At 39.8% G+C, this 143,510-nt stretch overlaps 13 protein-coding genes across 16 annotated transcripts; 4 read left to right on the plus strand and 9 right to left on the minus strand.

Annotated features, from left to right (window-relative positions):
- Positions 1-2,308: 2,308 nt before the first annotated feature.
- Positions 2,309-48,782, minus strand: LOC108041268 (protein O-mannosyl-transferase TMTC1). Its single transcript, XM_044460246.1, is given in 10 exon segments — positions 2,309-2,716; positions 2,840-2,924; positions 2,980-3,460; positions 10,311-10,425; positions 10,832-11,257; positions 11,260-11,647; positions 12,023-12,560; positions 18,633-18,743; positions 41,473-41,751; positions 48,451-48,782. Coding segments are annotated over 9 exon segments (2,514 nt in total). The 5' UTR covers positions 41,502-41,751; positions 48,451-48,782; the 3' UTR covers positions 2,309-2,375.
- On the plus strand, positions 28,724-29,711 carry LOC108041265. The gene is made up of 2 exons (XM_017119146.2): positions 28,724-29,046; positions 29,102-29,711. The coding sequence occupies exons 1-2, from the start codon at positions 28,724-28,726 to the stop codon at positions 29,709-29,711; spliced, it is 933 nt and encodes a 310-aa protein (XP_016974635.1).
- Positions 48,783-56,072: 7,290 nt separating the features above from the next.
- LOC108041267 (gustatory receptor 23a) lies at positions 56,073-58,376 on the minus strand. 2 transcript variants are annotated; one of them, XM_017119148.1, is made up of 3 exons: positions 57,507-58,376; positions 56,212-56,370; positions 56,073-56,156 (listed from the first exon to the last, which is right to left on the minus strand). In XM_017119148.1, exons 1-3 carry the CDS (start codon positions 58,374-58,376, stop codon positions 56,073-56,075), a joined length of 1,113 nt encoding a protein of 370 aa, XP_016974637.1. The 2 variants fall into 2 exon arrangements, with proteins under 2 accessions (XP_016974637.1, XP_044316214.1); XM_044460279.1 differs by lacking the exon at positions 57,507-58,376 and adding an exon at positions 56,424-57,305.
- Positions 58,377-58,632: 256 nt separating this feature from the next.
- LOC108041266 lies at positions 58,633-60,029 on the minus strand. The gene has a single exon (XM_044460111.1). The coding sequence runs from the start codon at positions 59,954-59,956 to the stop codon at positions 58,811-58,813; it is 1,146 nt and encodes a 381-aa protein (XP_044316046.1). The 5' UTR covers positions 59,957-60,029; the 3' UTR covers positions 58,633-58,810.
- Positions 60,030-64,579: 4,550 nt separating this feature from the next.
- LOC108041269 lies at positions 64,580-65,717 on the minus strand. Its single transcript, XM_017119151.2, has 2 exons — positions 65,669-65,717; positions 64,580-65,614 (listed from the first exon to the last, which is right to left on the minus strand). Exons 1-2 carry the CDS (start codon positions 65,707-65,709, stop codon positions 64,660-64,662), a joined length of 996 nt encoding a protein of 331 aa, XP_016974640.2. The 5' UTR covers positions 65,710-65,717; the 3' UTR covers positions 64,580-64,659.
- A 9,450-nt stretch (positions 65,718-75,167) lies between these two features.
- LOC108052123 (probable proteasome subunit beta type-2) lies at positions 75,168-76,267 on the minus strand. The gene is made up of 2 exons (XM_017134448.2): positions 76,072-76,267; positions 75,168-75,826 (listed from the first exon to the last, which is right to left on the minus strand). Exons 1-2 carry the CDS (start codon positions 76,166-76,168, stop codon positions 75,291-75,293), a joined length of 633 nt encoding a protein of 210 aa, XP_016989937.2. The 5' UTR covers positions 76,169-76,267; the 3' UTR covers positions 75,168-75,290.
- Positions 76,268-76,303: 36 nt separating this feature from the next.
- On the minus strand, positions 76,304-77,489 carry LOC108052122 (odorant receptor 23a). Its single transcript, XM_017134447.2, has 2 exons — positions 76,783-77,489; positions 76,304-76,727 (listed from the first exon to the last, which is right to left on the minus strand). The coding sequence occupies exons 1-2, from the start codon at positions 77,487-77,489 to the stop codon at positions 76,304-76,306; spliced, it is 1,131 nt and encodes a 376-aa protein (XP_016989936.2).
- A 356-nt stretch (positions 77,490-77,845) lies between these two features.
- Positions 77,846-78,560, minus strand: LOC108052120 (probable proteasome subunit beta type-2). The gene is made up of 2 exons (XM_017134446.2): positions 78,449-78,560; positions 77,846-78,397 (listed from the first exon to the last, which is right to left on the minus strand). Exons 1-2 carry the CDS (start codon positions 78,537-78,539, stop codon positions 77,853-77,855), a joined length of 636 nt encoding a protein of 211 aa, XP_016989935.1. The 5' UTR covers positions 78,540-78,560; the 3' UTR covers positions 77,846-77,852.
- A 1,059-nt stretch (positions 78,561-79,619) lies between these two features.
- On the plus strand, positions 79,620-83,672 carry LOC108052119. Of its 3 annotated transcripts, none has more exons than XM_044459706.1 (3): positions 79,620-79,842; positions 79,909-83,151; positions 83,209-83,672. In XM_044459706.1, exons 1-3 carry the CDS (start codon positions 79,674-79,676, stop codon positions 83,619-83,621), a joined length of 3,825 nt encoding a protein of 1,274 aa, XP_044315641.1. In that variant the 5' UTR covers positions 79,620-79,673; the 3' UTR covers positions 83,622-83,672. The 3 variants fall into 3 exon arrangements, with proteins under 3 accessions (XP_044315641.1, XP_044315642.1, XP_016989934.2); XM_044459707.1 differs by lacking the exon at positions 83,209-83,672 and having other exon boundaries at positions 79,909-82,028; positions 82,085-82,266; XM_017134445.2 differs by having other exon boundaries at positions 79,909-83,671.
- A 191-nt stretch (positions 83,673-83,863) lies between these two features.
- On the minus strand, positions 83,864-84,274 carry LOC108052118. Its single transcript, XM_017134444.2, has one exon. It carries the CDS (start codon positions 84,215-84,217, stop codon positions 83,864-83,866), a length of 354 nt encoding a protein of 117 aa, XP_016989933.2. The 5' UTR covers positions 84,218-84,274.
- A 475-nt stretch (positions 84,275-84,749) lies between these two features.
- LOC108052126 (casein kinase I) lies at positions 84,750-85,909 on the plus strand. The gene has a single exon (XM_017134451.2). It carries the CDS (start codon positions 84,829-84,831, stop codon positions 85,798-85,800), a length of 972 nt encoding a protein of 323 aa, XP_016989940.1. The 5' UTR covers positions 84,750-84,828; the 3' UTR covers positions 85,801-85,909.
- Positions 85,910-126,506: 40,597 nt separating this feature from the next.
- LOC108052128 (targeting protein for Xklp2 homolog) lies at positions 126,507-127,702 on the minus strand. The gene is made up of 2 exons (XM_017134453.1): positions 127,333-127,702; positions 126,507-127,168 (listed from the first exon to the last, which is right to left on the minus strand). Exons 1-2 carry the CDS (start codon positions 127,624-127,626, stop codon positions 126,614-126,616), a joined length of 849 nt encoding a protein of 282 aa, XP_016989942.1. The 5' UTR covers positions 127,627-127,702; the 3' UTR covers positions 126,507-126,613.
- A 13,219-nt stretch (positions 127,703-140,921) lies between these two features.
- Positions 140,922-141,969, plus strand: LOC108052124 (ryncolin-2-like). Its single transcript, XM_017134449.2, has 3 exons — positions 140,922-141,074; positions 141,135-141,749; positions 141,801-141,969. Exons 1-3 carry the CDS (start codon positions 140,947-140,949, stop codon positions 141,925-141,927), a joined length of 870 nt encoding a protein of 289 aa, XP_016989938.2. The 5' UTR covers positions 140,922-140,946; the 3' UTR covers positions 141,928-141,969.
- The last annotated feature ends 1,541 nt before the right edge of the window (positions 141,970-143,510 follow it).

The raw sequence follows: 143,510 nt of genomic DNA on the forward strand, positions 1-143,510 counted from the left end.
CAAGTTCTTTGGTTTCGTCAGGCTTTTGTCTGCGTTGCGGCCCTGTCACCAGGCTCCGTTTCCTAGATGGAACCCCAAATAACTTGATACGGAATTAATTCGCCACGTGGGTTTGGCTTTCTGGAATTTGCGTCGGCAACAGATTGGCATTTTCACATCATGCCGGCTTTACTAATTGTGGCTGAAAGGAATGCGCTTTAAATTTGGGATTCAGTCCGAAATATTTGTTTAATACAATAATAATATTGATTTTATAATTTTACTAATATGAAAATGGGTCAAAAATTTGATCATCGGTAAATTGAAAATTTTGAATGCAGATTTTTAGAGGATGAAACCACAAGTCTTTAGAGGTATGCCACTTTGAAATCGGATTAAATTTGGTAAAGTTATGGACTCTGGAAGTCCAATTGGGGGATACCTCATTACAAGTCATTGGAAACTTGGAAATAACTAACATGAAAATGGGTCAAAAATTTGATCAACGGTAAATTGAAAATTTTGAATGCAGATTTTTAGAGGATGAAACCACAAGTCTTTAGAGGTATGCCACTTTAAAATCGGATTTAATTTGGTAAAGTTATGGACTCTGGAAGTCCAATTGGGGGATACCTCATTACAAGTCATTGGAAACTTGGAAAAAACTAACATGAAAATGGGTCAAAAATTTGATCATCGGTAAATTGAAAATTTTGAATGCAGATTTTTATAGGATGAAACCACAAGTCTTTAGAGGTATGCCACTTTAAAATCGGATTAAATTTGGTAAAGTTATGGACTTTGGAAGTCCAATTGGGGGATACCTCATTACAAGTCATTGGAAACTTGAAAATAACTAACATGAAAATGGGTCAAAAATTTGATCATCGGTAAATTGAAAATTTTGAATGCAGATTTTTAGAGGATGAAACCACAAGTCTTTAGAGGTATGCCACTTTGAAATCGGATTAAATTTGGTAAAGTTATGGACTCTGGAAGTCCAATTGGGGGATACCTCATTACAAGTCATTGGAAACTTGGAAAAAACTAACATGAAAATGGGTCAAAAATTTGATCATCGGTAAATTGAAAATTTTGAATGCAGATTTTTAGAGAATGAAACCACAAGTCTTAAGAGGTATGCCACTTTGAAATCGGATTAAATTTGGTATAGTTATGGACTCTGGAAGTCCAATTAGGCGACACCTCATTACAAGTCATTGGAAACTTGGAAAAAACTAACATGAAAATGGTTCAAAAATTTGATCATCGGTAAATTGAAAATTTTGAATGCAGATTTTTAGAGGATGAAACCACAAGTCTTTAGAGGTATGCCACTTTGAAATCGGATTAAATTTGGTAAAGTTATGGACTCTGGAAGTCCAATTGGGGGATACCTCATTACAAGTCATTGGAAACTTGAAAATAACTAACATGAAAATGGGTCAAAAATGTGATCATCGGTAAATTGAAAATTTTGAATGCAGATTTTTAGAGGATGAAACCACAAGTCTTTAGAGGTATGCCACTTTGAAATCGGATTAAATTTGGTAAAGTTATGGACTCTGGAAGTCCAATTGGGGGATACCTCATTACAAGTCATTGGAAACTTGAAAATAACTAACATGAAAATGGGTCAAAAATTTGATCATCGGTAAATTGAATATTTTTAATGCAGATTTTTAGAAGATGAAACCACAAGTCTTTAGAGGTATGCCACTTTGAAATCGGATTAAATTTGGTATAGTTATGGACTCTGGAAGTCCAATTAGGCGACACCTCATTACAAGTCATTGGAAACTTGGAAAAAACTGACATGAAAATGGGTCAAAAATTTGATCAACGGTAAAATGAAAATTTTGAATGCAGATTTTTAGAGGATGAAACCACAAGTATTTAGAGGTATGCCACTTTGAAATCGGATTAAATTTGGTATAGTTATGGACTCTGGAAGTCCAATTAGGCGACACCTCATTACAAGTCATTGGAAACTTGGAAAAAACTGACATGAAAATGGGTCAAAAATTTGATCATCGGTAAATTGAAAATTTTGAATGCAGATTTTTAGTGGATGAAACCACAAGTCTCAAGAGGTATGTCACTTTGAAATCGGATTAAATTTAGTAAAGTTATGGTCTCTGGAAGTCCAATTGGAGGAGTCATCGGAAACTTGGAAATAACTAGCATTAAATTAGGACAACAAATTTTGAAAATTTTGAATGCAGATATTTAGAAAAGAAACTTTATATTATTGGGATAAGTAAAAAAAATGAGATTTAACTATTTTTAATCATTTAATTATTTATTTTTAAAAAATATATTGACATTTGATAATCTCTCTCTCCTATCTACAATTTTGTATGCCTACATTCTCAACAAGTGTATTTCAGGGTTTCTCATTTATTGGTGTCCAAGTGTAGATTCATCTTGGACAGATTGGTTTGGCTGATGGCATGTCCTGGCTGAAGTTCCAAGGCTCTGTGATAGCATTTCACAGCATCCTTGCGAAGGCCTCGCATCTGCAGGATGGCTCCCAGATTGGCATGGGCATGAGCTGCCAGGGGTTGCAGAGTGACAGCCTTTCGATACCACAGCTCCGCTTCGGCCAGGCGGTTAAGCAGACGCAGTGCATCTGCCACGCAGGATTGCAGGGTATAATCGTGGGGCGCCAAAGCAGCGGCTCGTAAGCGAAGACTGAGGGCCTCATGATGGCGTTCCTGCTGCTCTAGGAAGTCAGCTGGAATGGTAAAAAGTTTATCTTTAAGCGATAATAATAAATAAACCGAATAATGTTATCTAATTTTTTTTGAACAAATAATGCTGTTTTTAGGGCTATAATAGGAATATATATTAATCTTACCATAATGGTGATGAGAGCTAGCCTCCAAAGGCGCCAGCTGGAGGGCTCTTTTGAACCACGACTCTGCCTCGGCAAGACGACTGCCCTGTAGGTTAATAAAAATTTTATAAAATTCTTAAGTTTACAGTGATTTCACATACATTTCTGGCCAATGTCTGGCCATAGGTGACATAGGCCGCTCCCTTTTCCGGCTCAAGTTGCAGGGCCAATCTCTGCTGATGCTCAGCCTCATCCCAATTTTGCAGCTCCGCATGGATTTCCCCCAGACGCAAGTGCAGCACGGCCCTCTGCTTTTGAGGCAGCAAGGCCAGAGCTTTTAAGGATTCTCCCAGCATCGAAGCAGCTTCCTCGAGTCTTCCTTCGGAGCGGTAAAGGCCACTCAGTTGCAGGTAGCAGGTGTAGCGTGCCTCCTCGTGGGCCCCTCGATCCCGAACCCCATGTCCCTCCAGTCGAGCTCCAGTCCGCAGCACCGAGGTGGCTTCTTGGCGATGGTCGCCCAGGGACATCAGGGACATGCCCAGATTCAAATATGCCACCGCCAGTTGGGGCCGCAATGCGATGGCCCTGCGATGGCTTGCAACAGCTGAGCTGAAGTTTAGTTGCTTCTGGTGCACCACGCCCCTAATAAATAAATTAAAAAAGGAGAATAAATAGTTTAAGATTTGCATTTTCATTTAATTAATTATGTTCAGACAAATAATAAATTCTACATTGGCCTTTTAAACATATAATTTCTCCCCAAGTCTCTTGAATAATAGGTTCTACACAACTAAAACAACTAACAGGCAACAAAGCACTTGCATTTCCTTGGAAATGTACTTTTCGGAACACCCTTCATAGTTTTTTGCTCTTCGCTCAAGAGGAATCATGGCGAAAAATTGTTTAAAAAAATATGCAGAACCTGAAAAGGAAAGTCGGGAAAGCGAAGTTACTTAACTCAACAGGCCGCAGCCTCTAAAAGTGTTGGAAGTAAATTAACTTTGCGTTTGCTTTGCAACGGTTTTCACGGGCTAATTGCACAATGCTGACCTTCAAGTTGATTTTGGCCAGCTTCATTTAATCAACGGACAGCAGTCAGCCAAATTTACCGCCCTCAGTCTATATTTTCCCAGTCCACAAACAAATATCCCGCACATATGCATATGTATATCAGTTGTCGTCTGGTGGTTATCCATACATGTCCGAGTGTCTGGCTTCCCCCTATATAAACACAATGTTTCGACGGATCGTATGCATGGATAAGCGATTCTAAATAAAGGCAGCGTTTTGTTTGCAGCATTCCAAAAGAATGTAACGTTACAAAACAGTGGAAAATAAACCTAAGCCCAGATTGCTACTGCAAACCAGCCACATCTGCAGCAGCTACAAAATAATTCAAACAAAACGGCGCGCACTCTGAAATTTGTGTTGAGTAGCGACAAGGCTATAAAATCAACAAGAGGGCCGATTGTAAAGACTTTGGATTTTGACAAAAAGCAGCTTTAGTCCTGAGTTACAAGCAACACAAATATGTTACATGTTTGCATTAGTGTGCCTTAGAATGTGAAATCCGGAACGGGGATTTATGCAATTTTTACAAATTTACAATATCCTTTGCCGCAATGTAAATTTGAGTTGCTGCTTAGTAAAATAACAAAACAAATTTTGGCAGTAATATTTTCTTATTTTGGATTGTGTATATATTTCTTACTTTAATAATTTCTGCATTTATTTAATAGATAGCTTAAAACACAATGCAAATATGTAAAATGTAATATATAATATGTAATATGTTACAAAAAAATAATAACAAAAAAATCAATTTGGTTTTAATTAGAGTAAACAAATGTGGAAAAAACATAGAAATGTACATTTTCATCCTTAGATGACTTTTAACATAGAAACTTTTTTCCCAAGCTTTCCTGTTTTTCTACCAAAAATTTGCAAATCGAACCGATTAGCTTTTCCACCAGATACTAAGCTCTGGAGTGGGTGAGTGCAAACTTTTCAATAAACACTCGCATATGCCGCCGAATGCAGGGTTGAATTTGTTTAAATTTTATTTTCGAATGAGCAGACATTCCTTGCTGAAAATCCCTCGTTGCCCACAATTTCATTCCCGATCTTTTCCACATTTGTATTCTGCAGTTGGGGGTGCAAATAAAAAAAAGAAAAAAGGGGGATATATAAAACAACCAAAAAATGGAGCCAAGTGAATGCATGCGAATTGCAACCGAACAACGCATGGATTTGCTCAACTGAATATTGAGTATTCTATTTTATACTATTCACTCGTGCAAAAAAAAAAAGAAAACAAACCATGTTGTTTTATTTATTTTGATGTTTTTTTTTCCCTCTTTTTGTTTTTTTCTTTGTGCAGGTAAGGAAACAGCAACTGAACGAAAATAAAACGAGCAGAAGGAGTGAAAACGAGAAATCGAATTATACAGCTCAGTGATTTTTTGGTTTTGGTGTTTGGCTGCCTGTTACTTTGACTTTCCCACCTCCGTCACCGGCATCACAACCACCCATTGCCCATCACCCATCACCCAGTACTCAACTTATCCTTTTGCAGCTAAAAATCAGAGCAGCCTCGCTCGGCACAGGAGCAGGAGCACACTACAAATCCCTGACAGTTGACTGGCGCAGCAGAAACAGGAGCAACCAACAGCAAGGAGCAACAGGACCCATCGTCGGATGGATGCTTTATGTTCCGGGAGGTGGCACGTGGCGGGATCTGAAAATCCGTAGCCGCAGGGCACAAGGTGCCGGCTAGAGATATCCCGGCTATTGATGGCTTACGAGTAAATAATGTACAAACAGCTGCTTATCCGCGACGCACTGGCACCCCGCAGCTTCATCTTTGCGGGGTTTTTTCCTGGTCCAAATGGGTGGTGTTCGGGGTTGAAGGGCACCCACCTGGCATTGATTTTCGATTAGAAGGCGGAAAATGCTGCCACACCAACACCACCCAGCCATCAAAATTTCACAGCTTGGCGAGCTCTTAAAGCTTCCATAATATAAATATTTCAATTTCCACTTCTGACTTTTAGATTAGCAAGTGCACCTTCTGGGAGAAACTAGTGCTCTAAAATCGATATGGGGGTTTTTATATCTTTTCACATTTTATTACTATTATACTATTACTATAAAGTATTTTTATTTCTTTTTAATTACTATAGAGTGGGCGTTTTAATTTTGTCTTTAGTCGATCAACGAAATATGTTAAACATATAAATTGCAAATTGTGTAGCTATTGAATGAAATTGTACTAAATTCGAACTTTGTTAGAAATTTTATTTTTGCTTTCGAGTTTTGCATAGTGTTACTAAGAGAGAGGCCATTGCATTTTGCAAGTGGACAGGGCAAAAATTCAATCAGACAACTTTTCGATAAGCTGCAAAGGCAACGCAGGCCGTTGGAGTGGTGGCAAAGTGGGCGAGAAAAGCGTTTTAAACTTTCACGGCACTAAAATGAAATCTCTGCCCGGGCTTCCCTACACTTTGGACTTGGTCAGAGGCCAATGTGCCAGCGGCCAGGGATCCGGACTCTGCACTCCGGACTCCGGATTCCAAAGTCGCCCACTGAGCCGGCCAACGTCTCGTGTATCGTTTTGAGCCAAGTTAATAACCTGCAGGCGAACGAAGCCTTAGCAGTTATGAAGTTCGCGCTTTGCTTTTATGTCGTTGACATTATTTGAAATTTTATCTAAGCCGTCAACAGTAGTATTTTCTTTTTGCTTCATTCTTGGCTTTTTCACATTTTCTACAAGGACTTTCCGGAGGATTATAGGGGATATAGCGGTGCGAGTGGGAGATCCTGCCCGAGAGCTTGTTACCCAATTAGAAGGGATAAGTAAATAGATTTTAGTTACCTAATAAGTGTGATCAAAAATATGTAAAAAGCTTAAGAAATGTGTTTAATATTTAAGTTATTATTTGAGAGAATCAAAATGGGTGTCAGAAAAGCGCTTTAAATTTTTTTATTTTAGGAGCCGGTTAAAAGGTTTAGAAATTACTCACGAATCCGAAAAATGATTAGTAAGAAATAAATCAAATAGTTAGGAAACTATTATAAAGTTTTCCACTGAGGTAAATATTCTATAAAAACAAATAACTTTTAAAGCTGTTTTTATAAGCTTCTTAAATAATCTGTTGGTTTTTAATTCAACAGTTTCCTGGCTTATTGTTCTTTTTTGCGGCGATACAACAATTATTCACGTTTCATCGTGCAATAAATAAAATACTTTTTATAATCCTCACTCACTTATTGTTAGAAAATTGAGTGAGCCATTAAAAAATACACTTCCCAAACGCCACAAAAATTCTTGTTAAAAATAATCGTCAATATGAGCATTAATGTTACAGTCTCCCGTAAGCCGATAATCCCCTCGTATATAAACACATCCCCACAAATAAGCAGTTTAAAGAGGCTTTTCCGAGGCATCGCGAGTAAAACAAAACGCTCCGTTTAAATATTTATTTAAATGAGGAGAACCGGAATTACTGCATATTGGGCTTCCATGGAAACAAAGCGATGAATACACTCACGGGGTAAAATGCCCCACTGCACCGAATGTTTTCCCCACCCAGTTTACCATAGTTTTAGTATTCACTTTTCCGGAACGAAGGCAATTCGGCGGAGAACGATTACGGCATTCATGAATGAGGTGGGGTAGCCCAGTTTGAGATTCCGTTCCCCAGATGCTGCCATTGTCCGTGGATCTCGGGAGTTCTCAGCAATTATTTGTATTGAGCTCCTCCACGGCAGCTTTTTTCCCCCAGCGGGAAAGCTGGAAAAATGACTTGGCAAGCGAACGAAAAGGGATTTACCTACAATTTGCCAAAGAAGCAAAGCGAAAGGATTTATTCCGTGCGTCTTTTGCTCTCCTTTTTTGGAGCGTAAAGCCTATTATGTCAAACACAATAATCAACAACGAGCGGCAAGGCGACAGCAGCAGCAGCAGCAACAATAGTGACAACTGGGCGTATGAGCAACGGCTGCTAGTGGGTCCCTGCAAGGACATGAGGCGATTGGACCGAGTTTGAGGAGCTCGAGGAGCGGCCACCAGTGGAAATGACGTCCTGCATATTCAAAAGAAGTGCAGCAGTCAGGACACCAAGCCAACAGTGGTTGGAATAGTAAAAAATTAGAATAACCTGATTATAGATCTCAACATTATTTTTGGATTATTTATTTATTTAAATAGATGATTCATTTTTAAAGGTTAATTTTTTATTTTGAAAGGGCTTTAAGTCAATTGAATGAATGAAAATGTATCCATAATTTTCGACTTTAAATTTATACCTTTCGAAAAATAACATTCAAATAATTAAATTAAAATGTGTATATTTTGAGTAAAATAGGCGATTACCAATTATATAAGATTAAATTGATTCCCATTGTCAGCCTTTTTTTCGTTTATTTTCGCCATTAAAGATTGGTTGACATAGTTTTCCCATCATTGATTACAGTATTCATTGAATTGCCCATTAACTTGCCATTTTTTTTGACAAGCATTTCCGATTTCATGCCCAGGGTGCCCTTCGATGGGGCGTCGAGTGCTATTCGTTAAGCGTTGGCATGTTTGCGCTTCTCTCGTAATGCATAGTACTGCCCTGGGTTCCTCCTTCTCCTGCTCTATTTGCCCAAATCCCAGGGGAGAAAGGGGTGTTCAAGGAGGAGGAGGACCCAGTCTGGACCCGGCGTTCTCAGTTGGCGGTCGCCGTTAGCGTCGATGCAACGGGTAAATTGCACTATGACTATCCAAAGCTGGCTCGAGTGTGCCTGCCATATGTCCAAAGGAGTAGTGTCATTGGCCCCGGAAAATGGGGAAATCGGTGGAAGTAGGAGAGGGGGCTGGGAAATGCGGGGGATAAGCAGGATGCCGACGTCATGCGTCAGCAGTTTTATTTTCTCATATTGTTGCATCAAGTGCAGCTTGTAAGCAGAAATGCCAATTTTCCTTTTGTTGTTACTATTTTTCCATTCTCATTCCCATTCCCATAGCAATGGCAGATATGTTATTGTTGATTTGCTTGTATAGGACATTATACATGTCGGGGCTTTTGTTTATTTATTGTGTTAGACAAGCGAAATGGTTTCGCAATGCCGAGGAATGCAATTGTCGCAGCTGCTGCTTTATTGCATTGATGTACGTGTTCGACTTTGTCTCGGGAACAAATCGCAGACGAAATAGATTACATAAATTTGGATATAAATTAGCACATCTAACTGGAATATATATTGCCTTTTTTCTAAAGGATTAATTGACCGGGTTTGAACGACCTTAAAAACATAAAAATACAACTCTAAAGAATATTTAAAATAAAGAAAGAAAATGTATTAATTAATTTTGTATAATATTTAGCATTCCAATTTTGAATATGTCTGAGGGCGACTGTATAATTTAAAAATTTAAAAACGATCAAAACTTAAAATATATTTACTTATTTATTATTTTTAAAACACCTTTTCTGTACTTAATTCAAAGTATCGTTGAATAAGTTACAATAAGTTAAGTAAATAAATAAGAAAATGGGAAGCTGTTATAGATTATATTGAGTTCTCATTTTTCCTTGTTATTTTTGATAATTTTTATACGCAAATCTTGTATAAAATGGAATATTTCAGTTAGGCGATCTTAACTTTCCCATTTGTAAGTGAGACTGTGCACCCAATTCAAAGTACAACTCCATGTGTACTTAGCAACTGGGCAGCAATTCCGTGTATCTCGAAGAATCTAAGTTGGACTCGAAAACCCATTGAGTTTTGGCCTAATTAACAGCATATCTCCAGGGGATTAGGGTGCGCAATGGTTTTTGCATTCATTTCAGTCGTATTGTTTCAAAGGTTCCGTTGCCCATTTACAAAGGTATAAAAGGAGTACATACACCCGTAGAAAAAAAACGAGTAAGGGCAAAGGGGGCGTGGCTGTGGGCGGTGGTCCGGGTAAAAAACTGAAACCAGCAGCTATTTGCTGTTGATGGCTGCCGAGTGCATGCAAATTGCCATCCAAAAGATGCAAAACATGTGCCCCCGTGCGCTGGAGCTAAAGTTTCTGACCGAGTTGATTTGTATGCGCGATGCATCTGGGCAGTTTTCACCGCCCAACCACCCACTTCCTCCTTTTTTTTTGTCGCTTTTTCTCAGATGTTGTCCGAACGTTTTTGCCGGCAAACGGAAGAGGGAACAGAGGAGCGACTACAGAAGCATCTGCCATACGCTATTAAGAGCAGCTACCCACTCTCCCCACCGGTGAACCACGGCACCACTGGAACGCTGGAACACCACCACCCAAATGCCCAAGGTCGCGACAGCCATTCACTTTGAGCTTTTGAATTTTGAAAAGGCCACCAGCAAAACCTGACATCATTTTGTGGATTCAGGTTTTATGTGGCGCGGCTAAGGCGCGAGTTTTGTTTCGAACTGCCAAGGATTTCGGTGGCCACCACATGCTCCAAAACCAGGTAACGCGTTAACGTTTACTCACAGATTAAAGTGCGCATCGGCCATGGTGGGTCGATAACCCAGGGCCATCCTCAGAGCCACTTTGGCCTCCTCGTATCTTCCCTGGGCGCTCAGGACACTTCCCAGGTTAGCCAGAGCTGAAAATAAAAATAGGTAATAGTAATTGAAGTTATTCACGTTTATTAACAATGCATTAGTCAAAAATCAAGCAGTAAAATAGGAAAAAGTCCTTTTAACTTTTATATTTAATAACATAAAAATATTCCAAAAGAAATTAAAAATTTTAATTTAAAAATGTATGTACTAACAAATTAATTTTAATTAAATTACTCATACGACACGTGGTTCACTCTTACAGAACTTCTAGTGTTGGTTTTTAAAGCGACTATCGCCTTTTTTATGAATTTCAAATATGAAAGTAAACATATCATTTTACAATCTATTTCATTTTTATTTAAAAAATCTCTAAGACTACACAAATTACTCATACGCCATGTCAGCCACACAATGTTAGATGTATTGCAATAAAATATTAGCACTCACCCTTTGGTGGATTCACACTAATTGCACTACGGAAAAGCTGCTCCTCATCCCGCCAATCCAAGTTGCGTCTGAAGGTGCGAACTCCATGGGCACCCAGGAGCAGCCCCAATCCGCAGAGGAGCATCAACCTGGATCGCCGGGAGCTGCTGACCCTCCTCCAGAGACTGCCGAAACCGAGGCCAAAGAGCAGACAGTAGCCCACACTCGGCAGATAGAGAACTCTTTCGGCCATTACAAATCCCACGTAGAAGAGCAGATTGCTGGCGGGCAGGAATGGCAAGACCAGGAAGGCAATGGCCATAAGCGGAGCTGGCCAAAAGGCGCTTTTCGAGGATGTGGGGTTCGTAGAACGATAGCTGGCAGCGGATAGCTGATGGTGGCAATTGCAAGTAAGGCCCAGCCAGTTGTGGCAGCTTTTTCCCCCAATCGCCTCAAAAGCGGCAGCGAAATGCTCGCCATCTCCGCGAAATCCATCGTTGAGGCTGAACGCCGGAGTCCAGAGTTCGCACACAGTACTCCAAGCAGGGATCCATAGAAGCCAAGGCTCAGGACATTTCTGGCATCCCAAAGCGTTCTGATCCGCGGCACAGCCTCCATACCCCAGTCGAAACTCAGCTCCTGTGGCCAAAGGAGTACTCGGAAATTGGCCACCGGCAGGTACAGAAAAGTGAGTGTCCTTGTCCAAAAGCAGGATTCATGGGCCGTCGGATTGTCGGCGGCCGAAAAGGAGGCGGTGGGACGTGGCACAAGACTAAGGCGACAGTAGAGGGCACACAATAGGGTAACACCCAGAATGGAGAGTGATCGGATGCGGCGCTGAAAGTAAACCATAGTTTTTAAAATTAAATTTTAAAATTTTAGAAAGAAAATGGTCAAATTCTTTAATTTATAATTAATATTTAATTTATTTAATTTATAATTCTTTTGCAAACTTTTTAAGATAACCAAACTTTTTCTGTACATTTTTTGGAAATGTATTTTTCAGATTAACTACTGGCCATAACTAAATTACTTTGTTTACCGATTGCTAAAATTGTACTTTAATTAATAATTTTTTTGTTCATTTAATTATTAATTATTTATTATTATTTATATAGCTATTTATATATTTATTTATACATTTATTTATATATTTATTTAATTATTGCAGGCTAAATTCAAGAAATCAACATATAAGGATCTATTACTGACCTTATCATTATTTTCCCGACCAACTCCCGACAACACATCACACAGTCCACACAGGAGAAGCGCCGTGATGGCCGTCTCCTTGCAGAGAAGTGCAGCCAGCGCCAGGACAATGGTGAGAATCAGGGATCCCCATTCCCGACTCAGCATGTGCCGGCGGTAGGTGAGGTAGGCGAGCAGGTAGCAAACGCAGGCGGCCAAGTCCGCCCTGCCCACCAAACCGGCCACTGCCTCCGTGTGGGCGGGATGGGCGGCGAAAAGGACGCCGGCGGCCAGGACTCCCACTCGAGACGGCAGGAGCGTTCGCCCCACCAGAATCACAAGCCACGTGGACAGACAGTGGAGGAGCACGTTGACCAGGTGGTAGCCCATGGGCGTCATCCCCGTCGCCAGGAAATTCAGCCGGAAGCTGAGCACGCACAGTGGTCGCCAGGAGCCGTGGGATCCACTGTCCACCAGCTGGGTGCCCCAAAAGTCGTTCCGCAGAAGATGAGATAATGGGCGAACTCCTGTCACGTCTCCATTCGCCAAGATAGCGCGTCTGCAAAAAGGACAAAAATAAAAATCATTAAGCCGTATATTGGTACACTAAAAAAATAAATATGCTAGGTTGTACTGTTTAAATTTAGTTTAATGACTTAGCTTCGAAATAATAATTAATTTAAATTAAATCAATTTTAAGTTAAGCCTAAATGTCTAATTATTATAATTATATGTACCTAATAGTGAGCTATATTTTAGGGGGCGTTAATGTTTGAATTGTGTCCACAGCTCGAATTACTTCAGTTGAGAACGGGCAAACAACCTGTGGGCCACCTGTCCAATTAATTAAAATGATTAATTGTCTAGCTAGGACCTTCTCTGTCTCTTCATTTCTCACACCTATCTTTCCAAAGTGACCGGTTCTCCTCAACTTGACTCCTTTCGTCTCGACTTTCCTGCTACACGAAATCGGAGAGTCCTGAATTCTATGCGACCACTTGTGTCTGCGCCTCTTGTCCTATTTATTTTGCTTTTACTTAGATTGGTAGAAGCTCTAGAATAGGACATGTTGGCTATTCAACAGGCTATGTCCAAAAAAGTAAAACATTACCTTGTTACTTTTTTTAAATTAATTAAATTGTGTTACGCTTTCAATATAAATAAAATAAAATGTACAATGAACCAAAATATTAAAATTTAATTTATTTTTTTTGTTATTTTCAATTAAAGACTTTAAGATTTCGGCAGTTTAATATTAAAAACTTACATTAATCAACAAAAATAGTTAGTATAGGATTCTTAACTTTAAGTAAATACAATCATGATGGCAATATAAAAATATAAGCTCTATAATTAAATAAATAAGTTTTTCAAAAAGGGTGTTCAATAGTCTGTTATATCTACCACCAGCAATTTCATGTCTGTTCATTTTTATTGTCCCTTTGTTTTTGCACTCGGCATAAATATTGTTAAAGTGCCAAGCGACAGTTGACTCGCCAGACCAGCCGCGCCCCCTTTTCAGCTGCCTCCCCCCTCGTCCTTGCTGTGCACTTGCGGCTTGATTAATTGCCGATTTGTTGGCGTATTTTGTGCCTTTGTTGTAAAACAGCACACACCGATAAACAGTATACGGCACACCATACACCTATGCCTGTGTACGAACACCAACGTTGTCATTGTGAAGTGGACGGGTCCTTGGTAATTGCCTCGCCGTTGTAGCGCTCCTTGTTGTCCTAATCGATTTGGCCGGCACAGTGGCTCCGGGTCAGGTAGCCATATAATCAGGGTTAGTTTGTTATCGGCGTTGTTGCTGCTGCTCGTGGAAATTTATAGAGGTCCCACAATAATACCTTAACCATTTTATGCATAATTAGTTTTTAGAAGTGCGCAGTAAATGTCATTAATTCACTTTTCTGCTTTACAGAGGGCTTTGAGCCAAGTTTTCAGGGGGAATTTGGAGCCCAAACACAATTGCACCAATATATCCATCAATGTCAATTGATTCGTTGACTTAAATAACTTTGGGGAGAAATAAATGACAAAATCTTAATGTATATGTTTATTAATTACGAGTATTCGGCTTAAACTTTTAGCAAACCTATTTAAAACGCTTAGGCTTGTGTGAAGCAAATTCTCTTGCCAACTATTTATTCGTTTTAATATTTGTGTTTCATAAATAATATTTGGTATTTACGTCAAATATTTATTGTTATATTCAATATTTGCTCCTTAATGCTTGCGTATACATTTAAGGTTTAAGGTTTTACATATTTGTTTAAATAACTTATTAAAATTCGTTTGATTACGCTCACTTAAATTCATATTTTACGAATGGGAATAAGTATCGTTTCATTTTAAAATGGAAAATTAAATTGTAGCTTGTTAAATAATCAATTAAATCTTCAGAGATATTTAATTTGGTTTTTACCTGCCTCAGGCTGTGGTTTTAGGGTCTTTTGGGGTCTTTTATACAAAAGTTCAAAGGTTGTGCAAACAAATACATATCCGCCGAAGCCTGGCGGCAACTGTGGGGGAAAAGTCCAAAGAAAAGTCATGAGCAAACACATAAGTTGGAAAGCATTTTGAATAAAAATTCGGTTTTCAATTTAATATTTTATTTATCATTCGAATTGGGAAGCCGTGGAATGGGTGGCCGGAAATATGAATTGTGGCAAAGCTTTATTGCATGTGTGTGTATGTGCAGCTCTTTCAATACGAGAATATGGTAATAAAAAGGATGTGGTGGTGCAGGAAGATGGTGCCACAAATTGGGTTTACAAATTCGCCGGAGCGACGTGCCCAACTATAAAGCAGAGTTATTGGCAAGGACCTGGCTTCGTGGTGCCTTTTTCCGTGAGTGGTCCGGGTGTGGGAACCCACTCATCTACACTTCAATTTTAATTGGCATTCCTAAGTCTCCAGTCCCCCGCCCACAACCGATCTCCTTTAGTTTGCGCCAAAGCAGCCACAAAAATGTCGTTGAGAGCAAACAAATTCTTATCGGAAGAGCACAAAGCAAAAGCACAGGACGCAGATGAAGGAGCTGCTAAGTTGAAAAGTCCTTCCATGCAATGCACAGTTGGGGGTAAGAAAATATAGTTTGAATTGGGTAATTAATGTTCAACTTTTTGAAATATTAAAATATTATTAGAAAACAATTTGTAACATTGGGAAAGATCGAAATAAAGAATTATTTATTATGAAATTTTGTTTAGTTTAATATAAAATTTCGTGCTGTAAACCAAATACATTTTGATTAAGCTTTTATTATAGACAACGATTTTAAAAATGTAAAAATATTAATGGGTTGCTAATCCTAATTTTGTGACAGCTTCTGTTCTTTGGATATGCCCGTGGGTGAATGTTGGGTAATGCTACTTCTATTTAGGGGCTGTAAGCATTTTCCGTGGCACATAAACGAACCGAAAATTGTTCTACGCTTCATTTGCAAGGCGATGCCAAGGTAACGTTCAAATATTGAAAAGAAATTTCATTGCATACCTCGGAGCGGATGCACACAAAGCCGTCTATTTGCGGGTGTACGAGGAGTACGAGGATTACGAGTACGAGGAGATGGGCTTACTTCCCGACCCAACTGGGTACAAGTCACCTTGAAGTCAGCGTCAACATTATCGTCATCAGCAGAATTTCCGCAGTTCCCTTTTTTGTGCTTTATCATCGTAACTAGTGAATGAATAGCAATAGCAAGGCCAACAACCAAAACATCAACACCCACCCACGGGCAGGGGCAACAACAACATTTTGTCGGCGGCAAGGGGGTGGGGCAGGGGGAGGGGCAGTAGGTGGGTGGTAGGCGGTAAGGAGCGGGCAGGAGCAACAACAACAATGGTGGGCTTCAAGCAGCTTACAAGTGCGGCATGTTGCTGCCGTTATCGTTCGCTTTTCACTCTCAACTCGAGCAGGAGGCCACAGACAGGATCCAAATTTGGAGGAAGGACCAGGAGCAGGAAAGTCTCAGGCAATCGAGGAGGAACAGAGCCGCAACACACACGATGCACAGTGGTTTCCATGGGTTAAGTGTTGCATTTAATAAGCCAAATAAGGAAGAAGTGTCCTCAAATCTAACACAATATTAAAGAAAACGGATCCAAAGGAGGAACAAGATAATCAGGTATCACTAGCAAGTATAATTAAATGATATTAGTTCTCGAAAATGTTATATTTTAGCTTAATTAATTATTTTAGTTTAACATAGATGAATAAATGAAATATAAAACTCCTCAGGACTTATTTATGCAGAGCCAAAATAAAATAAGTTTTTAAATATTTGGAAGATATGCATTCAACCATCACCATTCTTTGAACCCTCTACTCCACTGTGGCGCTCACATCACCCACACACAGGAGCACGGACAGCCAAACAGGACTGTGGTTGGCTTTTGTTGAAGACAATATATCATAGCATCAGCACCGAATGTGGACACCATTCTGGCCTTCCGTTCTGTGCCTCCGCCCATCAATTTCCCTCCCATTTTCCTGGCTACCCACAACATTTGTATTTGTTGCTGCCGCTGTGCTTATGTAAAGTGAAAATTTTTCGATTTTATATAGGTAGAAGAAAAAAGAGCACAAAATTCTGTTACTCTGGTTGCAAACAAACACCCACACACCCCTCTTTTGTGAGGAGTGCCTAGCGTCCGGTGGTTGTGTGCCATCAAAATTACGTATACGTAACGTTGTTACTGCTGTTGCTGAGTTTTTACAGCCGGTGTTGCTGTTGTTGTCGCTGTCCTTTTAATACGGCACATAAATTATTGTAAGACTACAGATTGGGGGATGTTTGGCAAGGTTGTTTTTTTTTCTGGTTTCGAAAATGGAAATATATCAAGTTGAAGGTGTGAATCGGATGACCAATAAAGATAAGGCTATTAAAGGTGCAAAATGCTCTTTAAAAAGTTTCAACACAAATATATTTCCACACTTTATAAGTATGGACTGAGTCACCAATCATATATAATTATATCCTATTAGTTCAATTATTGGCAAACTTCTTGAGCACTACACTTAATCAAAAAGTTGCCAAGCATACTTATTAAAATCTCATATCTCTCATAGATTTCCTATTGCCAAACCATCCTCCCCTTCGCCAAGCCCAAGCCATTGGTCTTTTTCCAGTTGATAGGAAACAAATTGAAGGGAATTCTGCCATTTAATAAATCATGTTATGTCTGGCCCGGCTTGACAATAATAACTTGTGCTCGTGTGGTCATAGTGGCCATGTTGTGGGATGACCGCAGAGCATACGAAAGAACTGGACGATAGGTAGGCTCCGGCACTGAGAAAAATCTTGTTTGTCTTCATAAAGTTTATAATGATTTAGTAATTTATGTAGAAAATGTTGCAGTACTATAATTTATGATTAATTTAGTTTTATTCATTATTCGTTTTTAATCTGAATTGAGTTGGAATTAAGTAGCGAATTTTTTTTAAGCCATTTTGGCAGTTCGATTAATTTTTAAGATTTTCCTAAATTTGTTTTATTAAAATAGGCATTGTAATGTAACTTTGTCATATTCAAATAAGAGCTCCAAATTTAAATGGACCATAATAAAAATCAGCTTCTTTTCAAATTAAAATTATATTTTAATGTCATGAAATATTCATTTGTCAATAGTTTTTTCCCTCTGCTTAGGACGAAAGTCCGGCTTTAACTGGTGTTGGCAACTGCGTGAAAGTGACCGCAGGACCTTCTGCCCCAAGCAAAAAACATAAACTCGCACACAACTTTCCGTGCGGCAAAAGGGGAAGCTGAGTTACATAAGTTGCGTTTATTATTTGTGCGAATGTATGAGTTTGTGTGGCGGTAAGTTTTGCGTTTGTTTTCTGGACAGCACAAAATAACGAGCTACATCGAGCTGAGCACTTTGTGCATAACTTGCCCAGCCCATTCTCCTCCTCCCCTATATTTCCGCCCAACTCCTTCAGGACAATTGTTCGCTGGCATTGTAGTTGAACCGGGAGCAGAACAGGAGGCACTTGTTTGCCGGAATGGTCAGAAAGCTCACCGGTTTGACTCCTGACTGCAGAGCTAGACCATTGTATGGGGATGGGGAAGGAGATGGGGCTAGGCGGGTCCTTGGGGAAATTCCTGTCCATTGTACATGACTTTTGATATTTATGGGTAATTTCGTTTGCGTTTGCAGCATTTCAATGCGGCCAGGTGAGGAGAGTGCGAGAAAGAGACCGAAGTCTCCCAGCTCGGGGGCATAAATCAACATTTTGTTTTTTAATTTGCTTCATCGCCGTCTGACTCTGACAATGGCACTGGATCTCCCGCATATATATCAACAATATACCCAGGCGATAAGCCGGCAACTGGTCTGCTTCAAGTTTTACAATTAGGCGGGCCGAGAATTTATGATGGCGATTTTATCAAATAAATGGCGGCACTTGGCGCACAATTAATAATAAACTTTTGTATTTTTCGGTTGCCTTTTTTTTTGTCGTTTTGGTGACAAAATGTTGTTGCTCTTGGCCATCAACAGAAAGGAGCGAAAAAGCCAAAGGACCAAGCAACGCCCAAACCAGACCAAACCAAACCAGACCAGACCATTTACCTTCGTCAACCTGCTGACATATGGAATTTTTAATTCGCTTAAATTTTTCTCACCTGTCATCGTAGACAAATCCAGCGTTAAGTGTGTTTAGGTACAGGACAAAAGCCAGCGCCGAGCAGCCGGCGAGTCCTGCGTAGTCCTTGTGGCAGAGCGGCGGCGACATGCTGCAAGAGAGAAAGGACAGACAGTCAGACAGACAGTCAGAATATAAATATAAAAGTCGAGTGTCATAAAATATATGCTGAAATTCATTCTCGAAGCCTCCTCAGCAACAGCAACAGCAAGAACAAAGCACTTAATCCTGACTGAGGCAGGTCCTCCGACTCGTCCAGATGGGCAATTCTCTGCGGCATTTTCGTTATGACAACATTTACATATTTTCCTTTTTTATCCTGCTGCTGTTGTTGTTGCCGTTGCTGATGGCCTTAAGCACGATTTAATTACTTAATTTTTTGTTAGGAAATTCAAGGTGGGCGGCAAGAAATTCCAAGTTGTGTAAATACATTTAAAAGGAAATTTTTGAGTTGTAATTATTTATGCAGGAATCTACTCTTGAAAATTTCAAAAGCTCATTTAACAAATATGTTCATAAAAAAATTTTATGAATTGCTATGTTAAAGAGCATTTATTTAATAGTAACTCAGGTAATCATTTAACATAACATTGGTTGTTTAATGAATTTTATGTCTAAAAGGAATTAATATTAGTAAGTGTTAGATTATGATTAAATTTTAATCTTTGTATAAGGAATGCATTGTTTTTTACTAGCTCTAAGAAGCTTAAAACGATTTTTTTTTCGAATATAAAAATGGAATATATGGCTTTTAATTGAAATTATAGTTTTACCAAACCTAAAACAATCAAATAAAGACGAAAATAAAAATATTTTAGCTCAACTTACACAATAAACACATTTGGTATACTACTATTTGTATGACTACTATTGAATTACAGACTACTATTTGAATGCGATTAGTTAAATCAGATATCAGTTTATTAAGAAATAATTACCCATATATGGAGAAAGCCTTTCCCTAAAAATCCACCTATTTTTGGCCATTAAATTCCCCAAAATTATTTGAGTTGCCCTGCACAATCAGCAATCAAAACTGTTGAATGCAAACAAACCCCAACGCACGTGCCTAATGATTATTGCCGCAGTGGAGTGAAATTGACGGAATGGAATGGAATAGAAGCTATTAGTTGGACAAATGTCGCCATCATCATCGTCGTCCTCATCATCATCATCATTGTTGTAGTTTTGGTTGTGGTCAGCGTGTCTGTTTTGGCTCAACTCGTTTGTCATGGCATTCTTCGTTTTATATTAGCCGCAGACATGTTGTGTCTACGTGGGAGCCCATCCACAGAATCCCCCATGCCGAACCCCCCTTTCCGATCTCACACGCCCGTTGACGGAAATTAAATGTTACGACGACATTCTGGATCGTCCTGCCAAGCGAAACACGGCACATGCAATACGGGATACAAGCTCTGAAATGCAGAATACGGCAATGGCAATAGCAATGGCATTCCCATTGTGATACCCTCCCCCATCCCGGATTCCCAATCCCCCCCCCCCCAGCTCCTCCCCTGTTTTTGTGGCGCTTATAGTGGCGGTGGTGTTGTCATCATCACCATCAGCGCCATTACGAATAATGAGTGGTCGGCGGGGGGTCCGCTGGGTGGATGGACTTTCGGACCGACTACGGCGGCTGTTGAACAGTCATGCCTTGGTCATCGCACGAAAATTGTTATCTCGCACATTGCAGACGATTTCCGGCAGGAATTTGGCCCACGTATGTACACTGCGACTGCGACTTTGATCCAGATTCGGATTCGGATTCGCATTCAGATTCAGATACGGTTGAGGGCAATGGAGAGGCGACGGGATAACAGGAATTAAGTTCGCACCGTTTGCAAATGACAATGGCATTCAAGGCAGTCTGGGAAAATTAGCCCTAAGCAATCTCAATCAAGTATGCTTCCGACTTAATATACAACACATTTAAGCATTCAAATTTTTTTGTAGAATTTGAGGCTCATTTTTTAAAATTCTGTTTTTTAAACAAAATATTTTAAGACAGTCTGAGAAATATTCATGTTTTTAAGTAAAAACCCATCTAAAAAAAAACAAGAAAAATTGTAAGTACTTTGATTACAAACACTTCAAAGTAATTAGTGTCATTGAATTGTATGATTTGCCGTACGCTAAATAAATTTTCTATAGAAAACCCAGTTCCAATGCGCTTCAATAAACATGAGGGACTGCCAGGGTTGATAACAGTATTATGCTTAATCCAGCCACTCAAGTCTCAAAATAGAAAATTAGCTTACATTTAACAATTTGTTGGAACTCCCCTTGGCTCATGGATTTTCAGCTATTTTCAGGCCCACAAGTATCAACACTTAAGGCAGCACACACTTCCTTTGAAGGAGCAGCCAGTATTCATATATGGCTTCCTTTTTCGGCTTCGCAATGACGCTGCTAATGAGGTCTAATAACGATAATGATGGCCACACAAATAGTAAATATGAATACACATGCTCATTTACGAAATACGTTTATGTATACTTCAATGGAAGGGTCGGATGAATGGCAGTCATTTGCCGGGGATGTGATGATAATGGGCTCTGGCCCAGGGGATGCAACTGATTGGCATTGTCAAGGATGAAAGCGATAGTTTGCCTGAATATGCCTCTTAAATATAATGATTTCCCGAAAAATAACCAAGTGATTTTCGACGAAAATAGCTGAATGTCTATGCAAACTCATCAGTATTATATTGTGCCATAAATAGGAATGACCTAAAAAAGGTTATAATACGATTTATAATGGTGTTTTACTAAAATATCATATCCACAAAACAAAAAGTAGTATACCGAAAAAATATTAAGAGAAATTTGCAATTAGAAAGAGTTTACTTATGAAAAAAAAAGATTTTAAAATCTATTTGTGCTGCACTTAAAATATATAATTCCAATGAGAATTACTATTAATTATTTGTATTTTTTACTTTAACCCAAATGCGTTACAAAACAGAATACCAAATGCGATTATTAGATAACTAAAAATTTGAGCGTTTCTATTACTAGCCACCAAATACACATTGCAACCACCAAATAACAAATTAATTCAATCAATTTAAACATAATCCAAATCAAATTAAACATATATCCGGTGCACGAACGTCGGCTTACTTGTTCCCACGCCCTAATGACATCCCTTAAGTCCCGTAATTCCCCCTCGATACTTTAAATAACCGTTTTAATTATCTTTATTGATTTTTGCATTTTAAGCTTTCAGTTTGTTGTCCCTGCAGACAGAGCTCCAGGCTGTATTCGAAATTCTTCGGCAAACTTAACCCTGACAGACGCCGCCAGGTGTTGGGCGAAAGTTGAGAACAAAGCGCAGACAGGACCTCCTCAAGCAGTCCAATTAATTTCGATTGTCGAAAATAAAGCGAGACAATCACAGAGCGACGAGCGCGCAAGTATATATTAATCAAATGGCGCCAAAGACGAGGACAGCCGGAAGGCGGCGGGAAAAGCGGGAAAAGCGGGAAAAGCGAGAATAGCGAGGACATCGAGCACCCTCCAGACGTGTCCTGTCTGCTGACATGAAGAAGCCTCAAGGTCCTTTCCTGACGAAAGGCTCCTCAGCTGGCGTCGTGAATTACTTTGCTAATTTTCCTGCGCCAAACGCGAGCCATCTGTCCTTGTGTCTACGAAATAGTATGTTATGACGATGTACTCATACCCTTTATAATATAGGATTGTATTGCATTATAGCAACATTAAAACCAATGATTCCGGTCTCGAACACTTTGAATTTGTAATAGACTAAAAAAAATGGAGCATATTCTGGTAGCCAATTAATAGAATAAAATTATTTAACCTTTTAGTGAATACAGGATATCCCAAAGTCGGTTTCATCGTGTTTTCGGGGCTGTATACGGGTAAGGACTCGCTCGAAAAGTCAAAGTGCAATTAGCAAGCTGCTCCCGTTTCTGGCTGGCTCCTTTTATATTTATCAGTGCAAATATTTGTTTTCAATTTCGTATGCAAATGTCGCAGTCGAGCTTCCTCCATTAATCACAGCTGCACAGTCAGTGGTGTCGAGTGGGTGGAATGGAAAAAATAATTAGGTTGTCATGTTTACGGCGCTGAAATTAGCTGGCAGTATCGGAATGTCACATCTTTGATGTTGATCTCGCGCAAGGGCAAAAGAATTTGCAAAAGGCGGAAATTTCCATGACTTTTCACTTTTTCCCGCTGACTCTCTCTGTATTTATTTATTTTTTTGCCAGCTTAAGAGCTGACCTTATTTCTGGTCCGACTGGGGACCGACGGAAATTGCAGCAAATACGAGAGTACGAGTACGAGCGCAGCACACCTTAAACCGGAAGCGGAAACATTATTCCCAAAATGTCAAAAAACATAACAGAAACCCATTAGACACACTTTGTTTCTGGGTCAGCCGGCAGACGTCCAACTTCCAAAAGTGAAAACCCAGGCGGGGAAAAAGTCGAAATTGTCAGAAGGTTGGGGAGGTGAGGGGAGGGGTGAGGAGGGGGTGTGCAGAAACAAAACGAGTTGGATGGGTGGGCGGATGTACGGAAACTGACCAGGCCACTCTCTCTTCCCCGGAGACCGGGTCGCACGGAAATCAAGTTGTGTCAACAGCTTAAAAGCCAAAATGTAATAAGCCAGGGAAATGTAATGTAATAAAATATCAAATATAAAATGGCGATGGTCCTGGCGGTGGAGCATTTGTTGCCATTAAAGTTTTACTTTGAAATTGGAAGCAGAGGTCTTTGGGAGTTGGGTGCAAAAAGCGAAGTCGCAACCAGCTGAGCATAACAACTTAAGAAAGGTCAGGAGATGGACTCTAAAGGAACCTCGGAACTGGGATACCCTTACATCTAAAATTAACTATCTGTTTTGCTAGATTTTTATTTATTTTCTATATATCTAGGGTAAGAAATGTTAGTACAACAGTTATTTTTCAACAACATAAATTCGAAATATTAAAAAACAAATATTTACCATATTTTTGGAAAAACATATAGATTTCTATAGTGTCCACCCATATACAATGGTATTCTAATATCCTTATTCAAAAGAACTCCATTCCATTTTAAATGGTATCCTCAATTCTAAACCTTTATCAAAGTTATCATAAGCATTTCAAATGCAAAATAAAAACCAAGAAACGATTAAAATCTTTGCCAGAGCTGCGTAATAAATAATATTGTGGCAAGCTTAAGGCCAAAGTAAATAAGCTCGTGCCAAGTGCCATAAAACGGATTGCTTGGCTTGGATTTTGTGTAGCCGCAAAATATGCAATATTTTATTATTGTTGCCCCGAACAGTATGCAACACTTTATTTCAGCGCTATGCGCTTCCGCCTCTGCTAGGATTTCCTGCCCCGCAGAGGTCCTGGTATTCAGCAGATCTGGAACAGTTCCAATCCTCGACTCCTTGGTGTTTGCACTTGTGTGAACGCCAAAAAGTGTGCTAGATAGTTTTTGCATGCGATTTGAATGAGCACAAACGGATATCGCGCTGTGTTTTGAAGTTTTTTTGTTTGACTCTAGAATGAAAAGCACATGAGTGCCACTCGAAATCATTTTAAAACACTCGAAAACTTTTTTCTGTAAAATATTATTTCAGCTGGATGGTTTTATTTGGTCAACCGTCGGATGTTATAGACTTTTTTAAGGAATATGCGGATAATAATCAGTATTTATAAATCTTAAAAATAATTTTTTTGATATTTATCTTTTAATAGTATAAATATTGGTTCTGCTTAGGTATTAAAGAAATCCCTAAAATGAACATAAAAAAGGCAAAAAGGTTTTCGAATTGATATCCCACACAATTGAGCCAACAAACGGAAGTTTCGCGGCTATTTTCAATCCTGCCATCGATGGGACATTGAACCAAACAACGAATAAATGTTTGTAAACTTTTCTCACCAGGTTTTGTATTATTCTGCGAGTTGCTTTATTTTTTCCACGAATAAAGAGTTCAATCAACCCTTTGAAAGTTGGCCCAAACAAAAAGTTGCGAATAGCTCGACTCTGTTGGCCACTCAGACTTTTTAATGACCATCCCAGCAAAACTTTCATCGATTGCCCTGCCCGAAATTCAAATTGAAGGCTGGGAATCAATCCAAAGGGGCGGGACAATTGGGTCTGGCGTTAATTTTATGTCTTGCAGTATGTTGCACGCAGTGTAAATGCTAATTAGGACCGGGAAATGTCTGCAGCTGGGGAGGTATTTGCTTCTTAATTGCGTAAACCAAGCGTTTGATTGGTATTTGGACAACAATTGACATTAAACAGTTGAATCAATAAAAAATTAAAACGGAAGTCCCACAACAACGGCAATCAAGTGTGAGTTTCGGCAAATATTTAATGTGTTTTGGGTGCGAATGGAAGTGGAGTGAGACCTTTGTTTTAACCCCCGGCCTAATGACTAACTAAACAATCTGTTGTTCCCCCCGATATTAAAACAACAATATTATTATTAGCTCAAACAAAACGGTCATTGGCCTACCCCCAATTGAAGAAGTCAAGAAACCTCAATTAGGCTGTCAATCAACACATCGAATGGAGTCAGTTCGCCTCCTTTTGGCCGTCGACATTCCGCCAAATAATAGAGCTATTGATTTTCCACCCCCTTAATGACGCCCATGGCCCGTGGGCGTTTGCCGACATGCCCCGCGTAGTCCTTGATCGCCTAATTAGTTGCCTGTCTGCGGAATATATTGCTCCTGATTTCCCCCACTTCAAAGTGGCGCTGAATCCGAAAAAACCCGGCAGTCAAATAATGCAAATATTATTTCGCTATGACTACAAGCAGTCTCTTTGAGTGCTTAAGAAATGTTTGGAATCCAGCCAATCAGTTTTAAAGCACGGGCATTATGGGATATCATTAAAAAGATTTAGTAAGGCTAAAGATTTTTTATTCTTTTAAATCACCACTTATTATTTCGAAATGGTGAGTCAAAGTCTTTAAATGAAAATTCCTTGTTTTTACTGTCTTTTATTAGTGGGCATTATTATATGATTTGATGGAGTATTTTTCTTTAGAACTTGAGAGAATACAATTTTTTAAAATATGTTTTCCTATACAACTTTTATGACAATAGTAAATATACATATATAATCATACAACTTTTCTAAAAATAAGTTATGAAAAAAAACTTTTGTTAGCTCGAATCTCGAGTAAATCTAAAACTTTTAAGCTGCCAGCTTGCAGACAATTCCCTCTTCAACTGGCCTTTTAATATTTTTCGTCAAAACAAATAAATAAATTCATGCGTACGTCTGGAAATCGGCTAATCCATTTGTTTAAGTCTGCTAATTGCCAGAAGAAAGCCACTCGTGCAGGTGATCCTATTGAATCAAAAATTCGAAAGGAAACATATTCAGTGAGTGCGGTACACCATTCGCCAGTTGATAAACGAGCAAAACTGCAAAGGGACTGTCAAATCTGAGCCTTTGTTCGATTTAATTATCGGTCTGTACAAAGAGTTGGGCGGAAGAAATCTTGCCAGGCTTCGAGGGCATATCCTTGTGGCATGTGGCAGGGATGTAACAAAAAACCAATAATGAAAGTGGAGTTGCACTGCTGGCGATGTCAGTTCCATCCAGCTTCCCTTGCCCAGTTGATTCCCCACCAACCGGCAAAAGAATTCCCACCCCTTTATCGATTAGCGCATGTAACAGCTTTTACCTATGGGAATGTGGGTGCACTGGGAAAAATTCTTATAATTAAAGCAGAATTATTGAATAAAATAAAGTGACAGTACTTAAACAAAAATGTTGTATAGTTATATTTTAACCAAGCTAAGATTTTATTTAGATAATTTGTCAAACAAAAAACTTTTAATTAAAGTAAATACGATTTAGTCAGTAAATAATAATTATATGATATTAAAATTTTGGTTTTCTTATACAAATTTTTTCCTAATGTAATTGCAGTGTACACAAACAAACATGTTACTAAAACTTCCGTAGCCGGTGACCTCTCAACCCCCACTTGAGGGTTAAGGAAGGGGTGGGTGGGTCAAGGGGAGGGCAGCTACCAGAGCAAATGACGCTGCAAATGAAAGCAGGAAACGTTGCAGCATTCATTCATTTTACACACAAAAGCCATTAACCGCTTTGATTCCATTGTTTTGTTTGTCATCATCATCACCAACAGCAGCAACGTCAACCCCCAATCCCCATTCTCCCGGTAGAAGTCGCCGTAATTCTCCCGATTCAATTCCCCATTCCCGCCAAGGGGTCAGGGGTCAGGACAAGGTCAGGACAAGGGTATGGGGCGAAGTCAAGGCTATGATTTACACAATTTTACATTTGATTTTTAATGGACTCAGTGTCATAGAATCTGAATCCAAGGGTAGTAAATTCCGTTTAAATGACATACATGAAATAATGAAAGCAAATTTAGCTCTTTTATAGCCCGATAAAACAACTTTTAAGCGAACTAAGATAACAAATGTTTTTATAAAATAAAAATGAATGTAGTGCAACTAAAGTACATATGCAATTTAAACATTGTTTATCCTTAGAGGTTTAAAGATACCAATTTGCATCATAAATTGTATAGTGCAATAAAAAATTAATGGAGAGAATCAAGGAAGAATAAAAACTAAATTACAAATTTAATTTGTTATTGTTATTGGTATTGCCCTCATATTGAATGTGCCTGAATATTAAAAATCCGTAATGTATTTATGTGCACTTAATTTCTATAATAGTCAAATGAAATATGCCATCAGTCAGATTTTGTTTGTTAGGAATTAAACTTAACTCCGCAAATCTGTAATTTTTATTTATTTTCTTTACGGCCTTTATCTTTTCACCTATGACCTGGGGAAATGTGCTGGTGGGGGAGTCTTAAACCGAGCACTTTCACCCATTTGCCATTGTTGTCCCTCTTGCGCCCCAATATTATTATTATTGAAAGACTTTTGCTGAGCTGCGGGTTTTATAAAGTGCCTGCGGCACTGCTTCCGTTCCGTCCGTAGACCATCATCATCGACCGTGGACCCCGTAGACCGTCTCCGTCCGTCTGCTCGTCCGGTGCTGGCAAAAAACGACTCTTGCGGAAAAATCAACATTGCACAAAAGTTTTCAACGTTTCGTACCGCCAATCTCCAGCACCACCCACTAACACCACCCATTAACCACCCACAAACCCACCATTTTGGACCACCTCCATCGTCATCGTTCATTTCGCTCCCTTTGCATTGCTTTTTTGTTTTGGCTTAGCGTTGATGATGTATGCACTTTGAAAAGAGTTGAGCAAAGTGGTTTTTCGGGTTTGATGAGCTAACGTCAAGTCCCCTGCCCCGCCCACTTCTACGCCCTTTTTTCCCCGGCTGAGAAATATGAGTACGTGTGGGTGGGTGTTTGATTTGCCCGCGTCTGTGTGTTTGAATTGCACTGCTGCATAAAGTTATTAATGGACTTCAATGGGGTTTCAATTATGCAATTTCTGCGATTTGAATTTGAATGATATTTTGATTGTTTGCTTGCGTTTGTTAGACGATTTTCAAATTTGACGCAACGAAATGCGTTGTTCTAATTTAATTAGAGAGCTAATAGCATTCAGTCGAGCGACATTTAATTGGCAAATAATTCACTTTGGAAATTAAAATAAATCAAAGAGTTTTACAGCACAGATTTTAATGTTTTAGTATCAGTTCGTTTGAATACATTATGGAAATCAAACACTTATGTTGAATAACTAACCAAATGCAATATTTTTTCTTTTATTTCCCCCTTAAGCAAGTAGAACTATAAACCACTTAATTTAAAGATTAGGCGTTCTTATAATTTTTGTTAGTCACTTTTAAATTTTTTTACACATAAATTATGCCAATCAAATCAATTCTCTTTATTTAAAAAGCTTGAAACTCAAGTTCGCGCCTTTAATAGGCTTAAAATAAGAACAGGGCTGCATTTTCGATTAATTGATGTGGCAGCCCTACTCTTAAGTAGATCTGGTCACGCTAAATCAGAAACCTCGTTCTTTTAATTGGAGAATTCGGTATAAAATAAGTGAGATGAATTGGTCTATGTAAGTTAAAGTGTTAGCCATCGTTATAAATCATAAAAGATTTTAAATGGTCAACAGGAGCAAGTTCACCAAGCGCTACAAGCCGATGCCCAAGTTAGTTTCGAAAAAGCCAAAACCGAAAGAACCAGAACGGAAGGTCCAGAAGAATCTATTTGGAGTTGTAGAATTTCTGCCATCTGCGCCGATTCTAGCTGACTATAATGTCCCGGACTCAAAGGTGGAATGTTCAGAGTCAGGTGAGGAATCAAGCCGGCAGAATTCCTTGGCAATTGCTGCTCCAAGAACGCCAACGGAGAAAGAGGTGCTGCACATCTACGAAGACGTTACCAAACTGTCTGATATCGAGCGCTATCTAAATATATTGTACAGGTGAGTTGAAAACAACAGGTAATGTAGCATACTAAATGATATCGCACCCTTGTAGACCCTTTTCCTGCTTGGCCACCACCACATCCAAGTACGATCTCTCGGAACTGGAGGTCCATCTTCGCCATGCCCGGTTCGATCCCGATAGACACTTGGCTGTTTTGGTGAATCGCCTTTCGCCCATGAGCAGCCTGAAGATCTATCCCAATGGCAATATATATTGCCAGGGCTATAGCCGTGAAGATGCCCGAAGAGGTTTGATTAATATAGTCCAAGAGCTGAGGGACCTGGGTTATACTCCCCGTTTGCGCCGCTATAAGTTTAATGTGGTCAACGCCACCTTCAGTGTGCCCTTTCATCTGAACTTGGAGCAACTCCACTTGCAAAATCCCCGATTAACCCAATACGATCCCATGAGTAAGCCATTTTTGATCTGCAAATTGATGGGTACAATGGTCAATTCAGCCATTTTCCCCACGGGCTACGTATATGTGATGTCTGCCAGCAACCGAGGTCTCATCAAGCTGGCCATAGCGCAACTTTTGCCCATCCTGTATCGTTTCAAGGATTCAGAAAAAGATCAAAGCGAACTGAGCCTCAGTTGCGGCGATATTAACTACAAAGTGCTCTGGGAGAACTATTTCCAGGATGCTGACCTCTCAGATTAGCGCTACACTAACTACAGAAAGTATTAGTAAGGTCCGTTTCAAGAAAAAATAGTATCATTCAGTTTCGTTTTGAGATGTTGAAAGATAATGTTCCAGAGAAAGAACTATTAAGTTCCCTTTTGATATTTTCAAATATAAACTCCATTTTAACATATAATGTCGACAAACTTTCCCCTGTACATTCATATCATCATAAATAGTTCATAAATGTCAGAAAATTGCCCCAAGATAAATACTTCAGAAGTGTTTTATGCACCTTTAAATTGTGTTGAAAACTTTGCCGAAAAATTAATCCTCTCCAGAAGACTTTGCCTTTAACTGGAAATCCCACCATAAGAGGAGTCAGTCGAAATCACTCGCAAATTTACAATGTAGATTTCCTCTTGCAGCCCGCCTGCAAATCGAATGTTTGCAGTGCCCAATCACCTGGGAGGTGGTGACTGGTGGCGAATGGTTATTGTGATGTCGGTGGTGGTGGTGGCGGGACACCCACTAGCATAATAAAAATGACAGCGAGCATGACAACACCGAATGAAATCGAATCGGTAGCGAAAATGTGTCAAATGGAATTTGAAACCGGCAGCTCCATCACTACTGGCTCCACCCGTTTCATACAACTCCTGACCAGGTGGCTTCGATTTGTGCTGGCCGACATGAAAAACAATTCAGTGTCATATTTGTGTGCTCGCTTTTTGCGTTTGTTTTGTAAACGCAGCTCATCGGAGTTGGTTCGATGGGTCTGGTCCTGGGGTCCTTCTGATCCTGGCATGGAAGGGCATTTGTCACTTAACGTACGAATAATTTGGACCGTTTTTCGATTGTCAACCCGGCCGCATTACGTCAACAGAACCGAGTAACTTCTCTGTTTGCATTTGAATATTGGACAATGATGCGGTCTTTTAGTGAGATGTCACATTTTCTGATTGCCACAAACCTTTTACTAATCGAAAATGTGTCATTTTCAGGAATGCATCACAAGCCCCAAATAAAAGTCAGTGCACTTTAAAAATTTAGTGTCCTTTAACGTTCCTTCTATGATGATATATTATATGATTTTATATTAGTGACCTTACGAATTTGAAAAAATACAATTTTGACTTTTGAAGTTAACATTTTAGCAACAAGCTTGGGTTTTATAAATTCCTATTAAATTGCTGCGGTCAAATTAAGTAAATCCAATATTATACGGTATTTTTTGTGACCGGCTCATCCAACAACTAAATCCCCATAAGTAAGCATGTAGTTTTTGGTGGATTTACGAGCTTAGCGCGCTTAATGAATGAACAAAAAAGAGAAACTTGGCAGCGGATTAAGAGCTTGGAATTAAAAAATAATATTTTTGCTAAAAAACAAATTAACTGAAATCTGCTCATTTGAATTCCAGGCGCCGAGCTAAAAATGCAAAAAGTAATTAATATTCTTGTGTTCGTGTGTCCATGGCGGAGAGGTCCGAGGGTCCCGCAGGACTATGTGGTGGACTGGACTCGACTGCATTTTCATAATTCCAGGACAACAGCGAGCAAAATGTCGGGGACAGCCAGCAGAAAGGAGCAAAACGAAGCGCAGTAAATTCCGACGCACTGGAATTTATGCAGCAAATATTAACTTACCACACACTCAAACACACAGACAGTGGGTCCTGGCACATAAATCCAAGGAAAGGAAGGCAAAGGCAAGGACATGGAGCAGCCAAATGATTCCCAACCACCCGATTTGTGCTTGGCCAGCAAGAACTGACAACAAAACTCATTAGCAGATCCGGCGACCGTGACCGTCGCGCGAATGGGCGTGGCACTCCCGCCCCTTGACCACGTCCCCTCACCCAGTGGTGGGCGTTGGCCGCCGGTCAACCGCAGACCCGGGAAATCGGTAGAAAACTCCGGACTCTCCAGACCCACCGAAAAAACGCAGCGTGCACTTCCGTTTGGCGAAAAATTCTCGTTATTTTATTCATATTTTCGCAGGCTGCACTTTATCTCACTGCGGCGGTCTTAGTTGGCGAAATTGTGTGCAACCACGAAAATCTAATAAGCGCGCAAATTTGTTGACATTGCGCAAATGTTTTTTACGGGCCTAGGAGGAGCAACTTTCGCCAGTTCAGCCCCCCAACGAAAACGGGCAGCTCCTTCGTTAAAGATGACTGTGGTCTGGCCTTGGGCCTTAACCCATTTCGACGCAGTGCCAGATTCTTTTTTCGGCTGTGGCCAAATGCAAAGTTCCTCTCTGCGGCAATTTTGAAATAATTATGGAGGGTAATTGGACTTCCCAGGGCAGTTAATTTCCATTTTAACAGAATGCTTTTCATTTGCATTACAATTTGGACAAAATTGTGGTATATTCCAGGAAAGTCATTAAAAACTGTCCTAACATGAAATATATTTTTAACAATATAACTATAAAAGTATTGTTTAAAATGCGAGTAATATTTAGTACCTATTAATTTGTAAATAAAATGTAACATTTGCTTTAGTAAGTTAGATATTTTGATGGAAGCTTTTTATAACAAGAAAATTTAAATGATTGTTATTTAAGACAATCAATAAAAAAAAGGTAAATTTTTAGCATTTTATAAATCAGTTAATTTATATTATCTTCCTCAAATGTTACCTTTTGAAATTTAATTTTATTAATAACATTTTATTTCTTTCTTTTTTATGAAAAATGCAAATTTCTGATCAAAGGGCAAATCGAGTTGCCTGTTTATAAATGGGTTAACATAGTTGAAGGAAAAAACAGAAGTCGGACAAAAAGCAGGACCCGAGATCACCACACCCGCAAACCGAAACTTTCTCGACATTTTTCTCTACCTTTGACAAGTCGCGTGCGATGGTGCGTAAACCTTTTAGCTTTTGCACTTTTGAAAACAGGTGAGGTAAAGGAAAAGCCAAGGGAAAACCAGACAAAAAAGCAACTTTGCATCGACGAGGTTTTTCGACCATAAAGATCCTTTATCGACCCAGATCGTCCGTCAGAGGCGGCGAGACAATTTCATTAAGCGCTGTGCCGTTTAAAGGCCAAGACTTCGCCTCCTTTGATTTTTATCGGTTGACCTCGACACGAGAGTGTCCCGTTGTCCAGGACTGTCTGACAGGATTAAATGCGAGAGCTGCCCGGGGACAGGGCGTAAAGTTTTTAATTATTTTTGTGGTTTGAAAATGCATTTCCCGCCAGCACAGCCACCCAGACAACCCATCCAACCCACACAACCCAGCCATCGCCTGTCAAGGCAAAGGACGTGCTGGGTGAGCTGAAGGATAAAGGAGCAACCGCAAACACCCCGACTTTTATCAGCGCCTTGCCATTGTCATGTGTTACCCATGGTGAGCTTACTGCATTCATTTAAAAGAAAAGTGCAATAACATGTTATTTCGCCCCGGACAGGACTCTTGGCCGCCTTCACTTCAGTTATTCCCGGTACGATTGTTAACGGTAAGCGGCTTAAAAACATTCACTGCCTTATTACGTAATTACAAGCGGATGACAAGGGGGGGGCGGAGCGGAGGCATTCGCTGCATTGAATTATTCGAAATACGCGAATAATTGAAAACGAGCAGTAAAAAATATAAATTGGAAAAAGGGGAGAGTCGTCTGAAATCAATGAAAAATTCAGTGATTTACATCACCATTCAGACATTTTTCGCTCATTATGGAAATTTATTTATTATACCCCGCGTTTTGAATAAAAATCGTTTTCCCTGTCCTTCCGAAGGAAACTGTGCAAACGACAGAGAAATGGTCAAGCTTACACTAAATGAATGCAGATTCGACGGATTATTTATCAATTTGATTGATTGCGGGTTTCAAAAACACCACCCATATAATTTTATAAACTATATAGTAGGTATTTTCGGTATTACTTCAAAACATATTCATTTTTCTGAGTGGCCTTTATATATACTCTATCAAGAAATAATCAACTATTGTGTGCACCACTTATCGAGACTTTATAAAGCTCACCTCTTATGCAAGTTCCAACGAACTCCAGCTAATGCCATATTTTTCGGAGTATGACTGAGACCGACAAGAAACGAGGGCAGCTATTTTTCGAGGAAATATCCGCAGAAATTTTCACAATTAATATCCACTTCCTGTGCAGACGACTTGCAAGTTGCAACCATTTCTGAATGCAGCCGGCAGGGCAACAACAAGTATTTACTGGGTGGGTGGGTAGCCATTCCGCAAGTAACCCCAAACTGCCGCGGAGTTCACATGTGAGTTCATTGCTGCCATTAATGAATACGTGTGCAGCAATAAACCCATTTTTTATGGGTAAAAGTCACGTGAGAAACTATTTAGTACATCTACGAACGAGTCTGGTGGAAAGTGGGTGCAAAGTCGGTGCAACTTTGTGCCTGACACAGCCAGAAGAAAAGGCAACTTTCCTTCTTCACTGAGGAGCCCCCGAACGAATCACAGCAAAAAAAAGTGAAAATATTTTCCAGCTACTCACATGCATATTTATATGTGTGTACCATCCTAACCAGAACCAAAAAGTGAGGCATTTTGTGTGCTGGCTGAATTAATTTTTGGCATTTATCAACTAAGCAAATTGAAATCGTGTCGGTCGAGTCTGGCATTCCTAACCCAGTTTATTGTTGGGCTCCTCTTGATATGTGCACTCAAGCACTTTTTGCAAGGCCTTGTGGGCCCCCCTGTTGTTGAACAAGTAAATCAACGAGTTTTTGATACTTCCTCAACTTTTTTGGCACATCAGATAATTGATTTGCAAGTGGAGCGACTGGGGCGTTAATGAATGACGCTTGTCAAAGTTTTTAAAACTCTTTCGTTTTCGATCAAACTGGTGAAACACAGAAAAAAAACATTTTAGAAATAAATGCTCCAATGCTAATAAGTTTAAGCATTAATATATTTTCTATGGATTTTCTATATTTTAATATTCAATTTATCAAAATGTGCTAATTACTTTATTATTTGTAAAGACTTGACTTCTAAATAAAATCCATTAAAATGTCTTTATACAACTTAGACCTCCTTATATGCTGGCTAAGCTTAGTCACCTATTCCACTCCTAAGAGGCGGAGAAAAGAAAAGTATTTCAATGAATCCACATTCAGGCCGACACCCGAACATAAAAGTAGCAAAACTTGTGCACTTTATGGATCTCTTACCGCAGAGAACTAGCATTACGACCTTGTGGGTGGGTGGGCGTTTTGGGGGGCAATACGGCAATGCACCCATTAGGCCGACCGGTAAATGAGCATTGAAGCAATTCATAAAACTGCCCAAACAAAAAGCCAATTTTATTCGTTCTAGGCACGCGTAAGTGGCGGCTTTCCTTTCTTCTCCGTGGCGCCATTGTAATAGTCCGGCGTAGTCCACAGCCCGGAGTCCAAAGTGCCGGAGTCCGGCTGGGCGATGGTGAAAACGTGTTTACGCTTTTATTATGTAAAGAACCGGACAAGCCACTCCGTGGCCGTAAAAAGAGCCGACGCACACTTGGACTCCACAAATCTGCGTGGAGTGTTTTAGGCGTACACAAGTTCTCGGAAGTCCTTGCTCCTGCGCCGTAACGTATGCAAAGTAATTGCGCGCATTAAATATGTTCTGTTTTTATTAACTGCCGCGGTGGCTTCACTCTCTGAACGAGAAACAATTAAGAAAAACAGCCGCGTATCATAAAAATTAAAATTATGCAAATTCAAAAATTTTTAAACCAACAGCAGCAAAAAGAAGACGGGAAATTCTGGAAGGCTGCAGGCAATTTCAGACCATTCAGTTGGCCTTGTTTACATTTATTCTCCTATTTAGCGCATGCAAATCCCATAAAAACTCATTTTGAGCCAATTGACTGCTTTGTTATTTTTTTTTATTGTTTTGCGTAGTCTTTGAGTTTTTCATTGCCGTAGCTCTGGTATTTTTTGTAGTCCCAGCTAAGCTACAGTTGGGGTTTTCCAAAGGGGAAAACTGCAGACGATGTCCCTCTATCATCGTCTCCTCTGCTCAACGGTAATTAACTAAATTCGTGTTTTCATTGGACAGACAACGAGAGCGGAAAGCGAGAACAATGAAAAAATCCTTTCATTTGCGAAAATTGTTTAGCTCCGGAAAAATAACAACGAATCTGGTAACGGGCAACGAAATCGCAAATAGAAATCTAAAAATCCACTGCTGGAAAATGTAACCGTAAATGGGTACTAATACAATGGTTTCCCCCATTCGATTACACTGGGAAAAAATAAACTTCAAATTTGAACTTAATTTTATTATATTCCGTCCAGGACAGTACTATTTTTGGTGCAATCGACAAGAATTCGTTCTTGTCCTATAAATATATCCAAAATAAACTTCGTATTATGCAATAAAAGTAACATTATTTTTTTGTTTTTTTATTCGCCATTTTGTATGAATCTCACCAGTGCTTTTTTTGTTAGTTTTAACTATATTAAAAGTCTGTATTCTCCAGGACTTTAAAATAATTTATTAGTGGTCATAACATTTTTTCAGTGGTCTTCTTTTTAAGCAACTTTAGCGAAACTCGCCATACTACACACACTGAGGAGTGCTTGTTGGTTTTTAATTTTATAGCCAAACAATATGCTTACAGATTTCGTTTGCAGTTTTTATTAAAAATCGATTGCCCCACGCTCGCAGATGCGAAACATCGAAATAGAAAAAATACATGCACTTGAAGCATCCATCCGTGTGCAGCGGGTTAGCAATAATATCCGTTTGGCTTGTGGCTTTGCAACTTTCACATATATAGTATATACATAGCGATGAGTTCGTTGCAATTTGACTTCGTAAGAGTAGCAATAAGGTAATACGATTCCCCAGCCTGCATGTGTGTATATTGACATGCTCCCTCTTAAATTAATCATGGATTCTCTATGAATGTGTATATGTATGTATATGTTATAAGGGAACGGAATTGTAATTAAAATTGCAGAGTTATTTGTTACATGAGCCAGACGGTCGGCTTCTTGAATAATTGTATTTCATTGTATTTGTCTATGCTTCAAAAGGGGTTTTTATTAAGCTGGGGAATAACCTTCTGCAAGACTTTTCACACTTTTTTTTATACGATATTTACACTTCTGTTTAAATGTAACTAAGCTAGGATTACTCATAAGTTATTATTAATTCTAAAATACTTTTACTCTTTGCCATTCATAGTAATATAATATAGTGCATTTTAAGCATTTAAATACAAATTCGACTAATACTTCAACTCTAATTTTGAGTCCTTTTTGGAGAATTATCGACCAACTTTAGCGTTGATATATATACTATATTGTTGCTTGAGCATCTTGCACTTCACTGTGCACGCATTTCCCCACTATTATCTATTTTTCTCTCTAGATGTATATATATGTATATATACGGATATCCACCACCCACTGCAGATTACCAAAGTCGCAGCTAACATATTTCGCTCACAGAAAAAAAGAACAGGAAAAGGAATAGCTGGTGGAAAAGAAGTAGGAAAAAATGGGAAACTGTTGCAAGTGTGCTAAAGTTTCATGCTTCATTGGATGCCGACACCCGGGCCCTTTTCCCATTACCCATTTTCTTGGGCTCCTTGGAGCCCGTTTTCTTGGCGGCAACGTCGAGGCACGCGCTCTCCAAGAACAATCAAATTTGCAGCGAGCTTCTCCGGGTGTAATATTCCGGGGAGCCAGTCAGACATGTGGCTGTGCTCCTTGGCCTCATCCTGCGGCACATCCTGCTGCACCACATGCAATAATGTGGTGCGACCGGGGAGGCACTTTCATAATCGAAACACTCGAGCCAGCCGAAAGAAAGCCAAGAACCGATGCAGGTCCATGTTTGGCCGGAATTCTCCCGAGGCTTTGGGCCCATTAAAGCATTCGCAATTTAAAAAGGCAAACTCCCCCGACCGCCATTGTCTGCAGCCACTCGAGCACACATATGCTTAACGCTTATTTTTGGGTCTGAATATATGGTATATGGCCCGTCGGATGGATCCCCTTTATAGTTCGTAGGCAGGGGAAGGCCTTAAACGGTCGCTTCCGTCTTTGCCTCTTTCACTTTTTTATTTGCATATTTTAATGCAAATTGTGCAGAATTAATTTAGTGCTGTTTAGTCTCGAACTCGAAGCCCGACCCTCGGATCCATATCCCCCCTCCTCGAATTCACCACATTTTTCCCTGTGTGTCTGCTCGTGTCGCGTGGGTGGTTTTCGTTTCATATGTAAATATTCAAGTTTCAAGTTATTTTCCCTTCGAGTTCTTCGTCGTCTCCATTGTCGTTTTACTTTATTGTTTATGCCTGAATTGTGTTTGAGCAGCACTGGAGTGTGGCCTAGTTTCGGGCCAAGGGGCAATGAATGTGCGAAAAATATTTTATGAGCTATATTATGTAAACTGAATTTAGTTTTCCGTTGTCCCAGCCATCTCCCTCCTTTTTGTTTGACATTATTTGCTCTCTCTTATTTGGGCTCATTGTGCAAGTTTGTTGGACAAACATGTTTGGGGTCACTCCGGGTTTGTTTGCCTATGAATGAACCAATCCGGACACGATTTGGGTTTAAGAAATGTTAAAATGCCATAGAAAGTCTCATTAGCTGGGGCTTCGTTCTGGATTCAGGACTCTCGCTTGCAGCTTGAATATTCATGCGTGAAGAGGCGACAACCAAGAGAATTATTACAGGGAATTGCATAAAAAATGTTGCTCACGTACAAAGGAAATGAAATGAAATGAATTTCAGAGCCGTCCTTCACTTTGTTCGCTAGTTATCTGGCTCCGTTTGCCGTGGCCCCGCTGTTCCGCTCCCTTTTTTTTTTTTTTGTCCTCGCCGAAGCATCTGCAGCTGGGCCTTGGAGCGCGAGAGCTCAGGGAAATTTATGCTGATCATTCATAATGTCAAAGACGCGCCAAAGGATACGGGCCACTGTTCCAGGACCTCGGACTAGGCTCGACACCAGCGCGAGAATGAATGGCCCAGGTCAGGGCAGGACCACTGATAGTCTGCCCCAAATTTGGTTAACCCCTTAAGAGCCAACGTTGCGTATGAGCAACTTTTTCATTTGTGTCCACTGTAAAAAGGCATCTATATCTTTTGCAAAGAAAAAAATTATAAAAAGCTGAAGTGCTGGCATTTAATTATATTTTTTTGGCCAACATAAATTTAGTGTTAATTTAAAAGAATTGAAAAAAAAAAATTAAAAGATTAAGATTAAGATAATAAGCTCTTGTTCAATCTTGAAAAACTCAAAACCTACAAAAAATCTGTACTTATCATAAATGGAGAAATTGTTCCATGGAAATCTGATTTTATGGAAAAGTCCTCAATTCATAAAGGGTTAAAATCCACTTTTACTGAAGCACTTTCTGCGCTCAGCTTTTCGGGGCTTCTAATCATCGCCGTATTATCATCGCAATGGCGCCAAATGAGGCGCTGCAAAGGGAAAATCAGGGGGCGAAAAAAAAGGAAAGTGAGTTTCCATTTATGGCTAAACAAATGCCAGGAGCTGCTGTCTCCCCGGCCCTTGGCCAAATTATTTATATGTAAAGCGAGCTGTGTCGCCGAGTCGGGGGAAATCAGCAAAGCAAAGCAAAGCAGCAGCAAAGCAACAGAAACACGAAAAACCGTGCACAATAAGAAAGGAAAATCAATTTCCGCTTTCGAAATAATTCCAAAGCCATACAATAGCGGGGGATCCAAAGCCGGGGCTGAGCTCCTGCTAAAGCCAAAAGGAGCAGAGATGAACGCAAAGCAGTGCGGCAGCGAGAAAAAGTTGCCATTATCCTGTGCGGATGCGAGATAAGATATTTGCACAAGAATGGCATTCAGTTGATAAAATCCGATTTGAAAATGAGCGAATGCCTGGCAATGAGCAAGACACGCGGCCCATCAGCCCAAGAGCCCAAGAGCCCAGGCAGGAATCGAAGGATTCGAAGGACTCGGAAGGAGGCGAACAGAACAGAACAGAAACAGAGGACTGCGCCCGGTTGGGATAACAATTTTATAAATAAATATTTGTGCGGGCGAGTCCTTGCCGGCTGTCTCTTTGCGTTTCGCTTTTGAACTCAACTATCGGGCGATAAATCATTTGAAGTCTCCAACACCATTGGCCCGGTGACAATCTCTGCCGGACGGACGAGCTCCTCCTTCCTCCCGACTCCTCTTTTTTACGCACTTTTGGCCCCGTAAATCTGTGCCGGAGAGGCAGCAAAAAAAAAAAAAAAAAAAGAGGGAACAGTTCAAGTAGAGAAACGGAAGCTTGTCTCCGTCTGATAGCCTCAATGACTTCCGTTCCTGGCGTTTAATGCTTTTTAATGAGTTGCTGCTGCAAAATGTTTGAGGACATCGACATGGACGAGGATGAGGATGTGGATGTGGATGTGTACATGGACATGGGAAGCTTAATCGATTTCATTGTCGCCCAGACAAGGTTTCAGGTCAGGAAATTGCTCAAGTTCCTTGAAACTCTTAAACTTTAATTTGCACCCACAATTTATAGCATACCTTTTGGGGCAGTTTATTGCTTTCGAATGGATTTCTTGTGAAAGATTTGACTTTATTTAATAGAGCACATAATGTTTAATTAATGTTTAAATCTCTGAAAAAACAGAAACTTGTTTTTCACAAAATTTAATTATTTACATAATTAAGAGGATAAGTTAAATGGGCATGGCATTCATTTCTCAATTCATGTAATTTTTAAAGCAGGTATTTAAACAAAACTTTTTGATTATTTTATAAACCTAAACTCAAATGCTAATGAGACTATCAATAGAATAACAATTTGATGAATAAACTTATTTCTTTAATCAATTTTTATGTACTCCGTAACCCGGAGATTTTACCCAAAGAACTGATTTCGAGAACACTCATGGCCTGTCAATAGATTGATGGCCTCGTGTCCTTGCCCTATGATGTCCGATTTCAGCATTGTGTCCAAATCGTTTTCGGACGACAGTTTAGAATTCGATTGGCCCAAGTTGGAGCCAGTCGGACCCAGTCTGATTACTTATGCCAGTCAGGTAAATCTTGTAAAGATTGTCTCCAGCGTCTCGTTTCGGCGTCAGGTCGACTTTGCTGGCTCCCAGAGTTTGCTTTTCACTTTTCTTTGGTTGTGCCGACTTGATTTGTTGGCTGTGCCTTTAAGTGGGGCCTTAATTTGTTTTGGTCACTGGGAGCGCGATTTGCTCGGAGCGCGGCCATATGTCTTGGTTGCCAGGGGCAGGGCGCCAAGATGGATGCCCTGGGCCGCGGGTGGTTGGCTTCCTTCCTGGATTTCTCAGCCCCGTTCCGCGTCTTGACAAATGAGTGGCCCAAAGGTCGTTGCCAGGGTCGCGATTGCCGTTGCTGTGTTATTTTTTATTATTTGTTTATGCGTTGCCCGTCCGCCGTTCTGGTCTATTGAAAAATCTTTCTTCTTCCCTTCTTTCCAGAGATGGGGGAAAACAAGAAAGTAATGCAGGAAGATAAACAAGTAGCCGCAAATGGCCACGAGGACTCCTGACCAGAGTCCCACTTCCGGGCCACGTTCTCGGGCAGGACCTAACAAATTGTGGGCAATATTTTCATTTCATCAGGAGTGTCCTTGGACGCTACTGCCAGCGCCTTGGGGCCCCCCCAAGTTGGTAACTTTATTGCATTATTGAAAAACTTGTCAAAATATTTTGAATGTGTAGAAAAGCTCTTGGCTCTTATTAAATTTGCCATCCGCCGCACCGCACCGCCCTGCTCTGATAATTGTATGAAAATATTGTATTTCAAGAATGCAGGAGACGTGGGCAATATCTCTTATTATGTTTATTTTCAGAACTTACCTCGGACGACGGCACTTGGGAGTGTGCATTTTTAAGCGAGCTGCTTTTTCTGGCTCCGGTTTGAATGGCTTGAATTGCTCATGGTTTAATTAACGCAAATGGCAATATTAAAATGTTATGAATTTCATATTTTATGCAAGTAAGGAATTTTAACAGCAACCACGTGTGCTGATGCTTTTTTGCGAATTCATGTTTTGCAATCAAGTGAATTTGTTGTGGTTTAATTAAATTGCTGTTGATCCTTGCTAGATTCGTTGGCCATACTTTTTATTTGCGCCACTGCAAGGAAAATGTGAAATGTTTATTTATTAAATAATATGTTTTTGATGCATTAAAGTGTTTTTATAACTTGTGGCTTTGGTGACTCGAAAAAGGAGAAAGGGCGGACACAGATGCAGGTTTCCCGGTTATTAAATTTTAATTTGACTAATTAAATAACAATGTGAAGTGAAAAAGGTGTCCAAAAAATTATCTAGATGTCTGAAATCCTTAAAGAAATATATCCAAAGGTTTTTGTAGTTATTTTGATTTAACAGGAGTTATCAATAGAAATAGCTTCTTGTTTTGAAACCATTTCCCATTGAAACTTTTAAAATGGATTTCTATTCTACCTTATGACAAAGAACCCCCTGCCCATCCTAATTGCCATAAAATGTTTGGTTTCAATTGCAGGTCTGTCCAGAGCAAAAACTAATTGATGACCAAACCGGATAGACCTTAGTCCCTGCCCTTCCTAACATTCGTACTTTCCTGAAACACAATCCGGGGCAACGAAGCTCCTGTCGTGGCTACATTTTATTTTCGAAAATAATGAAGCTCATGGTGAAAATAATTGGTACATATTGATGAAATTTAATACGTTGAGAAAAGCTCAATTCGCTCGTTGGCTAAGCGGGACGCGGTGCAACAACAATTCGCATCAAATATCCAATTAAACAACAAATTCTAATTTATGTTGCGCAAGTTGCCCGCTCTTGTTTTGTTTGCCTTAGTAATTCATAGTAAATTATTTTGGCGTAATTATTTTGTGGCTATCTATTAAATATCTCTGACATTGCGTTTGTTGTTTGACGTTGGACAATTATTTTCGATTCATTAATACGAAATTGTTTTGTTTCTAGTTTCGCTGAAGAAGTTGATGTGTTCTGTTTTTTTGTTGCAGCGCATAATTGAAAATGGGCTGCCTAATTAGTAAAAGGTTTTCACCCGCGTGTGTCCCAGTTTTTCTTGTGTGAATTTATGTGTATACTGCTGTCAATATTGTCATGTTTTAAACCGCCGAAAAACACACGAACGTCTATTATGTGAAAATGCACATATGGCTGACTGCTTGACATATAAATGTCGCAGTCAATAACACAAAAGACCCCGGAGAACACATTTTAGAATCGAAACCGGAAGGGCAAGAAAACCATCAAAAATACGTCTAAATAGCACCCTTTTTTTCCATTATTTTTATATTTAAAGCGAACAATATTCAAAGCTATATCTTCATTATATTAACAGGGATTCAAATCTAAACAAAATATATTTATTGATTAAATATAATTTAAATCTTACTATTTATTATACTATTTAAATCTTTTAGTTAATAGTTAATGACATACTTGAAATTGTTTCAAGTGTTTTTTATAATTATTTTGGATTCTTTATCTACTTTTTCATGGATACCTCGAAGTCTTTTTCAATTCATTTGTTTTCTTATGAAAAACCACGAAAGTCCATGAGTTGAGCGAGTGTCACGCACATTTCTCCCTCCCCAGTTTCACTCCCCTTTTTTGCACCCATCTCAATGGCAATTTCTATGCGCATTTTTCTATTATTTATTATTTTTATTGAGCCCCGACTCGAATGGAATACTGGGGTGTTGTGGTGGCATGTCGTGCTGACAGCTGCCATTGATTTCGTTTAAAGGCGAAAAGAAAATTAGGCACGTTTCCATTTCATTTGCATGCAGTGCTGAATTAAAATTATATTCATTCATATGTATAAGTGCGAGTGTATCGGGCAATGCAATAATATTTCCTCTGATTTGGTATAATAACATTACCGCCTGTCGCATAAATTATGCATTGAATAACCAAAAAGAGCGTAATTGGCAAATATACATTTTTGATTTGCTTATCATACTTTTTCATGGATGAGTATAAAGATCAGAGCAATTTGCAAGTTGACTTTAAAACTATTATCCAAACTAAAAATATATGCATTTTTTTCTACACAGAGGAAAATTGTTTAGTTGTTGCTGATCAATTATTTATTTCGTTTGAGTGTGACGAAATAAATTCCATTAAATAAACAAACCTTTTCTTTAACATTAAATTTTATAGGAACTGAAAGCAGCATATAGACAATTCCATTTAGTTTTTATTAATTGGATTTTAATTTCATAAAGTATTTTTTTTTGTATTTTTTCATGTGTGTTTGCTGGTAAAATGGATTCCTCGAAGCAGCTTAAAATTGCTCAGCAATTGAAACCCAATTTTCCACCACCTCTAACATTTTGCAGGAGCAACGTCGACAAGTCAATTTCTGTATCGATTCGTTCGAAGAAAAAGCAATTAAACAGCCTGTGCTGTGTGAAAATATTCTTTAAATTGAAAATCATAATTATTCATGACGAGGCCGTTGGAGCGGAGTGCTTTTGTGCGAGTAGAAAAATGGTTATAGTCAGTCACTCATATTGGTTGTTTGGCGAGCTCTTAAATATAAAACATTTAACGTTCGCCTTTGTTGATGGCTCGACTCATTCGCTTCATTTGTTGGATGCATAAAGCCGTTCGCAATTCAGGGGCTCTCGTATCGGTCGAGCCCATTGTGAGCGGTTTTTCCATCATATTCGCTCTTTTTGTTTTCCCCGCTTTCCATTTTTTTCGTTTTTTATATATTTTTTTTGCACTTTCCCCCATTCATTCAAACAAGTAATGAAGTTCTCTTCTGCCAAGCGGATCGTTCCCGCTTTGTTGTTGTTTTTATTCAGTTTGATATTCTTTTTATCGATGCACGTTAAATTTTATTGCAATTGTTATGCGCTCGCATCTTCGGTGCGGTGTGGTGCGCTGTGGTGGCGTTTTATATTTAATAAATTTAAATCACTTTATATGTGAGTTTTATGTGCGTTAATAATGCGAACAAGGGAAATGCGTTTCAACATTCCCCCCATCTTTATGGACAAAGAGCAGAAATTTCAAAAGCAATTTATTCCGCACAGTATACCCGATACAATATGGACATAAACTAACCAACATTTAAGTGCGATGTGCAGGATATTAATGATGAGTTTGGTATCCGTTTTATATAAGTGAGGAGAATCAGAACTCGAGTTCTGTTTGATGAAAGAGCATGGCCATCAACAATTTAAATGATAATGGTTAAAGTGATTATACATTTATTAATTATTATAATTGGGCGTGCTATTGGTTGCAGTCGGCTGAATTTAAACTTTTCCGGTTTTAAAACATAATTATTTTATTAAACTTGGAATTCTATTACATTATTTCATACAGTTTTAAATTAATATATAGATTAATTAAATTATTACATGAAAGTACCAAGCGCAATCTGGTTACACTAATAACCTTTTTTTAATTTTAAATCGAAAAATGTATATTAAGAAATATATATCATTGATTTAATTCTAAAATGGCAATATTTAATTATTTTTGTTCACTGTTTTTAAGTGGTCTCCATTTGTTTTATTTTTGCAGACTTTTAAAGAGGGATTTATTTTAAAATACGTTCATTTAAAGGCCGAAAAATGCACGAAATGGCTTAAACTGTTGAACACTCGAGTAAGGGAATTTAAAAAGTAGACTGTAACTGGATAACTTTGTCTGTTTTGACCGCACCATCCAACGGCTGCTCTTCTGGCCAACTTGAAGTAAAGTTTTGTGCAGTTTTTGCTACTTTTTGCATGGTCGTTTCTGTGCACTTTGGATGTCAACACATCGACATAACGACACATTCGTCCAATTTACACACTGGCGGAGGCACTCGAGAAAGGACTCCGGCGGCAGACAAGCAGCAAACTTGAACTTTTGCGGGCAGCCAGATGTTAAGACAGTGGCGCTGAAGCCCCAGTGCTTACATTTACATTTACATTTTCTACAGATATCCGTATATATATGCCGCTATATATACATCAAAGCACCCACGGCCACAACATTTTTGGCAACCGCGCGCATTCCTCGCACTCTAATTACATGTTGAACCGGGGGAAAGCCGGGAAAGTGGCGGGGGAATTGCGGAAAACTCAAACTGAAAACTCGGCTTGAGCATGCGTTGTGGTTTTTCATTTGCATTCGCTCGAAGGAACTTCGCCCCGGAGTTTTAAGTGAATGAAATTTCTTGGCCTGGCCACTTCTTTCGACTGGCGAGGATAATTAAATTGGGCACAAGTACAAGCTCTATATATACACTGCTGCATATATCTACTTCTATATTTTATTTATGATTTCTTCAGCCTCTGCCTTTTGGCTCTTGTCACTGACTCTCGAGAATGCCGAGCTGCGATAATTTCACCAGCAGCAGCAGCCAGCAGGCGAATTTCTCCGTACTCGGTTCACGGTTTAGTGAGCAACAACAATTTTCCTGCCATGAATGCATTTTCCAACCAGCATTTTTGCCCCCGTCCGCTGGCCCGCTTGTTTTGGGTTTTCTTCTGCTAAACTTTTTTGGGGGAGGGAAAATCATTTATCAATGTCAGGGAATGCAGAACATTCTCTCTCCGCACGAGAGAACTTGTGTATGGCGGCAGATTGCGACGGCCTAGCCCCTGATATTGGGTGGAGTTTCGGCCTTTCCCGGTGGGTGGTGGCTGGGTGGGTGGCTAGGTGGTTGGGCGGTGCAGTGCCTGCAAGTGCGTAAAACAAGTTGGCGAAACTTCAGACTTTGTTTCGCAAAATACTCAAGTGATTTCGAAAATTATGCACACGCATAAATGCATCGACCAGACATGTTTGAAACTTTTTATCAAAATTGCAGTCCACGAAAAACAGGGCAAAAAGCAGCGAACATAAAAGTTGATCACACTCGTATTGGTAGCGCTAGAAGTTTGCCACTCTGAAAAGTATAGATATTTTGACTAATGGAAGCGCCTAGAACCTGACCTAGAAAAACTAAAATTAAATTAAGTTAGTTTCTATGAGATATCCTATAGGAATGCCAAAAAAATTAATTTGAAGTTATTTTGTTTTAAGTGTGAAACATTCTTAAAACAATCGATTTACTTGTAACCATATTCAGTGATTAATTTTAATTTGAACCTGACAAAAATTCGTAAAACATTCGATTTCTTTAATAAACTGAAAACTATTTTAAAGCAATTATCTATGCTATTTTTTACTAATTTTTTTCCAGATCAATAGGAATTCAAAAAATGTTCAAAATATTCGATTGAAGTTGCCAAGTAAACCAATACCCAGAAAATATGCTTTTATTATGGACAATCAAATACTTAAATGACATCAAATTCGTCCAGCAATTCAAACCATTTTCTGCCGGTCATTTCCGAATGAGGCGTGGCTTTGTCTTTGGCTTATGGCAGAAACTTTAGCACAGTGCCAGGAGTCCTCTATTACCACTCCCCCTCCTCAGGCCACCATATCCTGCAAAGCGGCCGAGCGAGTGTTCTAATCCTCTGGCCGCCACTTGTTTGCTGGCGAAACAAGTTTGCACTCAAAACTCGTAAATAATGGATGGAAAAAAGCGCAACCGCACCATTCATAATGGAAAAAGTTGCCCGGCCACTTGAAACTATTGCACAAGCACCGAGCTGTCCGCGCTGGGAAGGATTCAGTTGGGCTTGGGTTTCGGTTTGCGTTGAGCCGATCCCGGTCGCCCTCCTCCGACGATGCATTGCATTCCAGGGATGCAGGAGACGCAGTGCCCGCCGCCGGCGTTATTGTCATGTGTACAGTAAAAATAACAAATAACAAACAGCAACAAGAGCGGGGCACAACAAACCAAGCCAAGACGGACTATCTTTGTCAGTGATGCAATCTCTGCTTGCTTTACGCCAAACTTTTTTGATTTAAAATGTCTAAAATATATTATTATATATATCATACCAAATATTGAATGGTATAATTTCCTAACTATACTTTAGTCATTAATTGTCGTTAAGTTGGTAACCATAAGTTGGTTTTAGATCAATTAGCTGTTTCGTTCCATATTCAATTTCAAAATAACAATATTTTAAAGTAACATTTGTATAGTTATAATATAATTATATAAATATAATTATAGTTATGGAATTAAATATTTTAATCAGCCAAAAATATTTAAATGTTTCAGACTAATAAGCTCTCTTAAAACTAAAGGTATGCCTTGACTTTATTTCTCTTTTCTAAATAGGTGATTTTAATCCCAGTAAACATTATTCGCAAAATACATTTTTTATTATTTAATCCGAGTTTTTTAAACTGCTCATCTCCGATACTATCCGGCATCGATGGAGGACACCTCTGGCTGGCGCTATTGCACTGCTCGTGGTTGCTGTGGCCTTGATGCGGTTTCCAGGACTCGGGAGCGGAAGCGGAAGGCGGAACGGGTGCCGGGTACTGGGCTCCAATCCACGATTGTCCCCGCCCACAGCTCGTTTGGAAACCAAGGTTATAGTCACATTTTTAATATGCTGTCTGTTCCGGTGCTGGACGTTGTTTATGATGCGCATATCCAATGGCATTCCCACCGTGTGCATGCCTGGGTATTTGTGTAATAAATTTAAAATTGCTTTCGACTTTAAATTCCGCAGGATGTGCAGAGAGAAAGTCAAACAGCTTTAACTTTAAATGTGCCTTATGAGCTGCATGAAATATGGTTCACTTCCCCGAAAAGCAGGCAATAAATTGGGATATTTATGAACTCGTCTGTTATAATTTAATTATGTTTTTTCGGTTGTCAGGCGAGCAGGACATTTTCAAGGAATTGTGTGTTCGAAAAAAGAAACAGCCTATCGTTTTGACTGTGGTGCCTTACCTTTAGCTGATTAATTTGCCTCTTAGCTTTTGAAGTTGAAAAATCGGCTTAATTAAATTTTTGAGGCAACCAAAGCCGGGAAACGGAAATTGGATTCACAACTGATGTCACACACACACACACACAAAAGGTCAATTATTTTAATATTTCGACTTTAGTTTGAATCTTGTACGGATTTAATTCGATTTAATTTATGTTTCAGCATGCATGCACATATTTGCATAGGCTGTTTTTGAGGGGAGGCCACCCACTAAGCTCGTAAACTCGTGACCGGCGAAAACCGAAATCGGAGAACCGAACGACGACGACGTGGCGTCCACCACGCGATTCGAGTGCAGCAGGCAGACTGAGCGCCGCTCATCAGCGGAAGCGGTGGCAGAGGCGGCGGCAGCGGCGGTCCCGGCGGCAGCAGCGAGTGACCCGAGCGGTAGCTACTCCCCCGCCAATGAGAGCGGCACTCGCTGGGAAAGGAGAATCCCGTTCGGCAGTCGTGACTTGGCACTCGTGACTGGAGGAATCACTGCGCAGACGCCCGCTCTTTCTCTGTTATCCAACTGCTAACTTACAGAGTGGTGCGTTTTGAAATGCTGTACTAGAACACTGCTCGATGAAGCAACAGTTTGGTCTGGTTATAAAATATTTGTAATTTCTTAAATTATTGGAAACCTATTTTAATAGCAAATTTTCTTATAGTTAATCATTAAAAATTGTATTTTTAATGTTAAACCATTTACCTTCTAAGTAGTAAATGGTTTCCCTTTTTTATGCTGCGGTCCTAACATTTTTTATCCGTAAGTTCATAACAGTGCATGCTAATAGTCCCCCTCTTGCTATAATTCTGTTAACAAAAGTATGGGTTTACTGCTAAGCCCATGTTATTTTTTGAAATTATCCAATCAGGACATCAAATTAAAAAGAGAAAAAAGGGCAAATGTAAAATATGACCTAAAGGCTTTTGCATTCACTTAAAATTGTAGGAACCAGTTTAGCTGTTGACTTTACAAGTCGTATCTAAGTATTTAACTTTTCAGTTGTTAAAATATTGAAAACTAAATCATTTTTTTAGTGGTAAAAAAAAAATTGGTGATTTATGCAAGAAAATATTTCGCTAAAAACATAATAAACAAAGGCAAATGTGCTAGTTATTGGATTACCATATTCGTAAGCAGTAATCAATTAAAAATAACTTGCATTAATACGAAATGTTCTTATCAGCAGCTTACAAATTTAAATTTATCTTATTTAAAAGAACTAGCTTGCCAGAGGCTCTGCACATAATAAGCTTATAAGTCTCGTATGAAGGTTTATTCGGTTTAAGACCGCACATTTGCATAAATTTATAAATCCGGATTACAAAATAGTTTCTACTGTGTGGTTAATTCAACCCACACAGTTTCCACCACTCTTTCTCTCTCCCGCAATTGTTAAATTAAGGGAACAATGAAAAAGATAATGCGAATGCCAAATTGGATTCAATTAAATTAATTTGCATTTGTGGCATTTTACTGGGCACATTCGCATATATGCAACTTACTTCGTGAAAAAGACGGAAATAAAGTTTGAAAAGTGAGTGCTTTAAATTATATAAAACCCAATTAGCATCTTAAAAAAGGAGAGAAACTACGATTTCAGATGCCGACAGCTTGCGTGTTTTTCCACTTTATTCGTCTGCTGTTCGCCTGGTATTTGCGTCTACAATTTTCCCACATTCTCAGATCTATTATGCCGGGGTTTTACATAATGCAACAGCTGGCTGAACCACCCAACCACCCATCAAGGCGAGTTCTCATCCGACTAACCCAAAGCGCTGGCTCTTATGAAGTTCAACAAATTATTGTGAATGGGATTTTTTGTTTTTCGGGGTTGATTTGTATGCAGCGCTAAAAGCTTGAAAAATGTTTTACCCGCACGTGTTTCCTGCGCTTTGATAGAAAAACTCCCACACACCCGCAGACACACATTCGAGACACATTATATAAATAAAATGGGAAAAGAAAAGCACAACAATGAAATGCCAGCTCTGGTGGGGCGGTGGGTGGTGTTAGGTGGTGGGTGGCTGCCAGCGACAGTCACATTACAATCGCGGGCGTGGCGGCAAGTGGGCGGGCTAAGGGTGGTGGATTGAAGGACCTTCATCCTCCCATCAAGTGACATTTTCGGAGCCAAAACCAAGTATTTTTTTTTTTAAATATTATTAATACTTGTGGCTTATTAGCCCACAAAGAGTATTTGCAAGTTGAGAACAAAAACGGAAAACACGTTAAAGAGTGCCCCTGCTCAAACCTTTTTTAAAAATATTAAATAAGTAATAAATACCTCTGGTGTCCCCCAATTGGACTTCCAGAGTCCATAACTTTACCAAAATTAATCCGATTTCAAAGTGACATACCTCTAAAGACTTGTGGTTTCATCCTTTAAAAATCTGCATTCAAAGTTTTCAATTTTCCGTTGATCAAATTTTTGACCCATTTTCATGTTAGTTATTTCCAAGTTTCCGATGACTTGTAATGAGGTATCCCCCAATTGGACTTCCAGAGTCCATAACTTTACCAAATTTAATCCGATTTCAAAGTAACATACCTCTAAAGACTTGTGGTTTCATCCTCTAAAAAACTGCATTCAAAATTTTCAATTTACCCTTGATCAAATTTTTGACCCATTTTCATGTTAGTTATTTCCAAGTTTCCAATGACTAGTAATGAGGAGTCCCCCAATTGGACTTCCAGAGTCCATAACTTTACCAAATTTAATCCGATTTCAAAGTGACATATCTCTAAAGACTTCTGGTTTCATTCTCTAAAAATCTGCGATGAAATGAGAAAATGTGACCCACTGTTAAACTTCTTTATCTGCAATGGTATATACAGTTCAGTTTTACTTCTTTTGAGTAGTTTTATATGCTATTAAATATACTAACAAGAAGTAAAGCAAACATTGGTGCATTTCGTGTTTGTCAAAAAAAAATCCCATGGGATAGCAACTGGTAGAGCATTGAAAAATCGCTGCCCCAAGACAAGACCTAAGCTATAAACTCCCATTGTTGTGAAAAAGATTTGCTTGGCTAGAAGGGACGTTACAACTCTAATGAATGGCTGGGCCAGGCCATAGTCAACTGATTTTTATGTAAGCATTCGCATTTGGGCGGGACTGGCATGGTCCCTTGCCATCGCCGTGTGGAGGGACCCATTTCCAGATCTAGTTATCCCTTACCGGCTTACTGTTAACTTTGCAGATTTCCCCCGGCTGGCTGACGGGCTGCATTCGCTCCAAATTGAATCCTGCGAGAATGCGCGAGACAAACATCTAAATTGTCAACGTAATGCGACAAAATATTGAAGTCAGCAGGTAAAGCCACCTGACACATCCTGGCCATCCTATCGAGGAACACCCAGCCCGGAGTTCCCCGTGCGACTCAATCCAGGTGGGCGGACAAGGGGACTGCCAGGCACGAATTCAATTTCGCGTCCACAGATGCCATTCACCTTCGGCACGTACGACTATCAACGTCAACAAGTTACCAGTGGGCGGATGGCGGAGGTGTTGGGCGGTGGGTGGCGCCTCAGATTGGGGCGTGGCAAACTAAAGTGGAAAACAGCAGTCAGACAATACAATTGCTTCCTTGACTGCATCTCAGAGGCAAAGACGACGACGACGACGACTTCCTGAGACATCTTCTTTGTCCTGGCCATCGCTCCCAGTGCTCCTGACATTTTACACTGAATTATTTATTTAGTTTTTCCTCTTTTTTCCGTATGCCCTTTTCCCGTCGCTCATTATTCGTCCTTTGTCGTAGACTTTTCCATTTTTGTTGCCCCGTGACGAGTCAACAATGTTGAAATTTAAGCCGGATCGGTTGCTGGTACTCTAGCATCCCCAGTAATTAAGTGCACGTATCCCCTGACCTTCTAACCATCTTTGATTACCTCCGAGATTTCGGTTTGGACCGAGGGCTGCCAAAATTAAATATGACTGTGAAATATTTTCAATTTGTGGACACGAAAAAAGTTTTGCTCGCCAAGACGCCCGGCTACATATACATTTTGTTACTTTTCCGGTTTACCCGTGGGAAATTTGCTAACAGAAAATAAAAGTTTCTGGTCAAGTGAGTGCAAAAGTTTTAAGTGACGCACTTTTTCACCCCACTCACCGCCTTTTTACTTGTGCTGCTGGGCGAGTTTGGAGATTACTTTTGTCGTTCGAATTTGGCAGAGTGGAATTTTATTAGGCTTGACTTATGGGCCATGTGTACTACATTTATATGTACATGTGTCCCCAACAAATTCGAGTGGTTCTTGATTAAATTCTTCATCTGGGATCAGAAGTTTGAGGAGAACATTAAGCTGGGAAATGATTGCATATGGGATTGGGTGTGGGTCATAAATTCTAATAGCCTAAGCAGCAATGTGCCTATTTCGCAGCTGTTTAATATATGCCATTTAAATTGAACCGTAGAGCCTAAAATGAATTCATTTTTTGGTATTTCAACTTTTGTTTTTTATGGTTTTTATTTGTAATTCAAATAACTATTATAAAATAAACAATAAAAGTGGGAAATGATTGTCAGTACCCCATTTTGGACATTTGAATATTGCAGGTATTATAGTGAAATCTCCTAATTATAGGACAAATAGTTAAATTACCGACAATTACTATCTCAAAAGCTGTTTTCGTAAATACAAACAGAAATGCCCATAACTAGAAATGAGCTAAGATTTATATTGGTTTTGCTAATGAAAAGGCAGAAAGCAATTGCATGCAGAAAACCTGGATTTCCCTTTCGATTGAATGTGATTTCTAATTTATTTTTTCAGGTTACCCGTACTGTTGGCCATATCCATCTTGCTGGGGAAGATAGATCTACGAGTGTTGTGGCCAAAAGGCAAGTCGACGAGACGATTCAGAGCCATAAACAAATTGGTAATTGCCTTGTAATGCCTTGTGTTGACAGGACTCGACAACTAGATAAGGTCCTGGGCTCATCCAGATGAGAGAGAGACAGAAGACTAGACAAAAGAGGGAGAAGGAGGGCTAAAATTAGCATAAAACTTCAACTTCTCTTTCGCACACTGCGTCCGTTGCAGAAACGGGGAAAAACCATATTTTCCAACGAACCCACAATTCGCAATAGATTGCGTACTATAAAATGGAGGCCTGAATTATGGGATGGGGTATGAAAGCCACACACATGACCCAATATGGGCTACTTCTGCATTAATTAGTAATTTATTCCAACTTTTAGGGCTTGGCTTTGCCACACACATTGGATTCCGTAAGTATGGACATCCAAACCTCGTACGTGGAGTGTAAATGAACTTTTGTTCATTTGACTAATTTCATTTCGAAAGTTCTTTCTGTTCAAATTTTATGAATATTTAAAAACTCCACTCAACATGCCGAAAAATGATTCGTAGCCAGGGGCTGTGTGAGAAGACAAAGCCTCCTTCAAATTGGGAATTCATCAAAAAAGTTGAACAGTTTGTAAAGTGGATAAAATATTCATGCATGCAAGTTTCTATTAGTCCAGAAAGTTGGATTGGCTAATAATTCACTAAAAAGCAATTAGCAACCACCCCCCAAAAACTTAAATGGCAATTGCATAAGCGCTTAAGACGGAGTTGAAAAGTAGTTTATAAGTTTTGTTACCTTGTTGAATACTCATCTATTATTTAGCCTTGATATCAATTTGATATTTATATTGACTATATATTTTATTATAATAAATTCTATAAATTCTCTTCAAAATATTCAATGTAACAATTAATAACTTTAAAGCTGGTTCATTTTGAATTGGTTAATTCAGTCAATTTGTAATCCTTTCTGCCATTCTCCTAGGAATTTTTTCACAGTGTCATTTAGCTCGATATTTTTTATCTAGAATATCTTCTCACTGTGGAATGGCCATCGTCCTCATTTTCGTATTCCTTCACATGATTTCCGATGGCCTGGCAGACGTGGGTGAAGAGCAGGCACTTCATGCAGATGGTCTTCGATTGGATAATCTCCAACTCCTGCGAGACATCCTGGGCGTATTTAAAGTGATTCTTCTTGAAGGCCCTAATTAACTTGACTTCCGTTTCATCCATTGGTTCCGATAAAGGAACTTGGCGTGGCTTCATCGACTCCCAGAGACGTTTGGCTTCCATTATTCCTGACGGCTTAATAACTTAATATTGCTATTAAAAATTCAACAATAATGATTACTTCGATTTAAGCTTGTGAATAAAGTTTAATAGTCCTTTTTTGACAGCTAGTTATGGCAATCAAAGAAATAGTGTTGTAATATTGTTAGTGATGGGAAGGGTTCGGTATTTCGTTAGTGTTGTTAAGGACTTACACAAAAAGGTTTAGCTCGATGATTAGTTCTTGTTAGATTTGTTATTCTCCGAAGTATTGAATTGCTGAATCGTTGAATTTTGGTCAAGTAATTGCCATATGTTCGATGCAAATTTAACTTTTAAAAATTTTATCAATTCAACATTCTCTACGCTGCTGAATCTTTGAAAATCAGAGTATACAAGCTTTATAATTACAACATGGCAACCCTTTATTATACTAGTATTTTAATGTGAAATTGCATTATGTAGTATAATTTCAATTGTTCATTGCTATCGAATAGTTTAAGTAGTAAAACAATTAGTAAAAACAAACATTTTTTCAAACTTAGGTCGAAATAATATAAATTAAAGCTAGTGTTGGTAAAAAGAGTATTTATTTCTAATACCCAGGTAACTCTACTTTCCCCACCAATTAGAGCGTACATGCTGCTTTCCATTTGCCTTATTTTATTGTCCGACTAAAACCGAGTAGTTTAACCTGCAAAAAGTGTACATAGAATGTAGTACTAATCCAGGCGGCTCATAAATATTTATAAGCGACTGTTACAGTTGTTATATGCTAATTTGGGTTAGAAGTGGCGGCACAGTTACATCTTGAGCATCTGCCAGTGCGGTAAATAATATTTACATGGCTGGGTATTTGCATAGCTAACGACAAAAACTGCTCCTCGAGCACTACGAGCACATGCCGATCCTTGCCATATCCTCATCCTTTGCAGAGTAACCCCGAGCAGTTCCAACACCAGTTTACACAAATTAATGCGAACTCGCACGTGTTAATTCAAGGATGTGCGGCTGTTTCATACCATTCCCATGAATTTGCATATTAGAAAAAGTTTTCTGCTTGTGAAATGTCAGTTTAATATGCGTGAAGTAGTTTGGCTGCCGCCTCCGCATCCTTTCTCATCCTTTTCGCCTTGTAAAATGCGCTTAAGAAAAACGAAGATAAAACTTTGCGCAATCTAACTTTCAGCTCAAGCCCCCAAGCAGCCCAAAACTCAACCCGCTTTCCCCCCAAATCGTGGGCGGCATAAATAATTAGGGTTATACACTTATAAGAGCTGCGACAAAGATAGACAGGCTCTTAGTTTGCATGTTTCTGAGAGAATGTGTGTTTCATAATTAAATCATTGAACATTTAAATAGTTTCATTTAGGTTTGCAGACCCGTTCGGGGAATTAAGTTGTGAAACATATATGTATTTTCTAAGCATAAATTATTGATTAAGGAATTCGGTTTGCTGAAAAACCTTTTTCATGTCAAGAAATAGTTTAGTACTTTATATCCTCATCCTGAATTACCCTTGGAGTTCCGCTCAGCAAACATGAATTGTATGAGAATGACCAGATAAGTGACCACTGCTGCAAACATCTGAATGGAGTTTTGATTAATTATTTTATATTTCAGTATAGTTTGATGGACTTACGCTACTGAGCAGATGCAGATTGAGACTGAAGAAATCCTTGGCGGTGACTTCAAATCGTTGATGCAATGTCTGTAGAGAAAATTCGCTCACCAAATCATTGTACCGCTTGCTGCCCTGTGGCTTCACCAATTTTGAAATGAGACAACCGATCTGGCGACCCTGTAATAATAGTGATGATTTAAAGATTTAATAATTTATCCTAAGCTCCTCACTAGATTATAGCTTTGTTGACAGTGCCAGCAAGCAGCCGACATCTGCAGGGCCACATTAAATATAAATCCCAAATTGAGGAGAACGGCATAGATCCTTAGGGGTCTTGTTCTCACATCCACAAAGAGCCAATAGGAATTGCACACAAAGAGGGCAAAGAAAACAATGATGATGGTGAGGAGACTTCCTCCAAAACAGCAATTGATCCGATCAAACAGATAGTAGAGTTCGTTATAGCGCCGTTTCAGGGCTTTAATTCGATAGGTCTGCTGGTCAAAATATTCCGGCCGTTGTTTGCATTGGGGCCAACGACTGGATAGCTCCCTGGCCAGGATCTGCAGCTGATGCTTGGCCTGGCGAACCCTGATGTTCACCTCCATGACCTCCAGGATAAAGAATATAATCTTCATTTGCAGCGCCAGGTGACTTGGTAACGTTTTCAAGTGATACATCCTGACGCGAAACGAATTCTTTGGTGCATTTGAACACACCAAGTACTCAACTCCACAAATGGGCAGTATCATAGCCATGACAGTGAAGGCCACCCAAGGATCCGAGGTCTCAAACACAATCACCTCCTCCATTTGGTTTTGCAGGACTCTGAATCCCTGAAGGGAATTGCAAACCACAATAATTGCATGTGACACAGTCTGGAAAAATGTGAGCATATGACGCAAAAGGCAGTCCATATTGCAGTCATACTTGTGACCATAAATTATACTATGGGCCCAAATCGTAATGAAGAAGCACATCCAACACAAGAACCGTAACCAAAGGATCCATCGAGGAAGTCTACTGGATCTCAGACAAAATGCCACTAAAATAAGGTGGAACAACTTGAGGACAGCTCGAGAGGCTACTTGTACTCTTGTCGGAGGAAACATGATTACTAAAAGTGAATTAATTGGATGGAAATTCACTAGATGTACTTGACAAAATGCCAATCCATCATTGTCATTGTTAATTAGCTATGATTTGCCAGAAACTTCGCTTAGTCCTGATTGATTGTCTAATTTACAAGGGGTATTAGTGATATGAGGTTTTACTCTAGTTCTAGCTAATTAGCTCAAATATCTTTTACTTACATTTTCAGCTCCAGAATCGCCGTGCCAAAATAACGTGGCAATGGGAGTGCCAAAGTCGATTCCGGTGGCTCCGTTGAAGACCAGGCCCCGCAGATTCTGGCCCTCGTAAAGGCCCGTGAGTATCCAGAAGGCATTGGTCACAAACTGGAAACTGGACAGCAGATACAGTCCCAGGATACCCCATCCGTAGCAGTCGCTGAACATCTCGTAGCACTCGAAGATCCTTTCATAAGTGGTGCGAAGGGTCTGGAGCTGACGGCACTCGTGGACTCCATAGGGCTGCCAGAAATCGTTGCCGGAAGCCAAGCACAACAGGGATCTTCGCAACTGAAGGGATCGCTGTTTGAGATCTATGACATGCTGCACTAATTGAACATAGCGAAACCGGAGGAGCCACATCAAAGGCAGGGATATGGAAAACACAGGTGATATTGATCCCCCGCCATTAATCGATACTCTAACGAGATCACAAGTGAGCTGGACACATATTAAAGGCAACAGATATCCCGCCTGGCGACGTCGGCCGAACATTCCAAGTCTTTGCAGCTGCAACTTCGACTGGAAACGCAGGTTCTCCAGCTGGGAGTGGGTATTCTGCTTCACTACACTTTCCAGCAGGAGCAGCAATCCCAACACTGAGTTACCCATAAACAACATAGTGCCCACCACATTGCCCACATTTTCAATGGCCGCCGGCGAAAAGCCGAAGCCAACTCTCAGCAAATACACCAAATAAACAATCCAACAGCACCGAATCGCCAGGGATAGGAACAGCCATCGCAACTGGGAAATCGCTGGCAGGGGCACCAAGCCCATTATCCATAGTATTCCAGCCAGGAAACGACGGGTTAACAGCTCCAAGGATCTCATGTTGCCCCTCGAATTCGAACTGATTGGACTCTACTTTGGCGGACTCTATTTAACTCAAACATTTAATTGCATCATGACTTGGGATATTTCTTTTATTTATCCACGACTTGATTGATGACTCAGCTGAATGAAAATTTATAGTAGGGTATTCCCCATGAATGATATTTCTGTATAGAAATATGTTCAACGGTTAATTTAAAGAAATATTTATTCTCAGTTGTTCCCATATTTTCTGAAATCAAAGGACAGATTCCAATGCGTTTGCAACTTTAACATTTTTTATATTTATCTTTCAAAAATATTAAACTTTTAAAATAGTTACGAGTACATATTGATACAAGTATATAAAAACGAATTCATTGAGACAAAGTCTTGGAATACTTCACAGAGAATTTCTATGTTGGGATAGCTGGGCATGCAGTGCACCTTTAAAATTAAGGGGTACAACTTATTGACGGGCAAAAATCCACACGTAGATGCCAGAAAAGGTAACAGATCGTGGAGCACCTGCTCTTGATGACATCCACGCTCTCCTGGTCAATGTAGGCAATGATCTCCACGTGCTTCGCACCCTCGTACACCACCTTCGATTGATAATCCTCGCTGCAGGGGTCCAGAGGGGTTTGGCTCATCACACACCATTTACTGGTGTCCAGGCTGCAGTTCTGCTTCTCGAAGACTCCAAATATCCTGCACAGTTTCTTCTTAACCACCATTGGAATCACAAAGGACACCCTGACCAACTCGAAGTGCCTCAGGAAGGTGGTGCACTTGTAGGGGGGGCACATGGCGCGTGTTTCCCGCAGGATCCAGTCACTCGTGTCATCGTTTTCGCAGACGATCAGTAGGTTGCAATCGAAGGACTCCACCGAGGTGCATTCGCTAAAGGTGAGGGAACGCGATTCATGGGACTGCTGGAACCGTTGGACCAGGAAGATTAGGATGCAACTGAAGTCGCAATCGCACGGATTCTCGTCGTTGCTAAAGACCAGCCCATACCGCCTCATCTCTGGCATCACCTTGGCAAATGGAGGACGAACTCTATCCTCCTGAATGCAGCACTTGATCTCACAGGGATCATGGATATTGCATCCATTTGAGCTGTCGCTGCTTACTGAGCTGCTGCTTTCCAAGCTGCTGCTTGCTGTTGAAATATCGCTTTGGCTGGAAACTTTGCTGCACTTTGGCCCCTTGCTATCTCCCGAGCCAAAGGGTTTTCCTATTGAAGTGCAGGTCTTCATCGAACCGGAATGGTTGAGGGACGTGACATCCATGCTCTTGTCCGAAGAATCCCCTCCCATGTCTTCCAGAAGCTGCAAACGGAACTCCAACTGGTCCCCATTCTGGTTGAAAATAAGGATTTGTTCCTTTTCCGATCCAGCCCGCAACATCGCCAGCCACACCTTCGATATCTCAACTTCATTGTCCAGAACCACGTTCATATGCCTGAGCTGTAGATACTCTGGCTGCTTAAAAATGAATCGCTGCAACTGAACCTTGACATCTAGTATATTCATATCATTATGAATTTGAACGCATCTCTCTTCACCCGGCTTATCCGAAAAAATTTTAACTAACATTTATACTTTAGTTTTTTTTTAAAACAATTTTAATCGGAACACACGTGCTGAATTCTACAGAGAATTTTTAAGAATGATTGATACTGAGGATTTCAATCGAATGAATCTGAAATTTTCAAACAGTCAACTCACAACATACTATATATAAAATATGCTTACAAATTTATGGAGGCATAAGAAATCTAATTTTTAGTAGAAAGGGGGTATTATTCAAAAAATATATTTAAAATATTTTTGATCTAATATAATTTATTTTTGTATTTAGTAACAATATATTCCCTAAAGTCCTTCCTCGCAGTTGCTGTTATTGTCACTTATCAAAAACTGTAAAAAAGTGGTGGCATTGATGATAAGGTAAACTAAAATATCAAAGACCAGATATCGATCGCAAGTGGATCCTCTATTCCATATAAAATTCCGAATGGGATGGGAATGCTGCTGCAGCATAAGGCTTTGGTGCTGCGAAATAATGAGAAAGTTATTTACCAAGTGAATGTTCTTTCTCAAACTTACCTTGCAACTAATTAGTCTGGCAAACTGTTGCAGGATGTGATGATCTTCCGGAGAATGGAGAAGCTCGATGAGAAAGATCCTTTCGCTAAGTTGGTCCTCGAAGTGCTTCAATCGATCACTAGCTATTCCCATGAGCAAAATGGCAACGAGAGGATAAAACCAAGTACCCAGTTTTTTAAGGATCACCAAGTGAACTCGTTCAATGATGGATTTTTCCGACATAGCAAATAAACAGTATAAAGTATAGGTACTTTCGTGTGCGGTATAATAAATACCGATGAATAGCATTGAGGAGACTTTCAACCAAACTCTGGTCACTTGGAAATGAATGTCTGCCATCTGAGTGTAGATATCAAAGACTGTTATTAGCTTACGGCAGTAATATGAACTGGGATAACGACGACTATTAACAAGTTCAATGTAGGATTCGAGAAAGGCAATTAAAGTTCGCTGCCAGCTTAAAAATAACAACTGATATAGAAAGTAGGAGCAGTAGAACAACTCAAAGAGAATCACATTCACGGTATAATATCGAACACTAATCATTACTTTTCCGTGAGGCGTATATTGTGCAAAAATATGGTGAAGTGTAAGTACAATTTTGAGTAGAAAAATCAGAACAAGCGACTCATCCGAATATAATTGTTTATCCCCAAAACAACTCCTTACTATGCGATGCATCTGAAGGACACGATTTACTATGGATATGAGGAGACCACTGAAGGATGAGCTGTGGGTCAATAGCAGAAGCTGTAGAGTGGATATAGTGGCCATCGCAATCTGTGACACCAAGTGCACCCAGTAGTACGTAAGATTCTCAGTGAAGTTGCTCGAATCTCCGATAAAGAAATAGTAAATTAGGCTATAACCCACCAAAGTGTAGGGAATCTCCATACAAAGTAAGCCCAATTTCAAACACACAGCGAGAACTATCCATTGCCAGCAGGTGTGATGCTTTTTTAGCTTTCCTGTTTCCATAACATATCGAAATGAGCCCAAATCAAACAAACAACAGATGCCGTAAACACATAGCGAAGCACCCTTAATAAAGCATATATAAATATGCCTTTTTAGTTTGTATGGAGCAGTCAACATTCTCTAAACAACTGAATTCGGGAATAAAAAAAGTCAAGGGCTTAGATATCGCGCATACGCAGTGTTAGCCAGTGCAGTAATTAAGCTAATTAACACATTAATAAATGAATAAAGCCCAAAGTCAATCGATTAATGCAAATGCAAATTAGATAGATGCGTTTGTGAATATATTTCGATACAATCAGGGGATTAGGATGGGATTGTATTTTCCATTAACTAAATTATACCAAAAAGTGGTTGGGTTCTTTGTAAGCTCACATGTGTTATTTTCGCTATTTATTTGGTCACGTTCTAGAAAAAAGTCCATAATTGGCACTAACCAATTCTTTTTGTTCACAGCCATCATTTTCTATGCGCAATATGTGACATCGAAAAGTTGTTCCAATTTAATTTGACTTTGATCGCCAGCTGACGCAAATGTCGGGCATGATGACATGTCCCCCATCGTTAAACGGATATAACCCTCCCAGCAGGCGAAAATCAGCAACATTAGAGGGCGAACATGTCTCATTTTGTTTATGGATTTACATCAGAGCAAGCTGTGACCGAATGGCCAACGAATGCCATGTTATTGTAATTTAAATCGTTGATTTTTATGAAAATTGTATTAACAGATGAACAGTTTTTATCGGCGAATTCTTTCCCAGAAACACTAAAAAAATAATATGCATCGACACTTTGGTTTATTTGCGAGAAAACTTTTAGGTTTTTTATTGTCAGAAAAACACTCGTTCGCCTCGTAAAGATTAGTGATTCATATTTATTTTTAGTCTTTAAAATCGGAGTACTTATGAGGGGGCGGTGTAAGGCAAAAGTTTTGTATCGTGTCCATAGATGGCAGTGATGGGCTTCTGTGTTTTATTGCCCAAGGAGTCGGGCAATAACAGAGGACTTCATAAATCACAGAAGTTTGTTTTTGGCCATGAAAAGGCTTACGGGGGTTTATCAAAATGAAAATTTATTGGCGCTTGGAATTTTAGATTTATGTATTTTCACCCCCACCGATTCTAAGAAATACGCATTTCATTGACAAGGGGCAAGGATATATTTAAAAGTATTCCTTAAAATATTCCAAAGATTTTTTGGGGGCCCCGACCTTTAATGTAAGTCTTCCAGGGAATTGTATATTGCACACACAATTTTGGTTTTTCATATTGATTCAAAAACGATTCCTTTCGGTTTACAGAGGTAAACCAATCCTTTTTTTGTCTTCACAATTAAAACATTTACGTGAGCGGAGAAAACTCCACACGCAATCATTCGTTTGCAGTTGAATTTTTCAAAGCAAACACATTTGTGGCCTTGTGGCCCGGGTAGCCGCAGCTTCTGGTCTCGGATTAATTTTCATTTAAATTCAAGTTGGTTAAATATGCAAAAAGTCCTTCGGTGCAGCAGGACCTGCTGGGAGAACTGCAGGAGTGTGTGTGTGTGTGTGTGTGTGTGTGTGTGTGCCCGGCTAGTTAACGAACCATTCTGCCACTTTGAGTAGTTATTAAAATTGCAAAAGTCCATTTGCGACACCTTTTCGAGTGTAAAATCTTTGCGGTTAACCGCAGACACAAATTGAGAATGGGCAAGAGTTCCGGTGACAGTTCACAGTGTTTATTAATTCCATATGAAAGTGGAGTGCTCCTCTTCCTTTTCATTCCAAATTCAATAGGGTTTCTCCACTTATGCCGTTTATGTTCACTTATAAATGCGAAAACAGTTACTGTGGATCCCCAGCAAACTTTTCTAATCTTCAAAGGCAACCCTTTCCGTTTACCGGGCGAGTGGATAATTTTTAGCTTTGAAGCAAAAAGTCCTTGGGCTAGAATGCATAATTCATAATCTCCAGCCCGCTCATCTCCTTTCTTAAACTTTGATGGTTCAACTTTTTAATCGGATTCCCTTGCTCGATGGCCACCAACCACATCATCGTATCGGTAGTTTTCTCCCCACTTTCTGAGCTGCTTTTTCTCAGCATATTTTTGGCCAAAAAGCGCTTAAGGGCATCGAAGTTTGCCTACCTCAATCGAAAATAGATAAATTGCGCATTATTTTGCTCTTCCATCGAAATATCTTTTTTTGACCAATTTCGATACCTCCTGGCACATTAGAGTTTCTTATGTACATGTGATAACTTTGTCTAACTTGTTGTAAAGGGGCATAAAATGCAGAAGATTCCAGCCAACTGATAATTGAAGATATGTGCACATTTAATGAACAAAGTTTTGATGTAGACTTGAAAATATGAGAAAAAGTTTACAATGAAATTACAGCCCCTATTCTGGAAATAGGGATCAAGTACATATCCGTGGTAATTAATTATAAATTTTAAAAATGTATTAGTAACCTATGTATATAATACATCAATTTGTATCTCAATTACATTTTTACTGACTTTAAAAGCTAGACAACAATGTATTTTCCCCTCTGTTCCACAGATTTCAAATTTGCTTGCTTCCCACCGTACATTCCATTTGTAGTAATAACGTAAATACGAAATGTATGACTTCCCGTAATACTTTCCCCCAAAAAGTTGTGGGGAAAAGTCCGGAGCACTTGGGAAGGTGCTGTGGCACGTCGGAAACGTGTTCAAGGCGGCCACTTGTTCCGCATAATGTGACATTTTCCCGGGAAAGTTGCGGCAAGTGTGCGAAAATGTTTCGTTATTTATGTATGCGCCTGTTGCAGTTGCAACTTCTTCGGTCATTTGTTTCTTGTTTTTGTTTTGCCAGTGTTTGGAGGAACTTTGGCCCCGGGCGTAGGCCCTCTGTACCATAATATACCATCCGAAAAGAGCCAGTGGTTGGTTGGAGTGGAGTGTCACTGGTTGTTCGGTGGTCGCTCAGCAGCTGGCTGGCGAATAAATCACGTATTTAAACAAGTTGCCCAACTTGCAGGCTAGTGCAAACAGGGCACGTGCAGAACTTTGGTTTATGACAAATGTTCGCAACATTTCGCAGGGCAAAACAAAGCGATAACCAGTTTTATGGTATCTGGGAATCTCCATTCCGATTAAAACCAAATTAGTTATTACTCAGCAATTTCGTTTTTAGGTAAAAATTAAAATCTGAAAATAATGTATTGTAAAGTAAAATAAAATCAATGTCTCAAGAGTAAAGCAACAGGCCCTCCTTGTCCTTCTCCAGCCGCCTTTCCCACACCAATTTATACGACAGATCCCCCACCAGCAATCCCTGCTGCTCCACTGCAGTGGGATATCCATTCTTGAACCTGGCCAGGATCGGCAGGAATGAGGCCATGGCTGCCCGCGTTTCACTGTGGCTCGTGGAGTGAAGGACCAAAACGAATCCTGTGGGAAAGACGGCAAATCTCACGCCTGCCTCATCGTTGGTGTATGTGATGAAGGGTCGCTTGCTCCTGTTGTGGGTCACCTCCTCCGCATGCCGGCGGATCATCAGCTCCAGGTCGAGTTTAAATGGCATGCTGAAGGAGGCGTTTACGATGTTCTTGCTGAAGTTCTTCATGTCCGCCTTGTAGTCCAGATCCTGCAGGATCCTAACCACCTTGAACAGAGCGCACCTGGCCGAATCGGCTGATAAAGCGGTGGCCACAATCGTCCCGCCCGCATGGATCTTTACTTGGGCACTGGGATGGGTCACCTTCACGGAGAGGGAAGGATGACTACCAGGATCGTATCGGGAATCGATCATGAGCAAGCACAGCTCGTACATATTGAATCGGCAACCGACATCCATGACACAGGTGAAGGGTCTGTAGAGCAACTGCAGCTGCTTCTCCACCTCCGTCAGTTTGCCCACATCTTCGAATATATTCTCATAGTCAATGTCAAAGTCCTCTCCCTTTAGATTACCTTTCTCAAAGGCCTTTTTCCAGGAAAAATCGATGGGGCTCTTGATAAAAAAATTCTTATAAAATTCCCAATTGGAGTCACTAGTTCCCAGCTTGGATTGCTTAATACTCAACTCTTCCTTAACGCAATTACGTTGCTTTGGGTACAGTTTTTCAAAAAGTTTATCCAGATTAGACCTTTTGTCATCACAATTCTCCTCGTCCTTTGGGCAGCCATTTTTATTGTCGTCTCTGTTATTTTTAAACAAATAAGACCAAACTAAGGGAAAATGCTTAACAACTCACTCATTATCTAGTGGCTTGAATTTATTAATTATAGGATCCATTTAATATTAATTTTATTTTTTGGGATTACTCTTGGTAGTTTTTGGTTTGTATTTGTTATTCAGAATGATCAATATGTATAACTAACTCATTGTGAAGGCTAAAGCAAAACTAAAGCTCAATTCTTAAAATCTTTGTCACTTTCAGTAAAATAATATTTGAAACTATTTTAAGGGGATTTTTTAGTTTTAATTTTTTTAAAGTATTGTCTCCATAAAAATCATTTATTACGGTACCTGAAATCCAATATATTTTTAATTGATTTTTATTTTACTTTATTTGCTTTTTAACTAAATATGGTCCACATAAAAAATGAATTAATTAGCGACCTGAAATGCAATACAAAAGGAATTGTCATTCGACCATTAAGTTTTATTACCTCCTATTTATCAATCAGCGAATGAATAAATAATTGATGAAATATTTCTTCATTTATTTTTATAATTCGGAATTATGGATGCAAATGAATCACCCTGATTGGCAAAAGCAAAGCGTTAATCCCATCTTTCATTTCGCTGAGTAATTGCTTTGGCCATCTGATGCCTTTACAAAGCCCGCATATCAGTTAGTCATAAAATCTAGATGGTTATAACCCATTTGTTGCTGTGAGCGCATGACAAACTATAACAAATTACCAGCGACAAAGGCACTGGATGAAAAAAGCGAAGCCATTTGAGTCAACTTATGCGCTTGTCAAGCTTATATTTACACCCAGTTGACCATATTTTATGTCGATTCCGGTTATGAAATTTACAGAGCTGTCAGAAAGAGTTCGGCGACATTTTAGTAAATATTGAAATTTAATCAAGCAAAGTGCAGTGCACACACACACGCGCGTGGTGTGTGTATATATGTATATATGTATGGCAGGACGACAAGCAAGGATATGAACACGTCCACCCTCAGACACCTGTCACCATCGTCGCCCTGCTCCACCTTCCACCCACAATTGCAGGATGATGGTCCTGTTCTGTCCTGCCATTTATATATGTGTGTGTGTCTGTGTGTGTGTGGGGGTTATACAATCCATGGGTGTGTGTGTGTTTGTCGAAGTCAACAATCAATTGAATCGATTTCATTTTACAAATTGCGTTGAATTTTGTGGTGCAGCCACCACCAGCTGCAATTGACGGCGAAGCCAGCGGCAACAATAACGAGCCCTGGGTGGCTTACTCCATATATCAGAGCGATCCACCCATAAAACCACCATCCCATCTACCCACACACTTGTGGGCATGCAGATTGGAAGAACACTTTCTCAGACAGATTGACTTTGATGGTCAATTGCTACGCGCAACAGCTTCTAATTGGAAGGTAGCTTCAGCTCCGTGAGAGATAACCAAATAATCAAATAACCAAAGATGTACAGCCAAGATACTGCCCGAATGGCCAAATATCGATTGGCTTTTTCCTTTGTGCAGAAAACAAGCAAAGATAGCTTTTAAGCTTGCTCGATTTAAACTTCATTGGCTTGGTCCTGCCTATTCCACAAAATCAGATAATACACTACACAAATTTATAGAGTAACTGTTTTGATTTTGAAACATTTTACTTTATTTTTGTATGATTCAAAAATTTAAAATAAAAAAATTAATAATAAAAAGATTAATTTCCATAAGGTAAACCCCTTTTATACACTATGTACTAAATGAATTTAAAGCTGATTAAGTGTTAAATATGCTTACAATAATTTCTGAGTTTGGCCATGTCGTTTTCAATTTTTATGCTGAATATTTCATAGTGTAATTTTCAGAAAGCCGAAAACCCATTTGTCATACACGAAATTGCAATTTAGACCCTAGCCCACATAATGCCCGTGCTTAAATCGATTATAGACCATTACAGGCGACGCCTACGCAGTGCGCAATTAATATGCTTTTTGGATTTGGGGTTTCGGGGCCTGGGGATTTCGAATAGGAATAGGAATAGGAATAGGCATAGGAATTGGGCTAGGAATGGGAATGGAATTGAAAGTGGGGCCTTGGGACCGCGGCACTGCATCTGCAATTTTGTGCTGCTGTAATTAAAAGTTGTGGCGCCAACTGTGGCCAGGATAAGGGTTCAACCGGATTGGAGGCGGAATGGGGGCGGAATGGGGGCGGAACCACCTCCGCAGGCGGCGGTGGCCACTCATTCTAATTCAAATTGAAGTGGCGTTTTTGTGTTGTGCAAGTAATTAGAACATAAAGTGGGATCGAAGCGCGCCGGCCAAGCCAAATTACATTTGCCGGAGTCAGTCGGCGGTTTTTCGACCCACCCGATGGACAATCGGAGATAAGTGCAGGCAGGCATGAAATATAGCGAATAAAGCTCTGGGGCGGAATGGTTTTTTTTTGGGGTGTTGGTGGTTAGTGGTGCACTCGAATAAAATGTCGCCGGCACGCAATGTTTTCATTTAGCTAATAGTCATTAGGCAAGCGACGAGTAACAATTCGAATAATTACAATTCCTTTGCGGTTGGGAATTGGAAAGGTAATGGCTTTCGGTTCTGGGATTTGGGGACGGGTCGTATAATCATTTTGTTCCTCCTAATGTTTCCATTTTTGCTGGAAAATTGATTAATACGTGCATGGCAGGAGATAAGATCCCCACAGTCATTTGTAGAAGATTTCTTTAATCAACTCTAAACTGAAAAGAGAAGCAATTGTCAAGCGTTTTCCGAAAACTCTTTATAATTTGTCCCAAAAAAAAACTCGTTATCCCAACCAGAGATCTTTTTCTGACTAAAAACTTTATCGTTTTCCGTTGGTTTTGGAAAGTCTTCAATCCGATTGACACATTAATAAATGTGTTGCCAATGCCACTGACAGTTTTTCCTCGATTCCATCCATCGCCTGCGAAACAGAGTGTTAAGTGCATTGGAAACTTTTCTCACTCGTCCTCCGTTTTTTTCTTCTCCTTCTCCTTTTTTTTTGTTTTTGTATTTTTATGGACTTCTTTCTTTTTCCTGTGTGTACACTGCTGCCACGCATGGTCATCATGGGGGAGTCCCCGCAACTTAAATTGAATCCCCACCCCTTCTCGAGGGAACTTGGCAACTTTGCCGGCTGTCGTTTCTGCTGAAGGTGTTCATGCGTGCCAAGAAATCAATAGAAAAAGTTTGAAATTACAAAATTGGAAAGAAAACAAATAGTGGGACCAACGAGCAAAATAAACAAACAAACAAACAGACGGAGCGGAGGGGAGTGGAGCGAAGGGATTGGGGCCAGATACATACTCTTCGAAGGAGCAGGCCCAGGATGCCAGCAGGATGTTGGCGTTGGCCAGCCCCAAAGGCAAACAAATCCTCTGACTCTGACAAATGCTGAAAAGTTTAACTGCAACTTTTTATGCGCCGTCCCCTTATTTTTTATTCGACTGCAGTGCGTGGAGATGCCCGAGCAGAGGGATTATCAACTTGCAATGGTTGGCAGGAAAGGGACTTCATCCAATGGACACATACCAACTTTTTAGCCGAACAATGGTCGCGTGAAAATGTTGGCTTAACAACTGTCGAAGGAGATGAAAAAATATTTTAGAGCACTCACTGGAAAATCCAGAGTTTTATAACCTACATCTCATTATAACTCTTTTAATATTAAGGCTAGAAAAACTTTCGGAAAACGTTTTGTATGTTAGTTAGCATACGGTTTGTTAGTTAGAACACGGTTTTATTTAATGAAAATGATACTTCATGATAGACTTTTTATCGATTAAGAAATGTCTTTATAGCAAAATAAGGTTGCTTTTTTAAATTGCCTTACCAAATAGCAAAGGAGTGTTGCATAGCCTTGTCTGAGACACTAAAATTCATACAGAGACGTTCTCTTTAATTCCACGATGGCAATCCATTAGCATCGGAAAGCTCACGCCCGGAGGGTCGCATTAATGTCACGATGGTCACTGCTGATGTCACATCTGTCTCCGGGCATCGCGAGCCTGGAATCCTGACATCCCCATAAATTACGCCATCGCTGGTGTTTAATGCCGGGACATTTTGTTGCAGAAACAGCATCCTCACCCAATTTCCTGCCGTTTTCAGCAATGAAAAGTCCTGATTTATGCCCGTCGAGTGCAACGAAATAAAATTGGTTGCATAAGAGGCGAATATTGACGCGATCGCTGGCCAAGTGCCTGATTTATATGCCGCTTATTGGTGACTCGTCTGTAATACTAGTATCAGTTTTTGGCAGAGGGCTAATCCCATGAGAATAGATACTTTTTTTTGACATTTACAGACAACAACCTAGATGGCAGCTTAAAAATCGAGGCTTGGAATACCCTCGCAAAGCTTTTTAATCTAAATTATATTCCTTTAGATTCAAAAAGATATATTTACATAAAATATAAGAACACCTTAAAACGTAACTTGTAAAAAGCCCCATTTCGTTATTTTATGGAGTTCTTTAAAGGTTTTTTAAATGATGTAACTGGGTGCCATAAACTTCGTGCCCAAAACAAAGGTATTAGAACGAAGGTTTCCGTAAAACATTTGCCTTTTTTCGCTAATTTCCCCAAGGCATTTCCCCTGCATAACTAAAACCTCCATCCGTCCGAGTGCGTGTAGGTGTTCTCGTAAAAAGTTTCCTTTTTATACCCTTGCAGAGGGTATTATAATTTTGGTCAAAAGTGTGCAACGCAGTGAAGGAGACATCTCCGACCCTATAAAGTATATATATTCTTGATCAGGATCACCTCCTGAGTTGATATAGCCATGTCCGTCTGTCCGTCTGTCCGTCTGTCTGTCCGTCTGTCTGTTTCTACGCGAACTAGTCTCTCAGTTTTAAAGATATCGAACTGAAACTTTGCACACACCCTTCTTTCCTTTGCACGCAGTATATATGTCGGAACGGCCGTGATCGGACGACTATATCCTATAGCTGTCATATAACTGAACGATCGGAAATGCCATAACTTTGGTGTTTGTAAAGTTAGGAAGTTGAGATTTTCTATAGGTTTTATTTTTGGCCAATCAATCTGACCTACCGAATTTCATGAGAATCGGCCGACTATATCTTATAGCTGCCATATAACTGAACGATCGGAAATGCCATAACTTTGGTGTTTGTTAAGTTAGGAAGTTGGGATTTTCTATGGGTTTTATTTTTAGCCAATCAATCCTACCTATTAAATTTCATAAGGATCGGCCTACTATATCCTATAGCTGCCATATAACTGAACGATTGGAAATACCATAACTTTGGTGTTTTTAAAGTTAGGAAGTTGGGATTTTTGATGAGTACTAAGAATGCATCATATGAATAATTTTGGAGAATATAATTTTCGGAGTATTCTGCAAGGGTATATCAACTTCGGCTCCGCCCGAAGTTAGCTTTCCTTTCTTGTTATTCGGTAATCCTGTGGCGGCGGAGGTTGAAAATGGAGCGTTGGTGAAGGGTGAAAAGGATTGCCACAGCTCCTAATTGCAACTTTAGTTGTCAATTGTCGGGATACACGATGCTCCTGGTGGCGACATCAATACCCAGGCTCAAGCGATAGCAAATCGATACACAGACACGTGGATGTTTTTCTTTCAATCAAAAGTTGCGTATACGCAATGTTGGTGGATATCTGTCACTCAACTAGAAGCCTCGGCTTATTCACGCCCCAGTACAGCTATTCCTGGCTTACCCCGTTGATTTGCAGTTTTCATACCTCAAGTGGCAGAGGTTTTACCTTTTCGTACCAAAAACGGCTTGGCCTTTGGCCCAGAACGACTTCCAGATAAAAATGCATAATTAAACAGCCGAGAAACGAAAACGCAGCTGATGTCGACCGTTCTGGAATAAATTCGCAGCCACCGCATCATAATGTCCGCAAATCCTGGGCGTTTGCAATTTTAATAAGCACTCGAGAATGAAAAGGAGTCACCTGGCCCCGCCGGTGGAGTCTTTAAGGAATTTTAATGGGCTTTGGCCGGGCAGAAGGACGTGGCCGCAGTTTACCCTTTGCATATTTAATGCCTGAATTTTAATGAAAATTAAATCGAAATGCTTGTCGCCCGGCCACCGACACCTGGTCCGTCGTCTACGCATCTACGAATTATATTTAATCCTTTTTTGGCCACTCTGGAGCGGCGAGGGGAGACTCACCTCCCCGCAGCTGCATATGCCACCGGTTTTGGCCCGAAACAAATGGCAAATGGCCGCGGGCGGCAAATAAAACATGGCCCACTGATTGATGACTTTGACTTTTGGCCATAATTTATCATAGATACCAGCCAGCCTGCCAGCGGGTCATTGTTTGGCTCTTGTCAATGCCGGCGAGAAAAACAGCAGATTCAGCAGCTGCACTTGGGGAAAAAGTTTTAAGAAAATTTGTATCAGTAAAACTTTTAAAATGCAAAGCAATTTAGGTTGAATTCAAACTAATAAAATAAGTAATTATTTGATAATAATTTCCATTATTTGAAAGGCTTTTCATTTGAAATGGGACGATTGTCAAAATTAATTTTAAAAACTGTTTTCAATAAATAATCTTTATAATAATGCCTAAGAACTGAACCTTGTATTCTTAAATTTGGTCCTTGCCACAACCATGTAATCTACGGAGATACGATATTTATACCCTTGCAGAGGGTATTATAAATTTGGTCAAAAGTGTGCAACGCAGTGAAGGAGACATCTCCGACCCTATAAAGTATATATATTCTTGATCAGGATCACCTCCTGAGTTGATATAGCCATGTCCGTCTGTCCGTCTGTCCGTCTGTCTGTCCGTCTGTCCGTCTGTCTGTTTCTACGCAAACTAGTCTCTCAGTTTTAAAGCTATCGAATTGAAACTTTGCACACACCCTTCTTTCCTTTGCACGCAGTATATAAGTCGGAACGGCCGGGATCGGCCGACTATATCCTATAGCTGCCATATAACTGAACGATCGGAAATGCCATAACTTTGGTGTTTTTAAAGTTAGGAAGTTGGGATTTTCTATGGGTTTTACATTTGGCCAATCAATTTGACGTACCAAATGTTATAAGGATCGGCCGACTATATAGTATAGCTGCCATATAACTGAACGATCGGAAATGCCACAACTTTGGTGTTTGTAAAGTTAGGAAGTTGGGATTTTCTATGTGTTTTGTATTTGGCCATTCAATTTGACGTACCAAATTTTATAAAGATCGGCCGACTATATCCTATAGCTTCCATATAACTGATTGATCGGAAATGCCATAACTTTGGTGTTTGTAAAGTTAGGAAGTTGGGATTTTCTATGGGTTTTATTTTTGGCCAATCAATCCGACCTACCAAACTTCATAAGGATCGACCGACTATATCCTATAGCTGCCATATAACTGATTGATCGGAAATGCCATAACTTTTGTGTTTTTAAAGTTACGAAGTTGGGATTTTTTATGAGTATTAAGAATGCATCATATGAATAATTTTGGAAAATATAATTTACAGAGTATTCTGCAAGGGTATATCAACTTCGGCTCCGCCCGAAGTTAGCTTTCCTTTCTTGTTTTAAATTAATTTTCTTCCAGTGTATCCTGCAAAACATAGCCGGCGGCAACAGATGACGCTCATTCCTTTGAAAAATGTGCAGAGAAGTGTCATAAGCGAAGAAAGCTGAGAGGACGAGCAGTCGAGGCCAAAAAACTAATTGCAGCAAATAATAAAAACTAATAGGCTGTCGAAAAAGGCAACTAAGCCAAGCCACGCCCCCAACCGCCCTCAAGGCCATGAAAAATGACAGCGAGGAAAACTGCAAGGATCATCATCATGAATCATCATCAGAGTCGTCACACGCAAACAGCAAACAGCGAGACAGTCGAATGGGGCGACTGCGAAGATGCGAGAAAGTTAATGTCCTGTCAGCAAGTCGCTGCCTCGTTGCGTCCCTAAACGTCACAAATTGCGGGATGGAATGCTGGGGAGTGGGTGGCAAATGGGGGAGTGACTCGAGGGTTACATGCACATTATCTCCCCTTCCCCCATCCCCCCCACCAAAGTTTTCCCCCTACAAGGATGTGAATATATTTCACAGCTTCAGGTGGAAAAAAAAAGGGAGAGACAGGTGTCCTGAGACAGGCGCGTTCATTTGAGACGCTCACATGTCAAAAGTTTTCCTGCAGAAAAGTTCTCAGTGCGACAGGAAAACTTACGAGTAAAAGGGGAAAAGGATAGCCATATAAATAAGCGATAATTTGTTGGTTTTTTACTGACTGTAAAATTTGTATTTATTTATGTAAATGCATAATGAGACTGATGGCTTTTTTCACCCTTTACTATTTTTTTACTATTGCCTAAATTGCCAATTAATTTCTAATGGCTACACTTTTTAGGTGCTGTGCAAAAACCAAATATTCAAAATGGCTTTCTATGTGGATGCACAAATAAATAAAGATAATTTTTATAAATTAAAGCATTGAAGCATTAATAAAATCAAATCACAGAAAATAATATTACAATTTACAGAAAATACTTAGAGGAAAAGAATGTTGTTATGATTTCGAAACATAGCTGTTACACATTTTTGAGATGTAATAATATATGCCTAAGACTTTCTTGGTTATTTCTTCATCTTTGTGAGGTGATTGCAAAGTTTAAAGACGGTTTGTCAATTCAGACTTTTCTCGTATCCATGACCACCGGCATTTCCTTTGTCACTGTTGACATTTCACGGTTCCGATCACCGCAAGTGGGCGAGCCACTCAATTGGCGATACTTTGTCATGTGCGGCCAATTAGCAATGGCAACTGCCACGGCTGGCAGACAAACAAAACCCGCTGGCTGGCATAGAAATCCGGAAAAATGCTGTCGGGGCAGCTCGAAAACCATAGACTCAGAACTCAACTAAGCAACGAACAATGGCAGTGCATTTTTGCAGCAATCTGTGCTCATTTTTATGAGTTCTGCTGACGACTCCCCACTTCGCCAAACCAACGACCACCAGACGGACTGCTGTTCAAATGGGAAATAGAGACATGTTGGCTTTTCTGCTTCCGATTCGCAGCAGTTGACGTTACATATATGTGAAGGATGCACTGTGAGAAAATTGAGAAATTATAAAATCATAAAAGAAAACTTGATATCCATACTTTAAATATTTGAATCAGCATTCGTTTTAGAATTGCAATATTTTGCTTTCAAAATATAGAAGCATTTTTTCCATATTTGAGCTAAAAATGTTACAATATTTCTAGTAAAAGATCATATATCCAAAATGGGGAAATGTGTACTATGTAGTTAGACCAATGAAATCACGATTTATATTTGGTTGTGGGTTCTTTGATATTAAAATATGATTTGATGATATTTTTTAGCTGCTAAAGATTCCTCAAATTACACTATATTTTTTCAAGTACAGCTTCTGTCATTGTTGCGCAAACAAACACAGAGCCACCCACATTCAGACAGATGGCTCACATGGAGAACAAGAGCAGGCCACATATGCTAATACACGGAGGCAGTCGACCATGGCATGTACCAGCCCACTAACATCACTCCCACCCACTTCCACTCAAATCCGAGCGGGTCACGTCAACTAATCCCTGGGAAATTGTTCGAGCATCGCAGTGAAAGTTTGCCGAAAAAGCAACGGCACAATTATTAGGAATTAGAGGATGTTGGGCTGCCGAGGATTTAAATGTTTCCCGCTCTACCAGCACAGGCTAATCGCCTCCTTGCTGAGTGATCCTGGATTGATGGCCTCCATCTTGCGCATTCCCTGGCTGTCCACCACGTAGACCTCGAAGTTGCGCTGGTTGATGATCAGGCGCCTCTGGATCTCCATGACGCACTTCCTCATCAGGGAGTAGGCCTCCGTTTCGGTGAGCTGCGAGTGCCAGAATCTCTGCAGGATACTGCCGCAGAACATGCTGCCCCAACCGTGTCCTGCATGGTTGATGGGCTGAGCGGCGCCATAGGAGTCGATGTAGTGCAGGTCAGGACCCTCGACGGCATCGAATCCTGCCAGCAGCATGGCCACCTGGTACCGGGTGTTCGTCCTTATGTAATCCGCCAGTGTCTTGCGCGTGAAATGAGCCGCTGCCTTGGCACTGAGGTGGTATCCATTGGCAATCTTGTACAGGTGCAGGTTCTTGGAGATGTAGTCAGTGAACTGAATGGTATCGCCCCCATCGCCCACTGTGGCCATTATATTGAAGTCCGAGAGTCGGTGTATTTTCGACTGATCTAAATGCACAAACAAACAAGTTAATATAAACCAAACAAGGTTGTGAAGAGTAAAAAATCTCAAAAAAGAATAGTGTTTTTAAAAATATATTATGAAGTGAATAAATTATTATTAAGAAAGGCTTTTCCTTTAACGATTCCATTTAATCAGTGTCAAAATAATTAGTTCTTTTACAAATTTGTAATTCAGTTAAAAACATATTTATTTTTAAAGCAATCTTTTTCTAAGTAAGGCACATAGTTACCATCCTTCATAAAAATCAGGGACTTAGCCTGCATCGTGTCCGAAGCGAGCATCACAAAGTTGGGTCCCTTAATCCCCAAAATAGTTTCCATCGCCATGGTTACAATAAATTTGAATTAAGTGATAGTTATACCGTGCAATTTGAGTGTGTGTTTGGTGTGGCTGTCCGTGTGCTGTGCTACTAGTTGATTTGTCGATATTTGATTGAAATCACTACTACTACTATTCGGATTCTAAGAGCTCCGAGCATTTCTGTCGGCCATCAGGGTGAAGAAGGAATAGGCTCCCTTCCAGCAGGCCATGAAGGTGCTCAAGTGGATGGGAAGCAGGTCGCCGGCGAAGAGGCGCTGCTCCCGCTTGGTCCTCTCCGCCAGGATCAGCATGTTCCTTCGAAAGACGGCGCTCTGATCCACCCAGTTGCTGCAAAAGATCGCATAGTGGAGCTCCGCGAAGTTCTCCTTCACCATGGTGCCATAATAGCACAGCGGATATGTCTGCATGGCGAAGGCCAGCAGAAAACACACGTAGTAAACGCGTTGCGCCAAGGTTTCCACATAGAAAACTAGGGCACAACCGGCAATCGCAATATTTATGCCATTCACAAATATCAGTACCAGCATGGGATAGGAAATTAAGCTGTGGATCACCCGTAATAAGCTGGTTGGGAAATAAAGTATTACAATTATATATATGATACATGTATGGTAAATACCTGTAGAGTGTGTTCTGGTCATCGATGCAGTTCACTAGGTCCTCCTCATTTTCCTTAAGGGTTTTCGAACCATATCCGAGGTTTGAGATGCGCAGGCTCAGCAACTGACATTGCTCGGAAACAAGGCCCAGTGCTACGGGTGGAAAGGAGTCCCCAGCAAAATTTCCCATGACTTGAAAGAATATGGCAATTTCTTCTAAAAACAACGACCAAACATAAGCTGCCATCGAGTTTTCCCAGTCGAAGGGAACCCGCATGGGCAATGGCAAACTCCTCTCATTCTTCAAAAGAAACGAAATCCCTATGTTCACAGTGACGGAAACGTATAATCCCAGGAACAGCTTGGACATCCTATCCATGTGCTTGGTCATCTTTTGATGGTGGACTACCTCATCATTCCCAGAAACTCGGCCATCCAGTTGGCCAATTAGCTCCTCGATCTCGACCAGTTTGGTGAGTTGGGCCGCGTACAGCAATAACCTTACGAGCGTCGCAAACGAAATGATCGTAAGGCTGAAGTTATCTATCGGATTTTCGTAGCTGAACAGCGACATTATCAGCAGGACCGTTGAAAAATAAACAAAGAAGTTCAACAGCATCGCCCAACTCCAGTAGTTCCCCTCGCTGATATCCAAGGCTCCAACGATTCGCCAGAGGAGCACCTGGTATCGGAAGTATTCGTTCCTTGGTGTCTTGCTGCGCTTCATGCCGTCTTCCTAATTTTCTTTCACTGGTTTACCACTGCCAGGTGGTTGACCATTTTATAGCACCTATCTGTGCCATTTGCCACGGGTTATTAACTGGCAAATTAAGTTATTATCCGGCTGTAGAGGGTCGAATATACGCAGCAGGCTTTAGCCAAAACTTGGGAAAAAGGACACCTTTTTTGGGGTCAATTCGTGAAATACTTTTTTTAATTATTCTATTACATGCAGCAACTAGGGAACTTTTAAAAATGAATCGACTTCTGTAATACACTACAACCACATTCGAATATAAAACAATTTTATTAAATTTGAGTAACGAAAAACAAGAATAGAGAATATGTTTTTCGATTATTATTTCATGCATTATTTTCTTGTCGGAGGATTGCCCATCAGTTGGGCTCTTAAGGACACCTGGTTAATGGGATCCAGTTTAGTGATGCCTTCTCGGCCAATTACGAACACATCGAAGTTGCGCAAGTTGATCACCAGTCGCTTCTGGATTTCGGCCACACATTTTTGGATTATATTGTAGGCGGTCCGCTTATCAAGGGTTGGCTTGTAGAACTCCTCGAAAATGGGAGTGCAAAAGTTGATGCCCGATCCGTGGCCACCGTAGCGGATGGGAACCGAGGAGCCAAACGGATCGATGTAGTGCAACTCCGGACCGCTGCAAGGATCGAATCCAGCGATCAGGAGGGCCACCAAGTACCTCACATTACTCCGTATGTAAGCGGATAGATTGTTGCGGGTGAAGTGAACAGCTCCGCTAATGGTTAGATCGTAGCCGTTGGTCACCCTGTAAAGGTCCAGATTCCGGAGGATGAAGTCCGAGAACTGCAGCGAATCGCCACCGTCACCCACGGCCGCCAACATGGAATAGTCCGTCAGGCGATGGATCTTCGAGTTTTCTGTAGGATCACCCATAAGATTATTCTCTAAGAAACTAAGTGTCCACTCACCATCATCCAGCAACATCACCGACTTCACTTTCATGGTATCCGAAGCCAGCATGACGAAATCTGCTCCCTTTATGCCCAAAATCGTTTCCATATTTGTTAGTTAGGTGTGCGATGTTATGTTTGCTTGGCCTTCTTTGTAATGTAAAACTTAATTCATGAAGTTTCAAAATGTCTCTACTTATTAAATAGAAACTGCAGTGACCAACATTAGCAATATTATAGTGTATCCGAAGTTATTATAAATACAATTACAGTAAATCCATCAATTAATGAAGAAATGGTAAGATACTTAAACGTAAGTAACCGATGTACTCCTCTCTCCATATAACACCACGCATCTGTCGCTTCTCATTGCATTTTATAATGTTCGGGGGTCGTAAGTGTCCTGCGTGTCCTGTCACCAGGTCCTCCCTTCTCTTCTACGACCAAACACCCAACCAATCTCGTCTGCGTCCATTTCCGTTTGGTTTGTGCCACCATTGGGGGCACTTAAAAAGCACTTAGTTGTGTTTCATTGAAATAATTTTCAGCATTTCCGCACTTGAACACGATTTTCATTATCCGCTAGCTGCATTTTACTATCCCCCATTGTCTGCACTTTTAATGTGATGGAAATTCGCGCCATTCTGAATAATTATCGCATCTATTTGTGAAATGGAAATATTTCCGCAATTAAAAACATATTTTCTAGCACACTTCAAGTAATGACCACCATTCCATTCCCATTCAGATTCTCATCCCCATTCGCACATCCTTTGTGTTTGTCATTTCAGGCATTTATTCTTCAATTAAATACGGGAGCTGCAAACAGCGAAGGAAGCGAAAGTTAATGACGTTTTCTGGGATTATAAAATGAATCGCGGGACCCAGTGCTTACCTTGATTACAGCATTTTGAAAACATCCAGGGTGAAGGCCACATCTTTGATAATAAAATGCTAGGTTCCCAAGAACAATGTAGATGTTTTATCAATTTAAACGTTAAGTCATTGTGAAATAAACTTAATTCCTTCGGAAAAGGGTTTATAATGTATTTTATATCTGAATACAAAAAAGTTACGAGTTCAGAAAAAAAATAGGTAAGTGATAATTAAGTTAAGCCTACATATTTGAAAAGAGTATCAAAAAAAAACATAACCAACTGACATAAACAAACAATCGATATGAATTTAATTTGCAGTTCAATTCGTGACGATTAAGGGAGCATGAGTTCCGGGGCTGGTGAAAATGTCATTTACGATGACGAACCGGAGCTTAATCCGATTTGAGAGCGCCAAGGATGAGGACGAATGGAAGCGGACGTTAATATTTTTCAATGTCGATATTTCGGGGGCAGTGTGCTGTGACCGCCGAAACGAGATTACGGCGCCAAGGACCTCGGAGTGCAATGGAAAGCGTGAGTTGATTAACGACATTTCCCAAACGTCTACTAACCCGAATACATACACATACACAAACACAGGACGAAATCCCGGCGGAGGATTGGGCAATCCAATTACAGAGAGTGCGATGTCATTTGGGGCACCAAATAAATTCCATGCTCACAGTCATGATGATTTTGATCACGGCAATTATAGCCGTAGAAGAGATAACTCTGCTTATTTTGACAGTTGTAGGCACTTTCATCATAGAACAACTGAGCCTAGGCGTGGAATTGCTGTTAAAGAATCGGTTTCCCCATGCAATTCAGTAAATTCTGCGGATTTTCATTTTACTCCCGACAATGAAACTGAAAGGCTATACGAACATGATGAATACTACGAGGAAGAGGAATGTGAACCCTGCCATAAGATCGACCTAACCTCTGAATTTTCTGAAGAAGAGAAAACTTTTAGACATTATCAAAAAATAGAGCCAAATACCTATTCAAGATTTGAAAGTCCCAATAATTACTACTCTTATAGTCCAAGGCAAACACAAGAACACTATAGAGAAACTCGCTTACCGGAACCTTATGAAAGAGACTATTATTATCGAGAAGAACCTCATAATAATTATAAAAGAGATTATATTGTATCTTTGCCACGTGATCCGAGATCGACTCCTCAGAAGAGTAGACCAAAACGAATACATAGACAAGCTTCAGGATATTTGCCACGCGAACATGCTCCAAATTATTATCTCCATGAGTACAAGGATTATAAAAATAGGAATGATTATAAGCCAGACCAAAATTACAAAAGGCAACCTGCTAAAAATTACCAAAACCAATATTCGGATTCACATCATTTTGATTATCCAGATTATTACGAACACAAACGCTTAAAACCACCTAGGACCCCTTTTCCTAAACCCCAACCTAAGTACCACAAATATTATAGTAATCAACCGTCATACAAGGATATAAACGAACCTTTGAAATATCCTAGAAAAATGTACAAAGCTGAAGTAGAACCGAGATTCCAAGATGAGAAAATGCCATTTCTCAAACCGCCTGAAGCTCCCCAAATAAAATACAATAGAAGTAATCGGCATTACCAACCAGAGAAAATTCCACATAGAAAAAGTTGCAACCATTGTCCCGCGACCAGAGAAGCAGCAAAGAAGTATGATGAAATATCTAAAGATATTTTTAGCCTTGGTCAGCCCCTAAGACACAATTTCAACAATTCAGTTGATAGATCTTATAAAGAAAAGAAGTCCAACAGAAAACTTGAAAACAGATACAAAATTCATAGTAATGCAGAGCAGTCTAATACAAACATTTCTAAAAAATACTTTAAAGATGAAGTTTCCCCTAGAAAAAACCCTAATAATGTCAACAACGATGTCCCTAGACCACAAAGAATCTTAAGATCAGGGACTAAATATTTGAATAAATCTACATCTAGAGAATATAATCGTCAGAAAAGTCGGAGTTATCATAAATCTCCAGTGGATCAAAAAAAGGCTGTAGACTTTGTCCGGTTTAAGGACTTAAATGAGGGATCAGAGATTCCACACAGAATTCGAGAATGTAGCAAAACACCATCGTCAATATTTTTTACCATTGAGATACCATATAAGAAGAAGGAACGTAAGCAATCCTATCCTCAAAAAAATAGATATATAACAAAAAGATCGGATTCGGGTTGTGAAACTTTTGCTAGTAATTTGAATTCCGATTTCAAGCCAAAAGATCGATCACGTTACTTAGAAGGCAATTGTAAAAGCAATAAATTAGTTAAGCCACAAACATCTATTTATGATGCTCAGAGTAATTTCAGGCCCAAGACAATTAGGCAAAAAATATCTGGATTTTTAAAGAGGTCGAAAATTTGCTTAAAGAGATCAAAGCTTTTTGGGAATAATTCTAAAATATTAAAGCCAGGACAAAGTAGGCCAAACGGTTATCACAATAAAAGAAGTGATTCTGCTTTAAACTCACCCAAAACAAGTAACCAATCTATGGAGTCGCGGATTCCGATTTTTGGTCCGTCCTTAAAAAATGTTTCCCAAAGATATTTATCCAGGATTAGAAAGCGATGCCCATATCCCACTGTTTACAGAGGAAAGAGCCATCAACTTCCTGAAAATAACAATGAGATGTACCATGAGTACTCCATGTACAACGTGCTGAGCTCAGCCGACCACCGACCAAAGGTAAATAACGATGACTATGATCGGGGATTAAGTAAACGAACCAGTCAATATTTCAGAACCATTGCTCCCGGGAATTCCTACAAAGTATCAAACCGCGTGTCCAGCGGAAATTGCAGCCTTTATAGTAAGGATACAAGTGAAGATCCCATCAAGCCAAGTCAAATAAATGTTTGCCTTACGATTCGGGCAACAGATGTGAGCTTGTCCAACCCGAGAATTATATCATCCAAAGTGATAAGAGGTCATGGTTTATCCAGCAAAGGTAATGATCATATAGGAGAGACTGACTCAAATATGGATGTCAAAATAAGCACTTCTCCCAATCATTCACTATCAAGACAAACTAGCGGATGCACATTATGTGGCAGCAATTCCATTTCTAGTCATGAAAACCTGTTTAAGAATGTCAGAGAACCTAAATTTAGTTGCTCCCTTTCATCAAACAGCTCCAAAAGCGTTTCGTTTAGATCACAGAAAACCGGGACATCTCACGAGAATAAATGCAACCAGAAGAGCACCCCTCCAGATTTGATAAAAAGTAGATCTCCCCAGAAAGTTTGCCCACGCCATCATATCCGCACTAAATGGAGCTTAACCCGTCACTCAAAATCTTGTAACCATCAACCTGATTGCGGTCATTGCTTTTCTCCCGATAGACTGGAAAACAATAATTCTAGACCCTGTCGATCAAACATGATCGAAAAGTGTTCCAAACCACCGACCTTATGTCAATCCGATACAAATAAGAGGTCGTGCTTAAAAGGTGTAAGTAACAAAACCGAAAGGATACCTCCCAAAAGGATAATCTTGAAAACAAATAGTTCCAAGAGTCTAGTAAGCAGATCCGTTTCCAGGACATCGAGCAGTAATAAATCGCTTTGCCCAACGAAAAACAAGGATCTGGACATTACCAATAAAAGTAAATGCCACAGGTCTCAAAGTCACAATATTACGATAGGCGACGAAGGAAAAATTGAAGTCCCTCCGAGAAAATCTTGCAGTTGCCCGAGGCAAAGACCAAAAACTTTTCCAAAAGTACCGATCCGGAGAACACACCCACTGCCAGCAACAAAATCGGAATGTGCTTCCAAAGTCTCACCTAAAACTTCTGAATCGACGATAGGTAAGTGCTCAGGTGGTGCTTCGCAAAGAGATAATACAAGAAATATTAAACAACCAGACCAAATGCAACTGGCTTGCTGTCCTGACCCCATTCCAAAGTGGTCTTGTGGTCCTCAGAGTGAATATGCCAGTAGTTTCCCAGCCTTGCCATCTCAGCATCAGGAGTCCATGGAATCCAGTATCCGAGGGGATCTCTGTTGCCCAAAAATTTCTAATGATTGGGACATGGAGTCGTCCTGCAGGAGGAGCTTTGTTGAGGAACTGAAGAAGGAGCTATTAGAGAGCTTCAGAACCGAACAGCAAATTGAGTCCCATGGACCTTTTCTTCGACCTACTCCGCAAATCATGATATTTCCCTGTGTTCCCGATGCCATGTGCCAACCCAGTCCGAATATCAATCCAATTCTATTCCGCAGGCCGGAATCTGTAGTCTGCTGGGCACCTTGCTCTAAGGCACAGGCGCCTCTATGAGAAATGGTATGATTTATTATTCACAATTGGACCGTATCTTAGAGCAAGTCCTCAGCATATTAACAATGAGTTATAGGGACAGTAATTCTTTAATATTTATTAAAATATATTTTTTAGGACTCTGCTGGTGCACAGATCAAAAGTACAAATAAGAGGCAAATATAAAATACAAATTTTAATTAACAAATAAAAATACAAAAATAAAAACTTCACAATAAAAGCTTCTGTTCATCCCATAGCGGTTATACGATTGGAACAGATATGGTAAGAATACCTCTCGGTGTCAGTGTGGCTGAAATTTTGGATTTATCCACATTCTCTGGCATTAAAATTTCTCTTTTGATATCCAGACACTTTCCCCGATTCTTTTTATAGGCCTGAAGATAAACGTGCTCCTCTTTGAGCTGGATGGCTATGTTCTCTACGGGAAAGTCTTTCATATTGTACTCCCAGGTTAAAAACTTTTCGGCTTCCGATCCATTTTTTGGTAAGGAACTACTAAGATCTTCAGTGTTATTGAGTTTATTCAAAATTCTGCAGCACTCGTAAACATCTTGTTCCAGTTGGTCTACTCTTAAGTCGTATTCCGAACGCATTAATGCAAATTCCTGGGATACTGTTGAATTATTTAGGCTTTCGTTCCGAACTTCAGACATTTTGCAGTTTTTCATACTCTAAAACAGTTTTTATATGTCAAAAAAAGCCAGGGTAAGCTTGTCAACCAAATTCGAATTCAATTTTTATATGATTTATTTTATAAGATTTAACGATGGTTCCAAATCCAAAAATGCTCCGTTTAAACAGGATAAAATAGTCATATTGGCTTATTTTTAAATATTTTCGATAAGCATTGTTGTTTTTTTATTAACTGAAGCATGTCATGCAAGTCGTAGAGCCCCAAAACAGTGTGACAAGCCTTAATTTAAAATAATGGCTCTTTAGAATATTTTTAATTAACAATGTTGTTAGCATTAATTTTATCATCTGAAAAATATTTATAGTCAAATTAGATTGCTACTATTTTCTTATTTATGCATAACTTACTTATTAACTTGAGCAAGTCATGCAAATCGTAGACCCCAATGCTTGACAGTGTAACAAGCCCAAATCGTAACTAAATTTATCGATAGTCGCCGCCGCGACAACGCTGTGCCCAAAAAAAGTTCCGTTCCAAGGAGAAAGTCTTTTATTTTGTTATGCGAGCAGAATGGGCGATGATTATTTGAAAGACATCGAAGCCCCGTTCAACATCCTCGACTACGCGGTGGGGCGAAAAATAGGCTCCGGCTCCTTCGGGGAGATCTACAGGGCCAAGCACCGCAAGACGGGCCTCCTCGTGGCCCTGAAAGTGGAGCCCAATAGTGCCCACAATCTGCAATTGTGCTTCGAGTACCAGCTTTACAATATCCTGAGCCAGGGTGCCGGCATTCCCAAGGTCTACCGCTTCCACTCGGCCAGGAAGTACAATGTGATGGTGATGGAGCTTCTGGGTCCTTCGCTGGAGGATCTCTTCATTTTCTGCAAGCACCGTTTCTCCCTGAAGACGGTGCTCATGCTGGCGGAGCAGATGATCGAGCGGTTGGAGTTCCTGCACTCGCATAACTTCCTTCACCGTGACATCAAGCCGGACAATTTCGTGATGGGTCGAGGTGACACTAGGCACCGGCTGTACTTAATCGACCTGGGCCTGGCCAAGCAATTCTCCAATGTGCCGGACAACAAGTGCGTGATCCGCAAATCCGGCAGCCGACTGACCGGCACCGCCCGCTACGCCTCCGTAAATGCGCTACGTGGAGGAGAACAATCCCGGCGGGATGACCTTGAGTCCCTGGGCTATGTCCTCATGTACCTGTTAAGGGGCACCCTGCCGTGGCAGGGCCTGAAGGCCACCTCCAAGATCCAGAAGCACGAGATGATCGCCGAAATGAAGGTCTCCACGAGGGTGGAGGACCTGTGTCGTGGCTACCCAGATGAGTTCTTCCACTTCATCGTCTACAGCCGAGCAATTCGCTTCGAGGAGGAGCCCAACTATCTGCACACAAGGCGCTCCTTTCTGGACTTACTGCACCGGCTCAAGTTCCCCAACGACAAGATCTACGACTGGGACATCCTCAACAAGAAAATGGAAGAGCTGAACCAAAAGAAAGCGGAGGAAAAGGTCGAACTAGAATTCGACTAGGGCCCGGTAGAGTACACCCATGTTGTATGTTAAATGTAAAGACGTCTGACTTTTCCAGTGGCCTGTCAGAAATGCCAATTTAAAATACACAAGCTGCCAGCTACCAAAATGAGTCCAATTAACAATGCTGGGATTTGTGCAACGTTTGCATTCTGGGCAGATTCAAGTTGAGAGATTCTGGAGCAGCTGGCAGAAATGTCCGTCAGAACGGATGGCAGCAAAAGTCAATGGAAACTGCCAGGGGTGCTGCACAGATTCAGCTTCATGGTGCAGGAGGGTTGGGCAAGTTTTGAACAAATGAAAACGTAGCAAATGACAGCATCCAATTTACGTTTGCAATTAAACTGACACCGAACAGACACTTGATTTAGTCGGAAGGCAACCCTCGGACCTGGCCTGAAGCCACCCACAATTCACTGAAGCCTGTGAAATGTCGATTTATGGACGTGGCTGGTCGAACCTTATCGGCCAGCAGATTTATGAATATGGAAATATACCAAATGGCTTTTCTATTTGCCTGTTTATTTGGCAGAAAATTTGACCAGATTCGTATTAGCAGGGTGCTGGCTCCTCAGATAAGATTATCACTGCCTTGCGGCACCTGAACAGGTTGGTGTAGTCGGCCATCTTTGGATCTTCGCTTTAGACAGGTCAATAAGGCAGATCTGTGGTAGGAAAATTTTGGATTTGGTTGGTACTTTTATGAAAATAGTTTAAAGTCTATTTCTGAATTAAGTTTCAAGGACTGAAAGACTAGTTCAGAAATTCCTAAATAAAGACTAAGAACAGGGGTGTTTTTTATAAAACAATCTCAAAAGGAATATTTAATTTTTAATATATAGAAATATATATGCATATTTTTTACTGACAAATTCGGTATTGGGAGTTCTTGTTAGAAACATTAATTAATGCATTTAAACATAAGTGTTGCAATACCATGTGTGAAGTCCTTGTGCTAATGAGCCATTGGAGTCGCAGCTATACATATATCAGTGGACTGGACAAAACGGTGGCCACCAACGCAAGGGAAATATTAATGCGGACTCCTTATCAAAAATAGCAGCAATCAGCACGCTCGCTTAGCACCTCGTTCATCGAGTGTGGGAGCCCCCGGCCGAGCACTTTCCCCCACCATTAATCCTGTGAAAGTGTGGAGCTGCAGAAGCGTTTCGTCTGTTTTTTGGGGAGCAGCAGTCAAGTGCGGGCCGGGCTAAAAGGCCCATCAAGGCCAAGTGGCGTGTCAATCGGCCATTAACATGGGTCAGGGCGCTCTCTGTGCCGCCGATAAATAAACACAAACACCTAGATGGCCTACCACTCACTCCTCCAATTACGCACTTCGAAAACATGCCAAAGGATGAATAAATATGGGAGTCCTAAATGAAGCCGAAACTGATTGAAGAACTCAAAGGAAAGCGGTCAAAATTGAAATCCTTCCAGCCAGATTTCTCCAACTCTCTCGCTGCGGCTAAAAGAAATTCTTTCATTAAAAAATTAAATGCGGCAACACTTGGGAATTTGTGAGAAAATTGCTCATTAAAAGTTTTCACCTGGAGAGGCGCTCAAGGCGAATCTCGACACTAATTTTCTTTTCATGTAATTATGTGCAGCAACTGAAGAAACAGCTCACAAAAAAAAAGTCCCTCTCTTTTATTTTCCTCGGCAATTGTTCATCTGCATGCATTTTTCCAGCAAGTTTTCCAGCTCTACAAGGAAAAACTTGAGGTTGTTAATGCAAAGGACACAACTTTTTGTGATGTGTGTGGAACCGACTGTTGTTTCACTTTGCTCAAATGTAGGTGCTGGATTTATCCACCCATCGTCACGAATATTGGCCATCTTCATTTGGCATTCGCTTTGCACTTGCCAACTGGTAAATTGAATTTATTTTCCTTTGCATTCCCTAGTGGACGCCAGTCGCCTCAACTGCATCCGCATCAAAGTTTAATATTGGAAAAATAATGTGCACAAATTGAACTTATAAATAAATCAAATCAAATATCCTGTATTATGGCAGAAGGACACGCTCTCGGTTACGAAGTGGTGCCGAAGAGCATATTGCGTTCGAAATTGAGTTAAATTTAAATATTTTCCCATTTGCAATCGCAAACGCTCTAGGAAATGCACGTGGAGGTCCAAAGTTTCCCAATCCAAGTCCCAGCTGCTCTGACTATTGAATTTCGAGTACTTTTATCCTCGTAGTTAGGGCTGATTGTTTTTAACCAACAGCCAGATACTAAAAAGACAGAAACATTTGCAAGTGTATGCTTTATAAATGCGTTTACATTGGATAAATTTATTTTAGTTTAAATCAATGGGAATTCCATTTGATTTGGCACAAGAACTGAGTTTCTCTCAAATAAACTACAGTTGTAGATGGCAATATAATTTTCACCTAAGAAATAAAATTTCAAACATTTTAAGGTTTGTAAATCCAACAGAAAACTGTTCAACAAGCCTAGTTAATATTTTGAATAATTAATTAATTTATTAATTAATAAAAAGGGAATTCTCTGAACAAAAATTAAAAAATTCTCTTTATTATATTTTTCCTTATAGTGGACTGGCTTTTTATCTGATTCTGCTCATGAACTGGGTTGTATTTAAATTAAACCCTAATCCCTCATCGTGTTTAGCCAAATGCTTAATTGCATTAATTTATATCAAATTTCATTTTCAATTTTAATTTTCAATTTCAATTTCCTTTCGTGCATCGAGTGCCCAACAGGGCGTATAATTGATTTGACTTCCGCGAATGCCTCCGAAAATGGAGCTGCCCATAAATCTCGAACAGCACAATGCTTTAGCATTGTGAACTTAAAATTACTCGGATAAGATCATGAATAAATTTGCATGAAACTGCATTTACATTCGCCGCAAAACCAAATCTTCAAGTGAAAGAGTTTTATTTTGCACAACAGGGAGCACCTGAACAGAACCACTTGCCGAATGCTCGCGGTGATTAATTATCTACATGAAAGCGTGCAATTTACAGCTAACCTTAAGCCCGCCTCCCGATTGCCACGCCCCCCGGTTGTTGTATTTATGGAGTGTTTAGTTGTCTGGGCCCGATTGGAGCCCGGATAAACTGGCAAAGTTACAGCGAAACTGATTTCCATAGCGCACTTTATCTAAATTAAAATCAAAAACTCTGCCGTTGCCCAGGCCATTCATTCGGCACGGCAATTGAGCCTTGGACTGGAAGTTAGTATGTATATATAGCACACCGGGATATGTGGCCACTTCACTTACCAAAAGCCTCTTTAAAGTTTGGTGGTTATAGAAATGGTTTGGTTAAGTATGTGGTTGCTGCTTCTGATAATTTGTTTTATTCTTTATTTGCTTGAACCCACAATTTACAATATCAGATTTCCATTAAAAATTGAAGTTAGAAATAAGTTACTTATATACTATAACTTTATGACTTTTAAAGTTAAATGCAAATTTGTATATTTATTACTGCCTTCATAGTTTTCAGAAAATGATTTAAAAATATTTTGCATGTGTACAGCTCTGGGATGCATTCTAGAAATATTACAAATAATTTATACTATTAAATTTATTTATTTACAAACTGTTATATTTAAGTTATAAACTAAAGTAAGCGGCCATAGCTACTAATGCTATTAATTAAATGTTTACATTGTTCTAAAAACATTTTATAGGTAAATACATAAACCAACTTTTATTTAACCCCCAAAAACCCTGAGAACTGCGTTGTTATTACGCCGAGGTTTAATTATCAACTTGATTGAATCTGATATTTCTAATGGAATTCGTTTCAGGGTTCAAGGCATGTCAAACCGCCACGGCTTGTCTCGCCTTTGACCCCAACTGAGTCCCGGGCAGCAGGAGATGATGTCACGATCTGGGGCAGCCCAACTAAGCCCAGCTGCCCCATTCCGCCTACTCCAGTTTGTCAATGTCACCGGGAGTCAGCGGCTGTGCGTTGTTGTCTGCAGGTAAATGGTGTGTATTTCAATTTAGCTGCGAATAAATTGCCAACAATAAAGCGGAGGAAAATGTGTAATTTGTTTGGGTCGTTTGTTCCCAGTGTCATATCTGCCGGATTGTATCTCTCTCGGTGGCTCTGTGTCTGCGGCTGAGCGATGAGATTCTTATTTTAATTTTGATTATGTGCTTTCTTCTTTTCCGGCCACGCACTCTCAGCAGATTTGTATCTGTTAGTTACATTTACAAATTGCTTAACGCACTTATCCACCCCGAGAATTGGATTCGAAAATTGAGTTGTATGGAGGACACATATCCCAGCCCTAGCACTTAGTTTTATATAAAGCTTTTAGTGTCTTATAGATAATAGAGTGGCTCAGCATGCAACGAAATTACTGGCCTTAAGAAAAACATTAACACATTTGAGGGAATTAATTGTATGTTATTAATAAAATCTTAACAAAGATTTTGTACCTCTGAATTAAGGTTATAATATGAAATTTAGTTATAGTATTTGTTATATGTATAGCATTTAAAACGTTACAAATAAGTGCCTTTTGATTAAGTGAAAATTATATGGAATATTTTTCTATTTGGACCATTTGATATGTTACAAAAAAGAGCGATTTCGATAAGAAGCCATTCTGTATTGCAAAATTTGTGGATCTATTTTCTATGGTTACAAATTTTATAGCCTGCACAAGTGCTCAATAGCTTTCCCTTAAGTGCCCAGAGATTGCAATTTCAGAACGGATAATCCTTTGTAGTCAAGGCCTAATAAGATCATTTGCCGGAATGCATAACGGGGGAGTCCCCAAAGGTTCTGCCCCTGCCACCCCCCCACAGGTTAATGTCCTGGCCAAAATGGGGCCTGAGAACATCATCACCAGGATGGAAAGCCATAAGTCTTACCTCGGCTTTACAATGGCCAACTTGTGGGCCATTAGCAAAAATGAAAACAAGGCCATCAGGCCGCACACACAAACACAAAGGTGATGCTGCGAAACGCTTATTAAAACAACACTTTAGCCTTAGCCCTGTGACAGGATGTGACGACACATCCTGGGGGCGCCCAAGCCAGGGGTAATTTAGATTGCGTCTGCCGACGGGTCATAGCAGACCCAGTTGACATGGAGGTTAAACGGATTAGGCCAGGGATATCGCTTTCAGCCAAGTGGCGGGGTCTATGCACCTGCGACAGCTTTTTAGGGCCAAGTAATTGCCAAATATTGAGACAGCCTGCCCAGTTACCTGCTCCCAGATCCCCTTCCCCATCCCCTTCCCCATCCGCTTCCGTTTCCGTCACGAAATTGAATTATTAATGCTGTTGTCATCGGGATTGGGCGCGTTGAAAGTCTGCCGTGAAAAATAGAATGTGTTTGCCCGTGAACCACAATTAACTTGTCAGTCCAAAGTCGGGGTCAAAAGCCTGGGCGTTGACTTTTGACTTTGATTGCAGCCAAAGGAGTGGTCAGTTCCCCACAGGATATTTCCACCTGGGTGTTGGCTTAATGGAGCTGACAACCCCTTTTGGTCAGCACTTGACCCAATCGCAGTAGACTATTTTGTATAGGTTTTCCTGAGAACATTTTAATTCGTTTACTATTAAAGTTCGTACTTATAATAATGATTTTCATTATTTTTTTGGTTGTAAACTAAGATTTTTATTGCCTATTAATAGTTTATCTTTTGAAAATTTCCCATTTTAAAATGGGAATAAAATTTTCTTATTTTTTTAAACAAAAAATTTACAAATTACAGTGCATAGCTAGCTATGATCTGGGACTGTCTAATACTGGCATTGTCGTTTCATTAAAAATGCAAATTTCTAGAGAGCCAAAGGGCTCTACAAAGGCGCGATTACGCAGTTCAAGTGCTGAGGCCTTTGTTATGGACCCTTGTGCTGTTGTAGCCAGGATGAAGTGGCTCTGCTCCTTCGTTGATCCTTGGCAGAGCCTGCGGGCCGCAAATGGAGAGCTGGCGGGGCGACAAAGTTGTCTTCAAGTGGGTCCTTGACTGGATGTTGCCAAACAGCATCCATCTGCACAAAGGTGAACGTGCCAAGTGGCAGGGGCCCCAAACAGGCTCCTCCAGGAGCCAGCACCCCGGGCAAACAATGGGGAAATGTGTGGTATGACCAGCCCCAGGACTTCCCCCCAAATGCACTACAGCTCGACTTGATTTTGTATGCTCTGCACTCGGCTGCATCTTAGAAATGGGCCATATTTGAGCTGTATGCCCGGAATTGCCATTTACTGCATGTCGGACTGCAAGTGCGTAAAGAGTTAATCTCGGTTCCCCAAATTTGTAGCCACACAGAATTTCTTTTTTAAATTTCTATATTCTTTGGTATTTGTGCTCTTGATCAAAAGAAAACAATGATGCTTTGACTATTGAAAATTATTAAACTGGTTAGTACTCTCATCAAAACAATTGTATTTAGATTCGTGTATTTTTCACATTTTATGGAGTATTTATTATGCATTTGGGAAACTGAAATTTGTTATTTAGAAGTTCTGAGAATTTTTTCAACAAGATAACACTTGAAAACTTAATAGATATCTGTCAATTTAGCCTTTCTAGATATTTAACCGCCATTCATATTTTTTTGAAGAATGTAAACAGGCTTGCACTTCAATCTTTTGCTAATATAAAGTATCTATCATTCCCGCCTGCTTGGAAAATAATTGCATAACCTCAAAGCAACACATTAGTGGGCACTTCTGAAAGTGTTTCAAAGGAGCTCCTTGCAGGAGGTCATGGTGCATATACTTATATGTTTATGGTGGAGGACCTGCCCGTCACCGAAGCAAACTAATTACGCGCTCCTTTAAGAAATTAAATGCATTTTGGCCCCGCCTTGCCGGCAATTTTAGTGCCCCACTCGGCGGCTGGGTGAGCACATAATTGCCACTTGTCGCGGCTTCTCGAGAAACGCTTCTTGGGCACTCCCCGAAAAGGAGGAATGCGAAAATAACAACTGCCTCATAATGGCAGCGGAGAAATCAAAGGAGTCAACTCGCAATTAAAATAAATTAAATATTTCAAACGTGAAATGAGCTCCGGTCTGGAAATGATGCAATTACTTATTTAAGGATGCGAATTTTTTGAAGTCAAATTAAATGCGCGTAAGGAACGTCTTAAGTCTCAGTTTAAACTATTTATTAATGTGAAATAATTATCTTTAATTATCTTTAATAAAGTAAAAAGATATATTTATGTAAATACAGTAGAAATTGCTATAAACATAAAGTTCATTTTTTCAATTTTTCTAACAATTTTAAAACCACTTTTAGGTGTTTCCGTAAGCATTCCGTTTAGGTGCCACTTATACAAGCTCTTTGGCTTTTCACTTATCAATTGTGGCAGCTTTTCGAGGAGATTATTAAGAATTTATGCCGGGTAAATATGGAAAATACAGCGCCATATTGGGATCGAACACGTACGGAGACGTGAGTCCTGCGGAGTCCGGAGGAGCCTACGGCTGGCAGGAGCGGGAATCGGGATTCGGGATGGGAATCGAAATAGTTTTCAGCTGTTTGACGGTAGTCGTGAGTGGCACGCATACTAGGCATGTACGAGTATGACACATGTTCTCTGGCTTATTTTATTAATCACATTTTTGCCACATTTCGGGTCCGCATTAAATATTAAACGGCTGGGAAGCAAATGCGGATTATGCCCGGACTGTGTGGCTGTGGCTCAGTTTAGTTTCAGCTAGCCAGCATGCACAATAAATTGTATTTAAAATGAAACAGTCGCTCGACATCTTCCATTCCGGACACGTGCGAATTCATTCAGGACGTGTGGCGTTGGCTCTGATCTCTGACATGGCAGGCTGGCAGGAGCTGGAAATAGCAGGCAGGACTCGATGTTTGCCTTTTGACGTTTACAAATTACCCACAGCTGGCGAGCAAAATGCCAGGGCATTGTGTGTGTCCTGCCCGGCTATATCCTGGGTGCTATATTAAACGTACATATGTCTCGGGGCCCCCAGATCTCCACCTCTGCGCTTTCCCCCAAAAACAAGTACTCTTACATGTGTCTGAGTGGTTTGGGTTTGGGGAGAGTTAGTTTATTTTTTGCATGAATTATTCATCCGGCTTTGTCTCATCAAATTGAGCGACCTCGTTAGTCTCTAAAATGTCAAAATTTCTATTGCCAAACATTTGTTGTTTCAATTATTTAAATGTAATTTCCAAATTGCACTTTTCAAATTGTGTGCGAGAGTGCGTGGGGAAAAAGGTAACTTTTCCAGCAGGTAAGTGTATTGTATTTTATTTATAAACAGCATTTGCATACGTTATGAGTTTCAAAATGGCTTTCAATCTTTAATTAAAATATATTTGCCAATAAAAAGAGTGTTTAACAAACACAAATGAAATAAGATGTAAAACCCGTAAAATTATATTGGATAATTGAGTCATTTTATTGATATATTTTTTGTTGGAAACCTTAAACACATGAAATATATAAAATCACTAATTAATATAGATTTGGCAACGGATAGAGTGTTTCACAAACACAAATGAAATAAAAGGATATAAATTATTTTGGGTAATTTGAGCATTTAATTGATACATTTTTGAAAATTAAAACTTTCCACATTTAAAAGCTCGTTGCCCACGTCGTATGCGTTATATTATGAAATATAAGGTATTTTCTGCATGGACTCATAAGTTGGGCTGGGTTTTTAGCCGAGATTTGAGCCTCAGGCTGGGACTTGGCGTTTATGCGAAAAGTTTAATCAACAAACTAAATCGCTTAGCAGCGCGAACTGTAACTAATTTACTTTTGTGGGCTACAACCGTGTGAAAAAGTTGCGACCGTTTGCGCATCATAATGATAAAAGTTGAATGTGCCTGCAGCTATATACAAGTATACATCGGTGCGGAATATATAATAAATAATTACCAACCAAGCTGCAATTGATTGTCGCAGCAGAATTGACGGTTGTAAATTAAATATTTACCTTAATTCTCAATGCATATCAATAAAAGGAATTAAAAAGGCAGCCTGTTCTCTAACGCATGAATATCATTTGAATAATATTTTTATAAGCTCTCAATTTTTATTTTCGTAAATCATTTTGCAATTTCATTGATTTAAGAACTGATGGACCTAAAGGACTGTATTTTTTTTTATTTACCACCATACCGACCCAGAACTAGTATCCATCTCGAGCCCAACCAATCCTCAATTGAGGGCAGAGAAAGGCACATAAAAATGCGAATGAAGAAGCGAATGAAGTGAGCTCTTGAATGGCAACATTGAATACGCATACGCTCGAGGAGTCCGCATGTTAATTAAATAGAAAGCACCGACGAGGGCCCGATGCACTGCACTCGAAAGTCGAGTCAACTCGAGTTGAGGACCTTGGCTTCGTCCTGGCGAAACGGGGCCATTCATATCAATTTGTTTGGCCTACGCATTGAATTGCGGTTTGTGGATAAGCCTTCGCAGATGGGAATTCCTAGCAATATGCTACTGCCTCGCTCGGTTCTGATCTCTTTGGCAGCGTCAAGTGCTACTCAAAATTTACAGAATTCATTTATGCAAATGAAGTGCCTTTTATGACGCCGAGCGATGAGATGCGGCTGAGCACCACGATGATAAACATGATGATGATGATGATGATGGGAAATTCCAAACAAGGACTGAGAAAGAGGAGAATGGATTGCGATTGGGTTGGAATAGAGCCAGTACCAAAGACAAGACATGGCAAGTAATGAATGGAAATTGAGCAAATTATTCAGTTCCTTTGGCGCAACAATTAAACAATTTACTTACATTTTCAAGAGCTTCAGCATTTTGCCAACTAATTACGCGAGCGGGTGGCTAAAGTCGAGCCAGGATAACACAAGATGCGATGACTTTGTAGTTCGGTTACTTCTAATGAACTCCTACGTGAACCCTCTCAATAGGTGAGTGGCAAAAATAAATAAAGGGGAGAGCTCTATGTCAAAGTTTTAACTAGTTGATGATGAGGTTATTATGAAACGAAACCAATGATGTATTAGGCTACACTTAAAGAATACTCCCAAGCAAACAAAACAATTAGGAGGCAACTTTTAATTATTATTTTTAAATATACTAAATCTTTGTAATTGCTCTTAGCTTGCCAACTTCTAAACACTGATTGTGAACTTTTTAAGAGATTTTTAACACCCCAATTCACATTATTTCAAGTGTTTCCTATTAGAAGAACATCTTCAACTTGTCTGCCGTCTGTCAGCCAAAACAACTTATTCACCCATATATTGAGAGCTGTTTATCTTACCCGTCTGGCTATTCACTTGCCGGGCCATAAAGAACGCTGGCCAAGTCAATCTGGGCCCATCAATAAAACAATCAATAGACGCTGACAGCTGCAAATCCCGCCGCCAGTCGAATGGATAACTTTTGTTGGGGCGCCCATTCATAAATTGACACATTATCGAAATTTATGGCAACGGCGTCAGATACAAAGGCGTGATTCGTTGGCAGGACAGAGGGAACCGATGGCAGGATGCAGGCAAATATCTGTACGAAATTAATGATGCGACACATTGGAAAAACAAAGGCCATTGCCACACCGAACAGAAAACAGAAAACAGACAGGAGAAGCAACAGTTGCAAGCAAGCGAAGTCAGTGCATGGCAGTGGTTAATGGGGAAATGGAAAGCGGAAAACGGAAAACGGAAGCCACCCCCTGGGTTGCACAATCGCAAAGGCAGGGCGAAGTGTACTGGGGTGAGGTGTGGTTACTGCGAAAAATGGGAAAAGAAAACCCTCCCTCGGGGGTTTTTGCCAACTACCACAAAGGGTAGACAAGCAATTATAAATAGAGATGACAAAAACGCGAATTTTCTATGCTGTATTAAACTATGTATAAACTGCGGACCAAAATGGATCCTATTATAAAATTTAAGCTGGATTAAGTCCATGTTACTAATACAGCACAGGTTTTTAATTAAAATAAATATGTTTAATGAATAATGATAATCATCACCAAAACCTTTGAGCTTCCTATGACCTGTATTCACTCCTATTTAATCATTAATAAAAACAAAGCATATATTTTTAAATAAAATATTTTTTTCTTAGTTTTATTAGTTAGCTTATTATGATTGGCATTAATGCATTTGTATAACAAACAAAAACATTAAATATGTTTTTTGTATTATTTATTTGTGGTCATTGTTTTTATATACCAAGGATTAAACAAAACATTGATGTATAAATTAAGATACATTTTTATTCCATCTCTAGTTTCAAGTTTAGAGGGTTGTGATTTCTTGCCTGCGGGTCTCAGTGCTGACGTTTTTATTAAATTCCAGTAGCGTGCCATTTCCCCTTTCCCCAACTTGCACATTAAGTTCACAAATTTTTTAATAAACTGCCATCCAGAAATGAAACACAATGGGTCTTCACGCCGAAAAAGGGGGTTGTCCAGCTTATTTTCCGCAGATCTAGAGGGGGATTTTCTGTGGGTGGTGGTGGGTGGCTGAAACGCCCTTGCAATTCCCACCCATCCGATGGAAATTACTTGTTTTGCTTTGTTGTGGCCAGCAGGGGAGTGGATGGCTGTTTGATGTATTAATTCGGAGAGTATTACTACCATGAGGGTTGGGTATAAATTTCAAGTTGCTGCAAATAATTGTGACGTGAGCAAACTCCGAAAGGCACTTGGCAGACAGATGATGCCGGAGTGCGAAATGCCACTTCAATTGTCAGGACTCGTTGTTGGAGTTGGAGTTGGAGTTGGAGTAGGAGTCTGAGCCGGAGTCGTCTACAAATGTTGTTCACCTTTTTACACGTAGAGAGCATCAACGTCAACAACTTTTTAACAAAGGCGACGAGTCCTGAAGACGCTGCAAGGACATCGCTGCCATGGGGTATTTGCCGGGCTTTTCCACCGGGGGGAACGGAAAGGAAACTCGGCGGCCAGACAATGGCTGAGCTGACTTATTCATGCTGCAAAGTTCGCAGAGACATAGACTTCCGCAGAAATCATCCTGACACAGCGCCGTTTGACATTTCGGCCTGAATTATTTATTCGCTGCACTTTCCACATTTTCATCGTATTTTTTTTTAGCTTCCAATCTTTTTTTCCCGCCGCTTCTGTCCAGGGAATCGATGAGAAATGTAAACTTTTTCAGTTTAGTTTTTATTACGAGTTTGTCCCTCTATATATTCTATTTTTTAGGGGATTCTTTTATTTAATCAACAACTGACATCGCCGCTGGTCGCTCATGTGACAATGGGCGAATCCGGTAATCCCCGTTGGCCGGTCCGTAAAAGCCCCATGGCTGCCACATCCATATTATTCCGTGGATTTGTTGCATTTATGTGCATTCGCCAGACAGTCCGGAATCAGAGTGGTGTCCAGGTTGGGGAAACTGATTGGGGAATAGGGGGCCACAGGATGGGAAAAGCTACAAGTTCTTTATTTCTCTCGATTTCCTGCTGACAAGCGGAAATCCTTATGGCCCGGCACTTAAGCAAATAGCAAAGGAAAATCGAAAACGAAATTTTATTTGTATTCAAATTTGCTTGGCTGTGTGGATTAGAAATCCATTAGTGTATTTTCCTTAATATATTTACAAATGCTTTCAATTATTTTTTTGATTACGATTATAAGCCACTTTTATTATCCTGCAATGATTAATGTTTTTTATACATTTTTTAAGTCAAACTTTGTATTGTAATTAATTATACTGTTTAAAGCAATTAAAATTGTGACCTCTAATCTTTATAACTACCAATTAAAGCCTGTTAGCTAAATAATAAATCATGAACAGTGGTGATTAGTTCTTTTCACGCTTTGTAATCAATAATTTAATTAAATAAAGACCAGAATAGATGACAACTGACATTTAATGAAAGAATAGATGTTAATTAGCCGCGGTTAGGAGTCATTCATGTAAATCACTTTTATACATATTTCAATGTTTGGCAATCGAATTATGATTGATTCTTAATTAAGCAAATTATTGTTTGGCCAATACTGGAACTGTTTTTCCCTATTAGCGATTGCGGTGGTGTGGCTTTAATCTGCGATTCCCCCGCGTTGTTTCTCTAATTAAACCAATGTTTCGGGGCGGAGTGGGCGTGGCTAATTAATGGATCTGAGCAATGCGGCAAGTCGGCGGGGATATAGGCATTTTCGCGAGTATTTCCACTAATCAAACTAATTAGGAAATTATTTCCATTTGTGCGTGGGATGTGGAATGGTGGAGGGGGGTAGGGGGGTTGTATGCACAAGTATTTGCATGTTTTTAGCAATTCAGATGGCGGCATATGTACACGGAATACACAAAGCGACCCGTCTTGTCTGCGGAAAAATAATTTATGTTTGATGTTTGTTTGGGGCACTGGTGTTGGCCCTCCAAACCGACGACCTGCTCAATTCCATTCATTCTCTTGTAATTAGGGATTAAATAAGATTACAACCATCAATATCAATTATTGGAGCACGCATGTATCGGCTGTTCATTAGAATTTGTGCACATGAAAGAAACAGGGGGGAAAAATAACAATGATACTAAAACAATACATTACATAAATTAATGTTGATTTAATGAATGGAATGCATATTCATTAGCCCGTGCCAAATTCGCTTTGGGTTGCCGTGTATTTAGTTAATTGCAATCGAACTAAGTCGCCGTGACTTTTGGGTGGGAAATGCCCATTAACCATTTTCTTTCCCCCAAAAAGCGGTTTCTGCTTGTTTTCACATAAGCTGATTATGGTGAAATTACGAAACAGGTTGAGTTGAATTGAATTTCATCTCACTAACCATTTTGAAAACAAGTGAGTTCGCATTAAATTTTGGTTGAGTTAATCAGTAAATTTTAACTAATTTTCATTAGATTCAGTTATCTGCAAGCACTGAAATTGATAGCAGGGCCTTAATACTTCAGTTAATTGGGTTTAATCTGCATTATAATTACTGAATTTTATTTTGGTAGTTTAAATTGCTATAAAACAAATAATTTGTATGAAGACCTCTAAAACCTTAAGTGTTCCCAGGTATTTTTCTGAGATGGAAAAATAGCTTTTTGTGCTCCTTCGCTACTCCCATTCATTTTGACAAGTGCATGGAACGACTTACTCAGTTTTTTGGGAATACCGCCCCCTGCCGCCCCCTCATCCCTTACAGCGTGACATTGAAATATTACAATAACATGTATGCATGTGTGTGCCCATCGATTTTTGTGTGCCATAGGCAGAGTTTTTGCCAACGCAAAAAGTCATTTTTTTGTGAATGTTTTTGTCACAAATGACTTTGCCGTTTTAATTGATTGCTGGCAATAAACCGAACAGGCGCCCAAAAGTGGATGGGTTTTCCTACCCCCACGAAAGTTTAAATGGAAAGCGTCAACGTCATGCATGTGTGTCTGTGTGTGTGAGTGTGTAAGTGGGTGGTGGAAATTGGTGGATCGCCTTGTTCCGTTTTGGGCTTTGTGGAAAATTCGCCGTTTTATTCTTAGAAATTCTGCGCGACAATTTCAACTTTTATTTGCACAACATGCAAGAGGGTGGCACTGGCACCCTCCATAAAATTCTCAATTACATTTATGATTTCTTGCGCGCTTTTCCACTTCCCCATTTCCCCCAACGCCAAGATACGTACATGATACTGTTTGCTTTCCTCTTCGCATTGTTTTGGTTTTTATTTTTATGCCGCTTTTATTGCATTATTTTCAGCGGGGGCCGCCATCCCCGTTCTATGCATGTGTTTATTCTGGAATGGAATGTGCTAGAGAAATTGGAAATGGAGCCATTTTTCCGTTGGCCTCGGAACGTGACCGAAACGCAATTTGCCGAGCTTAGTTTAATTTGCTCGTATTAAGCCCGGCCAAATGGCCTGCAATAAAGAAATGTTGCGCGCTGCCGTCGCCGTTCGCTTTTCCTGGAAGTTTTCAATAATACGCATACGACCCGTCTGTTTGATTTTTAACGCCGACCATCTATTGACATGGACATGTTCGGAAATTTGTTCTTCGCTCCGCTCCTTGGACTCCGGGTGCCCCTCTTAATCCCTTTAATGGACTATTAAGCGCTTTTACGGCCACAAGAGGCCTCGATGTCCCTGCCCTCCATCTTCTTGCCCTGTTCTCTAGGCCTGCTTTATGGTCCTGCTCGAGTTTACGATAATCTCATCATTTGATGTTGCAGCACGTTCGTCAATGCCCATTTTACGCTCTACAATATTTGCATTGTACACAAGGAGAAAGGCTTATCCAAAGTTCATGGGGACTTGGCTATAAACATGTATAATTCATGCCAATAGGTCTCTTCGTAAAATTGACTTGGTATAACTTTTTGATTTTATAAAAATAGTGAACATTTTAATGGTCTCGCTGATGCTTTGGAATTCTTATAATAAATTATTTTATGTAAGACACTTTTTATATTTTATGCTTATAAACATTTTATTAAATGTTTGGTTCTTGTGCGTTATAAGGTATATTATTAAACTCTTTTTGAGAGAGTGTGTGCAAAGGTATACAAATAGAGGACATGCTACTCAATTCATTTTAAAAATAAACACTAGAATAATCTGAGTACTCTCTATCAGAAAAAATACCGTTAAATTCCAGGATTACTACATAGAATATATAATTTTCAACTATCTAGAAATGTGCTTAGTATTTTTCCAAGTGCGTGAGAGTGTGTGTTCTGGAATAGAAAGATGTAAATTTGAGGGGTCCACTTCCCCCATTCCCGAATCGCTCTTTTCTGTCCCTGGCATTCCTAGAACTTGTCAGCAGCGGTGTGTAATAAATTGATTGTGCCAGCAGGAGGCGACCGAGACCCCGATTCCCACCCTGAGCTCCAGCCTCGGACCGGAGTCGTTTCTTTTTGAAATTGATACCCCTAATGGCGGACCGGGTTCAGGGCTATATGTGTGCTGCCTTGATTGACATGTGAATGGGCAAAGACGCAGCCACTTTCAGTTAGCCGCCCAATTAAGAGCGCTTTCTGCCTTTTGTGCCGGCAAACAAAGCCAAACACAAAGGCGGTGGCCAGTGGACATTGGATTCTGCCATGGATGAGGATGTGGATGTGGATGTGGATGTGGATGTTGACTTGGTGGCGTGGCGTGTCAGTCACGCAGTTTTTTAGACGCCCCAATTCTGGGTAAGCAGGCTAAAACCCCAGAGACAGTCTGGTATCCTCTCAAGGGGCGTGGCATTTTGTGACTTTGTTGCGTGATTACCTTAATTGATGGGCATTTCCGCCGAATAAATGAAGCCACTCAATTAACACCTTTCACGAGAATAAAAGCCGCACGTCAGCTGCTACGAAATCCCATCTCCTGCCACTGAGTACTCGTTATTTATTCAGCAACATTTATTTAAATTGGCACTTTTGCAAGTGGTCTTTTGTGGTGAATATTTCCATATTTTAGTTCTCTATGAAAAATAAATGCCCAAGGAAACGAAGATCCTGACTTTTTGGGTAATTAAGAACTTTCTGAAAAGTTTTTCCCCATTGACAGGGACACTAAAAAGAATTTCAAATTACATGTGTAATTATTTTGGCCACCAGCGACGATGTGCCTGTCAAAAATGGTTCGTGGCGCATATTATAATGCCATTTGCAATTCTCTTTCATTTTCCTTTCTAATTTAACGAAATTAGCAAATAAAAAAGTTTTTCCGCAAAATTACACAAATGTAATTCAACAGCCACGGGACTGCGCCACCAAAAATCCACCCAAGCCATTCATCCCACACCAAATGGCGCAAGTCAAAATGGCAAAGCGGCCAAAAGAACCCGAAAAACGAGTCGGAGGCGAAAGTGGGCCATAATGACTGGCGGGGGGTCAGCGGGTCAGAGGAGCTGGGGAATTGGCCAGGCCGGGGGTCAGCTCAGCCCTCATTTCGGCCGAAACTTTGTGAAATTGTATGATAATTTAAATATACAAACAAATTGTGTGGCGCTTTCAATAAAACTTTTACCATTTCTTGGGCCCTGTCCTCCGCGTCTCTTGCTTTTCGGCCCGGACTGCTGAGTTATTAGCGCATTAAATGCCAAAATTGCTACTCTCCGTGGTGACAGTCATAGACTGGAATTGTTTTCTTACTTCAACACAGAGAACAAAAATGTACTATTCAAATAAATATTCATTTTGTTTTAAGTTTAGAGGTAAGTTTTTCAAAAACAATACTTTTAATCAATTAAAATTAAATAAAATATGAAATTTATTTGGCATAAACTTAGGGCAATTGGTTTTAATTATCATCTTATTCTTTACATTTAGAATATATTGATATTAATTAGAGCCCTACTTTAGTTTACTAAAAATAATTCCGCCCTAGGAACTTTTTGTATATTAAATAATGTTTCTTATTTTTTTCTTCTAAAAATATATTTAAATTTTGTTCTGTGCATCATTGCTATCCGCGCCCGATCCGTCGTCTACGTTCTCGTTCAAGTGGCTGTCAGGAGTCCTTGATTGATGGAGCTGACAATTGCGGCAGCATCCGTGCAACAATAAGTCGACTGGCACTCACACACCCACACTACCGTGGTCGGAAGGACTCTCTCCGCTGCACTATGGGGTTTTTGACCACTTTATGTGGCATTTAGTCATTTTTTAAAAGTGCTCTAATTAAAAAAAAAAAATGGGAATGCATTAACAGAACATCAAACTGTTATGCCTCATACTCAAAATGTTAATACTTAACAGCATATGTTAGCATAACAGCTGTAAAGTCAGCTGTTGCATGCGAAAGTACCAGCGCTAAGTTTGCAATTTTTTCAAGGCGTTCTTTGAAATTAATTTATTCGTGTAAAACACCATTTGAAAAGAAAAAAACAAATGTAAACTGATCTCACAGGCTTGTACTATATGTTAAATGTATTAATTGTTTAAATTATGCGTGTTTATACTAATATTTTGTCACTTTATAAATGCACCTTAAGCTGAATTTTGAGGAACAAATTTCAACTTTGGGAAGAGTTTTAAAATAGAAGTTTGCATTAGTTTTCAATGCGTCCAAGTGTATGTTGTAGCCTTGTCAATTCTGAGCAAAAATATGTTAGTCTTATTGTGCACTTTTCCGCACTATTGGTGCAATTTGAATTTTTCTTAGATAACCTCACTTTCTCCAACGCCGACTTGGTTGCTGTTTGGAATAGCGGAAAGGGCCGGCTTGAGCAAGAAAAGGCTATACAATGTTTGATGAACAAATTATTTATAATATGAGGATCATTTTTAAATGTTTGTCCTGTCAGTTGCCCGTTAATTTGGACAAATTCGAATCATTTTGCCGACAAACTGGCGAATTGTTAGTCGATATGTATCCGTGGCTGCCGATGAGTTTTTTTTTTTTCTTTTTGCTTTTGTTGCACTTATTATCATCATCTTTTATAGGCATGGACCAACAAATTTCAGCTCTTTAAATTTCATTAATTTTTTTTTGGTTTTAACCGATCGTTCCTATGGGAGCTATAGGATATTGTTTCCTGATCCAAACGATTTTCACACTATATGTGCCTAGGGACAAATAATGACGATTGGTAAAGTTTCATGTCGACATCTCCAAAACTGACCGAGTTATTAATTAATGCCACAAAAACAGGTCAAAAACCCCATAGTGCGCTGCCATGTCAATGCCTCAATCTAGATGTACGCTGCAATTTTCGAGGCCTGTCAACTTCAAAAACAGAAATGCCACATTTGCATGACAGCTCAATTCGTGAAATATTCACCAAACTCACTCGCACACACTCGAATGAGAGATATGTCCATTTCGGGTATTGAGTTAGTCGAAAAAACGGGAGACTTTCTCTCATTCTGAAACTGTTTGGATGTTAGTGTATGATGGATATAGCTTATCCTATATAAAAGATATTTTATTAATGGAAACATATTTTGTTTTTTTAATTTAGAACATTAATTTCCGTTCAATTTGAAGTACTGTGAACAATATTATTTGAATATCAAAAAAATTGTAGCATACTTTTTAGGGCAATGCTATTTTAAAACTGTCAGGGTTTTATCTGTGAATGATTTTTGATAAATGATTTTCCATAATTTCTGTCAATTATATTCCACCCTAAAGTCACATTTTTTATCCAAAACAATAGAAATAGTTATCCAAATATAGAATGTTATACGTTGTTAAATTTGTTACAAAATTAAGAATCAACTGACATTTCAACCTAAAAATTTTTATTTTTGGCCCATTTTAACAAAAATTGACGATGTAACCCCTTATAAAAAAATGAAAAAATTGGTCAAAATTTTTTTTTTCCAAAATCAGCCAAAAACTGATATGAATTGTTAGCTGAGCTCGTCAGCTGTTCAAAACAGTGCTTTGCTCCATTGTAGGTCACCTGCTGGCAAAGTAACAACGAAAAATCACCCAACAAATTGGTATTTTTACCAATTTTACCGATACTGATTTACCACCTAAAAAACCAAGCAATTCGAAACAGTGCAAATAAATGTCCAAGTACGGAAAGTATAACCTCGTTGAACTAGTATTTAAATTGCAAGCCAACTGACTTTCAAACCTGAAAATGATTATTTCCCTGCTTTCAGCACTGGTTCACAAAATGTTGAATATGTAACATTCAGGTAAAGAATTATCCCTTCATTTTTTACATCCGGAAAATCATTTTGTTTAAAACACTGTGTATTCCATAGTCGGTCAGAATACAGTGAGTGCAGTATGTTGATTTATTTAACATTCTGCAGGTGTGCTGGCAAAAAAAAGCCGGCTGTCTTTCATCCACCGAATGAATGGATGTGCGTCTGCGGGTGTGGGTGAATATGGCCGTTTGTAATAAATATTTGACGCAGAGACTTTTTATGGCCTTAACGGGAATGAAAACAACGTCAAGCCGCACTTAAAATGGCAAATGGAAATTCTCACCAGTGGCAACCACAATTAATACGCCGTAGAGCCGGACCAGCTTTCAATCCGGAGTGCGGAGTGCGGAGTCCTGAGTTCGGAGTTCGTAGTCCATCTGTCCGGCCAGTGGAGTGGCCATGGCCAGGGCGGTGCGGTGTGGTTACTGCGTCATCATCTCGGGACTCCAGAGTTGACCAATGCAATCAAAAACGATTCGCATCCGCAATATCAGCGATGACCTCAAAATCAACATGGCAGCCGGTCCGCCGCTCGGCCAACCAATTTATTTGTTGACCCGTGGGCAATGCAGTCAATTTTTCCAACTGCCAGACAGCAGACTGCGGCCTGCAAACCATGGAACATGGACTTCGTCCCTTGCCAGGATTCGAAAGGGGAGGCCCAATCTGTCCTGCTCGCTTGTTTGTCCGCCGTGCTGGATATAAACCTTTGAGTCGCAATTTTTACGTTCGACTGCGGAAGACCACAAAATAATGACAGGAAATTATCTCGCAGCAGACGGGTTGGCCGGCATCCAAAACAATTTCACTCTGTTGTGATTCCGACTCCCAACTTCCGACCCCTGACCCCTGACCCCCCATCCCCGATCCCGTGACATCTGCAGCTGCTCATCGTCCTGGGCCCCAGTTCAAATTTGGTTGGGCAGTAGATATGGCAGCTGCATTTCAACTAATTCCGGACCTATTGGCTTCAGTAAGGGGTCGGCTACATTCCGAAATTGAAAAATTAATCACAATTCCCCCGAGTCGGGCGACAAAGTTCGGCCAACAAGTTTTTACACCTGAAGTGAGGCCCAAGGAAATCGCCAAAGTTTTATAATATTGTTAACATGAAAAGAGAAATACTGGCAAAATAAGGAAACAGGGCGGCACACATTTTGTGAGGTAGAGTGGAAAAGTTTTGGCTTTGTTTCTGCCTTTGGTTTCTTGTTATAAGGTTTCCTTTCTGTTTTTCCTGATATTTATTTTTTTCATTATCAGGCAATTTGCAAAGTGCGATTAAGTTTTTCACAATGCCTAGCCGACATCAAAAGAAAACTTTAAAATTATTGCTCAGGTCGTAAGCTAAGATTCTATGTAGTGGAAATATAAACATTTTTTTTCCTTTAGCTCATCTCCACTGATTAATCTACTAGAACCATAATGGCCAAAATATATATTTTAAAAGGTGAATGCGAATTGGAGTTGCAATTAGAACCCTCAAGCTTATCAGATGTCTTAAATGTATTCAATTAATTGCAGTACAATTTTACAATAAATGTAAACGCAGCCCTAAGTGCATTTACCACTTCAAAGTGAGTCATTAACGAAAGCGTTGGCAAATACATAGATTGATTCGACCGCCTCCGAGTAATGGACATTGGCAGGGCGAGTGTGTTTGCTCAATAAACTGAACACACACATGTTGTAATTTCTAAATCCAGAATAAACATTCCATCGTGTGGGAGGATGAGAATGAGGATGGGGGGACTGGACTGGACAAATCAAATGTGCAGCTGCTAATATGAAATGTACACAGACGGAAGAGTTAATCCTTATCGACAATTTGACATCAGCAGTTTTCGATGCTTTTGCTTTCAAATAACGGAAGCCATTAAGTTGTCACATGCAAGCGGCGGCGACCCCAAATGCCATAAAAAATAAATACGTATACGCCGAGTTGGCTGGCGGGAAATCGGGGTATCGAGATCGGATTGGGGGCCCGCTCTCAAAGCACCACCATCGCGGTGGTGCATTTGGGGAAAAGCAAGCCACAAGTGGTCATTCAGACAAATGGCCAAATGGCGGGGCTCATGAATAATTCAGATTTTAAATTGCATTTATGCAAATGCGGATGCTCGCAGATTTTCGCCACTGGCTGTCGCACCACTACGGGAAAAAGAGGCCCGGAGTTGGCCCCCGGAACTGGGGAACCCGGGAACTGGGGAACTGAGGGATTCCGGGGCAATGCATTTGCAACTTAATGCGCCGAAAGCTGCGAGTTTTTCGCTAATGCACAATTTGTATGCGTCAACACTTTCGTCAGCCGAAAAAGGGCTATCCCCGAGGGCTTCATTTTTATCAACGCAAATATCAAAGACCGTATTGATAACCGCCCACCGGCCACCACTCCCCACTAAGCCCAAAAATGGAGGCCAAGTGATTCAGTGACCTGCAAGACATAAAATCCGAATCCTCGTCCTGTTCCTGCTCCTGGGCCACCTGTTCCCCGGCCAACTCTTTGGCAATTTGTGTGCATCGCCGACTGCAGATGTTTTTCCTCCACTCAGTTCGAGGTCTCGCTCCAGAAACTTGCAGATTTATTGCCCAGAAACTTTTATTGCCTGCAAGAATATGTACGGGCCGAGATAAAGATGCAATCTGGAACTTATTTGGCGAGTGAAACACTTTGCCATCTGCCATCCGAAAGTGTGTGGGGTAATTGAAGTCACTCAGTCGAGGAGGTGGCACTTTTCCAGGTCGCATTTGTCTGTCTGTGCGTTCCCATTTCGGTTCAAGTCCGAAGATTAAGGCTGGAATTCATTGTTGAACTGAAATCTCATTAAACACATTAATCATTAGACTAGTTATGTTCATGGTGGGCTTTCCACAAAGATAATTAAAAATGTTTTACCTAAAAATGATTTTCTTAAGTGCAACTGTGACCATAAATCCATCCCCGACCCCAGAAAATATTGTACAAATCACAACCAATCGAATGTTTATATTGAACCAGAACTTCAAGTGCTGGAAAAAATATCTGTAGTCCCAAAGGAAAACTGAATAGTATAATGGCGCAGGATATTGTACTCCTGGTGACCAACCAATGGAGAGTAGATCACAAACATGTGGAGTATTAAATACGTTTGAGACGCAAAAATAAATAGAATAAAGTATTCACAAAAAGGTTTCCGATTCCATTGAATGTCAGTTTACCTTTGGCCTGGTCCTAAGATGCTAACCGTTTGGGACACACTAATGGGACCTCTTCAGGCGAAATCAATCTAATGGAAATAATAGACCCTTCAGCAACGGCAACAGTGGCCCAACTAAATGATGCTAATCGGATTTGAAAACGAGAAGCAGAGCGTATCGCTTTCCCCTCGAACGAGTGCAAAGAAAAGGCGGAGGTGGCCAAGAGTGGGTTTTGGCCAACAGTTGGACAACGGCCGAAGGGTCCAGCCATCATTTAGAGATGCTAAACTAGTTTACCTATAGAAAAAGGTAAGTAAATAAATAACACAACCTATATTTGAACTTTTTAGTGATCAAAAATCTATAGTTATGGTACTTTTCCAAGTACAAATAGTTATAAAATATTCACAAAATATAAAAGTTAATAGATTTGTCTAGAAAAAGGCCAAGTTAGCAGAACTGTGCCCAGGGCTAGGATAAACAAGCAACAACCGCATTGAAATGGACAGCCGTCCTCCCTTCGAGGATGTTGTGTTGGGGCTCGTCATCGAAGGGGAATAAATTCGAAGCGATGCGACTCGATTGGATATTCATTTATGCGCCTCAAAGATAAGCACTAAATAAATAAGTCCCCCCCCCCCCCCCCCTTTCCCACTTTGGGTGAGAAAATGTAAATAAATGACTGCAAAAATATGGCAAAAATCGAAGTCAAACGCCAATGGGCGATTCGTATGGAAATTAAATGGCAGTCCCAACCGAAATGACAGGACTGTAAATTGTTCACGGCCTGCCTTAAATTTCAGCTGTCAATCGAATCGAGGAACCCAGGACGATCTGAGGATAGGGTTTCGGTTTCGGTTGCTGCGTGTTTACGCACATATGGTGGCTAAAACATCAAAACATCATGAAATTGTTTTTCCAACATCATTTGCAGGGTGGAAATTTCCATTTTGCCGGCTACGTATTTCCGTGCGTTTACAGAAGGGATATGAACAACATCCGGCGAATTCGGGCCATAATTTCTAACAGCATTTTACTACTCATTGCATTTGACCAAACAGGGAACCCAACCAACCGACCGACCGACCGATTTGGTTATTACAAACTCATATCTTGTGCGGCTCGCAACCAAAGTGACCGCAGGGCAAAAGGATGTGGGGATTCGGGATTTGAAATGGAAGAGGGGGAGAAGGATGAGGGGTCCGACCAATTCCAGGGCGCTGCTAAAAATTGTTCAAAATTTGCATTTTATATTAACGGAAACAGTTGTTGCCTTTGAGCACACAAGCTCCCCCATCTGGAACCCACATCCATCCGCTCTTGTCCGGCCTGTTACACAATTCTAAAGCAAATTTGACGCGTTTATGCATGTAAATTAAACAAATTTGATTTTAAATATCTTCTGGCAGAGGCTGGCCAACGTGGCAAACGGATATAAGCAGGCCATATGGCCAGGGACTTGAACTGGGACTTGGACTCGGACTCGGATCCTGACCAGCATCATAAATAAAACAAATTCCTGGCTTGGACGGACGGAGGCACTGGAAAATATGGATTTAGAAGAGCTCAAGTCACCGTATTTTATGCGGTTGCTGAACTTGAGGTCTATTAATGTTAAGCATATTGAAATGCAAAACCCTCAAGAGAGCAACCACTTGTTACGCTCCATTGGATGCGTCTAAACTGGACAACGAGTCGTTGTGTTCTTGGGGATTAGTTAACAGGAGTTTGGGATGATTGTGGATATATATTTCCTCCTTTGCTTATCGATTTCTGCAGGAAATAGACATTTAAGAATAAATTAAACGCATAAAACTTACTTTAAGTTGTATAGAAATATCTCCATTTTCGCACAGCTGTAAATATGAGTAATTAAGTAATCTTGCAAAAATTTGTTTGTTATTTTCACTTTAAACATATATTCCTTATCCAAACGCCATTAAATCAATTTAAATTTCATTACCATTGAGTAATTTAAACTAATTTCATAACAAGGCACATATTGTGCAATAATTTATTGTCTTTTTCAAACCTATTTTCCCATCATTCAATGGGCCATTAATTGGCCGCTTAAGCAATCATTCAATTTAAGCATACAATTTTATCATTTTGGCCCAAAACTTTAATAGTTCGCCGGGCCAAAGTGAAACACAAGCGAGTGACGAAAAGTTCGCACGTGTTGCAGCATCGAGCCAAGGGATTATGGGCTAAATGTCGCAGCAGCATCGGCATCATCGGGATCAGCACCTCGAACCACAGAACTCCCCAGATGGGAGGAGGTACTGCAAGGGGGCGTGGCCGTTGGTCCTGGCCATATGCACGGCGAAATCAAAGGAACATTTTAGCAGCAAGTCAGAGAACGTTGTTGGCCGGCACTTAAAAGTCCATTAATGGCATTAAGTGGACATTTTGCCAGTTTCGAGCATATTTGCTCCACAATGTTTGCAAATCGAACGAGGGACTTACGGGTAACTAAGCTAGTTTCCCACCATCTGGTCGAATCGATGCTTAAATATATTTCACCCAGGTTCCTGGCTGCCGCTTTTCCCATTTAAGAGTCAAGCCAAACATAATTTTGATGGGCGGATCACGTTGTGCCGGGGATTTGCATGACAGGCAACACCAAAATCTGACAATAGCTGCGAAATTTCAATGGCTGGAAAAGTCCCCAATTGGAGTCCCTCGTCGTCGCTTTTTTTTTTTTTTTAGTTTTCACTGTTGTTGTTGTTATAGGATTGGGTTTGGTTGTTCGATTTTGCGCCGTCGGCTTTGAATTCACGGTTTTGGACGGGAATAAAACGCACGAATGCGCCGCCATCGCAGCCGCGGCGCAAAACAAAAATGACAATGGCAGGCAACAAATTTTTGCAATTCCCAACAGCACTTCAACTTCCGGCTGCCATTTTTTCCGGCCCCGCCCCCATGCTGCGCCCCCGCGCCCCTGGTCGCCCACAAGTTGACAAAAGTTCTGCAGCAGCCATTGAAAATGTGACTCCATTTGAGATTTGCCCGGCCATAACAACAACTGCAAAGGATTCAAGCTGGAAATTAAGGACTTTTTGATACCTCAGTTTAGATATTTAAAATAACATAACAAAATAACGCCCTTTTTTCATTACAGAAAACTAAGAATATTAAATATTTTAACAAGACCAAAGACTAAATATTTAAAATGCTTATGATATATTTCATAATTGATGATTCAGTTATCATTTACAAAATTCGAAACATTTGTTAACAATGTTAAGGTATAACAAATTGAAAGCATGTTTTTGGTATCTAGAATGGAAACAGTAAATTTTATAGTTTGCATAGTTGTTTGTATGAAAAAATGAATTGCAATATTTGTGAAATTAATATTCCCAAAAAAAGAGAAATTCGATACGAATGGAATACTTTCCTCTCACCCTGTAAAATCTAACACCCTCTCGATGCCGTGCATAAAAAATCCGAAATTTATTTTATGTTTGAAACATTTTAGATCCCGTGGAGTAATGGCCGTTGCACTTTTAAAGCGCCCGAAAACTGTTAGATACCTCCAGCCTCCGCATCCGCCTCCGCATCCACCTCCGCATTCGCATCCGCATCAGCATCCACATCCGCATGTAGTGCCGCAATCAACTTGCAATCGAATGCAATCTGATGTGCTGATGTGTGGAGTGCAGTGGGTGGTTTTTGGGCGCCGGCATTGAGTGACTTGTTCCCTGGAAGGACTCCCACTCCTCCGACTCCTTGAATGACATCCGCAATGCATTTGCATTTCGCAGAGCTCTCAATCAAATGTCTGGAACAAAGTGCTGTGCTGTTGGGAAAAGTTGTTCAGCACTCCAAGTACTGGGCGCCGATCTGGGACTCCGACTCCTTCACTCGAAGACTTGATGCAGTTGCAGCCATCGAGTGACGGAGCCTTAGATGGACACAAATTGGAAGCGGAGCACGTCCTACATTTGACCATCAATCAAATCTTGATAAAGAGCAAATTCAATTTTGACAAATCACAAATAGGCTTTTGTAAACTCGAATTAATGGCAATTGCAGGCGAATGCCTGACTTAATTAAACACACAGAGCACTAATGTGCAGTTCGGTAGGACAATGTGTACTTGTATTTTGAACAGGGCCAGTTCTTGATTACTTTGGGATGTCATTTGCTTAAGGCCGCCTAAATATGGCTTAACTTTCAAGGCTCTCCAAAGAAAATAGTGCTCAAAATATATGCCTAACAACTATCGATTTTACTAAAAAACCTCAACAGTGATTCTAAAAAATACACAATCAGTATTGTATGCGCCAACCACAATGCATAGATAACCATAACCGAAACTTTAATTTGTGCAAATTTTGCAGATCTGGTGAAATACAAATACAAATAAATATTGCATTACGGCAAACCGAGAAAAAAGGAAATCATTGTGGCTTAATGCAAAGGTCCACGGCCATAAAAATGTATGACTGTAAATGCAAGTGCAATATTTGCAGGCTGTGTAAATATTTACAAAAATTTTCTTTTGATTTATTTGAGTGGAACTAATTGTGGGCGTTGAACTGAAAAAAAACCGAAATAAATCATAAATTTGCCACAGACCGATAAAGATTTGCGATAAAAAACAAGCGCATCAGAGGGATATATTTACATTTGGATTGTCATATTGAACATTCGCTCTGTGCGACTGACAGTGAGTGGAAATTATTTAATTAAACTATCATCAGATAAATTGAAACAGACAACTCGTCCACCAACTCCGACTGACTAAATGACTGGCTGACCGAGAAGAGAGCTTCGTGTCTATGAAAAATTAATTTTGGTATTTGTTCCTTGGCAAGGAAGATACATTTGCGTGTTTGCGGGCCATTTGTTTGCAGCCAAACAAAGTAAGCGACACGAATTTAACACTTACCAAAGTGAACCTCTTGCCAACTCCGGCAATGGAATGTGGGGTCAACTATAATGTTATAGGAAAAATTAAGAAGGATTTTGGGGCCCCCTCTTGGATCCCAAAGCTAATTAACACATGCTATCGCACTTCCCACAAATCCTCGCCCCGAGCCAGCAAAAACAGTGGAAAATTGCAATTTAAAAAATAATTATGAAAATGTCTGCTACGAAAACTGCTGGCAGTCAGCTTCAGAAGGCGCTAAATGTTAATGAACATTACAAAAACAATTGCGAGTAATTATAATTTGAATGATAATAGCGAAACTTCTTAATCCCCGCAACGGTAATTATACCCGTTACTCGTAGAGTAAAAGGGTATATTGTATTCGTGCAAAAGTATGTAACAGCTAGAAGGAAGCGTTTCCGACCCTATAAAGTATATATATTCTTGTTCAGGATCACTAGCCGAGTCGATCTAGCCATGTCCGTCTGTCCGTCTGTCCGTCTGTCTGTCCGTCTGTCTGTCTGTCTGTCTGTCTGTCTGTCTGTCTGTCTGTCTGTCCGTATGAACGCTGAGATCTCGGAAACTATAAAAGCTAGAAGATTGGCATTTTGCATGTAGATTTTAGGAGTTCCTACGCAGCGCAAGTTTGTTTCAAAAAGGTGCCACGCCCCCTTCAACGCCCACAATCGCTTATATACGATTTTAAAAATTTAAATATTTCGGAAAAGTAAAAATGCAGTTTTATTGTGTTTATCAATACCTATCGAAATGTAGAAGAAATTTTTCAAATCGGACCATTCGTTAAAAAGATATGCGTGATCAAAGTTTCTATCTCCATCTCCCTCGCACTCCCTTTACCTGAGTAACGGGTATCTGATAGTCGGGGCACCCGACTATAGCGTTCTCTCTTGTTTTTATCACTCCCCGCGCCCAGCGGTTTTTCGCATTTTCCACTTACAAAAGAGTCGGAGACAAAAGCGAAAAACGTGAAAAATGCATATTAAAGGATGCCGAAAGGAAAACACGCTGCTGGCAGAAGACAACGAAACGCCGAGCTTTCGTTGTAATTACATTTTCAAAGCGAAATGAAACCTCAACAAGAGGCGCTAAAGCCGATCTCAGTCAAAGGGAAAGGGATGCGCTGGAAAATTCGTATAAATAATTCGGAGGGGAAAATAAGAAGCACGGGAATGTCGGACGCTGCGGAAATGGATTATACTTAAGCCATATTCAGCTCATGAAAAAGCGATACAATGAAAAAGGTGATGATGAACAATATAAGTAAATTCAAACAATGAAAAGCATGATAATAATGAAGCTCTCTCACACCAATTTAAATTTGGGTCCTAGTACAACACTCACCAAATACAAAAGTAGAAGAAAAGTAGCATTGATTTAATCTAATGAGGGCCAGATTTGCTTACAAAATTATAGTTTTTCATAATGTATTATTACCTTCATCCCATTTCCTTTCGGAAATAATTTTTAAGGATTTGTGGTCGAATCAAAGCTGTATTCGCTGGTATATCAAAAAAAGGAAATAAGTTATCTAAGAATGTATCTAAACATTTTGCATAAAAAGGAAATTACAAAACTTAGGCATGAGAAAACCTAAATATAGAATATTTTGCCTCGTCAATCTGATAAAAATGAGCAGTTTAAAGAATTTAAGAACATGTTTCCATTTATCAAAGCACCACAACTTAATTAGAATGCAAAGAGGTTAATAGGTAAAATACGAAACGGTAGTCTATACAGTTACCACCACATTGCCCTTTGGATTTTCAGATCCTTCGTCTGTTTATGCGTGGAACTGTCGAAGCATCAAGAAAATTAATTCTAATTTGCAGCTCCGCCCGGAATAACCACACGCCCACAGCCGGACGTGGAGCTCATCAAGCCTTCGCCGCCAGAGACTTGCCCACTTTGCAGCTAATTATTCAGATGAAATAACACAGGGGAAGGGAAACTGAAGCAACGTCGGGGGAAAAAAATCGACGCCAGAGAAATTCGCTGCGAAAAATCAAACAACGAAATTGCTACTTGCAATTTCTCGTCACGTTCAAAACTTAATTAGTACATCAGACCATCAACGCGGCAGAGATGCGGCTGGAGCCCAAAAGGAGGTCTGAAAGTGTGGTCCTGCGGAGGCTGGGGCTGTCATAAGGACGTCATGTTTCTTAATTAGTTCTTTGTTATCATAACTTTGGTGAACGTTTGCGCCCCGGACATCTGGACTTCTGGATGGCAGGACGCTTCATTAGCACGGACACTTAGAGCCCTCGCTACATGCAGAAAAATCGATCGTATTTGGCTTATAATTTAGAATCAACATACATTCAAATTTTTTAAATATTTATATTGTGGATTGTCACAAAACTATCTGGTAATTAAAAGGAAGGGCAGCTTTGCTAATTTATTAATATATTCTAGACCTCGGTTTGGTTTTATCTCTAGGTGTATTTCCTTCCGCTTGCAGATGTAACCTGCATAAAAGATGATTTCCAGGCCATACAGTTCACCTTGAGCTCGCTCCCCCCTCCTGGGATCAGTTTCGATGCGGATTGTCAGCGGAATGGGCGGATGAAAGGGGGAGTGGGTGGTGGGGCGGAGAGTTGGAGGCCAAGGAAATCCCGGCCCGGGGCACTCCGCTCTACTGTGCACATATTCCGGCTCTTGGCATGCCGCACACGTAGAAGATTTCCGCACGAATTCGCAAAGCAACTCTTGATCCCTTTGACTCAGCCGGCGACATGTTTTCTTTGCCATTCTCTTTGATGTTTACAAATTACACCGAAAGTTGGCAAACAAATTTTCTTATTCACTTTTTCCCGAGTGCACACAATGAAATGGGCAAGCCAAACCAATCCGAAACGAAACGAAACTAAACTAAACTAAACCAACGGATTGGCACTGGGCTGGGGCGATTGTTGGATTGCCGGATTGCTACATTTCTCGATTTCTGGCTTGGGGTAAACGATGAGAAATGCCGGCGAATGTGCCAAGTGAAATTGCGACCAAGAGACAAAATTGTGTAAATACATTTACAATGCATTCTTGAGCGTTCGCCAAATACGAAAACATTTACGAAATTGATTTACCAATTGGATTTGCAGTCTGTTGTAATCGAAAAACTCACCCTTTATTATAATATTATAATCGAAATCAACGTTAATAAATGACTGTTTAAAAAATAAATGTAATAAAATTAAAAAGTATAAATATATCTATAAATTTTAAACCTAGAAATTATTTTTTTTATTTATATCTTTACTATTCCCTTATATTCATAACTAATTTATTCGGTTTGTACATAGGTATCAATACGAAAAAAGGGAATATCATATTTGTGTGGTCAGCTCTACAATCAGGATATGCTTCCTCTTTGAAGCAGGAAAAAGGGTTCTTTGACGGGAAAAGCCAACAAATAAAACAAAAACTTTTTTAAATTTCTCCAATTATATTTTTACGCTATGGAAAGTTTGATGCCGAGCTGACTTCGTTTGCTGATCTGCATCAGGCCAGAACAAACACACACAAACACACACAAACACTATTCAGAAAGCGTAAACTTTCACTATAAGAGTGTGTGCGTGTGAGTGTGGGGAGAGATTCCATTTGTGCAAACAACAACGATAAAAACATCTTGAGGTCTAAGGATGAGCAAACTTTTTTGTTCACTCATTCATAAGTTTTTAATTAAATTGCCGTCACATTTCTTTTTTTATCCCCCCATTTTGTTTGGCACAAACAGAAAATCCTTTCTTTTAATGAAGCCAACGTTGATGTCTGATAGGGTGGTGAAAGGGTTGCGTAAGGAGCATAATATTTGATAGGGGAAATCAAAAAAGAAAAGATCTAGGCTAAAGTGTGATTAAAACAGAGTTGAAAAGAAAAGCCAAGTGCGGAAAAACCGGATGCTGAAAGCATAAATAAAATAACTATTAAAATTATTTAGTTAATAGTTACTTAGTTAATAAAAAGATTGTTATTACATGGTATTTTTATAGCATACCTAACAGTCGAGTACAATTTGCTATGCTCGGTTATTATATCTTAAATGTTTTTATACCTGTAATGATGGTTTTATATCATTTTGGATCTCTTGAGTTGACTATTAACTGAATGGTGTTCCCAGCAATTTTGTAATATTCCCAATCCCCTAACACTTTCTGAAATGGCGCGTAAATAACTAGCTTTTAAAACCCTGAAAGCTAAACCCATTTTAAATCGGCTTTCCAATCTTAATTGTTTGTTGGTTGTCGCTGCTGTCGCGACTTTGGCTGCTGACTTAATGTTTTTGATAAGCGTTTCGTTTTGTTCAATTGAATGGGATTTTTTTCGGGCCACTGGGCGAAGTAAAAATAATTGCACGCGATGTTTACACGAAAGGTGAAAGAAATTGAAGTGAAGGGGCAAGGACAAGGGCAACGTGAGCAATTAAAACTAAGGCAATTTAGCAATGAACATAAACGTAAATGTTTTTGGCACTCACTCGTGAATGAGGCGTTAATAGTATTTACACAGCTGTTTCGATAAGGACCATTGACTGCTCATAAAGTAAATATCCTTTCCTTAGCTGTAAGCTGAACACAGAAAAAAAGGCTTAGTTGAAAACAAACATTATATGAAACAAATATTAAATAAAATAAATATTGATTTCATATTTTATTAATAGTAAAGGCTACGCTCTAACTAACTAAGCTTTATTTATTTGACAAATTTGAAACAATTAAAAGCTTAGGTCTTTTGATACTTTTTCCTGTGCATTTAATCGCGTAATTGAACTGCCACATTTCTCCAACTGCGCCTCGAGTTGACAGCGGCAAACGCAGCTTTGGAAAATGTAAAAGAAAAAGTGGGAAGATGGTTTTCCATCGACTGCATAGTGCTGGTGTATACACCAGCTGAATCCAATCCGATTTGCTGGCGGCTCAGTTGTCAGTGCCATCAATCACGTGATTGACATTTGGGTTAGCATTTTGAGAACCTACAGTTCGATGTTGTAATCGAGAAGGCTGAAATGCCACAGTAAACCGGAGCAGAAGTCTAGAGAGAAATTAGCAGCATAACCGGATTTCAAATTTTTCAAATGCAAAGTATTTTCGAATTCCAGCTAAGTCCCTAGCCCGATCCTGCACTCGGCCATCGGCTACTTCATCCGTGGCCCAGACAATGGCCAACGGTCGGACAAAAGCGGAAAGCCAAAAGAAAAGGCGGCCAACAAAGCAGCCAGCCAGGGAAACATGGCAAAAACCGTATGGCCAAAATGGATAAGCTTCCAGTGCCAGTGCCATTTTCGCAAGCATTCCGCCCACCCGCCAGCAATCCACATCCTTCCTTTTGTGCGGAAAAAAAGGACTGGGGACGCGGGGGATGGCAGGGAAAAGGACGAGGGAGAAAAAGTTTCGGGAGGGCCAGCCAGCGAGGCGCATCCTCTGGGGGTGACTTAAATAAAATTTGTTGATTTTATTGAAAAGTGATGATGTGTCAAATTTTTTATCGCATTACCAGAGCGCGGCTCTTATTTTGCTTTTAACCTTGCCATTTGCATAAAATTCGCATTGAATAGACACATTAGCATTCTTAATGGCGTGACCGCTGGAAGTCATTTGGTTTTCCCCTCGTGGGTCCTTCGTCCTTCGCCATCACGCCCTGAAATTTATCAATGCCGTACACGTTTGGGTTGCGAAAGGTCTGGACAGCCCCGGAACCCTGAGAACCCCGAATCCTAAGTTCCCCGAGCCCCTAAGCCCAACCCCAATCCAAAGTGAAGCGCATTCACTGAAGTGACAAGTGAGCAATATGTCTGGATCGCTTCTTGTTGGGTTTTCAATAGGGGGAATTTAGGGACTTGCACTGATTTTTAAGACAAATTGAGCAGCGTGTCAAATGGCCCGACTCGAGTTCAACTTTTTGCTTGTTTAGTTTCTTGGATAGTTGAATGAATTATGTGCTAAAGAAATGTATAGTTTATTGGTGGCAGTTCATTGGTCGCTTATCTGTTGAGCAAAGAAAAAGAGTTTTTTTTGACGGGATATGGTAATTAAGGTAAATCAGTTAATAATAAGTTTTGGACAAAACTATGAATAGTAATAATGATGAAATTATTCTATAAAATGTTAAGTCAATTTATCAACAATACAAAAATGTTACTGCTTAAAACATATATGCTTTTTACCAGCTTATATTGCTACTTCTTTTTTCCAACGTGCCAACAGTGCGTATGAATGATATGAACATATTTATAATGTCATATGTAAGTATTGTCAAGGTAAATATAATCTATACAAAAAAGATAAGATTATAAAATAATATTTGTACCTGTATAAAAATGTATGAATAACATTTTTTAATGTTTTAATACATTCATATCACTCATACGCACTGTTGCAGCTTTGAAAAAAAGATAATAAGGTACTTAATTTCATTAAAAAAATTTTTTCTAAAAAAAATATTGTATTGTATATTTATAGCTTATTCAAGAATCAAACTTCCGGCTATATGAGTTTTTTTCAAACTAGGAAATAATCGTTACAATAACCAAGTTGCCCCAAAGGAAGAACTCCGGACACCATTTGGTCCTGTATTTCTCCCTTGGTGGTCATCTGACCAGAGCCTAAATGAGGAGAAATGCTTTTGCATTAGAGCGCATCCCGGCCATAAATAACATGACGTTTCATTAGCCTGGTGAAATGAAAAGCTATGATCGCCTAGCCAGCTGCCAGGAACAATCAAGGGAGTTATCCTGGCCAACTCCTAGTTACTAATGCCCCACTGGTACAGCAGGGTTCAGAGAAGTAGTAGTGGTTTTAAATTAACAGCTATGTTCGGTTTATAAAAGTGTTATAATATTGTTTCTATTCTTACAGTAAAAATGGATTTTTTAAAACGATTAAAGAAATGCTGTTATCTTAAAGCCCAAACAAATATTATTGGCTAAAATCAATTGTGATTACTTTTCATTATTGCACATAACGAATATGCTTATATTAACATTAAAACTTGCTTGAAACTTCTCTCAATTTTTTTTTAAATTATGTTTCTTTTGTCTTACAATTGTTTTGTTTCTTTAAAATCCTTTAAGTACTACTAATTTTACGAGGACAGCTGTGTGCGTGTGAGTTTCCCGGCAGCTGTCGGCACAGGTGTTTTAATCACGGCGAGCTGGGAATCCCTTCGTCCCGCTGCCCCCGCCGCAGAGCGTATAAATTTTCATTTCCACTTTCATGGCTCAACGCACGAAACGCTGTAAGGAGGCCCGGACCACGGTTTGCCATTTGCCTTTGTCGCTTTTTATTGCCTGCACTTCATTTGGTACGCAATTCGGACCCGAGGCTGTGCGGAACCCAAAAAAGTACTCATAAAGCGAGTTTTGGGTTAGACGACCGCAGAAAGTTAATTAGAATTAATGCGCTGGGCTGGCCTAGAATCGCATTTAAGTGCAGCAGCAGCCGGGCTCGTTTCTCTATATTATATGTTTACATTTAAATGCCAATGGGTTTCCGGTGGGGGGCGGGGGAGTAACAGAGGGAAGGATGAAAGAGCGGAAGGACGAACCCGGCGCCATTTGCCAAAATGGTGTGCAATAATCATTTCTGTGTGTGCAAACAGGCTCACGTAGTCGTCATCGTGACGCTCTGAAGGACCAAAAATAAGAGCCCAGTAAGGGCGAAATATTAAAATCTAACATTCACAAAGTCACGAAGCGCCAGCGACACCAACACCAGCCGCAACAGCAATAATAACACCGACAGCCAGGACAACAAAAACAGGAGCAGGAACTGCCACAACAATGCTAAGCAAATAGACAAAGTAATGAAAAAAATTCTCGAAACCGTAGAAAACTCAAGGATGATCGAATATTTGATACCACAATGAACGAAACGGCATATTTTTTGCAAAAGTAAATAATATATTTTGTTATCAGCCAGTAATTAATAAAAAATACTGATAGCTGCAAAGTTGTTTGATATGCACAATAAATTCTTTTTAATTAAGAAATTAATATTAAAAATAAATATTATTAAATATTATTAATATTAATATTATTAAATATTAAGCACCTTGACAAAAACATTAAGGCCTCAAAACTAATATCCCCCAAAGTACTGGGTATATAGAAAAGGCAAACACAGAAAGTTTTACTGGGAGACAAAAAAAGAAGCGGAAAAAAAGAAAAAAACTCATCAGCCGGAATGGAGGTCGCCACGGGTGCAGTAAACGTGGCTAATGAATGCTTTTGGCCCACTGATGGTAGCTCTGTGTTTAATTTAATAACACGCACACACACCCGCACTGCGAAAAAGACAACACACGGACATATGTAGGACTCCTCCGCATACACATGTCGGCATCTGTTTGTGTGTTTGTATATTGAACAAATAAATTTGAAATGTTGACAACATTTTGCTGTTTGTTCATAAACGAGGCCATCGTCACCTGTGGGAGTGCACGTGCCACCACCACAGGGTCCACCTGAACCACTCGGCACCATCCAGAGTCGCATTGATCCACCAGAAACCACCCTGAATCGCATCCCAGTACCAGAACCAGAACCAGCCGTGGGGCAATAAAACTTGACGCCACCGACAGCAGCAGCTACTGCGCCCCATGGGTCCTGCAGAAGCATAAAAAAGCAAAACTTTCATATTACTGCCACATGACCATATACCCATATTCCCCTGCACCCACCCCACCACACTCCCCCATACGCACACCCAGCACTTACATTTCAAACCCATAAACTGTCATGTAAAATCCCAGAAACTTTCATTTGCAATTTGCTTAAAGTTTATGCAATAGATGCGCCACAATAAAAGTTCGCCAAGGTGTATGGACCACAATAAACCCTGAGTCACAAACGAAGCAACAAATTATTTTCCCTATGATCTCATGTTACGACCATAAATGTTTCTGTGGAAAAACTCCAATGAATATAAAATTGGCAAAAAAAGAAGTACTTTGGAGATATGTAGTCTAAAATTTCTAAAGGTAATCAAATTAAGTAACTGAAGGAATACTTTTTACCATTTTTACAAACAATGTTAAAGTCTTAAAATAATTTTAAAAGTCTTTGTATATACTTAGTAACGAACGTAGTATATACCTTATCGACTTTAAAAAATTAATATTCTAAACAATAATTCAGTTTTTATATAAATGTTAGCAAAAACTCGTCGCCTTAATTCAAAAGTGTGATTTTTTTGTACATATATTGACGAGAAGTACTTTTATGCTTACATTATTTTATTTATTCAGTTTTATGTGGTTAAGCCCTTTGGTTATTTGCTGAAATCAGCAGTGTAAATAAAACGCAAAACAAAGACGATTCTTAAAAAACAAATTCCACACTTGAATGAAAAAATCGTTTTTTCGTCTATTCAACTGTAGAAATCTTTATGGTGTATATAAAATAAGGAACGCCAGCTTCCAATCAATTTCAAAGTCATTTGTTACAAATTTTAAGTGCAGGCCCAATGTTAATCAAAATTAAATCCCATAAAAAGAACAACGACAAAAACTTCTTATCGTCTCCTGCCATACACACATTTAAAAACAGGAAGAGCTTTTGCTGGAGAAAATGGAAAAAGCAGGAAAATGTAGGGCGGAGGGCGGAGAGATGTGGGTGGTAAATCAGCAATGAGCAGAAGGTAATGCGCCTTCATATTTCAACGTCACAACGGCATCGTCATCATTTTTCTGCGGCCAACACTACGGCGATGACATCAACAGTTCTGCATAAATTTGCACCCGATAAAAATTTCAAATGTTTTCATCAAATCATTTTCGGTGAGCAGCAGCAGCAGCAGAAAACCTTGGGAATTGAAGGGAAGTGAGGGGATACGGGGTATGGGGTCTGGGGTCTGGATCTGGGATCTGGGGTCTAGGCGAGACGAGTCGAGTCGTCATCCATCATTAATGGAGCGCACGAGGGCTGAAGGAGTTGAAATGGCAACTAAGCGCCACGGGCTACTGCGGAAAATGCGGAAAAGTGCGGGGCATGGAAATGGGTTCTGGGGTCTGGGGCTGCGGAACGTTGACGATGACATTACATTTTAATGACTTTGACTTTCTGCAGCAATTGGTGTACTCGTACTCGTTGTCACACCGCTTTTGTTTCGTTTTATGAGCCTCATTGAAGTCTGGGCGTTCGCTCGCATTTTATTTTTATCGTTCTGCTTTAGCTTCGCTCCTCTTTTGTTGTGTTCTGATTTATTTGTTTTTATACCTTTGTAGAGGGTTTTATAATTTTATTTTAAGTATACATATTCTCGATCACCATCACCAGGCGAGAAGATCTTGCCAAGTCCAAATGTTTATTCGTCCAAAAGTCTTCTTTTTTCAGGTAGTAAATGCCATTATTAAATAAATTAAAAGGTTTTTATTACAAGAGACCTTTTTTAATTCGCAACATTTTTTATATCATAATTTTCCATCATTCATTGAAACTTTTAATAAAATCAACAACTGAAAACAGAAATTAAAAAGGATATTTCGTAACCAAGGCTTTCCATTATAATTAAAGTGTATTGGGTGGCGCTTAAAATGGGCATACAATTTTTGTGTAAGTTTTTGTTGATATTGCGACACGCCTCCATTCCCCCACCGCCCACTTTCAGACCAAAAGACAGTCGCAGGCCGAAACCGCCGACGGCTGACGGCTGCCAATATTCATATAATACTTTCACAGGGAAATATTTTCTGCTCATAAAAGAAAATTGACTGCGAAAATTGTTTTTACCGAGGCGCTTGCAGCTCAACTACCTCCGTCCCCTTTTTGTGTTCTCCGATTTTGCTTCGGTTTTGTGGGTGTACGTACTCGTAAATGTGTATGTGCTTTGTTTACTTTTTTGCGTGTGCATTTTTACGTTTTTATGCGTTATTTTGCATGCATCAGCGCGTTATTAAATTCCGCGCTCCACAAGAAGCGAGCATCCGGATCCATCGTCCTGCCTCCTTGCTCCTTTCGCCGTTCTCCGGGCCACTCATTTAACCGCAAGCTCCTTGCCATAAAACCCAAAAAATAACACAAGAAACATATACTCCCGCGCTCCCATCAAATTCGGCACATTGTTCCGCCTTGAATACGCAATAGCTCTGTTTGCTCGCTCGTATAAATATTCTCAGCACTTCGCGGATTTTTGCATCCGCATCCGAAATGCAAGACACGCACTCTCTCGAGCTCGTGATTATGACTTCGATGCTTGTCACCTGATACTTGGAGCATATATTCTGATTTCTCAGGCAAGTGGCTGCCGCAAAGAGGCTAATCCCTGGTGAATTGGGTTTAGAGGATCTGCCGTCCCCAAACCGAAAGGATTGGGTACTTGGCATTGAAAGCACTTTAAAGTGCCTTGCTTAAAATTTATTTTAATTTATTTCTACCCACTAAATTTCATCCCTATATGTTACAAGTTTGAATCACTTTTTTTCTTTTGGCGTTATTTTTAAATAGCAAACTTATCAGTAATGCAATTAATGACATTTTTAGATAATATCAATATAAATAAATCCTTCTATAATCCTTCACATATTAATGAAGTTTTGTATTGACCAACAAATTAAATTCAAAGTTTACAGAAGTGCATCGAAGTGCCGCGTCGACAAGAGCGGCGGATCCAGCCATTTGGGACAACAATCCTTAAAGGCGGCAGGCATTCCGCTGTTACGACTGACTGTACAGTAAAATGGTCGTTCTGTTATTGGTAACAGCGACATGTCCTTGTTGATTACAGTTCAATGTTATCAGCCACCCCACTAGCACTGTTAACCGTTAGCACAGTTTTCCCCATGTCCTTGTTTTGGCAGGCTGTTAAGGTTCGGGTGGCTCTATGTTATGAACAGGATATTGTACTGGCTACCAATGTCAGAATGCGACTGTTAATAGAACTGTAAATAAGAGGGCGGAAAACTTCCCAGTTTAAACAGAACACTCGTTGACGAGGAATAAAATAAATAAATAAATAATAAAAATCTCCGAAATAAAATTTAAAGTCTAAATTTGTACAAATTAAAAACTTATATTCGGAACTGGTGCAATAAGTGAAGTAGTAATAAATTAAAATGTTAATAATTATATACGCAACTTTATGTAAAAGCAGACCATAAAAAATTCCCATTCTCTCAAGCAAAGTCTCTGAAACAGCTTCACCCAATTTAATTGCATTTAATTTCCAATTCAAACGAGATTAGGTGATGGATGCTCACCTTTAAACCTGCTAGGCAAATTTGCAATAAATACCTGTTTCAGTGTACCTCGATAAACACATGCAATGCAATTCATCATCCAGCCATACACACACGGTGATGATCTGGCGGCGGAATAGGGGATTTGTGAGGGGTTCTCGGGGACTAGGGAGATGTGGGGATGGAATCTTTTGAAAGGACGAGGCCGCCGCCAAAACGTCCCATTAACAGGAGCTCAGTGCACAAAAAGTCAGATCCTATGGCTGATGGCTGGAGCCAAAAAGCGAATGTCAACACTATCAATCATCGCTTTGACAGTTTGAGTGCTTGTTTTAGTATTTGTGCTTTTGATTATGTGACTCACACTGACGCACACCCACCAGGACCCACACACATGCAGGCGCATCAATTGATACACTTACAACAAATTGTTTGTAGTGGAACACGTGGGCGTTGCCCTGCGGACTGGATTGGATCGGATCTCGGGCAGGGAATATATATATATGTACCGATAGGTGGATTGGGGGCAGGACCACTTGATTGATGGAGCCACCGACCTAAACCATTTTAAATGAACAAATTGAATGTTCGTATCCATACACATGCACAGCTACAACAGAGGGCCCAGGAATAGGACTAACAAAAAAATAAAAATAGATTAATAGAAATGGTTTTTATCATATAGCGTGTAAGTCCATACATAAATTAAATTACTTTACTGTTACTACTGTATTTTTAGATAAAGATATATAATATTATAAGATGCATTATTGAATCTTTTTCTGTAAATGTCAATTCAAGTAAATGAAAAAAAATTGCATTTAAAAGTGTAATATTATTCTACCTAAAATAATGAATTTTAAAAAAATTCCTCTGGAACGCTATTTCTTTGCCCTCAAGTGTAAGTTTGCTTCGGTGGTTACTTGCTGGTGATTATAGTAATTTAATTTCTTTGAACAAAACAAATTTGCAACAAAAAATCGAAACCAAATTAAAAAAAAAGTACAATAAGAGGAAACTCCCTGGTCAACGTGCGCTGAGTGCAAATGGGTTGGGTCGAGCTCGGAACTTGGTTAGTTGGCGCTGCTTTTGGTAAGCCTCCCGCTCCGCCCGCTGACGCTGCTCCTCCAGTTCCCGGCGTTTCGCGTCCTGGGCCATGGAATTCTTGACATTATAGATGCGCCGCTGCTGAACACGCAGTTCGGAGGAGAGATTAAAGGGCTCAATTTTCACCTGACTAGTACACGATTGAAGATTCAGCGGCTTCAAGGCCTGCCGACTGCTCAGTGGAATGGGCTTGGCCCTTGGAAAACGCTTTTTGTTCTCCTGTTCCTGCTCCTTTTGCAGCTGCTCCACTTTTAAACGGCGCCTTTGTTCCACTTGCAACGAATTCTTCAGCACATTTGGGGTCACCGGACAGGTGACCCGATGAATGGGCACCTTCATGGCCTGGCGTTCGTGCACCTGCCGAAAATCAGGCATAGGTCGACTGCGGAACTCACGCAGCTTACGCTCCTGCTCCACACAGTCGCGGATTAGCTGGTCCTTGCGGCTTGAATAGATGTCCTTGAAGCGATAGGCCTAGTTGGGGTTTAGGAATTAACAAAAATATACAACAAAAGTTAACGAATTGCTCAAATTAGTTTTCCTTAAAACTTATTTAATTATTTATAACTTTGTAATCGAAATTTTCCAGTTTTTAAATACTCAAAATAAGCCTCAGTTGAAAATTAGTAAAACCATACCTTCGGAGCGGACACCTGGGAAGGAAATATGGGCTTCTTGCCGGTAATTCTCAGATTCTTGAACAGATTGCCCACCAACACCTGGGAATGCTGCTGGGCCTGGCTGAGGATGAGGCTGCCACGTCGCTGGATCTGCTCCACCTGCTCCCGGTGCATTTGGAGGCTGGGCAGTTCCTCGGTGGCCGTGATGAAGATGTCATCCTTGCTCGACCACTCGGATATTTCGGATGCAAAGCCGTCCAACTGCGGCACACCCAAATCGCCCCAGTTGTACTCCATTTTCGAATCCGACATTATGATGATTATTATTATTATGTACGTACTAATTCCGGAATGTGCTACGTCGTGCTGTCGTCGGTGATGGCAGCTAATGTGGAGTGGATGGAATTCCAGCTACATACATACATTGAATTATCGGCCTACTCTGAGCCCCGAGTTTCAGGTGAAAATGTTTGGGCATTAGTGAAAATTTCCTTTGGACGTGCTGGCATAAATAATGTAAAGTATTCCGACTGACACTTGGCCAGTAGTACTACGAATGGTCGGGACTGTCTGCAGTTTCCGCTCCCAACCGGCTGCTGCACTTCCAAACAGGGGGCGCTGAGGACGAGGGGGCGTGGCAGCACCTTTCGGTTGACGCTGTCAGTTTCCTGTCCAACTGTCTGTCCTTGTCAGTCCGGGACGTCTATGTGGTGTCAATTTGATTGCAAAGGTAATTCAAATAATCTCATCATACACAATCTAGCTGTGTATCCTGTTCCTGTACCTGTACCTTCATCCCCAATCTCCAATCTCCAGTCCCCAATTCCCGAGTCCCCTTCATTTGAACGACAACTTCAAAGCGAGCACTGCAAATAAATCAAATTAAATTTAACATTTTTTCCTTTTTGCATCGCTGTGCGGTAGAAATTTAATTTTCAGCAACTGATTTCGTTGGATTTCATTAAAAAGGTTCTCTATAATTAAATTGATTAAGAGATGGAATATGAAAGTGCGAATTGTGTGTATATTTTAATCCGGCCCAGCTAATGATTGCAAACAGTTTGAAAACACAGTAAAATAGTTCGTTAATTGATTTTCAGGTGGGACTCAAACCATTTCACTGTGTAAATACTCCATTCAACATGGAATTTATTAATTAAAACTATATACAAAGTAGAAGTTATTAACTAAAACTATGTTGAATAGAAAAAAAATATTTTAAGTACCAGACTAAAAAGTCCTGTAAACAAAAATGAAGCTTTGGTTTTTTTATCTATATTTTTTTGTTAATAAATAGCTGATATTAAATACAAATGATATAAGCTAAATATATTAAAAACTATATTTCGGTCGAAATGTTCAATCTTGTATATTTATTGAATCGTGTTGATGTTATTAAGAGTACTTTTGCGACTCATCAATTCTGTTTTCACACTCTCGCAGTGAAAGATGTAAAAGTTTGCTAATCTAGCACAAATTTTTGATTAACCACAACAAGTTGCCTTGAAGTTTGTGGCCAGACATGTGCCATAATCCACTCGAGCCGAGTTGGAAGCTTCCTGCAAATCACCCACCCTGATTAGAACTATGTAAATACATGGAAGTGGATCTGTGAGGGATCCAGCATATGTGCTGGTAACTTTTTAAAAGCTCCGCCAGATAGCCGACATTGCTTACAAAATAAAAGTTTGGCCTTATATCTCTGATAGACATTAGTAAGGCGAAAAGTTAACAAAAGGGGAGAGCGAGTTAGGAGTAGTGGGAAAAACTTACCGACTGATAAACGTGCCTCACAAACAGAGAGCAAAAGTTAAGCTCGAAACTTGCCGCAAAACAAAAACTCGTTCCTCCTATCTCTGCGATAATTGCTCCTTTAACTAGAGAATTTTTTTTTGCCCCCATTTCGTTTCAGCAAACCCAGTCCTGTCCTGATTAGTTTGTAGCTGGGGTCTGGGCTCTAGGTCTTTGTGTATTATCTTTCAGTTCGCAATTAGTGGCTCATTTAAAAGAGATTTGCAGCAGCGACTTGTGCTGATTGGATTGGGTCCAGTTTCGGGGCGGGTCAAAGGTTTCCGAGTTTCCAGAATGATTGAAATTTGAGCCAGAGGGCGGTATGTGGGCGGAACAATGCCGCCAGCCATGCGAACAGTTTTGCCGTGCAAAACATTAAACGCTACGACTTTTCCTGTACCCACATTCCTCTCGAATCATTTAACCCGAGCGCAATTTTCATAAAACGAAATTATTAAAATTGTTTATTCGGGTCTGTCGTGTGTGTGGCCATGTGTGTCGCTGTTGTTCCCGAATGTGCACATCCTGCCACACAAAAGCATTATTATTGAGCAGTTAACTCAACAGAAAAGCAACTTTAAACTAAATGGAGGAGTGCCTCTCCAAATTAAAAAAGAAATGGTTGTGCCGCTCTAAAAATATTCATTTAAATTTATATGAGAAAGGGTAATGGCTTGTAAAAATTTTTATTGCATTAGTCGAATGGATTCTCTTTTAAAATTCTGGTAATTAATTTTATTTCTCTGAGAAACGTATTACTACAAAACCGAAAACTATTAGTTTTTTATAAATATTACAACTAATTTTTTTTAAATTCTGTCTTCATAAATGAGACAAAATATTCTTAATTCACAAATCAAATAAGTTATATATAGTTATGAAAAAAATTACAGGATATCACATATCCACATATTCAATTTTTATTTTCCTTTATTTCTTGCATTTTTGTCGAATTATTAAACGCTGCGGTTTATGCATTTTTCACATTATTTAGGCTGCAAATCTTTTTTAAGCACTTTCAATAAAGCCGTTTTTCGCCACACGACATTTTACATGTCGACAAAATGAATTGCAAATTTATTTATCGATATGTTTACGCCAGTCGCCAATCCAACAAAACCAAACAAACGCAATTCAATTGCGGACTTGCAGCACTGAAATGAAATGTGTCAGGCCATCAATTAATGAATATATGCGACAGCGACCGTATTGTCAATCATAATTATTGATTGTCCATTACGACTTTAATTTATGCACAGCAGACGGAAAGTGTTCGTGCTGAAAGGCGGTAAAGAATCGATTAAAATGTTTGTTGGGGACATCAATTCCGGCAGAAATAGGAATATTTCGATGGCACTCCCTCAAAAGCTGATTCGTGAGGTGTTGACATTAGAGTATTTAGTTTGAATATTTATGATATTGCTCGGCTTGGATTATATTTATGGCAACTAATAGAAAGGGCGTTGGTCAGCGAAATGCAAATTTAATTTGTTAACCGTGTCAGCTGTCCAACTGGCCAACTTACGAGGCTAAAAGCCAAAGGCCAAACAATGCGCGCTTTCTTATCGCATGTCAGCAGCAGCGCCAGAGAATCCCTTCCTGTGAGTCCACATGTCCTGCCATATCCTTGCCCCGAAGTCCAGCCGAAGCCGAAGCCTTACTTGACGCAACAGCAGACCAATAAACAAAAGCATTAAACCCATAAAACAGGGAACATGGCACTCTCGAGAATTAACACTACATTATTCACAATGCAATTTCGAAACAAGTGAAATGGCTGAGAGAATAGGGGTTCGAATGGGAAATGCCTCGTATTTTACTTAAAGGGTGTTTTGGGGAATCAAATATAATAATACAAATAAAAAAAAAAAATATTTTCCAGCTATTTTAATTCCTGATACACAAATAAAAGTGAGTACTAATCATGATTATTTCAAATATATTAAATATTATATTTTAAAGATTCCTCTTAAGAGTGTTAATAAATAACACAATGAAATAAGCTATTAGTAAAAGATTAAGAAACAAATAAAGATTCAATATAGAGGTATTTATTTTTATTAATTGCATGTATTTGAGAATAAACATTAAATTTGATGTTCAATATTCCCGTATGCCCGTTGAATACTTTGGGAAATTTTATAAAAAATGTTTCAACTCGAAACGGCAACGAATGCGAATGCATATGGATGTGGTGGAGTGGGTTGGGGGGTGTTGGGGTGGCTTGAAGTGGATTGAAGGGGAGGGGGTGGGCGTGCTTGTGTCGGCGGGAGGGGGTGGTGACCCACATGGATGCCATTGTGGCTGTGCCATTTGCCTCCGGGCGGTCTTTCGCGCTCCGTAGGTGTCTCTCTGTGGGCCAGGTTCGGGATTGGGATTGGTCTGCACCTTTGTCTTTTACTCCTTTTTGCATTTGTTAAAAAATGTGAAAAATTAAAAATATTGTACGCATGCACACACAACAATATGTGAGCGTGTCTATATATTCCCGGGTGCTCCTCTGTTTTCCCGTGATACTTTGCCGTGTTCCTTTTATGCATATTTCCCACAACACATTTTGGAGTCGAGGCACTCGCGCTTAAATCATCCAAAAGGGGGCTGCTGCTATGGCGATATATATATACAATATACATATATAGTTAGTTCGCGGCTGAAGTCGGGCTTATCCCGTCAGTAACATCAGAGGTGCCCGCCCCCCTCTCTTTGTTGATTTATGTTCAGAGTTTGCGTTCATTTATCATTACAGTTGAAAGCATTGCCGCTTTGTTCCCATTCTGTTCCTTCCTTTTTTTATTAATGCACAATATGCACAGCAGCCGTGAAAGAATAATACTTTTAATATAAGTTATTTTTTTAGTGTTTGCAGGTGCCAAATGTGGTGCTTATCACAGCAATGCTTTTACCATTTACATTTTAAACAACTCCAATCGATGGGTTGCAAGGGGAATAAAACAATGGTTTGACTGGCCAATACAAGAGATAAAAAATATTGCAAACTTTAAAGCAGCACCACCAAAAATAAAGAGCTTTTCAATATAGGGATTAATTTAAGCCTTATAAATAAACTTGTGTGTATACATAGGTGTTAAGACAAGCAATTTATTTTATTATATTATATTTCCAATTTAAATGCTGCTTAGGTAAATAAATATTTAAGACAAAATGGAAACAAAGCTTAACAGGGACAAACATTTGTAAGGTACTCATAATTATGACCCTCTTAAATCCAGCTAATCTTGGAATTAATACTGCTCTTGTAAAATCTCTGCAAAAGCACCAAAACCAACTTTAGATATAAAATAATTGGTTGACCAAATCCGTTTCTTTCCATAAAACTACAAATGTGCTTTAAAAACCCCTTTGTTGGAACAAAATAAAAACATTTTGGCCTTTTTGCGACGCCGCTTAATTAAAGCCCTTTGCCAGCAGGAATTTTTAATTCCATAAAAACAAATACGAGCCATGCGGCAAAAGGAGCACTGTTCACCGGAGACAATCGTAAAAGTACAGTGGGCCCTCCACAAAATAACCGAACGACGAGCAGCAGAGGGCCGTCATCAGCAGTCAGTTGTGTTTGCGCAGCCGTGAGTAAAAAATTCAAAAACATAAACGGAAATTACCACAAAATAGAAACCGCAACCGAACCACCCAGTAACCACTTTTGGTGGCTCCAGCTCCACACATTCCCATTGGGATGGTGGTGGTGGTGGTGGTGCAGGAGTCCTGGCGTCCTCGTCCTGGATGTTGTTGTTCCGCCGCAATCTAGCAGGACAATCTTTTGATTAACATTCTTGGCTTTTTTTGGGGGGAAATTAGTTTTTATGTTTATTACCTGAACCATTTAGGGGCGCTGACAATGCTCGGAGCAGAACAGAATATTCTGGAACATTCCCTCGTCCTGATGATGATGATGACAGGAAGCCGAAAGCGGAGAAAAGAAGCGATCCTAATCAATACTTCTGGCTTCTGGGTGCTGGCCAACGGCCACTTAATTAATGCAAATGGTGGCCATTCGTTGATTTTAATTTAGATTGGCGACTTATTATGTAAATCGAAAATTGGTAAAACGAATTCTGGTCGTCCTTGCGGCTGCCAGACTTTTCATCTTCAATTAAGCAATTAAATTCGCTGTCCTGACCGACGTGTCATTATCAAATGTTATTCCAAATTAATAAATGTCCTTGGCAAGCCCAAAAGGCAAACAAACAGTTCATTGCAACTGAAAGCTGACGTTTTAATTAACTAATCATTCTGGTGAAAATATTTCCTGGCCGCTTACTTTTGTCCCAGCTCGAGGATTTGCTCGCTGGCATAAATTGAATTTCAGGTCCTTTCGGTAATCGTGTTTGGCAGTGAATGTCCTGGCAAGGGGGTCCTGCACCTGCAGTTGTCAGGAGCTGCCTGCTAAGCCTGCTGGCCATTTCGACGGTGTTTTGTGTGCGCCGCACACCGTAAATCAGTCGGTATTATTTGTCACATGCACGGAGCTTACAAACTGATAACGAATATTAATTTTGCACCTGGCCAAGGGTAAGCAAGAATGCGGAATGAAAACTGCTGCAAGCAAACTTATAATGTCTCCCTGCGCATAATTCATCGGCTCCCTCTGTCCGGACCATGATAAATTCAAAGCAAAGTCCGGAGACTTAAGCCGGGCAGGTAATTAAATCAAAAGATGTCAACTCCTAATGGAAAACAAATATTTTCCATTGTCGTTTGAAAGTTCTACGGTTTTTCGTATTCGGTGTGCCAAGGGATGCGGGCGAAAGTGAGGAAATTGCTAAACAAACATTGCATTTGGTATGAAATATTCAAGGGCCATGTTTTGAAACCCTATGAAATATGGAATCAGTATGGGAATAATGTATGTTTTCTTTTAGCTGCTGAAATATTTTAAATTTTTGTACTTAAGTACTTGATTTATTAAATTATCCAATTTCTAGGGACTTAATTTAGCCATCTCGCAATGTTGAATTTAAAGAAGAAAACCAATTTGGAAATAAATAACATGTCTGTTTTACTTTTTTGTCAAATGGTTTAACCACAAATGAAAGTGTTCACAATTTCGCACATATCAAACTGTTTGTGGTTGGCCAAAAAAATGTTTTAGTCCCGGAAGAAATGGTAATTTAAAATTTTGTGTATTAATTAAGGTGTGGCAGCCTAGTTGGCGAGCAGTTGGTCATTGTGGCTGCTGCAAAGTGAAATCAAGTTTATTTCCAAGAATGTCTCGACCAACTCGTTTGAAATTTGATGCCTGGGGCATCAGGCATGCAATTGCCCAGAATAGCAATTAAATTTTCAACACAAATTGCACAAATTGACATCGAAAATAAATTTCCTGCCAGCAGCAGCAAAAGCAGAAGCACAAGGAGCAACAAAAAAATGCAACTTAAATATTTTTAACGACTCGAAGGAAGTCGCTTCCAGTTCGCAGCCAGCTGCCTGTGTTTTCCCTGCCAACCGGGCCTAGTGCATCATTCTGTGACCTCGTTGGAGACCCTCCCCCCGCCCCCCTCTTCCAACTTATATAGTGCCAGGAGAAGTTAGTGCTACCTGAAGTTTTAGACCAAGTTGTCGGCAGGCGCTTCTCGTGTTGCCTAAACAGATTAAGCTCCAAACACATGTGCTCTGCAATTTTACGCGTTGCCACCGCCGCATTCGCCACCCATTCTCCTCGGCAGCCAGGATCCAGGAGCCAGGATTCCGCTACGTATTCAGTACTCCGGATCCTTAGCCCGGGGGCCCGGCATAACCGCCGCATTAATTCCTAGTGCCAGACACCTTTCTCGTTAGCGGTTTCCCCAACTTATTTAATTTCACAGAGCCTCGACCACGACGCCTCAACTTTGCTTGCTTTGAATTCTGCGTGCGCGGAAAATCCCCGGGTGGAAAACCGAAACGGAAAAGCGGATGTGGGTCGTGGAAAGTTAAATAGCTTTCGTGTGTTTACTCAAATCCCGAATTGTCGACATCTTGTTTTGCCTTATTTAATTATCGAATGCATCAGCAACAGTTGCCATTTTGCAGGGCATCATTTGTCCAACCTTCTCACGTTCATCGCGACCCGCAGGCACCCGCTTTTCACATTTTTCCCAAAAATTTTCCCTGTATAATTTATGGTCTGCATCGGATTTGCACGCGGCCTTAGTTAAGGCTAACGAATGCGCATACGTGCGCTCACGTAGCGGCAAAGATAAGGGGACAAACTATATATATGTGGAGGATGGTTATCGGACTGGGCTTCAGATACCTCAAGTGGAGGCCAGGACGAACATGTTAACAAGGGATTTTTCAGGAGGGCCTTAAGCGATGGAATTTAAGCTCAAATAAACTTGTGGTGTTTTGTTTATTCTCATGTATTTTAAAATGTCAAAAGATTATACGTTTTTATGGGAATAAACTTACTCAAGAAAAAGAAATAGATAAATGGTAAAATAAAAGAAATATATTTATATTTAAATGATTGAAGAAATTTTGTATTTTATAAGTGAATTTTTATCAATTTAAATTACATTTTTATTGGAATTTTTTTGTATACGCAGAAACCAATGATATTGAAGTTATATTTTGTGCAAATAAATTACTGATTTTAATGAATTTAATCACATTACTGAAATGCCATTGAAATCATAAATGTTCATTACAACATTAACATAATTGAATTGCAGGAAAAATGCCTAAGGGCCAAATTGCCGTCCACATGGTTGTTGATTTTTCAAATTCGATTTAGTGAATCTTCTGGCACATTTTGTTATAATAATTTTATACATTTCATGCAAAGCTGAGCTTGGATAGAGTTCAAATTCCATTGTCGGATCTGAGGGCTTATGGCACTTACTGCTCCGGGCATAATTAAACGCTGTGGAATTTCATTATAAAATTCGCAGACATTTGCCAGATGCCAGTCTCTTTTTGGGGGAGGATATGGCAAACAACTAGAGGTGAAAGCTGTTCTTTCACGACTTTTCATTCACACATTCATTCGTGAAGGGAGTTATGAAATAACTCTTTATTATATACTCTTTATCTGACACTTTATTAAAAATGGTTATGATATATATATATAAATATGAGGGACATGACTTAATTTTATAAATAAACTAAAGCACGATAATTTTTACACGAGTCCATCCCTAAAGTCAACTCCTTGAGGCCTTTCATTTGGGAGTGAAACAACTTCGCTGGGTTATTTCTTTTCGCTTCTCTGGAATATTTTCCTTAAGTTTATTTTATATTGAAATTTGCTCGTTAAGCAGTAATTTTCATTGCGAAGTCAGTTTTCCGTGCACTTACCCCTCGGACTTGGGGGAAAACCCACTCGTGAACCGGGTGGCCCTTCGACCGAGTTGATTTTTCACAATTTCCGGTCAAGCGAAAGCCGGCCGGCACCAAATGGCGGAAACGTAATTTGGCTCTTGGCCATTATTTTCGGTTCTGGCCGCAAAGCCAAAGCGAGCTCATCGTCGACGGTGGCCTTTGGAGTCCAGCGCCTCATCATAATCGAAGCCACGAAATTGAAGGACTGCAGCACAATGCGGTTTCCGCTGCCAGCTGATTGGCTTCCGTTTCCGCTAATTTTTGGAAAAGTTGGCGCCGATTTAAGGCCTCTCGGCTTCTGTTTTTCCCCATATGCCTTTGTTGCTATAGTTTTTGGCCAAAGAGCCATCAAATGATCTCCGGAACAGTTGATTAAGTTCGAAGTTTATCGTTGATGCAGTTCAGATGGCAAAGAAAACTGATGATAAGAAGAAGATAATTGGAATTCTTTTCATTAAGAAAAAATTAAGAAAATCTAGATATTTTTAAAAAGAAAGAGACAATAAAAAAAATTAAATAGAAATCGAAATAAGGTCTAGTAGTATATTCTATAAAAATAAAAAATATTACAAGTTATAAGATCAACAAACTTCAAATAAAAATTCGATTGTTACATCGTCATCTGAAATCCAGACAATAAAAGATAATACACAGATTTCCAATTTGAATTTTATTATTTATATTGTGAGCAATCAAGTTGGTTGAGAGGATTATACATGTACACATGCTAGCACAAATATTTTGTTGCAACAAAATCAGCGACTGCAGATACAAAAAAAAAAACACTGCAGCAAGTAAAGCAATTCCAAATCCTTTTCGGTCCATCTTCATATCTCTCGTCGGATTCTTTTATAGCCCTGCACATTCGCTGTGTCTTCTAAGCACATCAAATATGTATTTGAAATGGAAATTTAAAACCTTATTACTGGCAGAGTGGAGAGCGAAAAAAATATAAATATTTTATGGCGAAAATATTGCAGCACGGATAGGGATAGGGATAGGGACAATGTATGCACAACTGACCCGAGTCCTGGCAAGGACACACAGCTCGACTCGGACTAAATCTAAACGCCTTTCCCACTTCGCAGCGCGGCGTTCTCTTCGTCCTTTTTTCTTTTTTAAATTGTGTAACAAATTGTTCCCCGGGGACGAATTTGGATTAAGTAAAAAAAGGGTTTATTTACGATGCCATACATAACGGCCGTCCGACCGCCCAGCCTTCGTCCTTTTTTTATTACGTGCCCAATACTCAATTTGGCCATATTTAAATTCATCGTCTATTCCAGCCAGCCGGCGGCCATTTCGTATGCACAAGAAGAAGGAAGGCAGCTGCGAAGGCAAGTTCCCTGGAGTAGTCGGCAGATCTATTGAGTGGTTATTTGAATTGAACTTTGAGGTTGAATTCGCTTCATTTTTATGTTATTTATTATGCCCAAAGTTGGACCCCAGGCACACGAACAGAGAGTGTTGAAGTAAAATGAAATACAACCCAGGCGGGGCCCCAAAAAATAAAACCCAACAATGTTTAGGCCAATGTTGGGCCAAATTGTAAATTTTCTCATAGGTGGGTAAAACTTGTTTACACAATTTTCGGGAGCTGTCTCTGTTTTTCTTGTCCAGCAGGCGCCACTGGGGTGAAGGAAAAGAGCTGAACAGAAATTTACAAACAATTTAGTTGCGACGCGACCAGCTGGCATCTTGATAATATTTCGATTTATGCCCCCAAATCCTGTTTACCCCATCTAGATGGTCGAGAAGCAGAGGCGTGGGCGGGGTGGGCGGGGTGATGTATTGGCCCGGGGTTTTTCCGATTTCGAACCAAAGTTGTAGCTCTATTCCACAAATGATCAATCCGGGATCTGCATTCAAGAGTTTTTATTCGTGCACATAAACAAATTAATGGTATTTAAATAAAACGATAATCTTTTCTTCTCCTAATTTACCAAAAAATATTAAAAAAGTTTTAACAATACAAAAACGACCAACTTTATTTTAAAACAAGAAAGGAAAGCTAACTTCGGGCGGAGCCGAAGTTGATATACCCTTGCAGAATACTCTGTAAATTATATTCTCCAAAATTATTCATATGATGCATTCTTAATACTCATAAAAAATCCGAACTTCCTAACTTTAACAACAACAAAGTTATGGCATTTCCAATCGTTCAGTTATATGGCAGCTATAGGATATAGTCGGCCGATCCTTATGAAATTTGATAGGTCGGATTGATTGGCCAAAAATAAAATCCATAGAAAATCCCAACTTCCTAACTTTACAAACACCAAAGTTATGGCATTTCCGATCAATCAGTTATATGGCAGCTATAGGATATAGTCGGCCGATCCCGGCCGTTCCGACTTATATACTGCGTGCAAAGGAAAGAAGGGTGTGTGCAAAGTTTCAATCCGATAGCTTTAAAACTGAGAGACTAGTTTGCGTAGAAACAGACAGACGGACAGACGGACAGACGGACAGACGGACAGACGGACAGACGGACAGACGGACAGACGGACATGGCTATATCAACTCAGGAGGTGATCCTGATCAAGAATATATATACTTTATAGGGTCGGAGATGTCTCCTTCACTGCGTTGCACACTTTTGACCAAAATTATAATACCCTCTGCAAGGGTATAATAATATTTCAATTTAATAATAATAATAATTAATAATTCAATAATTTATAATTTGAATATATTTATACCCTTGCAGAGGGTATTATAATTTTGGTCAAAAGTGTGCAACGCAGTGAAGGAGACATCTCCGACCCTATAAAGTATATATATTCTTGATCAGGATCACCTCCTGAGTTGATATACCCATGTCCGTCTGTCCGTCTGTCTGTTTCTACGCAAACTAGTCTCTCAGTTTTAAAGCTATCGGATTGAAACTTTGCACACACCCTTCTTTCCTTTGCACGCAGTATATAAGTCGGAACGGCCGGGATCGGCCGACTATATCCTATAGCTGCCATATAACTGATTGATCGGAAATGCCATAACTTTGGTGTTTGTAAAGTTAGAAAGTTGGGATTTTCTATGGGTTTTATATTTGGCCAATCAATCCGACCTACCAAATTTCATAAGGATCGGCCGACTATATCCTATAGCTGCCATATAACTGATTGATCGGAAATGCCATAACTTTGGTGTTTGTAAAGTTAGAAAATTGGGATTTTCTATGGATTTTATTTTTGGCCAATCAATCCGACCTACCAAATTTCATAAGGATCGGCCGACTATATCCTATAGCTGCCATATAACTGATTGATCGGAAATGCCATAACTTTGGTGTTTGTAAAGTTAGGAAGTTGGGATTTTCTATGGATTTTATTTTTGGCCAATCAATCCGACCTACCAAATTTCATAAGGATCGGCCGACTATATCCTATAGCTGCCATATAACTGATTGATCGGAAATGCCATAACTTTGGTGTTTGTAAAGTTAGGAAGTTGGGATTTTCTATGGATTTTATTTTTGGCCAATCAATCCGACCTACCAAATTTCATAAGGATCGGCCGACTATATCCTATAGCTGCCATATAACTGAACGATTGGAAACGCCATAACTTTGTTGTTGTTAAAGTAAGGAAGTTCGGATTTTTTATGAGTATTAAGAATGCATCATATGAATAATTTTGGAGAATATAATTTACAGAGTATTCTGCAAGGGTATATCAACTTCGGCTCCGCCCGAAGTTAGCTTTCCTTTCTTGTTAATATATAATATTGGTGTGAATCAGAACACAAAAATAAAAATTGTATTTTAGCATTGAAGATTTAATTATAGTACGATTCTTTGTTGCAAACTAACAAAAATCCTTATACTGACCTATATAAAAACGCAAGAGTCATAAGCGGAATCTTTAAAAGCTGTTATATGCGGGTGCGAAAATTAGTGTACTTTTTTTGTGAGTGTAATAAAAATTCTTTGTTTTTACAGAAAACTTTTCGCTTGAACTTTTTTGCGGTTGTCCGCCCACAAAACCCCAGGCCTGTCACACACGGTAAACTTCAAACTGTAACGAGACGGAACTGATGTCACCTGAGCTGGCTGCCAAGGCTTTTGCGCTCAATTTGACAGACAGCAGTGGGTTTTGGTGGCTGGGCTGCGGATGAGCTCGTTACTAAGTTCGAAACCGAGACATCTGTCCAGGCTGTTCTGGATGTCCTGCCAGAGCGGAAAAGTTGACAGCCAAACGGATTTGATGGGTACGAGTGCAATCCACTGAAAAACTTGTCCTACATTGCAATCACCACCGGATGAGAAGCAATAAACATTCCAGTATATTATATAAAGAACTTTTTAAAATAATGGATGTTGCTCTCTCAATTACTCATGTTAAAAATGTAATTCCGGTTTATAAGGTAAATGCCCGAATTAAACGTAAGCAATATTGGGGGAAGCACTGATTTAATCTGAAATAAACATGGCATAACCCAGTATTTCTCAGTCCGCCGTCTTTGTATAAAAGCACTTCGGCTCAGTCTTAAATCATCAATTGCTCTCTACAGTCGCCATGCGCTCCAATCTATTTTCGATTCTAATCATCAATATATTAATCTTTATAAATGCTGAAAAAGTGTGTGAACTATCATCGATTTGCGGCAATGCGGCATCCATACGATCTCAGATGATTGCAGTGCGGTTAGAACTTTTCATTGATAAATATATTGTATACGAATTACGTGAATAATATTATTTTAGTGTGGAGCAGGAGAGACATGGAGAACTATTGGATGACTTAACCCAGAAACTGGACAGTTGCCTATCAAAAATTGGGGTGGAGACAAAACTGTATGGAAAGAGTTGCGCCGAACCTTCGGTGCTCACTCAGCACAGTGAAATCAATGTGATCGTGGTGCCCGAGTACAGTAAGCACCCCTTTGTGGTGGCCTGCGATCAGTTGAGTCATGGTGGCGGCTGGACCGTCATTTTACGTCGTACGGATGGAAGTGAGGATTTCTACAGAGATTGGAACGACTATAAAAACGGTTTTGGAAAGTTGGAGAATGAATTCTTCCTGGGACTCGATAAGCTCCATGCCATAACTTCTTCGCAGACCCAGGAATTATTGGTTTTGCTCGAGGACAATGAGGGAGACCGGCGATACCAGACATACGATAACTTCAAAATCGGATCGGAACAGGATGGTTACGCCCTGGAATCGTTGGGTAATACTTCGGGTAACGCTGGCGATGCCATGGCAACACATTTGGGTTCAAAGTTCAGCACCAAAGATCGCGACAACGACAAACATGCTACAGTTCATTGTGCCACAAATTACAACGCCGCTTGGTGGTACAATGCCTGTCACCACAGGTAAAGATTTTTATATATTTTTTATATTTTTAATTTATACTTTTTCTCTAGCCACTTGACTGGCAAGTATGGCGATAACAACCATGGAAAGGGCATCAACTGGTATCAGTTTAAGGGTCACACCTACTCGCTAAAACGTGCACAAATGTTGATAAGGCCGAAGAGACAATGCCAATAAAAAATAATACGAAATATATTTTTTTCTAGACTTCAACAGCGTGTAATTTGTTGATTGTTATACAATTATTAATTAGCTTGAAATAGTCTATAAATCAAATGTGTATACTTATTAACATAGACTCAGAAAAACGGAGAACTCAGATAACGAGACATCTGCTGTACACTCGAATATAATATTGATTAGCGTCATCAGACGTATCAAGTTTATATGTCTTAATGCATTTTTTTTTCTTTTTCCTCAAGTCCATCATCATACATTACAAACGATCTTGCTAATTAAGTCTTATTGGGAATTAATCTTTCGAAAGCTTTGAGTGCATACAAACTTCGTTCAAAGATATTTTGTCTCTTATGAGTTTCCGTTTTTTGTTCATTCTTATAGTTTCTTGTTGTAAGATTTCAGTAGTTTTTTGCATTTATTCAAAATCTAGGGGCTGTCAGTGCGGTTGATGATTAAGTAATTAGCGAAAGCCAGGCAAACGAGGCCAATTAGCTGAAGAACGGAAATTAAGCACACATCACATTAGCCAGCGATGCGATCAAGAGTTGTTCGAGGGCTCGAAGGGCTGGCTGGTGCGATTCTTTTTGCCGCTTTTTGTGTGGCAATTAGTGCGCCCTGCCGCACTCGCCATCGCAACTGAGCTGGGGACCTTGGCAGCCGCATTTTCCCGCCGGAGAAAGCGAAATCCGGGCCCGGCAAGGAGCTGTAGCTGTAGCTGTAGCTGCATAAAGCGCACATTGAAAATTAATTGCGCCCAGCCCGTGTATGCGAGTGTATGTCCGTGTGTATGGTGTGCCAGGTACGTGCGTGAGCAGCAAACCGCAGGATCTGGAGGAGGAGAGGCAGGAGGAGCAGGAGGAGCAGGTCCTAGAGGTACAAGAACCCCTTTTTCCACTCTGCACTGCGGTGGCCGCGTGGTTCACCTTTTATGAAAAATTAATTTGCCCTTTGTACCGCAATAATATTCCCCTTGATCCCGCCAAATTCCCCTCCACTGTGCTGGCAACCGGAGCGTATGATTAATTTTTTGTCCTGGCCTGAACAAAGTGTTGCCTCGAAGATTTTTCGGTATTTGCCGCGCTTAAGTGGTTCACATTCGCATGCCAATTTAACCCCATTGATATATGGCTCTGTACTCAACTCAATTTTCAAGCTAATTGGTACCGAAACAAAACATATTTTCTTTGATATTCCGAATTACAAGAAATCATAGCATGATTGAATTTAATTGCAGTTTTTACTTTTGAATAAGTAATCAAGTACTCAGTTCGACATGCACTGTTATTAATTTTAGTAAAATGTAAATCTAAAAAATATGATTGTACATTAAATTGGTTACATATCTTTTATTTTTCACTTTTTTTTCTATTTTAAAAGAATATTTTAATAGAATTTAAGTTTTTTTAGATTTTTATTTTGGAGTGTAGGTGCACTTGTTGTATATCTGTTTTAAAAAGCAACTGTTAAGAATCATGTGCAGGCCCCAAAACTTATTTTCCATCACATGCCATTGAGGGGGAATTCCGCACTCGAACGTGTAATTCCATAAAACTTCTCGCTCTGTTTAGTTTTGGCACAAG

Source organism: Drosophila rhopaloa, unplaced genomic scaffold (assembly GCF_018152115.1).
Source record: "Drosophila rhopaloa isolate 14029-0021.01 unplaced genomic scaffold, ASM1815211v1 contig_2, whole genome shotgun sequence".
In the NCBI taxonomy this organism is placed as follows: Eukaryota; Metazoa; Arthropoda; class Insecta; order Diptera; family Drosophilidae; genus Drosophila; species Drosophila rhopaloa.

Coding starts and splice junctions, on each gene's coding strand:
- LOC108041265 (XM_017119146.2), top strand. CDS start 28,724: ATGGTCAACAGGAGCAAGTTCACCAAGCGCTACAAGCCGATGCCCAAG. Junction 29,047..29,101: donor TATCTAAATATATTGTACAG/GTGAGTTGAAAA, acceptor GCACCCTTGTAG/ACCCTTTTCCTGCTTGGCCA.
- LOC108041267 (XM_044460279.1), bottom strand. CDS start 57,305: ATGTTTCCTCCGACAAGAGTACAAGTAGCCTCTCGAGCTGTCCTCAAG. Junction 56,371..56,423: donor GTCAACAAAGCTATAATCTA/GTGAGGAGCTTA, acceptor CTATTATTACAG/GGTCGCCAGATCGGTTGTCT. Junction 56,157..56,211: donor ATCTGCATCTGCTCAGTAGC/GTAAGTCCATCA, acceptor AACTCCATTCAG/ATGTTTGCAGCAGTGGTCAC.
- LOC108041266 (XM_044460111.1), bottom strand. CDS start 59,956: ATGTTAGTTAAAATTTTTTCGGATAAGCCGGGTGAAGAGAGATGCGTT.
- LOC108041269 (XM_017119151.2), bottom strand. CDS start 65,709: ATGGATCCTATAATTAATAAATTCAAGCCACTAGATAATGA. Junction 65,615..65,668: donor TTCAAGCCACTAGATAATGA/GTGAGTTGTTAA, acceptor TAAAAATAACAG/AGACGACAATAAAAATGGCT.
- LOC108052123 (XM_017134448.2), bottom strand. CDS start 76,168: ATGGCGATGGAAACTATTTTGGGGATTAAGGGACCCAACTTTGTGATG. Junction 75,827..76,071: donor CCTGATTTTTATGAAGGATG/GTAACTATGTGC, acceptor TTGTGCATTTAG/ATCAGTCGAAAATACACCGA.
- LOC108052122 (XM_017134447.2), bottom strand. CDS start 77,489: ATGAAGCGCAGCAAGACACCAAGGAACGAATACTTCCGATACCAGGTG. Junction 76,728..76,782: donor GACCAGAACACACTCTACAG/GTATTTACCATA, acceptor TTTCCCAACCAG/CTTATTACGGGTGATCCACA.
- LOC108052120 (XM_017134446.2), bottom strand. CDS start 78,539: ATGGAAACGATTTTGGGCATAAAGGGAGCAGATTTCGTCATGCTGGCT. Junction 78,398..78,448: donor GGTGATGTTGCTGGATGATG/GTGAGTGGACAC, acceptor GTGATCCTACAG/AAAACTCGAAGATCCATCGC.
- LOC108052119 (XM_017134445.2), top strand. CDS start 79,674: ATGTCATTTACGATGACGAACCGGAGCTTAATCCGATTTGAGAGCGCC. Junction 79,843..79,908: donor CTCGGAGTGCAATGGAAAGC/GTGAGTTGATTA, acceptor ACACAAACACAG/GACGAAATCCCGGCGGAGGA.
- LOC108052118 (XM_017134444.2), bottom strand. CDS start 84,217: ATGCGTTCGGAATACGACTTAAGAGTAGACCAACTGGAACAAGATGTT.
- LOC108052126 (XM_017134451.2), top strand. CDS start 84,829: ATGGGCGATGATTATTTGAAAGACATCGAAGCCCCGTTCAACATCCTC.
- LOC108052128 (XM_017134453.1), bottom strand. CDS start 127,626: ATGTCGGATTCGAAAATGGAGTACAACTGGGGCGATTTGGGTGTGCCG. Junction 127,169..127,332: donor CCCAGGTGTCCGCTCCGAAG/GTATGGTTTTAC, acceptor AACCCCAACTAG/GCCTATCGCTTCAAGGACAT.
- LOC108052124 (XM_017134449.2), top strand. CDS start 140,947: ATGCGCTCCAATCTATTTTCGATTCTAATCATCAATATATTAATCTTT. Junction 141,075..141,134: donor TCTCAGATGATTGCAGTGCG/GTTAGAACTTTT, acceptor ATATTATTTTAG/TGTGGAGCAGGAGAGACATG. Junction 141,750..141,800: donor TACAATGCCTGTCACCACAG/GTAAAGATTTTT, acceptor CTTTTTCTCTAG/CCACTTGACTGGCAAGTATG.